Raw genomic sequence first — 144,179 nt, forward strand, 5'->3', positions numbered from 1 at the left:
GTGCATCTCGGAGCTCATCTGCCCCCTTCACGACACCAGATCTCTTAGATCCTCTGGCCAACTGTTGCTCGCTGTCCCTGAGGGGTATAAGGGTGACCGTGCATTTACTGTAGCTGCCCCAAAACTTTGGAACAGCTTAGCTTTTGGAATTAAGTGTTCCCCTTCCCTAGACACTTTTAAGGCCAAACTAAAGACTCACTTGTTCGCTCGGGCCTTTGACTGTCGTTAAACCCAGTGTTCTACTATTATTTGTTTTTTATTTGTTCTTGTTTCTTGTTTGATGTTACCCTGTTGTGTTGTTTTCATTTATTCTTGATATCTTATTGTACAGCACTCTGGTCAACTGTGGTTGTTTTTAAATGTGCTTTATAAATAAATTTGATTTGATTTGATACTTTGTCCTTACAGAGAGTTCATCATTCTTACAATTTATAGCACACTAAATCAGAATAACAGATTAAGAAATAAGATTTCCCCCACAAATCCTCCCTTTTGTCATTTTGACAACTTAACATTCAAATTAACTATTTTAAGCTAACAGAGCAAAGAGCAAAACTTCAGCAATGTAAATTCACAGAGATTTCTTACATCATGTCATTAGCTCTACTTCATCGGAGCTAATACTATCCTGGTGGCTCATATGAGAACAAAAACATGTCAGTAAGCTTTAAAGACTATCCTCAGTTTCGTCATCACTATCAAGGCTTCCCGGATATGGTGGAATCCAGTCTGGAAGATGGAACAAATCAGGTTGATCTGGACATTGTACAGCTACCAGCATTGTTGTGGCTTTCTTAACACAAACTTTGACAATAGTTGAAATTAGAACGATTACAATCACAATGAAAATTATACCTCCTAGTATCCATACTAGGCCTTTAATGAGAAAAGATCCCCAGAACCCAGTCACTGCCTGCAATCCCCCAAAGGGGTTCCAGTGGTGGTCTTCATGTAGTTCCTTGATACCCTGTTCAGTGTCTGTTATTAATCGTGAACTGAGGAAGAAGCATCCTTGATGAACATGCAGCATTCTGATGCAAGGACTTTACAGACTCCGCCTTGCGAGGCCAGAATCAGATCCAGAGCCATCCTTTTTTTAAGCACCATATCTCTAATGTCATTTAGTTCTCCCTGCATGACGGAGATAGCTATCGAGGTTTTATTCATGTGCCTACCAAGAACAGTCGAGAGTACAGCTATTTCCTCTTGACTTCTGTACACACCATATGCTGGTACTAGAACACTCAGGATTTTGTGTGCGTTTGTGACATACATGGTATGGAGCAAGCTCCTTGGGGTCAATTTGCCTAATCAAAGGGACAAGATAAGCCAAATAACATCTACCAGTAATAGGTTTTCTATGAGTTGTGCCTATTATCGGAACGCAAATGTAAGCGAGATTCCCGCAAACTAAATAGGCTTGTACTGGTAACGCTAAATTTCTAGTTACACTGGAAAGGTGAACTATAATGTTGGCGCAGCTACTCGTACCTAAGAAATATCTGTCTATTGCATTAAATTGGAGACAGCGATTAACATTAGTTAATGGGTGTACAGGAATTGGAGGTCTTGGTTTAGTACAATCTCTATCTCTCGGTCTAGCTGGAATTAAATATGGTAATGTATCCATTTGACGTCTGTCCTGATTTCACCCCTGCACACAGTTCAACTCCGTCCACTGTCTAGACGCAGGGCTGTCAGTTTGTTTAAGACCAGTCATTTGAGTTCAGTGCTATTTACTTGTACAGTTCATTCAAACATACTTTGATGGCACAAAACTATTTTCAGTTAAATGCTAGTAAGACTGAAGTGGTTTTATTTGGTCCCTCCGACTCCAGTGGGGGTATAGCTAATCTCTTAGGGCCCCTGGCCCCTTACCTTCATTCTCATGCCAGAAATCTCGGGTGTTATTTTTGATTCGGCTCTAAAATTTGATAAACAAATTAGTTCCGTTGTCAAAGGTTGTTATTTCCACCTACGAAACATTGCCAAATTGAAACCACTTCTCTCATTCGACACAACAGCTCTGATTTCCTCCTGTCTGGACTACTGCAATGCCCTTTATTTGAGTGTTAGCCAGTCATCCCTGTCTCGCTTGCAACTAGTGCAGAATGCTGCTGCTCAGCTAATAACTGGCACAAGGTAGAGAGACAGCATCACACCTATACTGGCCTCCCTGCATTGGTGTGCACAATGTCCCAAACCTACAAGCTCCCATGGAGTCAGTTATGCTACTCCTGCGCCAGACCGAACACCATTTAGCCAAAAAACCAGAGTGTCCACTGCCCAGCACCCCAGAGTCTCCGCTGCCCAGCGCTACAGAGTCACCTGGTCCCAAGCAGTCAGCTGTCCTTGCCAACATCCAGCCTCTTGGCCACCCTTCTCAGTGGCTTTGCCGAAGCCTCAGCTCTCAAGGTCTTTGTCCAGAACATCTCTGTCGACCTCCAGAGCAGCCCCACCTGTGTCAGCAACCTCTGGAGTGGTTCTGCCCATCTGTCTTGCCTTCTGGTTGTCCTCTGGGGCAACTCCATTCATCTGCCCTGTCTCTTCCAGTCATGATTTCCAGCCCCCGGGCCGTCCGCCTGAGGGTCCTTACTCAGCCCCTGTTCTGTCCTTGGGCTGTCTGCCTGAGTCCTCATGCCCTGCTAAATACAGTTTTGATAGCATCCTCAACTCAAACCACTTGGATATGTGTCATTAGACCTGGCTGATCCTGACCTGGCTTATCCTTACAATGTGACCCCAAATCTGCTCCTCATGGTGGCTGAATGCCTTCCTTCCCCAGGCAATGTATGATGACTCAGATCACATTTCATCATAGACCACTTACCCAGCCTTCAAATCTGCCAGACAGGCAAAGGGCCACAGAACCAGAACCCACTTAGTCTGGTGATGATGGTTAATTTGTTAATTATCAAATATGTTACTGTATTTGAGGGGCGGCTGTAGAAAATCCTCCTTCCTGCCCAGTCCTAGGTGGGCAAGACTTAGCCTCAACCTAACAGGCCACAACTGAACTGGCTCAGGCCTTGCTCAGTCTCTCCCTTTGTCTGCTGCAGCATGCTGATCTGACCGTGGTATTAGCTGTCTTCTCCAGTTGACTATGCACAATATGCATTATTTGAGTAAGTTGAAGACATTTGTTGTAGTTATTGCTGTTTCTTTGCCTAATGACCAAATGAGTGTTTTGAGTTAAGATTTAAAGTATTAGAGTACCTTTTGTGTTCTGATTATTGCTTTGATTAAGACTTACTAGAGTACCTTTGTTTGCTGGTAATTGTTTTCATCTGCCTTTTAGCCTTTAAATCAACTATGACAGTCAACTATTTGTTCAGACTTGAACATGTACAAAAGTTTATGTTTTGAGTAAAGATTGAGAAAAAGAAGCAAAATCCAACTACTACTGCTTGTTTACGTGATGTTCAGAGTCAGAGGAAGCTTCCAGAAGCTAACCAATCAGAACACAGTGGGCCCATTGGGAGGGAACAGGAGATAAAACAGCCTTAGTTTTTAACTGTAAATCATGCAAAGATATTCCAGTAGAGCCCCAGAATATAAATATAGAGCTGGAAATGTGCAGAGTATGACATCTTTAAACACTTGGAACTTATTTTTCTTTTACTGAAGATAAAAATCTTCATCTTGCTGCGACTGACCGTTACAGACCTCCACTCCACCAGGATGCCAAAAAATAAAGAACAAAAAGAGCAACACAGCTGCCTGTCTAGAGTGCAACATCACATGTTATGTGCATCCCTGTGTTTCCTTTTATTCTAATAATGCAATAAATGTTTACAACAAGAAATAAATGTAATAATTTAAAAAGCACAACATTGTGAGTTTGGACGAAGGAGACAAAACCAATACTTAAAAGATTATAAATACATCTCAGGAGGAAAGAGGTGATGAAAAGCCTCTTTCAGTCTTGTCACATCCACTTGAGTATGTTTAATGAAAACACACATTATGTTTTGCATCTTTTTTGGAAATTTGAAGATCAAATCAATATTGTGCTAAAAGTGCTTAAAACCCACTTCCACAAAGCGAGATAACATCCATCACAATTACTGACCTCTGCTGCTTGTCTAGAGTTCAATCACTGTGTTTACTTTCATTCTCTATTACAATAACTTAATAAATGAGTCTTTTGAGCACTTTTTCGGTTCCATAATTTGTCTCCTTCTAAGAATTCCCCCCAAAATATCTAAATTTAGAAACTTCACTTTCACATCCGTGTCTTCTTCTTCTTTATTCATGTGATAAGTTTCTTAGTCAAGGCTGTAGTTAATCTCAATGGTTAAGTTTGATATAAGAAATCAAGCAACATGACCTTTAAGGAGACGATGATCAACAAAATATCGCGTCATGAATTAAACGTTAATTCAGAAAACAGCAAAAACACACACACACACTTTGTGGTTTGGGATAAAAATATATTAATAGCTTGACAATACACTTTTTGCATATATATCAGTTGCGAGGACAGAGGTATTTGCATTCAGAGGAGATTATTAAGGCTAGAATATAACATATGTGTGTATATACATGTTACTGTGTGTGTAACATGTTCTCATGCAGTAGCAGGAAGATGAAGACAAGCAGTGATGCTTCACAGGTTTCCAGGTGTCATATTGGCGATGACTAGAAAGCAGAAAGAAGACAAATCACAAACTGCTTGTGTGTTTTTTGTTGTGTGAGAGGTTTTTTTTTTAATGTGTGTTGCGTCACTATGAGTAACTTACCTTCCTTCACCCATTCAGCTTCAGGATCAGCACAGACCTTTCCATAACTATTGCGGAGACTGAAAAAAGAAAAACAAAACAGAAAGATGACAGTGATTCTATGGTGTGTGTGTGTGTGTGTATGTGTGTGTGGCAGAGACTGTTTAAACTTACATTATAGCCTCCACACACGCCCCTTTGGCAGTCTGTTTTTCGTACTCATCCCCAATTATATCGCTGCTGATATTAACTGAGGTGTGATGAATGCAACAAGGAGTGTAGATTTTTTTGGCGTGACGACGCCCTGAGAGAGAGAGAGAGAGAGAGAGAGAGAGAGAGAGAGAGAGAGAGACAGCTGTTGAGTGTTGGACAGAGCAACCTATTTTAATTTGCAGGTGGCACACTGCTTACATGTCTTTAAAGAGAGCATCTTTACATATGAGCGATCTAAAAATAGAAACTGTAAACGTTAAAGGACGGGTTCACAATTTTTCAAGTTAAAACAATAATCAGGTTCCAACATGAAAACAGGTTTTGCTGAAATTATTCCTCCTGTTCATACTGATCATCAAAAGATTCCCTCAAAATGATCTTATAGATGTAAGTGATGAAGGACAAAATCAACAGTTTCATTTTGAGCAAATTTGTATTTAAAAGGTTGTCTGAAGATAATATGAGGCTTCAGCAGTCTGAGTTAGTCAAATAAAGTAGATATCTTCCACAGTTACAGTCTTTTTTAGTAAAAAGAATCTCTCTTTGTGTCTCAGTGAACAGCTGCAGTGGAAAGATCGTAACAAAAAGAATGAATTTGTCACTAAAAAGAAGAAATTTAAAAGATATTGACTTGATTTAACTAATTTGGACAGCTGACAACCTCATGTTAGCTTCAGAAAAACAGAAGGAGGACCCATCATTTACATTGTAAGTGCATTATGAAGGGATCTTCTGATGGTCAGTATGAACAGGAGGAATGATTACAGCAAGAAACACATGTGTCAAGTCTGTATTTTAAGACAGACTTAAACTTGTGAACGCATCCTTTGAAGCAGGTGACAAATTAATTGTGAGAAGGACACATAAATCAATAATAATAATAATAATCAGTCATTCATAATTTAAAGATAGAAGATTAGGGATATACGGATATTGAATTATTAAGTGGCAATTTTAATCATTGTTTCATTTCTTTATTGTAGCTTTTTGAAAAAAAAAATCAAATTAGTTATATTATAACTTAAAACTGAAAAGGTGAATAATTATTCCACTTTTATACTCTAAACTCTACAAATTAGATGCATTTTCTTGCAAAATAATAAATAGATGCAGGTTTTTACTTTACTTCCAGAAGTATAGTCTGAGTTTTTATTCTTTTTTTCTTATTGGTTTACTTAACAGAATATACAAATACCATAATATTAATGTTAATAGAAAAATTGACAAAATATTATCTACAGCATGTTTCACACTTGTTATGCTAATAGCAAATTTTTACTGTATATCCAAAAAGTTGAGGGCGACTGAACTTATTATAAAACAAGTCCAGTTGCTCTTGACTTTTTGAATCTACACTCACTGGTAACTTCATTAGATACACCTGTGCATCTAATACAATCCAATACAATAACTCTGCCATGAATTCTACATTTAGTAATACAGTGAAAACAGCTTATAGTGATCACTTCTGTCCGGGTTAAATTGATCACTATAAGTGGGTGATTATTATAACCAATTTCTTGATTTCTCATGAAGATTACCATCTAATTGACATCTTTATACATGAATATAAAGTAATGAAACGGGCAGCTTCGCTATTTACTGAATTTTATTGACTGTTTCAAGATACAGAACAGCTGTTTCAAACGCTTGTTGTTTCACTGCTGCATCTGGTTGGCTCGTTTTTGGCAGTTTGTCATAAACTTCAAGGAGACTACGCTTTTCACTGGGAGAAAATGACTTTTTCCTTTTCTTTTTCCTGTCATGATTTCAATGTGCAACACCAGCGTCAGGTCACCAGCTGGAAGTGAACAGTTGTGTGTTGTGCGTTTAGGCTGTGAAGGTGGAGGCCGCAGGGGCGCTGCAGCGTTAAAGTTGAACCAGAATCAACTTTTGGAGAAATGCAACCTGCAATGCTGTACAACCCTGCTATGAGGGAAGACAAAAACATTATGAGGAAGAGGGGAGGACATTTCTCTTTGTTTGATAACGTTAAAAGTAAAGTTAGGCTTTGCTGACGGCTTCCCGACTCATTTTAAAAAAGGCGAGAGAGAGAGAGAGAGAGAGAGAGAGAGAGAGAGAAGCGGTGGTTGAGCAAGCTAGAAAGTGGATGAGGAGAGCGAGCAGTGGAAGCAAGAAAGCTGGTGAATGAGAAGAAGAAAACGATATTTTCTTATAATTTGTTTCACGGTGGTTACAAATAAACACCCACACCTCCACACCTCCACACAACCCTGCGGAGCTGTTGCAACGCCTGATAATGGTGCCACAGCCGCATAATACACATTATAGGTGTACTATGAGAGTAAAGTAAAAAGAAAACAGAATGACCGTTGTTTAATTTTTTTCTTCTCCATATGTTTTTATGTATGAAAAGACCCAAAATGAACACTATAAGCGGACTGTTGAATACTATAAGCGAATTATTTAAACAGCATTTGTATAGGACTGATTCTGTCCTGAGCTTTTTGATCCATATAAGTGGTTGATCACTGTAACTGTGATCACTATACTAAACTTCCACCGCAGCTCAGCTGGTTTTTAGTTACTACTGATATCAGTAACTGACAGATGTTACTTCATCATAAGCTCAGATAACATGGAACGACATGTAAGTGTATATCATTGCTTCACATTGCATTGCATTGTATTCTGTTAAGATACAGAAGAGAAGATATGTTGCAGATTATATTTAAGGACCAGTGGAGATACTGATGCTTGTTGCATTGAACCTTTGTCCACACATTTTACTGCCTAGTTCATAATACATGTGCTCGATTGGAAGAGCAAACAGAACTGAAGTGAAATATGAAATACTTTTGCCTTCACCTGGTTAATACTGAGAATATTTGTTTTATGACCAGATTGTTGTGAGAATGTGTTTCAGGCTGGTTTCTCTGAGCTGCAGGTTTAGTGTTTTTCATACTTTTCACCCTCCAACTGGTGATGTATCAGTTTTTGGGTCATGGAACAGATCTATGTTTTGGGACTTTAAGCCCACGTAGCTCTGTAGTGTTTTTTGTTTGTACTTGGCCTGCTGGTATTTAAGGCTTTCTTGAGCCTGCTTGTGTTTTTGGTTGTCTGTTTGCACTGTTTCCCTCCTGTCTTCCTGTGCTATTCCCCAGCCTGTTTTAGTTCAGTCTTGTTGGATCCTTTGTAGCTCAGTTTTGTTCTGTCCTGTTAAGTTTTGCTTTGCCTGCATTTCTGAGACTTAATAAAGATAATTCTTCAGTTCCTGTGCCTGATGTCTCCTGCATTTGGGCCCATCTGCTCTGCTACTATGAAATCCTCTACTAAAAGTAAACTTTATAAATGTAGAGAAACAAGAGTCAGTCACTTTTCAAATCAATTTAATATGATTTGTTTCTGGCTTCAGGTTTATTTCTCCCAAAAAAGAACAACTCTGCTTGAAACATCTTGATATTTCAGTAAAAGCAATAAGTAGTAAATCATCAGAAATTGTTCTGGGCTGCTGTTTTTATTCCAGATCATCTTCATCCAGGACTTCAAATCTGCGTTTGACACCTCAATCTTCCCTGTGGTGCAGAGAGGCAGAAAGAAAGGTTAAAACACTTATTTTAACACTTTAATGTCCTAAAATTAAAAGCATGATAAAAACAAAACCTGGATTTTTTTCACCTATTTTCACTTTTATTTGAATACAAATATAAATAATTTTGCTACAAATATAAATACTGGGCTCTCTGCACATCACTATTAAGAATACAATTCAACATGTAATTTTCAATAATGAATGGATAATGAATGAATATTTACTTGGCTTTAAATTGAAGAATTGAGGGAATTTTCTGTTTTCCCTAAATTCAGTACCAAATTATATTATTCTTTCCAGGATGCTTGTATGGAAGTAATTAGGACCATGAAATAGTGTGAACCAATCCTTGGCTGGAAAAGTTCAGTTAATACAGTATTTTGTTTTTACGGTTCCATAGCCTTCAAATAATTTCAGAGAACTTTGCAGCTTGGCAGTAATCAGGGAAAATAGAGACTGTTTAACTGGAACACTTCTAATTAATTAATTCCATTTTTTTAGCCAGCAAAACCTAAAGTATTTTAATAAGTGTACAACAGGTCAGTTGATCATGCAAAAATGTGAAATTTGTCAACATGGTAAAAATGAAATTCATCACATCCTGCAAGGTTTGAAACTATTCTGATTCTCCAGACCTTCTAACTATAGCACACTATGTACTCGTAATATATCACATTTGTTAACCCAGCAGATTTTAACAGCTAATTCTCACCTCATTTATTTCCTGTTTGAGCCACGGGGTATTTGGGTCAAGACAAATAGTTCTACCACTGTAGGTCTCAATCCTAGAAACAGGAAACAGAGAAATGAAACAATTAGACATTTTTATTATTACCTGAATGTTGGCTGATGCTTCTATCCACAACACCTCATTAAACATTAGTCCCACTGTGTTTTTTTTAATTAAATATTGACTTGTAAAGAGCCCAGTATTCCTCTGTTGTTGTTACAGCAGTGTCTTAAGTGTCGAATATCAGACAAACACTTATCATTTGACAGATTCCTTTATGCAACCAAACCTGAATGAAGCTGAAGCATCTTGTAATACAGTATATTTAACCCTGAAACAGCTATGATTTCATGTCACTAAGTGGTGTTCTGGTATCATGAAGTTCTTCTCGACTAGTTTTCCAGCAGATTACAGTAATGACATCAGAGAGAGATGAATACAGATTCACTCAGGTTTAGTATGTTTAAAGACATGTTCAAAAAAACATGCTGTACGTACAGGAAGGCATGGTGTCGGCAAACAGGTCGTGGATGCTGTTCATAACACGCCTTGATTGGCCCAATAGAAGTCTTCCTTGGTTTACTGGTGGCTATACAGCATTCATGTACCAGAAGAAGAGCTGTGCCAGACCATCACACACAGAGAGAGAGTTACTGTGAATCAGTTTTTTACTCATCAATACAACAAGCATGACACACTGTTACACACTGGGAGGTACCCAGACAACGTGATCGGTCCAAGATTCAACACTAATACTTCTTTATTCATATAGACATCAGGCTGTGATTCATTTCTAAAGGGGTTAAAAACTTAGAAACGTAGGTCTTTCCCAGTTTGTAGTTTTTATTAAGCAAGACTCTACATCTGCAAGGGGCTGCATAAAGGGCCAGTATAAGATCAATAAGAAGCTTTTAGCTGTAAATCATACAAAGATATTCCAGTAGAGTCCAAGAATATAAATATAGACCTTTAAATTGTCACTGTTGTTGACTTTTTGTAATCAAATTATTTTACTATATTTATTGTTTCCTCTGTTGGTTTTTACTGTCAATCAATCTAACTTTATTTGTATAGCACCTTTCATACAGGTCAGTGCGATTCAAAGTGTTTCACAGATCTTACATTGTAAACAAATGTAAACAGTGGAACAAGCACTATGCAACTATGTTTGAAAATGTGCTAAATAGATGAATACATAAATAAACAATAGTAATAATAATAATTATTTTTACAAACTATACACTAAATGCTATTGTGTGCAGCAGTCTATAGGTTGGAGGAAAACCTTTCATGTACAGTACTGCATTACTGTGCACTGTTCTATAAAAACACGAGATATTTCTCCTTATATTTGTTGCATTAAGCACAAAGTCATAATGACATTGCAGAACAATAGTCTGTTGACTAGTATAACTTCATTACTCTGTACTTAAAGCCGGTGACAAATTAATTGTGAGAAGGACGCATAAATCAATTACTAATTCATAGTTTTAAAGATAGAAGATTAGAGATGAAGGGATATTGAATTATTAAGTGGCAATTTTAACAATTGTTTCTTTATCGTAGCTTTTTGAAAAAAAATCAAATTAGTTGTATTAGAACTTAAAACTGAAAAGGTGAATAATTATTCCACTTTTATACTCTAAACTCTACAAATTAGACGCATTTTCTTGCAAAATAATAAATAGAAGCAGGTTTTTTACTTTACTTTCAGAAGTATAGTCTGATTTTTTTATTCTTTTTTTCTTATTGGTTTACTTAACAGAATATACAAATGGATAATATTAATGTTAATAGAAAAATTGACAAAATATCATCTACAGCATGTTTTAAACTTGTTATGCTGATAGCAAATTTTTACTGTATATCCAAAAAGTCAAAGGTGATTGAACTTGTTTTAGATTCTTGAAAATATCTTCAAGAATTTAAAAGTCCAGTTGCTCTTGAGTTTTTGAATCTACACCAGTGGAGGCTGGTCCATAGAGGCAGAGGAGGTTCATCCTCCATTTTTTGAGAGGCAAAAGGGAGATCAAAATATAAAAAAGAATATTTGGTTGAAATCAACCATTACAAATCTCAGTATTATTTATAAAGTATTTTTTCTCTGTTCTTTGGAAAAAATCTATTACTGAAATTCTCTTTAAAATGTTTCAACAGTGACACCTGCAGGGCAGGAGGAGAAAGGGCAGTGTGTGAAGTGGAGGGGGGGCAATTGGTGGAGGTGGAGTGGGGGACAGAGGAGGACGGGTGCCTGCTGTCCTTCGCAGGGCGGGATCTCTTACATTGGACTTAATGTATTTCATTTTTTTTCCATGCTAATCTGTGATTGGCCATGACACGTAAAATGACGGTCCAAGGGAGGACTTCCTCTCTAACCAATCAACAACCAGAATGCAATATTGACATCGAGTTGGTCCAATGATAGTTTCCAGAATTCATCTTCAATTCTCTCCACTGTAAGGCAGAGTAGCAGCAGTAGATAGCTCTTTGCATTAGCCAGTGCAACAGCTGGCTTGTTGTAGCAGCCTGAAGGCCTCTTTATACATCCATGGAAGGACTATTAAGGACTGTTGTTAAGCTAACGGGAGAAATTATCTGGACTGTGTAGCGCAGCAGCAGCAGGACGCTGCCGGGGAGGCTGGAGAGAGAAGGAACTGGAGAAACAACCAGGGGAGTTAACTTGTTTGTCATTGTTGCTAATGATATCAGACTGGTTAAGCAGCAGTCATAAAGTTCTGTTAACTAACAAACAAGATGACCAACAGTCACAAATAGACGTTATTACATGAATACTTCATCTCCATGATAGAAAGAAGAAGACGTCAGATAACGTGCATCAGATACAGCTTCTCTCTCTCTGTCTCTTTGGTCGCTAATTTCATCTCTCATGGTTCAATGTCTCTCTCTGTGGCCGTTGTGTGAATTTATCTCTTAACAAGAATGCAGCAGAGATCAAATAATGTGTTGTGGGTCATGTTGGTTTGCTTGTTGAGGTTACAGTGAGCTGTCTCATTCATTTGTTTTTAATTGAGTAGTTGGTCAGTCACCCGTTGATGTTGTGTGATTAGTGTGTGGGAGGTCTGGCTGCTTGCTTCTGACAGTTTCTTTAGTTTGTTTTAAGCTGAGCTGTATATTGAGTAATAAGCTTAAAGTAACTAGAATAACAAGTGTTAACTAGTGGTGTAACGGATTGTAGTTGATCCGTGATCTGTACGGATCGCCCCCCCCACGGCTCGGCAGGCATATGAACTGCAGATTAATTGCAAAATTTAATGTCTCATTTAAGATAAAGTAAACAAACTACTGTAAGTACAAGTCATGGACAGACAGCATGTCGCTAACAGGGATTTTGAAGAGCAATGATCAAACCAGCGTCTAACGGTTCCGAAGTGACATTTGAGTTATGTTTACCTGCTGTTTAATGTGCTGCAGCTGAGCAGCTAATTAACATCTAGCTGCAAACTGACGTTAGCGGTGAATGTCTGTTATCCTCAAGTTTTCATGATGAAGACAGAGGCTGTTTCATTGACCGTTTAAAAGAGGAAGGTTTCATGCCTCATATTGCATAACTGAGCATTGAATATTTTATATATTTTATTTTATTTTATTTAAACATTGGACATCTTAACATTTTGTTTTCATTTAAGACCATGGGCAAAAGTTCCTTGCTGTTTCTGGCTGTAAGTGTGTTGCAGATAAATAGAAAACAAAGTTTTATTTGTCTCCCCCCTTTTTTCCCGCTGATCCTAATAATGATCTGATCCATGACTCAAATCCGTGATATGATCCGAACCGTGAGTTTTGTGTTCGTGTTAACACTCCTAGTGTTAACATGTCAGCTTTGTAGACTATATTTTGTATATCGTACATATAGATAAGAGTGTGTAAGTCATTATAAGCTTTGTGCTACTTTATATATTTCTGTATACTAAGAAAATATATAGGAAACGTGTAAATCATGTGATATGTTGTCTGTTTTTGATGGGAACATAAATTTGTTGTCACAATAGAACAATACTATAAATTTGAATTTCACTTTGTTGGTAAAATGACACATTTGATCCACGCCATGGCTAAAATGATCTCTTCTTTGTTTAGAGTCAATATGTATATGCTAAATGTCTTTAAAGAAGCAGCCTTTTCACCACTCAAGCCAATTGTTTTATTGGCATATAAAATTGCCCCCCACCCCTCTGATTTCATCAGGTAGGACAATGATATAGTTTGATGTGGTTTGTTGTAAGATTCCATGTTGGTTTTCCTCCTGTCCTCCCCAATTTTTTGAGTCACCAGCCGCCACTGATCTACACTCACTGGTAACTTCATTAGATACACATGTGCAACTAATACAATCCAATACAATCCAACATCTCTGCCATGAATTCTACATTTAGTAATTCAGTGAAAACCGCTTAAAGTGATCACTTCTGTCCGGGTCAAATTGATCACTACAAGCCATTTCTATTTCTTAATTTCTCATGACGATGACCATTTAATTGGCATCTGTATATTTATTACATGAATATAAAGTAATGAAACGGGCAGCTTCGCTATTTACTGAATTTTATTGACTGTTTCAAAAGCAGTGGAAGAAAGAAAGCTGGTGAATGAGAGGAAGAAAATGTTAATAATGCAGCAGCCGCTAAATACACATCATAGGTATATTATGGGAGTAAGGTAAAAAGAAAATAGAAATACCGTAGTTCAATTTTATTTTCCCCATATGTTATTATGTATGAAGAGACCCAAAATGAACACTGTAAGCGGACTATTGATTACTGTAATCAAATTATTTAAACAGCATTTGTATAGGGCTGATTCTGTCCTGAGCTTTTTGATCCATATAAGCGGTTGATCACTGTAACCTTGATCACTATATGCGGTTTCCACTGTATTTTTCCCTCCTCGTGTATGTTAACAGAGTAGACAAAACATTAGGAGTAGCATTTAATATAATGCACTCCAGTACACCACCACAACCCACTATGACCTCAATAATAAACATAAAGTAGAATTATCACCTGTCTGACAATGTCAACAAAAACTGAAAATGTATAAGCTTCATAAATGTAGAATTTATGGCAGAACTGTTGTATTAGATTTCATTAGATTGCACAATTGTTCCTAATAAAGTGGCCGGTGGGTGAACGATGACCTGGATGACTGAGAATCTAATCTAAAGCTAGTAGTGAATTGTTGTGAACAAGCTTTAAACAAACACCAATTGTTGAGCCTAATTAGCAACATATCTTAAGCTGAATTCTTGTAGACTTTGAGGCTGAGACAGGAAATACTAAATCTTTTCTAAAATGTGGAGTTGAACAGCTTTTTGTAACTATTGAATGATTTTTGTAGCTTTTATATGCTTGTCAATAAGTAGACAAGGTCTGATGTTTGATCATTACAAACAAGTTTACAATAAATAGATGGTAAATGCTCCTTAAACATTAGTGATATATTAGAAAAATAAACCTTTATTGTGCTCTGATTAACATTATTGGTTATCAGTTTCAGTTACAACACACAGATAAAGGTTTATCGATTCAGCCCACATTGCTGCATCTCTATTTATTAGAAATAAACATACACACATACTCTTTAAAGTCTAATTAACTTGTTGTGCCCAGTTATCACATACAGTGTCTTTACAGGCTCACATCCTGAACTAGCCCGAGTTCTCTGACAAGACAAGGCCTAAAACCTTAAAACATAAGACAATAAGAGAAAGCTCAACAGAGGCAGCTGAAGTGTTATGATGTTAAGTACTTACGGTTGGTGAGGGCGCACAGACACACTAAGAGCAGGAAGAGAGTGATGGTTAGGATCCTCATGGTAGCTGATCGATTGACTGCACAAACTGACAGATGATATTTATTGGTAACAGCAGAATGATCATCTTCGGGTGAGTTTGGTTGCTTTTAAACTCCAACCCTCTGAGAACAGTACTGATGACGTACTTTCTTACGTGTTATTTTTGTATGCGTAAATACTCTGAGTGTGTGTGTTTGTTTGTGTGTGAGGGGTCATGATGCTATCAGACCTCCGTCCCTCGTCAGAGAATCTTTATAGCTCTCTTTGCCACTTCAAACCACCAACATGTCAGCAACATCTTTTTGAGAAACAACCTGATACACTTCTAAAGAAGACACACACAAAACCACACAGAGGCTGCGATTATTACAGTAATTAAAGCTTCAAGTATATATTTGGTGGCAAGTTTGTGTCATGACTCCTCTAAAATGAACTCAGGTTGACAGTGGCTCACATTCTTTAGTATTGTGACATAATCAACTGATAAACACCTTAAACTGCTCAAAATGACCTTGGATAGTCTTGAGAGGCAAAACACTTTATTTTAGTCCTTATTGGACCAAAGATAAGAACTAAATGTTGCTTTAATGCTCCTCAATCTGCACTTACATGAATGATTTTTCTGATTATTTTAATGTATAATTAAGCAACCGATCGCCTAAACTTGCAAAGTACTGGAAAACTGAGCCATGAAATGAAGAAGAAACTGGATTGCAAGAGCCAATAAAATCTTCTGATTTTAATTGAGTAAAATATACTGTAGGTGCATTTACAGCCCGTCTTAATTTGGTCTTTTATTTCCCCTCTAACATCATATTTAGTGCATCTAAGAATTTTTTGACAGGTTATCATTTCAGATAACTTTCTCACACACTTTAATGGAAACTAATTCAATGACATGAATGTGATAGTGTTGACACATATGCACACTCAGACCACCACTTGTCATTTCGTTTCACTTTATAATTAGCATCAAACATAAAAGTTTTCAGCAAAGACGATACGTCCTTTTCGAAACATTGCCCAGGTTACTACAATAAAGTATGTTTCTTTTGATGGTTGTCTGCACCACCATTGTATGTGTTGAGGCAAAAAAAACTTTGCTCCGTGGTGAGGAACAAGAAATTACAGGCTGATTAACAACACTGAGCTTGCTCTCAGATTTAAGGAATTTATTACAGAGTATCAAGTCAAATTAAAATGAACAACCAACAGCAATCAGCAAACAGAGACAAAGTCTCGTTATTCGGCCGAACACAGGTCAAACTGAACACAGGTCAACCGAAATGACTGTCCTTCAATGCAAACCGATCCATGCAGATGGTAATGTATCCATTTGACGTCTGTCCTGATTTCACCCCTGCACACAGTTCAACTCCGTCCACTGTCTAGACGCAGGGCTGTCAGTTTGTTTAAGATCAGTCATTTGAGTTCAGTGCTATTTACTTGTACAGTTCATTCAAACATACTTTGATGGCACAAAACTATCTTCAGTTAAATGCTAGTAAGACTGAAGTGGTTTTATTTGGTCCCTCCGACTCCAGTGGGGGTATAGCTAATCTCTTAGGGCCCCTGGCCCCTTACCTTCATTCTCATGCCAGCAATCTCGGTGTTATTTTTGATTCGGCTCTAAAATTAATTCTGGTGTCAGCTATGCGACACCTCTCCCTCGTATCCACAATGTCCCAAAACTACAGTGTCTTCTTCTTCTTTATTCATGTCATATCTTTCTTAGTCAAGGCTGTAGTTAATCTCAATGGTTAAGTTTGATATAAGAAATCAAGCAACATGACCTTTAAGGAGACGATGATCAACAAAATATCACGTCATGAATTAAACGTTAATTCAGAAAACAGCAAAAACACACACACACACACACTTTGTGGTTTGGGATAAAAATATATTAATAGCTTGACAATACACTTTTTGCATATATATCAGTTGCGAGGACAGAGGTATTTGCATTCAGAGGAGATTATTAAGGCTAGAATATAACATATGTGTGTATATACATGTTACTGTATGTGTAACATGTTCTCATGCAGTAGCAGGAAGATGAAGACAAGCGTTGATGCTTCACAGGTTTCCAGATGTCATATTAGCGATGACTAGAAAGCAGAAAGAAGACAAATCACAAACTGCTTGTGTGTTTTTTTGTAGTGTGAGAGGTTTTTTTTTTAATGTATGTTGCGTCACTATGAGTAACTTACCTGTCTTCACCCATTCAGCTTCGGGATCAGCACAGACATCTCCATTATTACTGCGGAAACTGAAAAAAGAAAAACAAAACAGGAAGATGACGGTGATTCTATGGTGTGTGTGTGTGTGTGTGTATGTGTGTGTGTGTGTGTGTGTGGCTGCAGAGACTGTTTAAACTTACACTACAGCCTCCATGCATTCTCCTTTGGCAGTCGATTTTTCGTATCCATAAACAATTATGTCGCTGCTGATATCAGCTGAGGTGAGATGAATGCAGCATGGAGTGTAGATTTTGGAAGGATGCTTCTCAGAGAGAGAGACAGCTGTTGAGTGTTGGACAGAGCAACTTATTTTAATTTGCAGGTGGCACACTGCTTACACTTCTTTAAAGAGAGCATCTCTACATTAGAGCGATCAAAAAATAGAAACTGTAAACGTTAAAGGACGGGCTCACAATTTTTCAAGTCTTTCTTAAAACAATGATCAGGTGCCCACATGAAAACAGGTTTTGCTGAATTTATTCCTCCTGTTCATACTGACCATCGAAAGATTCCCTCAAAATGAGCTTAAAGATGTAAGTGACAATTATGTAAGTGTAAAATACCTGAATCTTTTCTAAACAGTGGAGTTGAACAGCTTTTGGTATCTATTGAATGATTTTTGTAGCTTTTATATGCTTGTCAATAAGTAGACAAGGTCTGGTGTTTGATTATTACAAACAAGTTTACAATAAATAGATGGTAAAAGCTCCTTAAACATTAGTGATATATTAGGAAAATAAACCTGTCAACATACAAATAGCCTTTATTGTGCTCTGATTAACATTATTGGTTATCAGTATCAGCTACAACACACAGATAATTGTTTGTTATCATTTTCAGTTCACTAACTCCACATTGCTGCATCTCTATTTATTAGAAATGAACATACACACATACTCTTTAAAGTCTAATTAACTTGTACTGCCCAGTTATCACATACAGTGTCTTTACAGGCTCACATCCTGAACTAGCCTGAGTTCTCTGACAAGACAAGGCCTAAAACCTTAAAACATAAGAAAATGCGAGAAAGCTCAACAGAGGCAGTTGAAGTGTTATGATGTTTAGTACTTACGGCTCGGTGTGGTGAGGGCGCCAGATGTCAAATTGGCGATGACTAGAAAGCAGAAAGAAGACAAATCACAAACTGCTTGTGTGTGTTTTTGTTGTGTGAGAGGTTTTTTTTTTAATGTGTGTTGTGTCTGTCAGTATGAGTAACTTACGTGTCTTCACCCATTCAGCTTCGGGATCAGCACAGTACTCTCCATTATTACTTTTGAGACTGAAAAAAGAAAAACAAAACAGGAAGATGACAGTGATTCTTTTGTGTGTGTGTGTGTGTGTGTGTGTGTGTGTGTGTGTGTGTGTGTGTGTGTGTGTGTGGCTGCAGAGACTGTTTAAACCTACACTACAGCCTCCATGCATTCTCCTTTGGCAGTCGATTTTTCGTATCCATAAACAATTATGTCGCTGCTGATATCAGCTGAGGTGAGATGAATGCAGCATGGAGTGTAGATTTTGGAGGGATGCTTCTCTGAGAGAGAGAGAAAGAGAGAGAGAGAGACAGCTGTTGAGTGTTGGACAGAGCAACTTATTTTAATTTGCAGGTGGCACACTGCTTACACTTCTTTAAAGAGAGCGTCTTTACATATGAGCGATCTAAAAATAGAAACTGTAAACGTTAAAGGACGGGTTCACAATTTTTCAAGTCTTTCTTAAAACAATAATCAGGTTCCAACATGAAAACAGGTTTTGCTGAAATTATTCCTCCTGTTCATACTGATCATTGAGATTTTCCCCCCAAATGATCTTAAAGATGTAAGTGATGGGGGACAAAATCCACAGTCCTTGTTTTGAGCAAAAATGTATTTAAAAAGGTAATCTGAAGATAATATGAGGATTTAGCAGTCCGAATTAGTCAAATAAAGTAGATATCTTCTACAGTTACAGTCTTTTTTAGTAAAAAGAATCTCTCTTTGTGTCTCAGTGAACAGCTGCAGTGGAAAGATCGTAACAAAAAGAATGAATTTGGCACTAAAAAGAAGAAATTTAGAAGATATTGACTTGATTTAACTAATTCATACAGCTGACAGCCTCATGTTAGCTTCAGAAAAACAGAAGGAGGACTGTGGATTTTGTCCCCCAGCAAGAAAAACATGTGTCAAGTCTGTGTTTTAAGACAGACAAAAAAACTGAAAAGGTGCATAATTAACACTTATACTCTAAACTCTACAAATTAGAAGCATTTTCTTGCAAAGTAATAAATAGATGCAGGTTTTTACTTTACTTACAGAAGTATAGTCTGAGTTTTTATTCTTATTGGTTTACTTAACAGAATATGCAAATTGGTAATATTAATGTTAAAAAAAAAAGACAAAATATTATCTACAGCATGTTTTACACTTTTTATGTAAGTAGCAAATTTTTACTGTATATCCAAAAAGTTGAGGGCGACTGAACTTAATATAAAACAAGTCCAGTTGCCGTTGACTTTTTGAATCTACACTCACTGGTAACTTCATTAGATGCACAGGTGTATCTATCCAATACATCAGCTCTGCCATGAATTCTACATTTAGTAATACAGTGAAAAATTTTCTATTTTTTAATTTCTCATGAAAATGACCATTTAATTGGCATCTGTATATTTATTACATGAATATAAAGTAATGAAACGGGCAGCTTCGCTATTTACTGAATGTTATTGACTGTTTCAAAAGCAGTGGAAGAAAGAAAGCTGGTGAATGAGAGGAAGAAAATGTTAATAATGCAGCAGCTGCTAAATACACATCATAGGTATATTATGGGAGTAACGTAAAAAGAAAATAGAATTACTGTACTTTAATTTTACTTTCTCCATATGTTTTTATGTATGAAGAGACCCAAAATGAACACTGTAAGCCGACTATTGATTACTGTAATCAAATTATTTAAACAGCATTTGTATAGGACTGATTCTGTCCTGAGCTTTTTGATCCATATAAGCGGTTGATCACTGTAACCATGATCACTATATGCGGTTTCCACTGTATTTTTCCCTCCTCATGTATGTTAACAGAGTAGACAAAACATTAGGAGTAGCATTCAATATAATGCACTCCAGTGCACCACCACAACCCACTACGACCTCAATAGTAAACATAAAGTAGAATTATCACCTGTTTGACAATGTCAACAAAAACTGAAAATGTAAAAGCTTCATAAATGTAGAATTTATGGCAGAACTGTTGTATTAGATTTCATTAGATTGCACAATTGTTCCTAATAAAGTGGCCGGTTGGTGAACGATGACCTGGATGACTGAGAATCTAATCTAAAGCTAATAGTGAATTGTTATGAACAAGCTGAACACAAACACTACTTGTTGAGCCTAATTAGCGACATATCTTAAATAAGTTGAATTCTTGTAGACTTTGAGGCTGAGACAGGAAATAAAATACCTGAATCTTTTCTAAACAGTGGAGTTGAACAGCTTTTTGTAACTATTGAATGATTTTTGTAGCTTATATATGCTTGTCAATAAGTAGACAAGGTCTGATGTTTGATTATTACAAACAAGTTTACAATTAATAGATGGTAAATGCTCCTTAAACATTAGTGATATATTAGAAAAATAAACCTGTCAACATAACAATAGCCTTTATTGTGCTCTGAACATTATTGGTTATCAGTATAGCTCAACAGAGGCAGTTGAAGCGTTATGTTTAGTACTTACGGCTGGATGTGGTGAGGGCGCACAGACACACTGGGAGCAGGAGGAGAGTGATGGTTAGGATCCTCATGGTAGCTGATCGATTGACTGCACAAACTGACAGATGATATTGGTAACAGCAGAATGATCGTCTTCAGGTGGGTTTGGTTGCTTTTAAACTCCAACCCTGTGAGGGTAGTACTGATGACGTTCTCTCTTACGTGTTATTTTTGTACATGTAAATACTGTGTGTGTGTGTGTGCGTGCATGCGAGGGGTCGTGATACTATCACACCTCCGCCCCTTGTCAGAGAATCTTTATAGCCCTCTCTATCACTTCAAACCACTAACAGGTCAGCAACATCTTTCTGAGAAACAACCTAACACATTTCTAAACAACACATGAACACATACAAAAACCACACAGAGGCTGCGATAACAGTAATTAAAGCTGCACGTGTACAGTGGTGTGAAAAAGTGTTTGCCCCCTTCCTGATTTCTTTTGCATGTTTGTCACACCTAAATGTTTCAGATCAAACAAATTTAAATTTAAAAAACAAACAAAATGCAGTTTTTAAAATGAAGGTTTTTATTATTAAGGGAAAACAAAATCCAAACCTACATGACCCTGTGTAAAAAAGTGATTGCCCCCTAAACCTAATAACTGGTTGGGCCTCTCTTAGCAGCAACAACAACTGCAATCAAGCGTTTGTGATAACTTGCAATGAGTCTTTTACAGCGCTGTGGAGGAATTTTGGCCCACTCATCTTTGCAGAATTGTTGTAATTCAGCCACATTGGAGGGTTTGAGCATGAACTGCCTTTTTTTAAAAAAAAGGTCATGCCACAGCATCTCAATAGGATTCAGGTCAGGACTTTGACTAGGCCACTCCAAAGTCTTCATTTTGTTTTTTTTCAGCCATTCAGAGGTGGACTTGTTGGTGTGTTTTGCATCATTGTCCTGCTGCAGAACCCAAGTTTGCGTCAGCTTGAGGTCACGAACAGATGGAAAGACATTCTCCTTCAGGATTTTTTTGTAGACAGCAGAATTCATGGTTCTATTTATCACAGCAAGTCTTCCAGGTCCTGAAGCAGCAAAACAGCCCCAGACCATCATACTACCACCACCATATTTTACTGTTGGTATGAGGTTCTTTTTCCTGAAATGCGGTGTTACTTTTACGCCAGATGTAATGGGACACACACCTTCCAAAAAGTTCAACTTTTGTCTCGTCAGTCCACAGAGTATTTTCCCAAAAGTCTTGGGGATCATCAAGATGTTTTCTGGCAAAAATGAGACGAGCCTTAATGTTCTTTTTGCTCAGCAGTGGTTTTCGTCTTGGAACGCTGCCATGCAGGCCATTTTTGCCCAGTCTCTTTCTTATGGTGGAGTCATGAACACTGAGCTCAACTGAGGCAAGTGAGGCCTGCAGTTCTTTGGATGTTGTTGTGGGGTCTTTTGTGACCTCTTGGATGAGTCGTCGCCGTGCTCTTGGGGTAATTTTGCCGGCCACTCCTAGGAAGGTTCACCACTGTTCCATGTTGTGAGAGCCATTTGTGGATAATGGCTCTCACTGTGGTTCACTGGAGTCCCAAAGCTTTAGAAATGGCTTTATAACCTTTTCCAGACTGATAGATCTCAAATACTTTCTTTCTCATTTGTTCCTGAATGTCTAGCATTTGAGGATCTTTTGGTCTACTTCACTTTGTCAGGCAGGTCCTATTTAAGTGATTTCTTGGTTGAGAACAGGTGTGGCAGTGTGACAAACATGCAAAAAAAATAAATCAGGATGGGGGCAAACACTTTTTCACACCACTGTATATGGTGGCAGGTTTGTGTCATGATGTCAACTCGGGTTGACAATAACTCACATTCTTTAGTGTTGTGACATAATCAACTGATAAACACCTTAAAATGCACAAGATGACCTTGGATAGTCTTCAGAGGCAAAACACTTTAATTTGGTCCTTATTGGACCAAAGATAAGAACTAAATTGTTATGGCTGAGGTTGTTTTTTGGACCCAAAAGCAGACACGGAAAACAGCCGGATTGGTGAGAAAAGATGGTTTAATGAGCAACCTATGGTTATGGAGGGTAGAAGGGAGGGGGAGGGGGGCTGACGCTGGCAAGGGGCAGGCAGGCTGGAGAGGGGTTGTGTGGCAGAGAGAGGCAGGTGGCTGGGTGCGCTTGGCGTGGTGTGGCTGGAGAATGGGCTTGCAGCTGAAGAACAACAGATGACCAGGTGGATGGGTTGACACTGGAGACCTGGGCACAGGAGAAGTCATTTTAGTGGAAGCACAGAAAATAGAGCACATGAAAACAACTCTAGTATTGATAATACCGAGTGGCCAAAAGAATAGGTACCACTGAGGTGACTGAACAACCTGGTGATGAATGGAAGGAGAGCTGGAGTATTTGAGCTGTGGCTTGAAGAGCTGATTGTAGACAGGAGTGGAATTGAACCCAGGTGCCAGGTCACACACACACACACACACACACACACACACACACACACAGGTGCCATTTACAATTACAGCCCATCTGAATTTGGTCTTTAATTTCCCCTCTAACATTATATTTAGTGCATGCATTTAAGAATTTTTTGGCAGGTTATCATGTCAGATAAGTTTCTCACACACTAACTAATTCAGTGACATGAATGTGATAGTGTTGACACACACACACACTCAGACGACCACTTGTCATTTCGTTTCACTTTATAATTAGCATCAAACATAAACGTTTTCAGCAAAGACAATCCTTCCTTTTCGAAACATTGCCCTACATTACCACAATAAAGTATATTTCTTTTGATGGTTGTCTGCACCACCATTGTATGAAGACGGCAGAAGAAGTTTCTGTTTGTCACATCGCAAACGTTTCTGTAGCATCTCAATGACTAGATATGAAACAGGGTAAGAGGGAAGATATGTTCTGCTTGGTTGTGCATTGATGAACTTTGTTGAACTTGAAACTGGCATAGGCAGTAACTGGTGGTGCACTCATTTATGAAGTAAAATTTGAAATTTGGTCGAGTAATACAGCCTGACACTACAGCTGCTACCAGACTGACCAAACCTCTGCACATTATTGCTGTTACATAGGCTCCCTGCCAAAGCATGGTCTGGAGTCTACCCTCCAGGCGCCCCTAGCACCTCCTCCACTACTCCAGCTGGCCCCTCCTCAGGTGCCCCCAGCACCTTCTGCACTCCAGGTGCCCTCAGTGCCACCTTCACTCCAGGTGCCACCAGCAACTCCCCCCAGGCAAGTGCTTCCTCTCCTCAAGGTGCCCCCAGCACCTCCTCCACTACAAGTGCCCCAAATGTCTCCTCTCCTCCAGGCACCTCCAGCAAGTGCCTTCTCCACTCCAGGTGCCCCCAGCACCTCCTGCCCAGCAAGTACCTCCAACAAATCTTCTACTCCAGGCACTCCAGTGGCCCCCTGTGCCGCCTCCACTCCTGGTGCCCCCAGTGCCTCCTCTACCCCTGGCACCCCCAGCCCCCCCTCACCAAGGGCCACCTCTACTCCAGGCACCCCTAGTGCCTCCTCCAATCCAGGCAGCCCCAGCACCTCCTCCCCAACAAGTGCTTCCAGTATCTCAGGTACCAATAAGACTTTTCCCCCTCAGGTGCCTCCTGCTCCTCCAGGCTGGCCAGCCCCTGTTATGCAGCCCCAGTATCCTTATGACCTTAACCAAGCTCATCATTATTACATTAATTTCCTTCCCCCATTATGGCCCCCAGCTCCAGTACATAATCAACAACTGTATGCAGCCCCCCCACCTGGGTACAGGTCACGTGTTGAGGGACCCACTTTCCCTAGTTTGTAAAATGAAGAGCCCCATGAATATACAATGCTTAAGATGACCCTTACAAACCTCCTGCCTAAGTATCATATCCTGTTAGACCACCTAAAGCTACCCTCTGCACCATGTATTGCATTGGCCTATGCTCATGATCCACAGCCTTATACTAAGTCCTTAGCTGCTCTAGACCAACAGTATGGGCAGCCCCACCATTTAGCATTGAAAGACATAACCACTATAATAGACCTCTCAAAGGTTCAACCTGGTGATTCTAAAGCTTTTCAAAACTTTGCAGTTAGAGTCCAATCCCTAGTAGGAATGCTGCAGGCTATGGGGCAGAGTGAGGGAGCAGCTGAGCTTGCCTGTTCCCCTCGTGTGCAACATCTCCTTAGTAAGCTGCCGGCTGATTCAGTAGCTAACTTCATACATTATACCCGTTCAGCCAGTAACCCACTACACATTGGTGGATTTTGCTACATGGCACCAGGGTGAAGCAGAGTGTCAGTCTGTGGCTGCTCAAGTCAGACATCTGACCCCTGAAACCTCCATACAAACCAGGAGGTCAGCACTGAGGCCTGCCCCCATACTGCACAGTACCAACACCAACCCCCCCTCCTCCATCCCCTTCAGGACAACTAGGGACTAAACTCAGAGCATGCCAATACTACAATTCACCTGACCATTCAATAATCAAATGCAAAGAGCTGAAGGATCTGAGGACGGAGAATGTAATAGGCTGGATTAAGCGGGAAAAGAGATGTTGGAGGTGTGCAGGACCACATATGGTTATGAACTGCAATCTGGAAAAGCTGTGTCACCTTTGCAAGAGGAAACACCTTGGAATTCTCCACCATGTGAACCAAAGAGAGACAGACTCCGAGGTTCTGTATCTGAATCCTAAGTCCAGCTCTTCCAACGTCCTTCTAAAGGTGGTCAAGGTGACCCTATGGAATAGACACCACACTTTGGATACCTATGCCATTTTGGATGATGGCTCTCAGCGTACAATGCTCCTGCCAGCAGTTTGTGAACAGCTAGGACTTGAAGGGTCCATGGAACGTCTCGTAGTGCACACTCCCTAAATCCACAAAAAACATGCATTCACCTCTGGAAAGCTATCACTTGTAGACCAGAGTTATCCGGTGGATAAGCTCCAAAAATGCTATTGCCACCTCAAGGGCTTTCTCCTTCATTCATCAAGGTGCAGCCTCTTCTTTTGATAGGATCCGATAACTCTCACCTTATAACTCAGAGAAAGAGAGTCTGCTTTGGTCCACCAGGGGCATCAGCGGCCCACAACACCCAGCTAGGTTGGACACTTCAAGGGCCAACCTTTCTCCAAGAGTGTCCAAATGCCAGCCAAGCTCTCTTCACCTCAACTGGCACCTCCTATACCGAACTCAGTTATCATGTGAAAAAGTTATGGCAGATAGATATTCTCCCCTTTAAATCTGAGAAACTAATCACAAGACCCAGACAGGACAAGGCGGCCATGAAAGCGCTGGAAGCCAAAACCGTCAGAGTAAAAATGGTTGGGACCAAACACTATGCGACACCTCTCCCTCGTATCCACAATGTCCCAAACCTACAAGCTCCCATGGAGTCAGTTATACTCCTCCTGCGCCAGACCGAACACCATCTAGTCAAAGTCTCTGCTGAACAGCACCCCAGAGTCTCTGCTGCCCAGTGCCACAGAGTCACCTGGTCCCAAGCAGTCAGCTGTCCTTACCGACATCCAGCCTCTTGGCCACCCTTCTCAGTGGACAATTATTCGTCTCATCAAAACCTACAAATCATGCACTGACACCCCGGACCTAAATACAACAGGAAGTCCACAAATAGCCATTCAAAATAAGGCTTTGCCCCAATTTTGGCCCCCGAACAAATGCTATCTCCTCTGAGGACGTTAATGGTATCGGCTTCAAACTTTAATAGGTGACTTATGACACTGTGCTGAAAAAAAGGTGTTAAAAACTTTGTGATAACTCAAATGGTTTGGATTTTATAAGCCCTCAAAGTTGCAGTGCCACATCACACCTTACAATATAAAACAATGGGGAGGCAATCTATGAGCATGAACTTTGTGTCAAACAGAGGCTTCTGACGTCTAAACTTTAAATCTGACCACTTTCAAACCTGTATCAATGGATTCGCAACAAAATTTCCTACAAAAACATGATTTTTAATGTAAGATTTGGCCAAAGTCATGGGATTTATGAAGATATTTCATGAAAAGTATACTCTAAAATTTTCCTCTCCAACTGCTCCTGGTGATGTCACTCCCTCAGTGCTGTGAAACATTCCACAATACACACTCATTATAAAATCACAGGAGGAGCAAGAAAAGACTTTAAAACTCACACTCTAATATCTCAAAAACAGTAAAAGAGATAGAAGAATAGATAGAAAAATCGTGTCAATTTAAGATTTATAGGTCAAAGTCTTGTGACTCATTTAAAGTTCAAATGAAGTCTGTATCTAAAACTATGTGGAAGCAGTAAATGTTCAAAAAGGTGTGGGTTCGCTCACACTCTCCATTCAAATATATATTGATATATTTTTCTGTGTCCAGCTGCAGTTACTTATTGTCTCTACACACCTGACAGTACACACATTTCAATCAAACTTTGACCAGATCATGTGGGTTAAAAGTCTTTACTTTTCTAAAAATAGACCTGATGAAAATTAGGAAATTAATTTGTTTTACGCACAAACTCATCAAGAGTTTTCAATTTACTAATTGAAATTCAAGTGAAAGGGCCCAAAACTTGCATGATTTTGATGACACAGATGTGAGCAAGACAGACATGTCTCACCCTGCAGAAAATTCTCATCCTGTCAATCAAACTTTCAAAATAAAAGCACGCCACACTTGTGTGACCAACGCTACTTGCAGCTTTAATTAACACTGAAGCCTTTGATCTCAGGTTGTTGACTCCACACCAAGGTGCTTGGTTTAGTGCTCATCAGGTCAAAGGTCACACTGTTCTCCAGCTGATATGATAAGTCAGATTTATTCTGTGTTTATTTATGATTTCAATTTAATCTACCTATGTGTGCTCATTGTGTATTTGCACAATTAAAAACTAGTGCAAATACAAAGTTTTAGAGGGGACATAATATGCTTTTTGTGAATTTGTTATTTATATACTTTAATAATGTTGAATGTTTAACATGATCAAAAATCCAAAACTTGAGGTGAACTTATGTAAAAAATGCTGCCTTCTAGTCAAAAGTCAGGGCTTCAACCTGATCTGAACACTGTTTGCAAACTTGCCTTTACTTCCTCCTCATGTTGACATCAGATTGTTTTCACATGCCCACAAACAGCCGTCCGTTCTGTAGTCTTTGTTGCTAATGCTGTTCCATGCATTGTCCACATTGTCCACTTGATTATTTCAGACTTGCACAGACTCTTTATATTTTGAGTAAAGATTGAGAAAAAGAAGCAAAATCCAATTACTACTGTTTGTTTACGTGGTGTCCAGGGTCAGAGGAAGCTTCCAGAAGCTAACCAATCAGAACACAGTGGGCTCATTGGGAGGGAACAGGAGATAAAACGGCCTTAGTTTTTAACTGTAAATCATGCAAAGATATTCCAGTAGAGCCCCAAAATATAAATATAGAGCTGGAAATGTGCAGAGTATGACATCTTTAAACACTTGGAACTTATTTTTCTTTTACTGAAGATAAAAATCTTCATCATCTTGCTGCGACTCACTGTTACAGAGCTCCACTCCACCAGGATGCCAAAAAATAAAGAACAAAAAGAGCAACACAGCTGCCTGTCTAGAGTGCAACAACACATGTTGTGTGCATCCCTGTGTTTCCTTTTATTCTAATAATGCAATAAATGTTTACAACAAGAAATAAATGTAATAATTTAAAAAGCACAACATTGTGAGTTTGGACGAAGGAGACAAAACCAATACTTAAAAGATTATAAATACATCTCAGGAGGAAAGAGGTGATGAAAAGCCTCTTTCAGTCTTGTTACATCCACTTGAGTATGTTTAATGAAAACACACATTATGTTTTGCATCTTTTTTGGAAATTTAAAGGAGATCAAATCAATATTGTGCTAAAAGTGCTTAAAACCCACTTCCACAAAGCGAGATAACATCCATCACAATTACTGACCTCTGCTGCTTGTCTAAAGTTCAATCACTGTGTTTACTTTCATTCTCTATTACAATAACTTAATAAATGAGCCTTTTGAGCACTTTTTCGGTTCCATAATTTGTCTCCTTCTAAGAATTCCCCCCAAAATATCTAAATTTAGAAATTTCACTTTCACATCCGTGTCTTCTTCTTCTTTATTCATGTCATATCTTTCTTAGTCAAGGCTGTAGTTAATCTCAATGGTTTGATAGAGATTGATTGATATAAGAAATCAAGCAACATGACCTTTAAGGAGACGATGATCAACAAAATATCACGTCATGAATTAAACGTTAATTCAGAAAACAGCAAAAACACACACACACACTTTGTGGTTTGGGATAAAAATATATTAATAGCTTGACAATATACTTTTTGCATATATATCAGTTGCGAGGACAGAGGTATTTGCATTCAGAGGAGATTATTAAGGCTAGAATATAACATGTGTGTATATACATGTTACTGTGTGTGTAACATGTTCTCATGCAGTAGCAGGAAGATGAAGACAAGCGGTGATGCTTCACTGGTTTCCAGATGTCATACCGGCGATGACTAGAAAGCAGAAAGAAGACAAATCACAAACTGCTTGTGTGTTTTTTTGTTGTGTGAGAGTTTTTTTTTAATGTGTGTTGTGTCACTATGAGTAACTTACGTGTCTTCACCCATTCAGCTTTGGGATTAGCACAGACCTTTCTATTACTAGTGCGGAGACTGAAAAAAGAAAAACAAAACAGGAAGATGACAGTGATTCTATGGTGTGTGTGTGTGTGTGTGTGTGTGTGGCAGAGACTGTTTAAACTTACATTATAGCCTCCACACATAATCCTTCGGCAGTCTGTTTTTCGTAACTGTCCCCAATTATGTCGCTGCTGATATTAGCTGAGGTGACACGAGTGCAACATGGAGCGTAGAGTTTGGCGGCATGACGCCCTGTGAGAGAAATAGAGAGAGAGAGAGAGAGAGAGAGACAGCTGTTGAGTGTTGGACAGAGAAACTTATTTTAATTTGCAGGTGGCACACTGCTTACATGTCTTTAAAGAGAGCATCTTCACATTAGAGTGATCTAAAATAGAAACTGTAAACATTAAAGGACGGGTTCACAATTTTTCAAGTCTTTCCTAAAACAATGATCAGGTGCCCACATGAAAACAGGTTTTGCTGAAATTATTCCTCCTGTTCATATTGGCCATTGAGAGATTCCCTCCAAATGACCTTAAAGGTGTAAGTGATGGGGGACAATATCCACAGGCTTCAGCAGTCTGAGTTAGTCAAATAAAGTGGATATCCCCTACAGTTACAGTCTTTTTTAGTAAAATAAAATCCCTCTTTGTGTCTCAGTGAACAGCTGCAGTGGAAAGATCATAACAAAAAGAACAAATTTATCATTTCACTAGCAAGGACCACACTATCAACAACATGCATTTGGATGATTTATTAAGGAAAACAACTTCCGGTTGTGGAATGCATTGTGGGGAAGCTTATGGGGAATCCGCCACAGTACCCGGGCAACAGCGGACCCCCTCAGGACCTTATGAAGGAGAAGAAGAATCATGAAGAAACAGGAAGAGAGAAATAGGGCGGGGGGGGAGGGGCACAGAATACGAGAGCGGAAGAAGAGGAGAAGGTTAGGTGGTATTTATAGGAATGCTGGAAGTGGCGTAGTAGAGGTGTGGTCCTGCTCCTGAAACTGTGCTGAATAGCTTCAATAAAGATTTAAAAGATATTGACATGATTTAACTAATTTGGACAGCTGACAACGTCATGTTAGCTTCAAGAAAACAGAAGGAGGACCCAGCATTTACATTGTAAATGCATTATGAAGGGATCTTCTGATGGTCAGTATGAACAGGAGGAATGATTACAGCAAGAAAAACATGTGTCAAGTCTGTATTTGTCTGTATTAAGTCTGACAGACTTAAAAACTTGTGAATGCATCCTTTAAAGCAGGTGACAAATTAATTGTGAGAAGGACACATAAATCAATTAGTAATTCATAATTTAAAGATAGAAGATTAGTGATATACGGATATTGAATTATTTAGTGGCAATTGTAATGATTGATTTCTTAAATTAGTTATATTAGAACTTAAAACTGAAAAGGTGAATAATTATTCCACTTTTATACTCTAAACTCTACAAATTAGAAGCATTTTCTTGCAAAATAATAAATAGATGCAGGTTTTTACTTTACTTCCAGAAGTATAGTCTGAGTTTTTATTCTTTTTTTCTTATTGGTTTACTTAACAGAATATACAAATGGATAATATTAATGTTAATAGAAAAAAATGAGAAAATATTATCCACAGCATGTTTTATACTTGTTATGCTAATAGCAAATTTTATTATATATCCAAAAAGTCAAAGGCGACTGAACTTGTTTTAGATTCTTGAAAATATCTTCAAGAATTTAAAACAAGTCCAGTTGCTCTTGACTTTTTGAATCTAAACTCACTGATAGCTTAGAAACACCTATGCATCTAATGCAATCCAATACAACAACTCTGCCATAAGTTAGTAATATTTTCCCTCCTCATGTATGTTAACAGAGTGGACAAAATATTAGGAACACCATTTAATATAATGCACTCCAGTGCACCACTACAACCCACTACGACCTCAATAGTAAACATAAAGTAGAATTATCACCTTTCTGACAATGTCAACAAAAACTGAAAATGTAAAAGCTCCTTAAACATTAGTGATATATTAGAAAAATAAACCTGTCAACATACAAATAGCCTTTATTGTGCTCTGATTAACATTATTGGTTATCGATATCAGCTACAACACACAGATAATTGTTTGTTATCATTTTCAGTTCACTAACTCCACATTGCTGCATCTCTAATTATTAGAAATGAACATACACACATACTCATTAAAGTCTAATTAACTTGTACTGTCCAGTTATCACATACAGTGTCTTTACAGACTCACATCCTGAACTAGCCCGAGTTCTCTGACAAGACAAGGCCTAAAACCTTAAAACATAAGAAAATGAGAGAAAGCTCAACAGAGGCAGTTGAAGTGTTATGATGTTTAGTACTTACGGCTGGATGTGGCGAGGGTGCACAGACACACTGAGAGCAGGAGGAGAGTGATGGTTAGGATCCTCATGGTAGCTGATCGATTGACTGCACAAACTGACAGATGATATTTATTGGTAACAGCAGAATGATCATCTTCAGGTGGGTTTGGTTGCTTTTAAACTCCAAACCTCGGAGGGCAGTACTGATGACGTACTTTCTTACGTGTTATTTTTGTACATGTAAATACTGTGTGTGTGTTTGTGTGTGTGTGTGTGTGTGTGTGTGTGTGTGTGTTTGTTTGTGTGTGATGGGTCATGATGCTATCACACCTCCTCCCCTCATCAGAGAATCTTTATAGCCCTCTTTGCCACTTCAAACCACTAACATGTCAGCAACATCTTTCTGAGAAACAACCTGACACACTTCTAAAGAAGCACACACACAAAACCACACAGAGGCTGCGATTATAACAGTAATTAAAGCTTCAAGTATATATATGGTAGCAAGTTTGTGTCATGATTCCTCTCAAATCAACTTGGGTTGACAGTGACTCACATTCTTTAGTATTGTGACATAATCAACTGATAAACACCTTAAAATGCACAAAATTACCTTGGATAGTCTTGAGAGGCAAAACGCTTTAATTTTATCCTTATTGGACCAAAGATAAGAACTAAATATTGCTTAAATGCTCCTCAATCTGCTCTTACATGACTTATTTTCTGATTATTTTAATGTTTAACTGAGCAGTCTTTTATTTCCCCTCTAACATTTTATTTAGCGCATGCATTTAAGAATTTTTTGACAGGTTATCATGTCAGTTAAGTTTCTCTCACACACTTTGAAGGGAACTAATTCAGTGACATGAATGTGACAGTGTTGACATTGGCTTGTCATTTCGTTTCTCTTTCTAATTAGTGTCACACATAAAGTTTTCAGCTAAGACGCTGCTTCCTTTTCGAAACATTGCCCATGTTATTGCAATCAATGTATGTAACAGCCACAATGTGCAGAGGTTTGGTCAGTCTGGTAGCAGCTGTAGCGTCAGGCTGTATTACTTGACCAAATCTCCAATTTTACTTCACAAACGAGTGCACCACCAGTTACTTCCTATGCAAGTTTCAAGTTCAACAAAGTTCATCAATGCACAAAAAAGCAGAACATATCTCCCCTCTTTCCCCGTTTCATATCTAGTCATTGAGATGCTACAGAAACGTTTGAGATGTGACAAACAGAAACTTCTGCTGACATCTTTATGTAATGCAGACAGCCACCAACAAGACATACTTTATTGCTAGATGTTGAAACCTTTTACAGACTGGGCCATGACTGAATACTGCAGAGAAAACAACAACTACTAAACTACTACTACAACTAATAAAATTGTTTATTTTAAACCAAAACACATATATATTTTGCTAAAAGCTTTATTAGAAACTGACAGAAGATAACAGGACATGAGTGAACACGCAGTTCAGTGTCTGTCACATTAAATCTTATTAGTGAGGCAAAATCTGAAAAACTGGTTAGACGTGGGAGAGAAAAGGAATAAGTAAGATAAGAAATAAACCTCTTGAGACACTTTCACCCAAATGAACAAAAAAAAAAAAGACTGAGACCAAAGAAAACTTGCAACATCAGCTATGACATCACTTCCTGTCTGGCCTCTGTTCCACCAGCATCTGCAACTCAATGCAATCTCTCATTCAGCATCTCTTTCATCTGCCTTTATTAAAAAAAAATGAAGTATGTTCCAAGATTTTACTTCTCACATTCTCAGACCGCTCCGCTCTACTACAGCAGCTGATATCAGAAACTGAAACTTTCTCAATTTTGAGAAAATGAAACAATGTTTACTTTGTGATCACAGATAAAACAACTCCCACGAGAAAACTACAACTGCATTTACATCATCGTAACTTGGTTTCTTCCATATCCATACATCTCCCCAATGCTTTCTACTAAAGTCTTTTTTCAACTTTGTAGTTGTAATCTGTGCTGCGTAGAGACGAGAGATGCTGTTACTGTAGTACAGATACGTCTGAACTACACGTCAAAGGGATTTTGAATGAGTTTTTCTTACTTCTGGAACAGAACCTGGAAGTTCTGGTGTCACTGGCTCTCTATGGCCTTGAGTTTACTGTGATGGATTTTCTAGCTCTCTGGAAATTGTTTTTCAGACTGAGAATACTAAGAAAGACTGACAGCTTCCTCAGACTAAGGAAAATAATCTCTATCAACATCAGCAAGTTGAACGGAAAGAAGAGGCAGACCCTGAGTGACTGACACAAACCTCTAACCCACTTATATCATCCTTGTAGACTGCAATGACAGTAAAGGCTGTACCAGACTAGCGGTTAAGCTACTGCCGAGCACTCCTTACAATGAAAAGAGGCAGGGACTTGCTGCTCTCTTGTTTGTACGTTGACTTACTATGCAGAAAGAGAAAAAGAAAATGCTTTGGTTGTGACTCATTAGGCTTATGTCAGCATTTATTAGACAGAAACTGTCAAACACCCTTCGGAGAACACCAACTCATATACAGAGTACAATTGTAGGACGGTGCTGGTGAATGACGAAGTGGTTTGATGTTGTAATGATGAGGCTTGGAGGCAAACAAGCAAACAGAGAACATTCTTAGTCATCTAGACATCCAAAAATTAGAAATTTGTAGTAAGCTGGATTTTCTGGTCTTGAAAAACAACCACAGTAAAAATGTTTTTTTGGTAACTTGCAGCACGTGGGTTGACATGTGAAACTTCTTTTTACTGTACTGGAGTTACAACCTGCTTTACATTGAACTTTTCAGCTGTAATTAACTTAGATGTCTTTTGGTTCTTGACATCAGATAATTAGTGTTTGCTAGTCATCAAAGAGGCCTTCTCAGTTCTACTGGCTGGTGGGAAGTCCCCACACCATGTCCACACTACTGTGTACAAATTTAAAAATATCATTTGTTTGTCACACTAAACCACACTGAAGTTTTCAGAATGTTCCTAATAACTGGTGCCTCACTGAAATTAGGCAACTTCCTTATCTAACCACTTAATGCAAAAGTATATCTGTTCAGACTGACGACATTTGAAGGCAGGCGGAAAAACTTACTGTCATAAAGAGAGAGGTGAGACGCAATCAGTTGCATTAATGTACGTAACGGTGCACGCTTTTGGACAGTTTCTTCTCAAATGTGTTGTTGCACTTGGTTGAACCGGAAAAATGTCAGAGGTAGTTGTGTGAAGAATAAAAAATAACACAGACGCAACCTCCTCAACTCTGACGTTGAACATGTGTGGTGTGAGGGGATTTCAGAGTCTGCTCAACAATCTGAGAAGAGCTTCATTTGAAGCTTCTATCACCTGCATTTAAATCATAATTTCACTGTATACTGAAGCAGGTGTTTGACATGATAATAATAATAATAATAATACTAACTTTACTTATGTAAACATTGTTTACAAAGTGCCTGACATTGTCTGCACATTTATAAACAAAACACACAACAAAAGCAAATATAATTAAAGCTGCGAGCAGCGTTGGTCGGGACCTCGCACTCTGGCCCGACGGGATCAGATCATTTAGCTTTTTAAAAATGAGGGATATTTCTCATAAGTGTGGTGTGCTTTTATTTTGAAAGTGTGATTGAAATGTGTACTGTCAGGTGTGTAGAGACAATAAGTAACTGCAGCTGGACACAGAAAAATACTCATATATTTGAATGAAGAGTGTGAGCGAACCCACACCTTTTTGAACATTTACTGCTTCCACATAGTTTTAGATACAAACTTCATTTGAACTTTAACTGAGTCACAAGACTTTGACCTAAAAATCTTGAATTGACATGTTTTTTCTATCTTTTACTGTTTTTGAGATATTAGAGTGTGAGTTTTAAAGTCTTTTCTTGCTCCTCCTGTGATTTTATAATGAGTGTGTATTGTGGAATGTTTCACAGCACTGAGGGAGTGACATCACCAGGAGCAGTTGGAGAGGAGGATTTTAGTACGCTTTTTGTGAAATATCCTCATAAATCCCATGACTTTGGCCAAATCTAACATTAAAAATCATATTTTAGCAGGAAATTTCGTTGCGATTCCATTGATACAGGTTTCAAAGTGGTCAGACTTATAGTTTAGATGACAGAAGCCTCTGTTTGACACAAAGTCCATGCCCATAGATTGCCTCCCCATTGGTTCACATTGTAAGGGTGATGTGGCACTGCAACTTTGAGGGCTTATAAAATTCAAACCGTTCGAGTTATTACAAAGTTTTAAATAACTTTTTTTCAGCACAGCTTTAAGTCATGTATTAAAGTTTGAAGCCGATACCATTAACACCCTCAGAGGAGATAGCGTTTGTTCGGGGTCCCAAATCGGAGCAAAGTCTTACTTTGAAAGTCTGATTGTGGACTTCCTGTTGGATTTAGGTCAGGGGTGTCAGTGTACGATTTGTAGGTCTTGATGAGATGAATAATTGAGTTTTGGTTCGATCTCTCTACGACATTCCTACGGGCCATGGCAGCCATTTTAGTTACATAGGTGGTGCTAGAGAGCACATTTTGGCACTCTAGGGGTTAATTTTATCAAATTTTTACCCAGACCTGATGTGTGTGCCAAATTTGGTGAGTTTTTGAGCATGTTTAGGGGGTCAAATTTAGGGTTTAAGTGGCGTAATAATAATGAAAGAAAGAAACAAACAAACACATGAAAAACAATACTGTTTTACAGTAGTCCTCTGCCTTTTGGGCTCGGTCCCTAACAATCGATGCAACAGGAATAACATAAAGGAAAAGAAAAGGAGATCAATAGGGGATTAAAACCATGAGTGCTGAGGCTCGCAGATCTTCTTGCAGGCTGACCGAGGAGGCCTCCAAAAGCAGAAAAACACATCAATGTCAGTTTTGATTGTGGCATTTATTGTACTGAAACATAAAATAAATTCTCACAGAGAATTAAAGATGGCAAATGTTGGCATTTGTACCAAACCACGCCTGTGTGAACATCGGTATTTCCACATACTTCAGTGGTGGAAAACTGCTGCTTAGTTTGGACGGAAGACCAGAATGGAAAATGAATGACAAGATAGTGTGATGATAACGTGAAAACAAAAGATAGCATCTTTCCTGTGTCTTGACATATTTAGTGGTTTAATGTTCCAACCGCTAACCACAGCTGCCACAGGAGATGTTTCATATTTGATACACAGACAGATAAACTCTGTAGCTCTTATACTCCTACGGGTTCTTATTGTTTTAGACGATTTGCAGACAGAAATGAAATAATATGCAGATAAACACCAGATGTAAGCTCATAGAATGAACACTTTATTTCTGACCAAAGTTTTCATGGTTGGACAAGTTCTCATACATTTTCAAATAAATAAATAGCTGCAAGCATTTTCTCATGATAATTTAAATAATTAAAATGTTGTGTAATAATAACAAAAACATTACACAGAGAGAATTGATGACACAACATCATAAAGTTGTACACAGTAACTTGTAAACATTGATAAATACATTTGGTAATAAATACATGAATACTTCTAACGGCACTGGTCTATTAAATTAAACTAATAAATAATTCTACTCAAAAGGCATTGAAAGAAACTGAATATTGATAGTTTAGCATATTTCTATTCTTCAAGTGCTATTTCAAACAATGTTGAGGCCATAATCGTATTTGACAAAATTTGGTCATTGTTTTCATCAGCAGGCTTCTGTGATGTGGAGGAGGAGGATGAGGAGGATTAAAGAGAAGAGGAGGATGAAGGAGGGGAGGCGGTGGATGTGATGATGGAGAGCAGGGAGACGGGAGACGTAGAGATCACAGATGCAGCAGTGGCTTCAGCTTTTGCTTTCCTGTGAGAAAGATTCAAATAAAAAGGTTATTTTAAGAGAGTGAACAAACCAAAGAGTTTTGGTGTTGCAGGACTGAATGAATGAATGTAGAAATGACAGAGTGAGCGTGTGAGTGAATGAATAATGATATGAAACTCACTCAAATGCTATGATCTTGCGGCGAACCCAGGGAGCGTTCAGCTGACTGCAGAACAGACCCTTCTCTGTCTGAAAGCTGCAGGAAGGATAAACGAATGCAACATTAGTACTTTTCAAACTATATGAGTATTAGACTTTGTGTGATATTAATAAGATTGTATAATTAGCTTCTTTTGAAATCATTCAAGAAGACATGTCAGTTTATGGCAAATGTATAATAATAAAATTGTAAAGTAAAGTTATTAAAGGGCTTTCTTTGTCTTTAGGAATCACTTTCCAGATTTATAATTCAGTTTTAGAGATTATAAATGATGAACTAAGCTTTTCTTACTTACATGATAGCTGTGACACATGGAGGGTTAGGTCTCTGGACCAAATATCCTAAAATCGGTTCGGTAATCTCTCGACTGGTGACTGACTTGCAGCAGGATGCAAACTTCTGAGCTGGAGACAGAAGGAAACAGGGAAGAGTTAAATACAGTAATGGTCATTTTAAATGGTTTATCTATAAGATGTCTTAAGTTTAAACTTACGAGCTGACTCAGAAACAGCCAGATTCATCAGCACGATGGCGACCAGCGCACTCTTCAGCAGGTTTCCACAGTTCACCATTTTCAAATAGGATGATTATCAAGAGCTTAAATTGATAAATATTGAATAGAGTGATCTCTGTTTGTCTTTCTTCTCCTTCCTCTTCAGAGAGTTTGGTGAACTGACAAACGTTCAGAGACATCGGATACTTATGGCCTGAAAAAGCAGAAGTGGACCCTTCCTGTTAGTCATCGTTCTGCTTTTTTTTTTCTTCTTTGTTCCATCCTCTCTCTTTATGTGAATAAACAGGGGGTTTTCATGAAGTGACCAAGAACTTACCAACAGGAAATACTTTCATCATGGGAAAAAATGAAGTCACGGATTTTCTTGATTAGATGATTCCAGGGGCGTCAGGAAACCCTTACAGGCCGAAGGTCACACTTATGTCACAATTTCTTTTTTTTCAGTGGATTCATCAAAGTGTTAACAAAGAAAAGAAGTTAAGAATCAATCAGTAAAATGACCCTTATTTAGTGTAAATCTATATTGTCTACCGACAATGGCTGCGTTTTTTATTTCTCAATAAAAATGAATAATAAACAAATTATCTCATTTTTTCCATGGTGACACTATTTTCTATTTTAAGGAAGTCACTTTTGTGGAATTTAAGTCATAATGAATTTAGCAATCATACTGGGCAGGACATGCTGTAAGGTGGAGTGATACTGCACTTCAGCCCAGTGACACACAGACATCCCACCAACATGTAATATACTGCAGGCGCCACATATGAAATGATTCACCACTTCATCAGCAGTAAATTATAGAGCGGTTGTACTCAAATACAAATCTTACAGGAACAAAAACTCCACAACTCTGTATATGAACAGCATTTATACCATTATTAATGGTAACCCTTGTGTAACCAAGTCTTTAAACTTGAGCATGAAAAGGTGCGATGGCCATGTGGAGACACTGGTGTCTGGTGTATTCTTCACTGCATTGACTGTTGCAAATGATTTTACAATTATTCTGCTGGAGACTTCAGATCCCAGTTTCAAATGGTTTGTGGTTCTTTGTGTTTTTGGATAGTTTTGTTGAAAACAGGCATGTTTGTGTCCCCACTCTTCATTATGGCCACTGTTTCATTGCCAGTCAAGCACAATGGTCTCGTACTTCCCTCAGGCAAAATGAACGACTATTTCTCAGTCCAGTCATCCTTAAATATATGTTTTTCACTGTCAACCTTTCTTTTTTTTTGTATCTGCTATTTTCAAATGAGACACTTTACTTTATCAGCCGGAGCGCCTACATCCAATAACAATCCCACTAACTGTGGCGACCATCATGGATAGTGGCGACTAGTGGGTGGCTGATGATGATAAGTGAGGTTACATGATAGCAATGTGTCATTCAGAGGTGGCCCTGTGTCAGGTTGTGGTTAAATTTTGTTCCCAGTCTAGATAAATTTGTTGTCTGGATTCAATTAAATTGGATCCACACTGAGAATATTTCCACCATTCAGTCATGATATCCAAATTATGTGTAAGGAGAAAAAAAATATGTATAAAAAATGAAAGACAGAAAGTGAGGAGTCGTACAATTTAAAAGCAATGGTCACTAAGAACTAACTGCCATCATGCACTGACTTGAATAGTTTCTTATTTATTTATTTATTTAATCAACAACTGACTGTAACACATTATAGTTTTCTGATACTGTATTAGAGTCTAAATCAGTATCAGACTCATAACTAGAAGAGTCAGAAACAGAATGAAATCTGAATGAAGATCAGTCAGAATAGGTGTATAAATCAAAGTTATCATTAAAATGAAAGTCAAAAACAGAAACAGAAGTAGTTTTATCAATGAGTATGTTTGCATGTGAGTCATCTCAATGGTTTGCTTCTGTTTGTCACATTAAACATAAAACAACTGGAAAAGAGTTATAAAACAGAGGTTTCTTATCTTCTTTTAAAAGAAAAAAATATGGAATATAATTCTTTAAGAGGCAGTATAATAAAAAGGTGAGATACACAAATCTAATAAATAATTAATTAAGTTTCCTTAATGTGTGTTAACATATATATATATATAATGCTAGGTGAATAAATCAGGCAGCGGAAACCCGATGATGCAGAGGAGGAGGAGGAACCGTCATGGAGGGACAAGGCCCTACATGGCATGTACCACTGACAGATAACCAAAGTGGCTGATATCAAGAAATCCTACCAGTGGCTGGAAAAGGCTGGACTGAAGGACAGCACAGAAGCACTAAACATGGCAGCACATGAACAGGCACTCAGTACAAGATCAATAGAGGCGGGGATCTACCACACCAGACAGGACCCCAGGTTCAGGCTGTGCAAAGATGCTCTTGAGACAGTTCAGCATATAATAGCAGGGTGTAAGATGCAGGCAGGAACAGTGTACATGGAACGCTATAACCAAGTGGCTGGCATAGTGTACAGGAACATCTGCACTGAGTATGGGCTGGAGGTCCCAAGGTCACAATGGAAGACACCTCCTAAGGTGATTGAGAATGACCAAGCCAAGATCCTGTGGGACTTCCAGATCCAGACTGACAAACTGGTGATGGCTAACCAACCGGACATCGTGTTGATCGACAAACAACTGAAGAAGGTAGTGGTGATAGACGTAGCAATCCCAAGCGACAGCAACATCAGGAAGAAGGAACACGAGAAGATCGAAAAATACCAAGAGCTGAAAGAGGAGCTAGAAAAGATGTGGGGAGTAAAGGCAACAGTGGTGCCAGTGGTAATGGGAGCACTGGGGGCTGTGACCCACAAACTGGGAGAGTGGCTCCAGCAGATTCTGGGTACAACATCTGAGGTCCAGATCTGTCCAGAGGAGCGCAGTACTAGGAACAGCTAAGATACTGCGCCGAACCCTCAAACTCCCAGACCTCTGGTAGAGGACCTGAGCTTGATCAAGCAGAGAAACTGAAACAGCAAACATCGAAGTGTTCTGCACTCTGAAGGTCTGATTCTTAGTCTTTAACCCCAACAGATCAACCTACAATATGAAAAAGTAGTCTAATTGGTTCACTAGTTTCTAAACAAGGAACTACACTTTACCCGTGTTAGTTCAGGTCACTGTCAGCACATTCTGGTTTGAATGTCTGATTATGTCAATAGAATCTACGCATTCACATATCTGTGTTGTCTAGGAAGGCCCCCTCCGACCTTGGTAACCATGGCAATGCTGATTTACCCTTTATCAGAGAGGCCTCTGCTTCCCCCAAACATCATAGAGGGTTACTTCGAGTCTCAAGGAGAGGAGAGAATGTCTCCTTCTACTTAAGAATTACAGTGTGACTTCAAGGCCCATGATTGACCCAATGTAACCCAATTTATAACCCCTAAAGATGGAAAATTCCATAACGAGCCTGTCAGAGGTAAAAACACACTTTTTGTGGACGTACTTTGATGGGTGGAATTGCCCCAAAGGTTGAGATTGCAGCCCGTTTCGTGGCTGCCGGCTGAAGTCACTTACACCCCAAATGATGGAAAAATATGGTCCAGATGGAAAAATACCAGAATTACCCTTTAATACGTCCACTGTCTATTGGAGTGTTTCTGTGTGTTTGTGTTTTGTTCAACTTCTGACTGAACTCACATCTTGACAGAAACTCCAGTTCCTCTTCCTCTTGTCTCTCTACATTCAAGAACTAGATTCATAAAGTTCCAGGATATGCATGAATGTTTCGCTCATGTTGAAACATTTTCAATTTGCATTCTGTCTGAACACACAGTTATAGTCAAGACACTGGATATAAGCTCATAGAATGAACACTTTATTTCTGACCAATGTTTTCATGATTGCACATGTTCTCATACATTTTCAAATGAATAAATAACTCAAAGCATTTTCTTAGGATAATTTCAATAATTCAAATGTTGTGAGAGACACAACATCATAAAGTTGTATGCAGTAACTTGTAAACATTGCTTAATACATTTGGTAATAAATACATGAATACTTCTAACAGCACTGGTCTATTAAATTAAACTAATAAATAATTCCACTCAAAATTGAAGGAAACTAAATATTGAACATAGAGTGATATATTAGTGACATATTTATGTTCTTCAAGTGCTATTTCAAACAACGTTTATATCAATGTTGAGGCCATAATCATTAACCTTTTTGACAAAATGTGGTTGTTGTTTTCATTGGCTGGAGGTGGAGAAGAAGGCGGTCAACTCATCGTCCCCTCACTGAAAAGGTCTCATCAGCAGGCTTCTGGGATGTGGAGGAGGAGGTGGAGGATAAAGGAGAAGAGGAGGATGAAGGAGGGGAGGCCGTGGATGTGATGATGGAGAGCAGGGAGACGGGAGACGTAGAGACCACAGACGCAGCAGTGGCTTCAGCTTTTGCTTTTCTGTGAGAAAGATTAAAACAAAAAGGTTATTTTAAGAGTTTTGGTGTTGCAGGACTGAATGAATGAATGTAGAAATGACAGAGTGAGCGTGTGAGTGAATGAATAATGATATGAAACTCACTTAAATGCCATGATCTTGCGGCGAACCCAGGGAGCGTTCACCTGACTGCAGAACAGACCCTTCTCTGTCTGAAAGCTGCAGGAAGGATAAACAAATGCAACATTAGTACTTTTCAAACTATTTTCTCTTCAAATACATGCTGGCTTGACTTTGTGTGATATTAATAAGTTTGTATAATTAGCTTCTTTTGAAATCAGTCAAGAAGACATGTCAGTTTATGGCAAATGTATAATAATAAAGTTGAAAAGTAAAGTTATTAAGGAGCTTTTTTTGTCTTCAGGAATCACTTTCCAGACTTATAATTCAGTTTTAGAGATTATAAACAATGAACTTACATGACAGCTGGGACACATGGAGGGTTAGGTTTCTGGACCATGTATCCTGAGATCGGTTCAGTAATCTCTTGACTGGTGACTGACTCGCAGCAGGATGCAAGCTTCTGATCTGGAGACAGAAGGAAACAGGAAAGAGTTAAATACAGTAATGGTTATTTTAAATGGTTTATCTATTAAAATGTCTAAAGTTTAAACTTACGAGTTGACTGAGAAACAGCCAGATTCATCAGCACGATGGCGGCCAGCGCACTCCTCAGCAGATTTCCACAGTTCACCATTTTCAAATAGGATGATTATTAAGAGCTTAAATTGATAAATATTGAATAGAGTGATCTCTGTTCGTCTTTCTTCTCCTTCCTCTCCAGAGAGTTTGGTGAACTGACAAACGTTCAGAGACATCGGATACTTATGGCCTGAAAAAGCAGAAGTAATCCCTTCCTGTTAGTCATCTTTTTTTTTTTTATCCTTTTCTCCCTCCTCTCTCTTCATGAGAAAAAAAGATGCATGGGTATTTCCACGAATTGACTTACAACCTATCAGGAAGCACTTTCATCATCACATTTCATTTGGAAAAAATCAAGTCAGGGTTTCTCTTGTTAAGATGACTCCTGCGGCATCAGGAAACCCTTACAAGCCTAAGGTCACACTCGAGGTCAAGGTCACGATTTCTTGTTGTCTGGATTAAATTAAATTGGATCCACACTGAGAGTATGTCCACCATTCGGTCGTGATAACCAAATTATCTGTAAAGAAAAATAAAGATAAAAGAAAAATATATATGTAAAAAATGAAAGAGAGAAATGAGGAGTCAAATAATCCCAGAATACAGTTTAAGAAGCAGTGAACAAGCAATGGTAACTAAGAACGAACTGCCATCATGCACTGACTTGAATAGTGTCTTATTTATTTATTTATTTAGTCAACAACTGACTGCAACATATTATAGTTTTCTGTAGAGAATTACTTGAATAGTTTTTAAATCCAGTGAGTCAAAAGTCAGAATCAGATACTGTATTAGAGTCTAAATCAATGTCAGACTCATAACTAGAAGAGTCAGAAACAGAATGAAAGTTGAATGACGATCAGTCAGAATTAGCCTTTAAATCAGAGTTATCGTTACAATGAAAGTCAGAAACAGAAGTAGTTTTATCAATGAGTATGTTTGCATGTGAGTCATCTCAATGGTATGCTTCTGTTGGTCACATTAAACATAAACCAACTGGAAAACAATTATAAGACAGAGGTTTCTTATCTTCTTTTAAAAGCACAATTTATGGAATGTAGTTCTTTAAGAGGCAGTATAATAAAAAGGTGAGATACACAAATCTAATAAATAATGAATAAAGTTCCCTTAATGTGCGTTAAGACAGAGATTGAAGTGAATTTTTGCCTGATTCATGCACATTTGACAATTGGGCCGCCCTGAAAACAGCCAAAACACCAACTGACAATAGCTGTAAGCTAGCAGCAACAGACATTATATATATATCACACGGGCCTTTGATGTCTTAATGCTTAAAAAATGTTTATTGAAGCACTTGATCAAGCAAAGAAACTGAAATAGCAAACATCGAAGTGTTCGGCACTCTGAAGGTCTGACTCTTAGTCTTTAACCCCAACAGATCAGCCTACAATATGAAAAAGTAGTCTAATTGGTTCACTAGTTTCTAAACAAGGAACTACACTTTACCCGTGTTAGTTCAGGTCACTGTCAGCACATTCTGGTTTGAATGTCTGATTATGTCAATAGAATCTACGCATTCACCTATCTGTGTTGTCTAGGAAGGCCCCCTCCGACCTTGGTAACCATGGCAATGCTGATTTACCCTTTATCAGAGAGGCCTCTGCTTCCCCCAAACATCATAGAGGGTTACTTCGAGTCTCAAGGAGAGGAGAGAATGTCTCCTTCTACTTAAGAATTACAGTGTGACTTCAAGGCCCATGATTGACCCAATGTAACCCAATTTATAACCCCTAAAGATGGAAAATTCCATAACGAGCCTGTCAGAGGTAAAAACACACTTTTAGTGGACGTACTTTGATGGGCGGAATTGCCCCAAAGGTTGAGATTGCAGCCCGTTTCGTGGCTGCCGGCTGAAGTCACTTACACCCCAAATGATGGAAAAATATGGTCCAGATGGAAAAATACCAGAATTACCCTTTAATACGTCCACTGTCTATTGGAGTGTTTCTGTGTGTTTGTGTTTTGTTCAACTTCTGACTGAACTCACATCTTGACAGAAACTCCAGTTCCTCTTCCTCTTGTCTCTCTACATTCAAGAACTAGATTCATAAAGTTCCAGGATATGCATGAATGTTTCGCTCATGTTGAAACATTTTCAATTTGCATTCTGTCTGAACACACAGTTATAGTCAAGACACTGGATATAAGCTCATAGAATGAACACTTTATTTCTGACCAATGTTTTCATGATTGCACATGTTCTCATACATTTTCAAATGAATAAATAACTCAAAGCATTTTCTCAGGATAATTTCAATAATTCAAATGTTGTGAGAGACACAACATCATAAAGTTGTATGCAGTAACTTGTAAACATTGCTTAATACATTTGGTAATAAATACATGAATACTTCTAACAGCACTGGTCAATTAAATTAAACTAATAAATAATTCCACTCAAAATTGAAGGAAACTAAATATTGAACATAGAGTGATATATTAGTGACATATTTATGTTCTTCAAGTGCTATTTCAAACAACGTTTATATCAATGTTGAGGCCATAATCATTAACCTTTTTGACAAAATGTGGTTGTTGTTTTCATTGGCTGGAGGTGGAGAAGAAGGCGGTCGACTCATCGTCCCCTCACTGAAAAGTCTCATCAGCAGGCTTCTGGGATGTGGAGGAGGAGGTGGAGGATAAAGGAGAAGAGGAGGATGAAGGAGGGGAGGCCGTGGATGTGATGATGGAGAGCAGGGAGACAGGAGACGTAGAGATCACAGACGCAGCAATGGCTTCAGCTTTTGCTTTCCTGTGAGAAAGATTCAAATAAAAAGGTTATTTTAAAAGAGTGAACAAACCAAAGAGTTTTGGTGTTGTAGGACTGAATGAATGAATGTAGAAATGACAGCGTGAGCGTGTGAGTGAATGAATAATGATATGAAACTCACTCAAACGCTATGATCTTGCGGCGAACCCAGGGAGCGGTCAGCTGACTGCAGAACAGACCCGTCTTTGTCTGAAAGCTGCAGGAAGGATAAACGAATGCAACATTAGTACTTTTAAAATGATTCTCTCTTGAAATACATGCTGGCTAGACTTTGTGTGATATTTATAAGTTTGTATAATTAGCTTCTTTTGAAAGTAGTCAAGAAGACATGTCCGTTTATGGCAAATGTATAATAATAAAGTTGAAAAATAAAGTTATTAAGGAGCTTTTTTTTTGTCTTTGGGAATCACTTTCTAGACTCATAATTCAGTTTTAGAGATTATGAACGATGAACTTGAACTTGATTTTTCACATCGCTTTTCTTACTTACATGACAGCTCGGACACATGGAGGGTTAGGTTTCTGGACCAAGTATCCTAAAATCGGTTCAGTAATCGCTCGACTGGTGACTGACGTACAGCAGGATGCAAACTTCTGAGCTGGAGACACAAGGAAACAGGAAAGAGTTAAATACAGTAATGGTTATTTTAAATGGTTTATCTATAAGATGTCTTAAGTTTAAACTTACGAGTTGACTGAGAAACAGCCAGATTAACCAGCACGATGGCGACCAGCGCACTCTTCAGCAGGTTTCCACAGTTCACCATTTTCAAATAGGATGATTATTAAGAGCTTAAATTGATAAATATTGAATAGAGTGATCTCTGTTTGTCTTTCTTCTCCTTCCTCTCCAGAGAGTTTGGTGAACTGACAAACGTTCAGAGACATCGGATACTTATGGCCTGAAAAAGCAGAAGTAGTCCCCTCCTGTCATCTTTTTTTTTTATCCTTTTTTCCCTCCTCTCTCTTCATGTTAAAAAAAGATGCATGGGTATTTCCACAAATTGATTGACAACCTATCAGGAAGCACTTTCATCATCACACTTCATTTGGAAAAAATCAAGTCAGGGTTTCTCTTGTTAAGATGACTCCCGTGGCATCAGGAAACCTTTACAAGCCTAAGGTCACACTCAAGGTCAAGGTCACTATTTCTTGTGGTCTGGATTGAATTGTTGTCTGGATTAAATTAAATTGGATCCACACTGAGAGTATGTCCACCATTCGGTCGTGATAACCAAATTATCCGTAAAGAAAAATAAAGATAAAAGAAAAATATATATGTAAAAAATGAAAGAGAGAAATGAGGAGTCAAATAATCCCAGAATACAGTTTAAGAAGCAGTGAACAAGCAATAGTCACTAAGAACTAACTGCCATCATGCACTGACTTGAATAGTGTCTTATTTATTTATTTATTTAGTCAACAACTGACTGCAACATATTATAGTTTTCTGTATAGAATTACTTGAATAGTTTTTAAATCCAGTGAGTCAAAAGTCAGAATCAGATACTGTATTAGAGTCTAAATCAATGTCAGACTCATAACTAGAAGAGTCAGAAACAGAATGAAAGTTGAATGACGATCAGTCAGAATTAGCCTTTAAATCAGAGTTATCGTTAAAATGAAAGTCAGAAACAGAAGTAGTTTTATCAATGAGTATGTTTGCATGTGAGTCATCTTAATGGTATGCTTCTGTTGGTCACATTAAACATAAACCAACTGGAAAACAATTATAAGACACACTTTTAGTGGACGTACTTTGATGGGCGGAATTGCCCCAAAGGTTTAGATTGCAGCCCGTTTCGTGGCTGCCGGCTGAAGTCACTTACGCCCCAAATGATGGAAAAATATGGTCCAGATGGAAAAATACCAGAATTACCCTTTAATACGTCCACTGCCTATTGGAGTGTTTCTGTGTGTTTGTGTTTTGTTCAACTTCTGACTGAACTCACATCTTGACAGAAACTCCAGTTCCTCTTCCTCTTGTCTCTCTACATTCAAGAACTAGATTCATAAAGTTCCAGGATATGCATGAATGTTTCGCTCATGTTGAAACATTTTCAATTTGCGTTCTGTCTGAACACACAGTTATAGTCAAGACACTGGATATAAGCTCATAGAATGAACACTTTATTTCTGACCAATGTTTTCATGATTGCACATGTTCTCATACATTTTCAAATGAATAAATAACTCAAAGCATTTTCTTAGGATAATTTCAATAATTCAAATGTTGTGAGAGACACAACATCATAAAGTTGTACGCAGTAACTTGTAAACATTGCTTAATACATTTGGTAATAAATACATGAATACTTCTAACAGCACTGGTCAATTAAATTAAACTAATAAATAATTCCACTCAAAATTGAAGGAAACTAAATATTGAACATAGAGTGATATATTAGTGACATATTTATGTTCTTCAAGTGCTATTTCAAACAACGTTTATATCAATGTTGAGGCCATAATCATTAACCTTTTTGACAAAATGTGGTTGTTGTTTTCATTGGCTGGAGGTGGAGAAGAAGGCGGTCGACTCATCGTCCCCTCACTGAAAAGTCTCATCAGCAGGCTTCTGGGATGTGGAGGAGGAGGTGGAGGATAAAGGAGAAGAGGAGGATGAAGGAGGGGAGGCCGTGGATGTGATGATGGAGAGCAGGGAGACAGGAGACGTAGAGATCACAGATGCAGCAATGGCTTCAGCTTTTGCTTTCCTGTGAGAAAGATTCAAATAAAAAGGTTATTTTAAAAGAGTGAACAAACCAAAGAGTTTTGGTGTTGTAGGACTGAATGAATGAATGTAGAAATGACAGCGTGAGCGTGTGAGTGAATGAATAATGATATGAAACTCACTCAAACGCTATGATCTTGCGGCGAACCCAGGGAGCGGTCAGCTGACTGCAGAACAGACCCGTCTTTGTCTGAAAGCTGCAGGAAGGATAAACGAATGCAACATTAGTACTTTTAAAATGATTCTCTCTTGAAATACATGCTGGCTAGACTTTGTGTGATATTTATAAGTTTGTATAATTAGCTTCTTTTGAAAGTAGTCAAGAAGACATGTCCGTTTATGGCAAATGTATAATAATAAAGTTGAAAAATAAAGTTATTAAGGAGCTTTTTTTTTGTCTTTGGGAATCACTTTCTAGACTCATAATTCAGTTTTAGAGATTATGAACGATGAACTTGAACTTGATTTTTCACATCGCTTTTCTTACTTACATGACAGCTGTGACACATGGATGATTACGTTTCTGGACCAAGTATCCTAAAATCGGTTCGGTTATTTCCTGTCTGGTGACTGATGTGCAGCAGGATGCAAACTTCTGAGCTGGAGACAGAAGGAAACAGGAAAGAGTTAAATACAGTAATGGTCATTTTAAATAGTTTATCTATAAGATGTCTTAAGTTTAAACTTACGAGCTGACTCAGAAACAGCCAGATTCATCAGCACGATGGCGACCAGCACACTCTTCAGCAGGTTTCCACAGTTCACCATTTTCAAATAGGATGATTATTAAGAGCTTAAATTGATAAATATTGAATAGAGTGATCTCTGTTCGTCTTTCTTCTCCTTCCTCTCCAGAGAGTTTGGTGAACTGACAAACGTTCAGAGACATCGGATACTTATGGCCTGAAAAAGCAGAAGTGGTCCCCCCCTGTCATCTTTTTTTTTTAAATCCTTTTTTCCCCCGTCTCTCTTTATGTGAAAAAAAAGATGCATGGGTATTTCCACTAATTGACTGACAACCTATCAGAAAGCACTTTCATCATCACACTTCATTTGGAAAAAATCACGTCAGAGTTTCTCTTGTTAAGATGATTCTGAGGGGATCAGGAAACCCTTACAAGTCTAAGGTCACACTCAAGGTCAAGGTCACGATTTCTTGTGGTCTGGATTAAATTGTTTTCTGGAATAAATTTAATTGATTGAGAGTATGTCCACCATTTGGTCGTGATAACCAAATTATCTGTAAAGAAAAATAAAGAAAAAAGAAAAACATATATATAAAGAATGAAAGAGAGAAAGTGAGGTGTCAAATTATCTCAAAACTACCATCATGCATTGACCTTCACCTCGCCTCATTCATGCCCATGTGACCGTTATAACCGCCCTGAACAGCCAAAACACCAACTGAGCATGGCTGTAAACTAGAAGCAACAGACGCACCATAATGCTGCTACAGACAGCTACTTCTTGTGTTTACTTTCATTGTCTGACACTTATAATAACAGTCTGTCACCCTGTCAGTGGTAAAAACAAGCACTTTTAATGGACGTACTTTGATAGGATGCAATTGCCCCAAACGTTTACATTGCAGCCCATTTCGTGGCTGCCGGCTGAAGCGTTCTCACTCAAAATTTTTTGTCCCCATTAGTCAGTTAGACCCCAAAATGATGGAAAAATAGGGTCCAGGTTGAAAAATACCAGAATTACCCTTTAATACATCCCTGGTCTATTGGAGTGTTTCTGAGTGTTTGTGTTTAGTTCAACTTCTGACTGAGCTCAGAACTCTCCAGTTCATTTCCCTAAAGTCTCTCTTCCTTTTCCTCTTGTCTCTCTACATTCATGCAGTAGATTCATAAAGCTCCAGGATATGCATGGATTTTTCCCTCATGTTGAGACATTTTCAGTTTGCGTTCTGTCAGAACACACAGTTATAGTCTAGTCAACACTCACTCAAATTCTTATAAATTTATACCACAGACCAAGTATGTGGATGCCCTCTGACCTGCGCCGACACACCTGCACCCATTGTTATTTATTTATTTATTTATTTAATTTAAGCCTGCATAAGGCCTTACGTCATGCGCCATGGTGTCAACTCATCAGGATACATGCATTGATGCACATCGATTCTTCAAAACAGCAGCAATGTTATTACACTCAGTCCCTGGATCACTAAATTCTGGTTACTGTACCATGACGGCATCTTTTGACTATGATTTTTCAACGTGTGTGTGTGATGCACTGAAGTGGAAAACAACAAGCAGAACTGTTGTGTTCCCTGATGTTCTTTGACTGGAAACAAGACCTCCTATGACAGCCATAATTTCTTCTTATAAATATATACTACAAACTAAGTATGTAGATGCAGTAACAGACCATAGATGATTGTTAAATCTTAATATTGTGAACATGGTTTTCTGATAGATACTCTAAGACTCATTGATAGGATAAAACTGAACAGCTCTAGAGAATACTGGAATCAGAGGAGTATAAATAGGTGTAAATACAGTATGAAACTGTACAGCCAGAAGATAGTTTGCAGTAAGGGGAGGCAGTGAATTTAACAGTGGATTTTGCTGGTTTATATTGGTTGTGATGTTAGTGTGAAGTAAGTAGAGAGAATCAGCACAGGAAAAATACACATTTTGGACAGCTGTGAGGCTATAAAGCAGTAAATGGCAAACACCAAGACTTCTCTAAACAAAATCAGCACCCACATTTCAGTGAAACTTGTGTGCATCTAAGACTGTGACATTGAGTAAAGACTGGTGGGGGACTAAGCAAGAAAATTCTCACTCATCAAACTCATTCAACCAAAATGAAAAGATTATAGAGAAGAGACAGGAAATGACTAGAAAGTGAATCAGAGTGAAAAGCAGAACCTTCCACACCGAGCAGACTTTCAGTTTACTGGGTTCTCGTAAGATCTAAATGTAAAAGTAAAAGCATCTTTGAGAAAACAAAACCAGCTTGAAGCCATGCTGCTGTTTCAATTTTAATGCAGGTTGTTTGGACCAAGCGGCTGCCTGACAGACCAATATCCTTAATGCTGCTTGCATCTTACTGTATTTGGTAAAATTAGAAGATTAACTATATAATTAGTATAAGCAGTCATTATGGCTCCAAAACCGTCTTGATCACCCTGCTGACTATGCATTTTTTGATGATTTATTTCTGTCAGTCATGGATTAGTTCATAGCCAGATGTCGCCTCTTCTTCACAGGGTATTCAAAGTAAGCAGTCATCATTTCTGTAAAGGGTGTTAAGACTATGTGTGACTTTGATGACAGATTTTTCTGAGAAGTCAGTGAAGTAGGAGGTGTTGCACATACTGAGGCTGATAACACTTTGGTGAACTAATGTCAACACAAGCTTGCAGATATTATGTTGCCATGAAAAATATGTAAAAAAATCTTGTGGAAGCAGCTATTAAAATTAAGAGTAACAGATATAAAGAAATAATTGATTGTGTGTGCAGTTGGGAGGAGAAAGAGAGGCCAGGGAAAACTGAAGCATAGTGTTAATGTAGGCAGAGTACTGAAGTCATGCTTGTATTGGCTAACTGGTATCAGTTGCTTCCACTTGCATCCATTTGTATTCATGCAGGTGTACAGCTCATGCCAACTCCGTTTGTTGAAGCAGATTTAACCTACATTTGATATTCATGTATGTTTATTAGGGGGATTTGCTCTCTCAGCAAAAGGTTCAGTGCTGCTCAGATTCTTTGACAGTTCCCATAAAAAGCAGAGTCTTTTCTGCCAAATCTAACTGTGTAACCATTTGCTTTAAATGGCAATTTCCTTGAAGTAACTATCAAAGCAAATTGACTATACTAAATCACTAATGTCACTGATTGAATCAGTAACTTTTAGCAGTTCCCCTCTGTGGTGACTGAGTGTTGACAGGCTGTTACCTCCTCGTTAAAGCATGTTAAAGGAACACAATGTGGCTGGAGATTGAGAAGTCAATCTGTACTCCAATGACCTTATCATATGCTCCATTCACTGAGAATAAAACCCTAGAAGAGACCTTCAGTAGATCAAAAGGTCAAAAACTACCCTTAGCATGGAGAGAGCTGCAGTGCACATTTGGTCTCCTTAGTATACAAATACATTATTCAGCAAAGCACAAATAGTTTTGTTTTTTTTGTTTTTTTTACAAATATTTGTATCATACAAATAGGTCAGTTACATCGCTATCTCAATCTCTCTCCTCTGCTCCGCTGTTACGTTTGTCAGCAGGTCTCAATGAGGGGAGTCACATCCACCTGCTACATGACGCACATTTCCTAATTTGGACATCACTCCCAGAGTTGGGGGTGTTCCCCAGAGATAAAGCTGAGCTACTGACACACACAAAGTGCTCCCAAGGGACTCTCCATAACCTGTTGTTCCCCTTCTCCTTTCCACAAAGTTAGGTTGTAAAAAATAAGCATTAATTGAAAAGTGCAAAGCAAGAATTGCCTTTGAAGTTCACAGTACACGGTGTGCTGTCTCTGTGTTATGGGTGTATAAATAGGTAGAGGTCTGTCTGCGTATTTGCAATGCGGTTGGTTTTAGCTCAGCCTTCGTCAGGTAGTTTATTCATGAACATTATGCTTTTAATTTTCTAAAATTAAAAGCATAATAAAAACAAAAAACAGGTTTTTTAAGCCTCGTTCCACTTTTATTTGAATACAGATACAAATACAAATAATTTTGCTGCATTAACAAATACAGATACAAATACAAATACTGGGCCCTCTGCACATCCCTACTCCTCAGTGATGTATTGGTTTTGTCAAGTTTTGCTCATCTAAAAAGTTTTATACAAAAGATGGAGACACCTAAATCTTAGTTTTGTCCACCAGCCCATTGAGGATCAGGAATTCAAAAAAAATTAACAGTTAACTAATGAATTTAACCTGCAAAGATCAGATTTTTTTTAGATATCTTCAGATAAGAAGGTTTTTGCTCGAACATCCAAACTGGAATTGCCTCAAGAAATCTGATTCCCCTGTTGAACAATACTTGATAAAGACTCAAGACTTCATATTAAACAAAATATAGATAGAAGCACAGAGTCCGCCTTCTTTATCAGTATGTTCAGTTTCTTAGAGTCGCTGGTTCTGATGCTGCTGCCCCAACAAATGTCTGCAAAGAAAATTACACTTGTCACAGCAGACTGGTAGAAGATCTGCAACATCTTGCTGCACACATTGAAGGACGATGTTGCATAGCTTCTACTTGTCTGTTGTGGCAAGTGCAATTTTCTTTGCAGCCATCTGTTGGGGAAGAGGGTAGCTTGAATTAGAAAATAGTGAGGCAGTCTGGGAAAATATCACTTCAGAAACTCATGAAGTCACTAATGCAAACTTATGGAAAGAGTTCCAGTGGAAAAATATTAACAGAGTCTTTAGAGCCCCTCACATCCTTTCCAAAATAGACCCCAGTCAAACAAGTGCATGTTGGAGGAAATGTAATGAGGAGTCTGCAAACCATACACATAAATTTTGGAAGTGCCCTCTCTTGGATAACTTTTGGAGGGAGATATTTGATTTACCTGATAAAATATTTGGTTTTCAACTACCCAGGGACCCATTGCTGGTCATCCCTGGGGCAATCCCAGAAGCAGTGATGAGCAGGAAAAATATGTACTTACTACATATATAGGAGAGCAATAACACTGAGTTGGCTCAAAAAGACCCTCCAGCCTGTGATAAATGGCAGTCAGTAGTTGAAGGAATTTACACAATGGAAAACTTTCATGCTGAGAATGCAAAATGCACAATTCACAGACCGATTGTCACCTTGGCTAGACGTGATGACGTGGTGTGTATGTTACTTATTTTTTGTTTCGTTGTTCCTATTTTCTGGGTAACTAGCGGTTTTATAAACGCACTCTTTCTGGATGATACTGTCACATAGATAGAAGTGATGAGGTGGTGAGGGGGCGGAGGACAGTGGAGGAGGGTAGAGATGTGTCTATGAAGGGGCGTTTGTTGGAACATGTGTGTGGGTGGAAGAAGAGGTGATGGCGGTATGAAAACTGGTCGGTCGAGAGAATGAATGACGAAGGAGTTCAGTATAAACAGTGGGTAGGGTTGGGGAAGTGACGTAAAATTGGGAGGAGAGGGTAAGTAAAGGAGATTTATACAGATTACAAGTTTTGGATTTCTATTTAGTTGAATTTAAAAGAAAAAATGTCGTAATAACTGGATAATTAACTTTGCCCGATAAACATAAAGTTGAAAAAAAGCATATTAAAGGACAATGAAAGCTACAGAAACTCATCTGATAACAGTCATTAACAGGCTGCTGAGCTATTAAATTTGTGTGCTTGTAAAGACTCGTTTTGTCCTGAACTGAACGTGACAGTTTGGATTCAACAGACTGAACGTACAACTGAACTGAACACAGTCAGAATCATGCATGTGAATGTATCAAGCATGATGCATTTACTGTTGTTTGTATGTACTGAAGTGCATTTCAGCGGTAATGTGACTGCTTAACTTAGCAAAAAAGCCAACGGACAACAGAGTTGTGACTATGAATGTTTGAACTGAATGAAGTGATTTGAATCAGCAAAGATTTGTGATTTCCATCTCTACCTCTGACCATAAACGGTATATAAAGATGGACGTAGCAAGGTGTGACGTCACCTGTTGCTTTGCATTGGAGCCAGTTTGAAGCCAAGAGATGCAGCTTATGATCAGTACCATCTTTTACATTTAGAGCCAGGACCTTCCAAATAAGGAGTGCAGGGTGTTGAGCTGGGAAGAGCAGCAGGTGAGCCAACTGTCAATCATGATTGTCAATCAACGCCCACATGGCAGACATCAAAGCAACTATAAGTCTTCAAATCTTATTAACGGAGAAATAATTTCCCAAATGACCGCCAGCACACTTATTAGAGGGCCAGAATATAGAGTTTGAGACCATAATGCCTTGTTAACCTCTTATCAGGCACCCTCATTTTTGTGAAAAAGCCTGAAAATAATGTATCCAAAATAAAAAGGTTACTGTTGTTCAAATCTTTTGATTACAATCATAACCCTGGTCTCATTTGAAAGGTAACTTTCCAAACGTGTACCAAATTTGTGCCAAATAGCACAACTAATATTATGGGTCTCACAGGTCCCTTGGGTGGGACAATATCATTTAACAGGTTAAAATAAATGATTGACTTCGTATTTCTAGAGAGAAGCTAACACTTTTTGAATGGGAGTCAGTTGGAACTAGGGATCTTTTGGAGCCAGTATCTAGCAGATTCAATCTGCCGTCCAGCCAGTGCGGTCTGATGAACCGCACTGGGTTGCACCAGCTATATGAGCCATTTGGCATCATAGCACATTGCAGTAAGCTGGATCGATACCGAAATATCATATCAATAAATGAAGTATCTACTGGTTTACTGTGTTGTAAAATGGCAGCAATTGATGAAAAAATTATGCTGTGTGGCAGAAAAACTGCTGTTTTACCATCAGTGATTTCTGTGACATGTTATGATTTACACCTACTCTACAGGCATGTGTAAATATTTAGCTGTTACTTAGAGTTATGTTGTAACTTATCTCCGTGGTGCAACCGCTTTGTGATCTGTGCAGCTTTTTTGTAATTTACCACTGGCTCTAATGTCTCTGGCATGGCTCTTTCTACATGCATGCTTATATATTTAGATGATGCCATTCTGATTTTAAAAAAGCAAATGATCACACCTTAACCCAGGAGTACCCAAGATGTGATAATCATGTCATCACAACAGCATTGTGGTATACACTAAACATACGGCTTCAGGTGAGAGGCTGTCGGACAAACCTAGCAAACCCAAAAGTGTAGTGAGGTTGAACATTTGGTGGTAACACTTATTTGTGAGATCTTCCTTCCTACATTCAGAGGAAAGTAACTGGCCATGCATTTGGTTTTTAAGACCTTTCAACAGTTGCCATCACCACGACAACCATGACACATTCCCCTGAAAATCACCAGAAACGCCTTTTTCGGTTAAACAAGTGACTGTGTTAACTGGCAACTTTCAGTTGAATGCGTCGTGGTTGCATGCAGTGACGGCAGCTGGTTCCTGAAAGCCTTATTTCATTTTAATCAATCAATCAGTGTGTTTGTCTGTCAAGTTAAACTGTGCTCAGCAAGAAGCCTTCACCCTGTAACGTTTCTTATAATGTGGGGAACAGTTGGCAGTGCAGCTACAGTCTAACTTGTGATTTTATTGTGTTATCTTCAGTTGGAAAGTGGCCTGTATTCAACCAGTTAACCTGCTTTGTCATTGTGCACTAAAAGTAGAATTTGTGGCTAAATAGTGTGTAAACTGTGTGGTCACACAGCCAGGATTCACTGGGTTTGACCAGCCTAATGTCTGTTTAACTTGTGACACCATCAGTGTGGATACTGCAATGAGATTCAACTTTAAAAAGATTAAAAATAAAAATAAAATAAGTAACAGTTAGCTGTTACTTAGGGTTATGTTGTAACTTATCTCCGTGGTGCAACCGCTTTGTGATCTGTGCAGCTTTTTTGTAATTTACCACTGGCTCTAATGTCTCTGCAGCATTTTGATATCTTGACAACACCATAACACATATTCACTGTAAACAGCTTTATACTTAATGGTGGTGGGATGATGCGTTTGGGGGAGAAGGGTTTGGGGGTGTTATGCTGCCCCTTATTTGTTTGGATCAGATGGCCAATTCTCACACATTGAACCTTTAAGGACTTCTGGATTAGCTTCAACCGAATGGTAGTTGCTGCTTGTCTCTGACTGAACTAAAAACTGAAGTAAAACCAGGAAGGAGACATGTAAATGAGGCCTAGATGTGGTTTGAGGCCAATGTAAAAAAATGTGACCTGCAGCATGGAAGTTTAACCTTCCTGTTGTTCTCGAGTCAATTTTGATCCGGGAGGACAACAGGTGTCATTATGTGCTGTCATCAAAAAAATCGAAATGGTTTTAAAACAGCATCCTGACTAAACTTTTACATATACCAGTCTGCCATAATTCATCAAGATATTTTCCTCTGATCTCAACTGTAGTTAAAATAATTCATAATTTTCTTAATCAGGATACTGTTTTGGCCCAAATTGACCCAAGGACAATAGGGGGGGTTAACTCAGAAAGTATAAAGGTTATGGTACTTAACCTCTGAAAGTTGATGCACTTTAAAGGCTATGGTCAGTTGTCATTTTCCCACCATGTTTGCACAGCAGATTGAGAAAGTGATGAGCCCAGACAAGTGACTTGAGATTGAATTCCCCCGGTGGCTATCACTTAGATTGGTGTTGATGGTTAGAAGATTAAAATAAACCAAACTTCCTTCCTTCCTTCTTCTTTTAGCCACTTCTCATTCTCGATTGCAACACATAGGATGTTTTTCACCGGCGTAACATGCAGAATGTACAGTTTCTTATTTTCTGAGAGTTTCCCTCTAAAAAAAAAAACTAAAAAAAACTTTGCCTAAGTTAAATGTAGCCAGAGTTTCATTTCTCAATCGAATGTCTAAAACAATTTTATCTCAAAAATCTTAGTATGGTGTAAGCAAAGAGCTGATAACAGAGGAGGAGTTGCATTTTTCAAATAGCGTCCTTTTAAGTAATGTGTGCTTATGTCAATATTAGGTGTGACTGTGGTTATTTAACCTTATCTTGCATTCAGTTCATGACATACAGTATTTGACATGAGCAGCATGGAAGGAATGTGGAAAAAGTCACAGTTAGTCATACAATATATAGGGTGTGTATGGGCTGAAATCAGCGAAGGAGCATATTTACTGATATCAGTGTCTTGTTTGTATGACCCACAGTCATTTTTTTTATCATCTTTGATATCCATATTTCACAGTAATGTATTAACTAACACAATTAACACCTGCTTTTTCTCCGAGATGCCATTTTGTGAGTGAAACATGAGTTTGGAAAGAAACACTGATCAACTTTACAGTCTAGACATGTGAGATAAACAGTCTGAAAGTTGTTTATTCTGCTGTTTTTAAAGACTTATAGCCCTTCTTTCCTCTTTTCAACAGCTTGCATTCGTAAAACACTTCCCCATCTCTCCTTCAATCGGTGTTGAGTGTACGTCTGTGGCTTGTCTGGCAACGGTTGCAACTTGCACAGACTGATTGCAGAAATAATTTTAAACATAAACATGGTTCATTTCACATTTACAGTTCACAGTTGCATGCAACATAATCAACGAAGTCATTTTCAAATGCATCTCCATGTTTTTGCATACTGGAGGTTCACTGTTTGTAATCAGTGTGAGCACTGCATCAGTATTTGTATATAATATTAATATACAAATGTATTAGTATTTGTATTAGTGTAAGATTGTTTATTGATCTCATTAGTTTGCATGGCTTAAAGAGGAACTATGTACTCTAAATCCACACAAAGGCGTTATTTCCTTTCCTGTCACATCTGCTCACACTTTTAGCATCTCTGCAAGCTTGTGGTTTACCACGAGTGCAGAGGAGATGCAAGAAGGCCGTCTGTGTGATCTATATGAAAGGTTTTGACATGCTGGGGAATGTTACAGTGCTATTTCTACATGCATGGTTATATGTTTAGATGATGCCATTCTAATTTTAAAAAAGCAAATGATCACACCTTAACCCAGGGGTATCCAAGATGTGATAATCATGTCATCACAACAGCATTGTGGTATAGACTAAACACACGGCTTCAGGTGAGAGGCTGTTGGACAAACCTAGCAAACCCAAAAGTGTAGTGAGGTTGAACATTTGGTGGTAACACTTATTTGTGAGATCTTCCTTCCTAACTTCAGAGGAAAGTAACTGGCCATGCATTTGGTTTTTAAGACCTTTCAACAGTTGCCATCACCACGACAACCATGACACATTCCCCTGAAAATCACCAGAAACGCCTTTTTCGGTTAAACAAGTGACTGTGTTAACTGGCAACTTTCAGTTGAATGCGTCGTGGTTGCTCGCAGTGACGGCAGCTGGTTCCTGAAAGTCTTATTTCATTTTAATCAATCAATCAGTGTGTTTGTCTGTCAAGTTAAACTGAGCTCAGCAAGAAGCCTTCACCCTGTAACGTTTCTTATAATGTGGGGAACAGTTGGCAGTGCAGCTATAGTCTAACTTGTGATTTTATTGTGTTATCTTCAGTTGGAAAGTGGCCTGTATTCAACCAGTTAACCTGCTTTGTCATTGTGCACTAAAAGTAGAGTTTGTGGCTAAATAGTGTGTAAACTGTGTGGTCACACAGCCAGGATTCACTGGGTTTGACCAGCCTAATGTCTGTTTAACTTGTGACACCATCAGTGTGGATACTGCAATGAGATTCAACTTTAAAAAGATTAAAAATAAAAATAAAATAAGTGAGGAAATGTGAATGCTTCTTGTTGGCGAAACCATTTAATTTAATGTATTATAAAAAGGACTAGACGAATATATACTGTATTGAACATATGATAATTTAAGACTTGTAGGAGGATGCCTACATGTTTGGTGCATGTTTTCAACAGTTGCCGTCACCACGACAACCATGATACATTCCACAACCACAAATGGTTTCATTTTTAAAGTAAGATGACACATGAGTCACATCTTTTTGAGAGCTCTGATTAAACAAATGCATAAGAAATATATAAATAGACAAGCAGAATGATAGATGTAGGTAGGTTTTAGATGGGTAGGCTTTGCAGAACATGTTGTTTTACAGTGGAAAATTTGTGACTTCATGATTTCCACATGCCAGGAAAGACAATATTTCCTTTAAACCCATCAATTACTTCCTGCATTTCCTCTGAAATCTGCCTCAAATTGTGCAAAGACCCAGAAAAGAAGAAGTAATTCTGCAAAATAAGACAGAGTTTGTGGATTCACTGTGAAAGGAGGAGGATGACTAGGTCATGTGCCACAATAATCATACCTCCGTTTCATGGGGGTTAATGCAGATATCAGCATTCAGTATGTTACTAATAAGTTTCAGTACTTTATTATTCACCAGGGCAGATGAGATGCAGTGTCATGCTCATCACACTTCTGTCTGACAGGATGTTGTGAAATGATTGTCTGTTTTCTGCTAACACGCTAGCCAATGACTTTAACCACCAGTTGTTTAGAAATAATATCTGCAGCAAGTGAAACAAACAAATTATGTTTTATAGAGACATGATCCATAATAATCATGTCTCTATAAAGTTGTGTACACATTTGTTTTTACAGTAAAGTGAAGGACAAGATACTGGTTGCACAATACAGAGATAACATAAAAAATAGTTTGTCAAAACAATCCCAATTCAAATTCCACTTGGTAGATTTTTCTGGAGGTTTGAACCGTAATCAAATGGTCTTCATCAGTTGAAGGAGTTTGCTCAGTTGTCATGGAAATAGATCTGTTGACAGTCTAAAGCGGCAGCAATCATGACAGCTGCTGATTACTCATGTGACATCTGAGTAGTCTTCAACTACTCATCACGACCTTTTCATAAATAAATTCAAAATTCAGGAAAAAAGCTAGGATGTGGATCTGCTGTGAATATTTTGTCACTACATTTTGTAAGGTCAATGATTAATTACTGTGCTTAACTTTTAGATGAAATGAGACCTCTGTTATATATTAATGCAAATTAACACTACGGATTTGTACAGGAACATAGAGAATTTATTCCCTAACCACACTACATATGAGTGTATGTGTTAATTAATCAATCTCTAAAAACTTTTCTCATATTAGAGTTCTCAAGATACACAGTAGGAATCAGTGCTACAGGAAAAATTTCCTCAATTGGTCCTCTTTTTCTCCTTTTTTGGACCTGAATTCTTTGCTTTAAGCTCACTAAACTCTTCACAGAATCTTTCTTCTACAAAAACACTTTTCTCAGAATTGCAACCAGACAAAATCTTTGCTCCCCGTCGGCTCTTTCATTTCGAGGAACTGAAATTCTCACAATTTATGATGTTAACATCTTCCAAACATGTACTTTTATATGTAAGATACACTTCAAGGAGGGAAATATTCATGATCATTTCAGGTCTCACTTTGAAACCAACTCTCAGACAATCATCTAACCTTCATCTGAAAACCAGAGGTCAATTTTCCATCAGATACAAGGGTCCAAATTTATGGAACTACTATTCTCATTGGGTTAAAATTTATTCATCCTCAAAGTGTTTTAGAGCAGATTTATAAAAAAAAAAGATTTTAATTTTGGTTTAATAATCCCATTTGAGAGAGGCCTCCACACTGAACAGTTTTAAAAGCACGTTAAGAACCTTACTTCTCACAACAGTCTACGGCGAAATTCTTAGTGTGTGTGTGTGTGTGTGTGTGTGTGGTGTGTGTGTGGTCTGTCATAGGCTACTTTCGGGGACAAAAACCAGTTAAGGGGGGACGGCTTGTCCAATTGGGGACAAAATTTTTGGGTCAGTGGTTAAGGTTAGGGTTAGGTTTAGGTTTAGGCAAGCAATGGTTATGGTTAGGGTTAGGGTAAGTTTCCAGGAAATGAATGTAAGTCTATGTAATGTCCCCAAAAGTGACCAATGACAACATGTGTGTGTGTGTGTGTGTATTTTGTATATTTTGATATTTTTATATTCTGCACTGACTCTTTCTGCACCTGTACTTGTTTTATTGTGTTAAGATGTGCTATATAAATAAAGTTGACTTTGCTTTGCTTGGTTTGTTATTTGTTTAGTTTTTCATGTACATATGTAGGTATATTATGTAGGTAAAGGTATTCAATAAGCCTACTAGTTTTTTCCCCTCTCCCTGCACATTGATTATGTTGTTGTTGCTGTTTGTGTATTTGTTTGACTTTAACCTGTACAAATAAATAAACTCAAACTAAATCAACAAATCATTGCAAGCTCATAAATAACATGACTGGTGAGAGATGTGAAGTTCACACCTGCTGCTGTCCTCTCTTTCTCACTGTCATGAAACGAAAACACGTGACCCATGATAACATTTCAACCACAACGACAACTTCTCAGTAGTTTTGCTGTTGCTGTGAACAACTTCAGAGAATCCGAGAAAGAAACAGACTCTTCTGTCTTGTGACATTCATAGTTTGGATTGCGTGACAAGCAGTCTAAGATATTCGATGTTTTCCATTCACTTTCACTTTGATTCTGCTTTTTCTCATTTAGGTTTATATTCAATTGGACATTTTTCATAATTAAACCAACACAATTTGATTTTGCATTAAGTTTATTAGCATTTTTGACATAACCCTAACCCTAACCCTAATCCACATAATTCACAGATGTAGGGGGCAGCTGTGGCTCAGGAGGTAGAGCGGGTCGTCCACCAATCAGAGGGTCTGTAGTTCGATCCCCGACTCCTCCCGTCTGCTTGCCAAAGTGACCTTGGGCAAAACATCGAACCCCAAATTGCTCCTGATGGTTGTGGCAGCATCCTGCGTGATAGCTTGCTGTCATCATTGTGTGTGAATGTGTGTGTAAACGGTTGAGTGAGCAGCAGAAACACTGTAAAACACTTTGGATAAAAGCGCTATGTATATATATATATATATATATATATATATATATATATATATATATATATATATATATATGCAGCCAATTATCTATTTACTATTTAATGCAAATGTGCATATTTAGTTAATTTTGTACTGTCAACACTTAAGTTCTGTTATCTTTAAATGGTACAAATATAATTTTCATCTTTTGAGTTATGTTGCTGGTGCAGGTGACGTCTGGGACCTTGTACCACGAAGCAAGATTAGTTTAACTTGGGTTTAATACATCTTCTTATTCTATTGTAGTTATATGATTGTATTGTTTACATTTCACCTAATGGAATACCACTTTTTGCTGTCGCTATGACCAAATTTTCCCACAGGCACAGTATCTACTGTTTCATATTAAGTACTTTGTTTATGGTTCTGATGATGTCGCCTGTAATTACCAACCTTCCCTCTTTTCCATCAGAGTTGACAGCTTCATGATACTGGTTATCCAGGATGGCCAATGTTCAGTGCAGCAGGCAACCCCAAGACAGCCAGACTAAGTTGAACTTGCTTTGTGTTACAGGCCCCTGGCTGCCAATCTGTAAAATACTGACGGATGCATTAAGCACTGTTAAATATAGTACACCTGGACCCTGGACTGTACCAACCTCCTGCCACAGCACAGTATTATTTTAGTCTTCTCATCTGATACATTATGCTATTAAAACTGGAGGCACTGTAACCTGAAGTGAGTGAACATAATTACTGTTGAGTGAAAACCATGTATCTCCACATATGTTAAAGTTTATGTTCAGATTGTGTTGTGTATATTTCTGGGCTTTATTGTATCTTCTCTCAGCTGAATCTTTTTTTTTTTTTTTACAACATAAGCACTGCTGAACACTACTGTGTAGTAGTTCTGTGTATTTTATGTGTGGACTATGTCTTGAATTGCTTTTGTCTTCTTGGTGTGTATGTTTCTTTCTTTTTTTGTGCACACACTGCAAACGCCACACGTGCACTCGCCCACTTGTCAAGAATATGGTGAAAGATGACTCATCTGATCACTTTTATCCACATCTCTGTAGACCACTGAACTCTCAAATGTACATTCATCTTTGAAATAAGGGGTTTATTCACCGCAACCTTACTATAATATCCCTCTTTATGTAATTGTCAACAGACTGTTCTTGCTGACAGTCTGATCACGTCATGCATTGACATTTTCAGTCACCCGAGGAAGAGTTGCTCTTTTCTTTTCTTTTCTTTTCTCTTCTTTTTTGTTTTTCAATTAAAATTAAAATAATGATGTAAACATTATGATTCCTTCTAATATCACAAATCATATCACAACTACAATATCAGTCAAAATAATCACAATTAGATATTTTCTCAGAATCTTTCAGCCATAATTAGAATTAAAGAGGGAAATCAAAATGACTAGTGAAAAGATTATATTTAATATAAATCAGTCAGTTTAATTTAATTTAATTTGGATTGAATTGTCTGTAACTGCAGTAGCTTTATATAACTTTTGACCTCTTTTACATTGTTTTAAGATGTAAATATAAAGATGCTGGTCTTTGTCATTTTGTGCTGCTTGTTCATCATTACTATTCAATTAATTAATTTGTAACTTGTTAGTGCGAGATGTGTTGACTGTGAAGTTGTAAACTTCAACAACTAGAGAAAAGGTCACACAGACTCATTTTTCGACACATACAGTGAGAGTGATGAATGATTGATGGTGTGATCTGTTATGCAGTTTGAGGAGATTTTCATTCATTAATAGGTTACTTTGAAAAGTTTGATCTCCATTAAGTGCTGACTCTGCTTTTTACTTCAGACGGATTTATTTAAAATGTATTTATTCATTTCTTTTTCAAAAAAGAGCAGTGAGTACTGTGATTAGGAATGTTTCATAGACCACACAAATTTCACCCTGTACTTTTCCAAATTAAAAGCATGGTCCAAGCAAAAACAGGTGACCGATTTAGAGTTGATGTTTTGATTTTAAAGCAGAAATTCTTCACAGTTTAACTCTTAAGCTGACTGAAGGAAACCTGAAGCAGTTTCTCTTTTGCCTGAAATATTTCTGTTTCCTTTTGGTGTGGGTCTGTGATTGATGTGTGTGAGTGTCTCCCCCTGCAGGTCAGAATGAAGACCTGTTCATATTTGTTGGTGGTGGTGTGGTGGAAAAAAAATCAGTAAAAACAATTATTAAACATGCATTAATGCACAACTGACATGTGGAAGAGGGTAAAAACAATAGCCTGTGACATACTTGATACAGTTTTAACTGAAAAATACCCAAAATATCTAAGACAAACCATTAAAATACTAATTTGTGAGGAGCGTTTTGTATTGTTGATATATATATTTTGCCAATTTTCATGCTAAAATGTTGAAATATTTCATGTTTTCCTCAGACTTTTTGTTCTCTTCATGCAGGAAAAGCCTCTGAATGGATGTTTGGATCATCAGCAACACTGAAACTGTCCACTGAAACCAGTCTGATGAGAGTCTTTGAAGGTTCGCTGCACACAAACACCATGTACAGCACATACTTCACCTGTGTGTGGAGTCGATGTTCACTACAGGTCAGTGTTTATCAAAACTTTGTCGCCAGCAAGTGGAGAAAAGAAGTCCTGCAGCCACCAAGTTTAAATGAAAAAAGTTTTGAGGAAATGTTAAAGGCCCTGCACACCCACACAAGTGTTTCCAGTATTACATGACATTACATTGTTTGTTTGTTGTATGTTGTTTGTTGTATCATTGCTGTGTTATATATCATTGTGTCTCGTACCTTTTCCATTTGTTTTGTTGTTTGGGACCCCCTTAAAAACAAGATGATACATCTCAAGGGGTTTATCCTGATATATAATAAATTCAATCATAACTCAATCAGTCTCATCGATGGATCAATCCACATATCCAAGAATTTACTGCATCAGCTAAAACTACATACAGTGCAACAAAAATACATATGCAGTTACACAAAACACAAACAAGAAATAGAAAATACAAATTGTAATGGTCACTCTTCAGAAACTGCTTCAGATTGGAGTCAAAATAATCCCAGTTATGATCCAGTTTGAGTTCTGTGTGTTACACAAAACAGATTAAGTCTGAAAACTCCCCACATAAGTCTGGGAGATATCTCAAACTAATTTGAATTTTTGTTTTTGCATGATATGTAAAATGTCTAAATCAGATAAATTGAGATATTAAATTATGCACACAAAGTTTATTTTTAAGTCATAAAGTAAGGTAGATGATAGCTGCTACATTAGCCTTTTGAGTCACGACTTAATTAGTCACAATACTTAAACACCTGCAGCAGTTTACGGATCTGTCATGACTCCAGGTGACAGACTCCAGCTGTCTCTGACTATTTCATAATGAGTTTTGTGTTTTTTAGGCATAATGATGACAGTCTTGCAGGTGGTGCAGGTCTTTTATTATTCTTGCTTGATGTTTCAGGTCTGCATTTTGCAGGGAAATGAAAAGCGTGAATCGACACCAAGCTTGAAAAAAACTTGATATTTGATTTTTTTTGTCCGTATCGGCCAGTCCTATATCCACAGCTGCACCCTGAGTTACTGATCTAGAAATGCTGACAGGTTTTCTCAGGTCTCTGAGCAGCAGCAGCTTCGGTTTTGACATTTATAGATCAGTTCACAATTGGAAAATTTAATAAAGTTGTCAAAATGAATATATATTTTATTTCTTAAGCACATGGCAGTGGTGCTGATCTTACTGGCTTCCTATGAAAGCATTTATTGTAGCTTGAGACCATGAACTTGTACAATAACTTTAATGTGAGAAATCTATGAATGCATAAAATGGTGAGAAGTTATTGATGAGATTAAAGATTTACATGTTTTTTTAAATGGGAAACTAAAATACATATTTTTGGCAGGAAGCAAATTTGGTCCATATGAGATGAAAAATTGTTTATGTTTTCAGAATTGTATATAAAACCTCATAAAATGTTCCACACTGAGAAAGATGAGCTCATTAGATGCAAATAAAACATTTTGTAAAAAAAAAAAAGAGTAGAAAATCGAGATATTTTCTACAAAGCTACAACCTGACCAGTTAAAAATAAAATAAAACAAGCTGAATACAAGCCAAATTAAAGTTCACTCTGTCTTTGCTAAGGCTTCCAGTGAAATGCAGATTATAAACAACACATTCATGCTCATGAACGTTAATGTGAAGCAATCACCTTTTTGGATATCATGGTTTGAGTCTCTTCCTCTTTGCTGTTGCTTCATTTGTCCTTCATTTGTCCTTCATCTGTCCTGTCACCATGACGATGTGTTTCTTTGGCTTCTCTAAACAGGTGTCAACATGCCGATGGCTTTTTATCTTCATCAACGTGTCTTAGTGTTTCGGCATAAAAAGGAACATATCATGCTGTAGCAATAACGGTTAATCAGATAGGAAATAATCAGTTTAGACTGGCAGTTTGGAGACACACCTGGTTTTTAGTTCATGTTGATATCAGTAACTGACAGATGTTACTTCATCATAAGCTCAGATAAAGTGGAACGACATGTAAATGTATATCATTGCTTCACATTGCATTGCATTGTATTCTGTTAAGATACAGAAGAGAAGATATGTTGCAGATTATATTTAAGGACCAGTGGAGATACTGATGCTTGTTGCATTGAACCTTTGTCCAGACATTTTACTGCCTAGTTCATAATACATGTGCTCAATTGGAAGAGCAAACAGAACTGAAGTGAAATATGAAATATGTTTGTCTTCACCTGGTTAATACTGAGAATATTTGTTTTATGACCAGATTGTTGTGAGAATATGTTTCAGGCTGGTTTCTCTGAGCTGCAGGTTTAGTGTTTTTCATACTTTTCACCCTCCAACTGGTGAAGTATCAGTTTTTGGGTCATGGAACAGATCTATGTTTTGGGACTTTAAGCCCATGTAGCTCTGTAGTGTTTTTTGTTTGTATTTGGCCTGCTGGTATTTAAGGCTTTCTTGAGCCTGCTTGTGTTTTTGGTTGTCTGTTTGCACTGTTTCCCTCCTGTCTTCCTGTGCTCTTCCCCAGCCTGCTTTTCCCTCACACCTGTCCTGCATTCAGCCTCGTAGGCCCTGCCCTTTTCCCAGTGTTTTCTCCAGCCTATCAGCTTCTTTCCTGTTCTCCTGTTTCATCTCCTCATTCCCCTCACTTGAGTTTCTCAGCCCATCTCCCCACCTGCACCTCATCTCCTCGTTAGTTCATTTAGTATTTCAGCCTTGTGTTTTAGTTCAGTCTTGTTGGATCCTTTGTAGCTCAGTTTTGTTCTGTCCTGTTCAGTTATGCTTTGCCTGCATTTCTGAGACTTAACAAAGATAATTCTTCAGTTCCTGTGCCTGATGTCTCCTGTATTTGGGTCCATCTGCTCTGCTACTATGAACTCCTGTACTAAAAGTGAACTTTATAAATGTAGAAAAACAACAATCAGTCACTTTTCAAATCAATTTAATATGATTTATTTCTGGCTTCAGGTTTATTTCTCCCAAAAAAGAACAACTCTGCTTGAAACATCTTGATATTTCAGTAAAAGCAATAAGTAGTAAATCATCAGAAATTGTTCTGGGCTGCTGTTTTTATTCCAGATCATCTTCATCCACCACTTCAAATCTGCGTTTGCCTGAGATCACTGGAGGACACTTCAATTTTCCCTGTGGTGCAGAGAGGCAGAAAGGTTAAAACACTTATTTTAACACTTTAATGTCCTAAAATTAAAAGCATGATAAAAACAAAAAATTGATTTTTTCACCTATTTTCACTTTTATTTCAATACAAATATAAATAATTTTGCTATAAATATAAATACTGGGCTCTCTGCACATCACTAGTAAGAATACAATTCAACATGTAATTTTCAATAATAAATGGGTAATGAATGAATATTTACTTGGCTTTAAATTGAAGAATTGAGGGAATTTTCTGTTTTTCCCTAAATTCAGTACCAAATTATATTATTCTTTCCAGTATACTTGCAAGGAAGTAATTAGGACCATGAAATAGTGTGAACCAATCCTTGGCTGGAAAAGTTCAGTTAATACAGTATTTTGTTTTTATGGTTCCATAGCCTTCAAATAATTTCAGAGAAATTTGCAGCTTGGCAGTAATCATAGGGGAAATATAGACTGTTTAACTGGAACACTTCTAATTAATTAATTCCAATTTTTTAGCCAGCAAAACCTAAAGTATTTTAGTAAACCCACAACAGGTCAGTTGATCATGCAAAAATGTGAAATTTGTCAACATGGTAAAAATCTAATTCATCATATCCTGCAAGGTTTGAAACTATTCTGATTCTCCAGACCTTCTAACTATAGCACACTATGTACTCGTAATATATCACATTTGTTAACCCAGCAGATTTTAACAACCAATTGTCACCTCATTTATTTCCTTTTTGAGCCACGGGAGATTTGGTTTGAGACACTTCTCCTCATCGCTGTCGGTTATAATCCTAGAAACAGGAAACAGAGAAATGAAACAATTATACATTTTTATTATTACCTGAATGTTGGCTGATGTTTCTATCCACAACACCTTATTAAACATTAGTCCCACGGTGTTTTTTTAATTAAATATTGACTTGAAGAGAGCCCAGTATTCCTCTGTTGTTGTTACAGCAGTGTCTTAAGTGTCGAATATCAGACAAACATTTATCATTTGACAGATTCCTTTATGCAACCAAACCTGAGTGAAGCTCAAGTATCCTGTAATACAGTATATTTAACCCTGAAACAGCTATGCCTTCATGTCACTAAGTGGTGTTCTGGTATCATGAAGTTCTTCTCGACTAGTTTTCCAGCAGATTACAGTAATGACATCAGAGAGAGATGAATACAGATTTATTCAGGTTTAGTATGTTTAAAGACATGTTCAAAAAAACATGCTGTACTTACAGGAAGGCATGGTGCCGGCAACCAGATCGTGGATGCTGTTCAACACATGCCTTGATTTGCCAATCCTTCTTCAGAGCATAGGCCTTCTCGCAGCAGGAAATGGGAGGACGTGCCAGACCTTCACACAGAGAGAGTCACTGTGAATTAATTTTTTACTCATCAATACAACAAGCATGACACTGTTACACACTGGGAGGGACCCAGACAACATGATCCGTCCAAGATTCAACATTAATTCTTCTTTATTCATATAGACATCAGACTGTGATTCATTTCTAAAGGGGTTAAAAACTTAGAAACGTAGGTCTTTCCCAGTTTGTAGTTTTTATTGAAGCAAGACTCTACAGCTGCAAGGGGTTGCATAAAGGGCCAGTATAAGATCAATAAGGAGCTTTTAGCTGTAAGTCATACAAAGATATTCCAGTAGAGTCCAATAATTTAAATATAGACCTTTAAATTGTAACTACTGTTTTTTTTCATCTTGTTGTGGTCTATGCCCCTCATTGTTTTAGAGTTGACTTCTTGTAATCTAATTATTTTAGTATTTTTACTGTTTCCTCTGTTGGTTTTTACTTTTAATCAATTTATTTGTATAACACCTTTCATACAGGTCAGTGCGATTCAAAGTGTTTCACAGATCTCACATTGTAAACAAATGTAGACAGTAGAACAAGCACTATGCAACTATGTTTGAAAATGTGCTAAATAGATGAATACATAAATAAACAATAGTAATAATAATCATTATTATTGTTATATTTACTAATTGTACCCTTAATGCTATTGTGTGCAGCAATCTATAGGTTGGAGAAAAACCTTTCATGTATGGTACTACATTACTGTGCAATTTATTACTGCTCTATAAAAACATGAGATATTGTACCTTATATTTGTTGCATTAAGCACAAAGTCATAATGACATTACAGATCAATAGTCTGTTGACTAGTATAACTTCATTACTCTGTATGTAAAACAATGCAAAAAGTGTAGATGAAGAGCTGTACCTCCTGATGCACAGAACAGCATCACGATAGCCAGGGTGAGCAGACAAATGCAGAGAGTCTTCCTCATCTTCAAACGCTTGTTGACACTGGATCTTTGCTGTAAACACCTCCTGTGTTCAGTTACTAACAACTCGCTAAAGTCCAATGATGAGTGAACCAGAGAGGTGTGATCTTATATTCTGCAGATTCACAAAAAAAGAGGAACAGTTCTTGTCGAGGGAAACGAACAGACTCACAAACGCCCTGGAGTTCGTTGGTCATGTCCATATATGTTCAGGTTTGTTGTGCATCCTCTTAAGTGGTGATGCTGCAGCTTTTACATTCACACTTTACTGATGCCCACATCCAGACTGACCTGCACTGAGTTCTCCAGCAGAGTACTACAATTCAACACCATCATATTCACAAGCCAACTCCCCAACAAGTTGAAGTTATTCAAACATTTCTTGGAGGCAGAGCTGCTCAAACCAGATCCTGGATTTCAGACATAAATGTTTTTTTATATTCACTTATTAAAGAGAGTTTCTTCTTTGCAATTTCAAATTTGTGTGTTAGCTAACTGTCGCTTTGAAAAATGAAATGTTGAAATGTCTCTGCTCAACACAGTTACACAATCTTTCCAAATATTGCAATGTCCTCAGAAAGATCAGATGTGATATGAAAGTGTTTTATAAATAATGGACAAATGTATTATTCCAAAAAAATCAATATGGCAGGAACATTTTGTCATTAGCAGAAAAGGGATGTAAAATAGAAAAAAAACAAAGATAAGGTGGAACTGACTACCAGTCTAGTGATTAAAGGATGGGTTCACAATTTTTCAAGTCTGGCTTAAAACAACAGTCAGGAGCCCAAATGAACAGTGAAACATGTTCTTCTTGTTGTAATAATTCCTCCTGTTCAAACTGACCATTAGAAGATCCCTTCATAATGCACTTACAATGTAAGTGATGTGGGACAAGATCCACAGTCCTCCTGCACAAAAAGTGTGCAAAATTTCTGTGCAAAGCAAGTAGATATCTGTCAATGTTACAGTCCTTTTAGTGCCAAAGTCCCTCCAGACATTTTACTGCCTGGTTCATAATACATGTGCTCGATTGGAAGAGCAAACAGTACTGAAGTGTCATCTGAAATATGTTTGTCATCACCTGGTTAATACTGGGAATATTTGTTTTTTATGACCAGATTGTTTTGAGAATGTTTTTCAGGCTGGTTTCTCTGAGCTGCAGGTTTAGTGTTTTTCATGCTATTCACACTCCAAGTGGTGATGTATCAGTTTCTGGGTCATGGAACAGGGGTCCGTTTCACAAAGCAGGTTCAACAAACTCTGAGTCTAATCCTGAACTCTGAGTTGATCTACTCTGAGATAGGAAACTCTGAGTTTCCGGTTCCAGAACAGCTAATTTGAGTCAGTTTAATCAACTCAGAGTAGTTTCACCTGGAGTTAAGCACATGCACCACAACTATAAAAAGCCAGCATCAGTGGAACCCTGATTCGATGAGTCACCATGGCAACGGGGAAAAGGAAGGCTGCATTTTTCAACCCACTAGAATTAGAAATCTTAATGCGCTCATACGGCGAGTTTGAACACATTTTCAAAAAGAAGTGCAATACCGCTGCAGCTGCAAAAGAGAGGGAGACAGCGTGGGAGAACATTGCTGCTCGGGTCAATGCGTAAGTTTAAATGTAGTCCTTTGCAATCACAATAATATTACAGGGGAAAACTGCTTGAATGGTAGCCTATTCATTTATTTCATTTAGGTGCAATCCCGTGGGGGAGAAGCGCACTTGGCAGCAGTTTAGGATGAAATATAAAAACATTGTTCAAACAGGTAAGACCTTGGCATAACTTCATGGGGGTACCTCATTTTGATCATGTTTTACATTGTAAAGTAAATATTAAGTAGCTGTTGCTGTGACTGTGCTGTTGTGTTAAATAATTAATCCTATTTAAACTAACACAGACTTCTACTTAGCCAACAGATAGAAGGCAGATGCCCGTAAAACGGGTGGTGGCCCAGCACCGCCACCTCTAACGGAGGCAGAGGAGCTGGCCCTAAGCCAGAATTTAGGAAGGCCAGTGGCTGAGGGAATCCCTGAGCTCATCCTCTGAGCCCACCCCCCAAGACACAAGTGCCTTTATAAAATGTAAAGTGTGGTGCAGACTGGAGCATTTACAATAAAGTTATAGCAACTTCCTCTGTCATGGCGAAACATCAAATCTCAACGGAGTGAGGATGACAATTTTCTGCAGGGTGAGACATGTCTGTCTTGCTCACACCTGTGGCATCAAAATTATGCAAGTTTTGGGCCCATTCACTTGAATTTCAATTAGTAAATTGAAAACTCTTGATGAGTTTGTGTGTAAAACAAATTACTTTCCTAATTTTCATCAAGTCTATTTTTAGAAAAGGAAAGAATTTTAACCCACATAACCTGGTCAAAGTTTGACTGAAATGTGTACTGTCAGGTGTGTAGAGACAATAAGTAACTGCAGCTGGACACAGAAAAATACTCATATATTTGAATGGAGAGTGTGAGCGAACCACTAGGTGTTTGGGCCCTAATAAGGGAAAAACTGCAGTACAGAGCTACAACTTTTAGTTTTGATGTACTTTATCACTAAACTGTCACTCTCACTCCATTTTTTCCCTTCCCCTCATAGGTCATCCCCACTATTGAATTATACATATAAGACCTATAATTATTGTAAAATAAATGATAATAACACCAAACTTCATACAAAGTTTGTATAATGTACTCTATGTATATAGGCCTTTCTGCTGTATCCTACAAAAATGAACTGCATTCAACCCCCACACCAGTGGCGGCTGGTGACTCAAATAATTGGGGAGGACAGGAGGAAAACCAACGTGGAATCTTACAACATACCGCATCAAACTATATCATTGTCCCCCGTCTGATGACATCAGAGGGGTGGGGGGCAATTTTATATGCCAATAAAACAATTTGCTTTTAAAAACAAAAAACCCCTGAGTGGTGTAAAGGCTGCGTCTTTAAAGACATTTAGCATATACATATTGTTTCTAAACAAAGAAGAGCTCATTTTAGCCATGCAAGGGAGATCAAAATATTAAAAAAGAATATTTGGTTGAAATAAACCATTACCAAATCTCAGTATTATTTACAACATAATTTTTCTCTCTTCTTTGGAGAAGACACGTAAAATGATGCTCCAAGGTAGGACGGCCTCCCTAACCAATCAACAATCAGAATGCAATATTGACATCGAGTTGGTCCAATGATAGTTTCCAGAATTCATCTTCAATTCTCTCCACTGTGAGGCAGAGTAGCAGCAGTATATAGCTCCTTGCAATAGCCAATGCAACAGCTGGCTTGTTGTAGCAGCCTGAGGGACTCTTATACATCCATGGAAGGACTGTTAAGGATTGTTGTTAAGCTAATGGGAGAAATTATCTGGACTGGGCAGCACAGCAGCAGCAGGACACCGCCAGGGAGCGGCTGGAGAGAGAAACAACCGGAGAAACAACCAGGAGAGTTAGCTTGTTTGTCATTGTTGCTAATGATATCAGACTGGTTAAGCAGCAGCCATAAAGTTCTGTTAACTAACAAACAAGATGACCAACAGCCACAAATGGATGTTATGACATGAATACTTCATCTCCATGATAGAAAGAAGAAGACATCAGATAACGTGCGTCAGATACAGCTTCTCTCTCTCTCTGTCTTTTTGGTCTCTAATTTCATCTCGGATGGTTAAATGTCTCTCTGTGTGGCTGTTGTGTGAATTTATCTCCTTAACAAGAGTGCAGCAGAGATATATATGATGTGCTGTGGGTAGTTTGCTTGTTGAAGTTACAGTGAGCTGTCTGGACTCACTCATTCATGTGGAATTGATCCCGTTTTTAATTGAGTGGTTGTTCAGTCACCTGTTGATGTTGTATGATTAGTGTGCAGGAGGTCTGGCTGCTTGCTTCTGACAGTTTCTTTAGTTCACTTTCAAGCTGAGCCATATATTAAGTAATAAGCTTAAAGTAATGTTGAAGAAAATCACTCAAGTCCTTGTTCAAAGTTTGCTGTGGTGGAAGTGGTTTAATAGCATTCCGGGAATGCGGTGAGCTTACTGACACAGAGCTGGTCTGATACAGTAGACTGACCTAGAGCAGAAGAAATTATTTTATACCGTAAGGATCAAAGCAGTGATCAACAAATGGTGAACAGAAGATAGGAAGGGAGGGCATTTGCATATAATATCAAGGCAAATCAAGGGGCAAATACAGGAGGGGTCAAATCAGCAGGGGTCAGGAGGTAGGAGGGACACAACTGGCATATGTTTGATCAAAGGGTTGTCTCAGACGTCACTTGATCATCAAGTCTCCAAACCAAATGTGTATTCTTCTTCAATTATCAAGTCTGCTCCCAAATGTGTATTCTTCTTCAATCCACGCTTTTTTTATGTAGCCATAGTCTACTCAGTCGAAATCTATTTCAATTTTAAACAAAAAATCTGAATTTTCCACCTCCATTGGTAGAATAGGTTGAGTTGCAGTGGTGTACATGATTTTAGTGGTTGTTTGATAAATGAGTTAAGACAGGTGATCAAAAGGCTAATAACAGTCTAGATTCCAAATCCAAGCAAGACAAATTCAAAGATTACATAAATTAATGCTCCTAATTTTTCTTTAAACCAATCAAACAGACCAGTGGTGACAGGGTTATGCAACGATTTGGCAATATTATTCAAGTGGTTAGTTATCTCTTGTATGGTGGCATTGTGGTCACGTATGAAAGTATAACATTCAGCTCCAATTAGTGCACAGGTTCTTCCTTGAGAAGCCAGTAAATAATCCAATGCAGCATGATTTTGTAAAGTCATCATTCTAACAGCAGTCATTTCTTGTGAGAGCATGGACATGCCTTTTGCGGTAGTGTTTGCAAGGTCTTTAACCAAATGAGAAAGGTCTCTTACTTGATCCAAAGCCGCCATGACTCCGTAACTTGGAATGAGAGCACTGAAAAATCTTGTCCATGGTGTTTGTGTGTGTGTGCACAAGTCTCTTTTCACATTGCGTGCTTCAGGTGGCACAGTAAAGACTCTCATGGCTTGTATCACATGATCCAGACCGCATCTTCCAGACCATCCGGTAAAAATTCATAAGCTTTCATGCCACAAATCCAGTATACACCCTTTGGTAGTGGTATAGAACAATGACCGATCATTTTAGCAAGGTGATTATAATCATCAATGTGGTCTGATGATGGCTGTTGTTTTAGAGGCACATTCCTTTTTGACTTATCAGTGAGTTCTTCTGTTGAAGTGTAAATTGTGTCACATTTGGATGTTCCTAAGTGAATAGTTCCTTTACCTTCACCACACCATTTTAATGTCTTTGGAACCATTGTGAGGGTTAGAGGGTTCAGGAGTCTTGCAGGAATAATTGTTGATTTGAGGTGGGTTGGGACAAGCACAGTGTTCATAGGTTGAGTTAAAGTGTATTATGTGGCAGGTGTCACAGGAAGTAATGTGCAAGGCCATCAATGGATGTCCGTCTGAAAAACAAAGCTACAACTGACCAGTTAAAAATAAAATAAAACAAGCTGAATACAAGCCAAATTAAAGTTCTCTCTGTCTTTGCTAAGGCTTCCAGTGAAATGCAGATTATAAACAACATGTTCATGCTCATGAACGTTAATGTGAAGCAACCACCTTTTTGAATATCACCGTTTGGGTTTAGCCAAAACACTTTCCTGTTGCTTCATTTGTCCTTCATCTGTCCTGTCACCATGACAATGTGTTTCTTTGGCTTCTCTAAACAGGCATCAACATGCCAATGGCTTTTTATCTTCATCAATGTGCCTCAGTGTTTCAGCATAAAAAGGAACATATCATGCTGTAGCAATAATGGTTAATCAGATATGAAATATTCAGTTTAGACTGGCAGTTTGGAGACACACCTGGTTTTTAGTTACTACTGATATCAGTAACTGACAGATGTTATTTCATCAGAAGCTCAGATAACATGGAATAACATGTAAGTGTATATCATTGCTTCACATTGCATTGCATTGTATTCTGTTAAGATACAGAAGAGAAGATATGTTGCAGATTATATTTAAGGACCACTGGAGATACTGATGCTTGTTGCATTGAACCTTTGTCCAGGCATTTTACTGCCTAGTTCATAATACATGTGCTCGATTGGAAGAGCAAACAGAACTGAAGTGAAATATGAAATACTTTTGTCTTCACCTGGTTAATAATGAGAATATTTGTTTTATGACCAGATTGTTGTGAGAATGTGTTTTCAGGCTGGTTTCTCTGAGCTGCAGGTTTAGTGTTTTTCATACTTTTCACCCTCCAACTGGTGACGTATCAGTTTTTGGGTCATGGAACAGATCTATGTTTTGGGACTTTAAGCCCATGTAGCTCTGTAGTGTTTTTTGTTTGTATTTGGCCTGCTGGTATTTAAGGCTTTCTTGAGCCTGCTTGTGTTTTTGGTTGTCTGTTTGCACTGTTTCCCTCCTGTCTTCCTGTGCTCTTCCCCAGCCTGCTTTTCCCTCACACTTGTCCTGCATTCAGCCTCGTAGGCCCTGCCCTTTTCCCAGTGTTTTCCCCAACCTATCAGCTTCTTTCCTGTTCTCCTGTTTCATCTCCTCATTCCCCTCACTTGAGTTTCTCAGCCCATCTCCCCACCTGCACCTCATCTCCTCGTTAGTTCATTTAGTATTTCAGTCTTGTGTTTTAGTTCAGTCTTGTTGGATCCTTTGTAGCTCAGTTTTGTTCTGTCCTGTTCAGTTATGCTTTGCCTGCATTTCTGAGACTTAACAAAGATAATTCTTCAGTTCCTGTGCCTGATGTCTCCTGCATTTGGGTCCATCTGCTCTGCTACTATGAACTCCTGTACTAAAAGTGAACTTTATACATGTAGAAAAACAACAGTCAGTCACTTTTCAAATCAATTTAATATGATTTATTTCTGGCTTCAGGTTTATTTCTCCCAAAAAAGAACAACTCTGCTTGAAACATCTTGATATTTCAGTAAAAGCAATAAGTAGTAAATCATCAGAAATCGTTCTGGGCTGCTGTTTTTATTCCAGATCATCTTCATCCACCACTTCAAATCTGCGTTTGCCTGAGATCACTGGAGGACACTTCAATTTTCCCTGTGGTGCAGAGAGGCAGAAAAAAAGGTTAAAACACTTAAACACAACATGTAATTTTCAACAATAAATGGATAATGAATGAATATTTACTTGGGTTTAAATTAAAGAATTGACGGAATTTTCTGTTTTTCCCTGAATTCAGTACCAAATTATATTATTCTTTCCAGGATACTTGCAAGGAAGTAATTAGGACCATGAAATAGTGTGAACCAATCCTTGGCTGGAAAAGTTCAGTTAATACAGTATTTTGTTTTTACGGTTAAAATAATTTCAGAGAACTTTGCAGTTTGGCAGTAATCATAGGGAAAATAGAGACTGTTTAACTGGAACCCTTCTAATTAATTAATTCCATTTTTTTAGCCAGCAAAACCTAAAGTATTTTAGTAAGTGCAAAAATGTGATCATGCAAAAATGTGAAATTTGTCAACATGGTAAAAATGAAATTCATCACATCCTGCAAGGTTGGAAACCATTTTGATTTTCCAGACCTTCTAACTATAGCACACTATGTACTCGTAATATATCACATTTGTTAACCCAGCAGATTTTAACAGCTAATTCTCACCTCATTTATTTCCTTTTTGAGCCACGGGAGATTTGGGTTGAGACACTTCAAACAGTTGTCGGTTATAATCCTAGAAACAGGAAACAGAGAAATGAAACAATTAGACATTTTTATTATTACCTAAATGTTGGCTGATGCTTCTATCCACAACACCTTATTAAACATTAGTCCCACTGTGTTTTTTTTATTAAATATTGACTTGTAAAGAGCCCAGTATTCCTCTGTTGTTCTTACAGCAGTGTCTTAAGTGTCAAATATCAGACAAACATTTATCATTTGACAGATTCCTTTATGCAACCAAACCTGAATGAAGCTGAAGCATCTTGTAATACAGTATATTTAACCCTGAAACAGCTATGATTTCATGTCACTGAGTGGTGTTCTGGTATCATGAAGTTCTTCTCGACCAGTTTTCCAGCAGATTACAGTAATGACATTAGGAAGAGATGAATACAGATTCACTCAGGTTTAGTATGTTTAAAGACATGTTCAAAAAAACATGCTACACTTACAGGAAGGCATGGTGCTGGCAACCAGATCGTGGTTTCTGTTCATAACACGCCTTGATTGGCCCAATAGAAGTCTTCCTTGGAGCACAGGCTGTCGTGCAGCAGGAAAATATCATGGGAGAACGTGCCAGACCTTCACACAAACAGAGAGAGTCACTGTGAATTAATTTTTTACTCATCAATACAACAAACATGACACACTGTTACACACTGGGAGGTACCCAGATAATATGATCCGTCCAAGATTCAACATTAATTCTTCTTTATTCATATAGACATCAGACTGTGATTCATTTCTAAAGGGGTTAAAAACTTAGAAACGTAGGTCTTTCCCAGTTTGTAGTTTTTATTGAAGCAAGACTCTACAGCTGCAAGAGGTTGAATAAAGGGCCAGTATAAGATCAATATAGAGTTTTTAGCTGTAAATCATACAAAGATATTCCAGTAGAATCCAAGAATATAAATATAGACCTTTAAATTGTAACTACTGTTTTTTTTTATCTTGTTGTGGTCTGTGCTCCTCGTTGTTTTAGAGTTGACTTCTTGTAATCTAATTATTTTAGTATTTTTACTGTGTCTTCTGTTGGTTTTTACTTTTAATCTATTTATTTGTATAATACCTTTCATGCAGGTCAGTGCGATTCAAAGTGTTTCACAGATCTCACATTGTAAACAAATGTAGACAGTAGAACAAGCACTATGCAACTATGTTTGAAAATGTGCTAAATAGATGAATACATAAATAAACAATAGTAATAATAATTATTATTTTTACAAACTATACACTAAATGCTATTGTCTGAAGCAGTCCATAGGTCAGAGGAAAACCTTTCATGTACGGTACTACATTACTGTACAAATTATTATTGTTTTGTAAAAACATGAGATATTGTACCTTATATTTGTTACATGAAGCACAAAATCATAATGACATTACAGATCAATAGTCTGTTGACTAGTATAACTTCATTACTCTGTATGTAAAACAATGTAAAAAGTGTAGATGAAGAGCTGTACCTCCTGATGCACAGAACAGCATCACGATAGCCAGGGTGAGCAGACAAATGCAGAGAGTCTTCCTCATCTTCAAACGCTTGTTGACACTGGATCTTTGCTGTAAACGCCTCCTTTGTTCAGTTGCTAACAACTCACTAAAGTCTAATGATGAGTGAACCAGAGAGATATGATCTTATATTCTGCAGATTCACAAAAAAAGAGGAACAGTTCTTGTCGAGGGAAACGGACAGACTCACAAACGCCCTGGAGTTCGTTGGTCATGTCCATATATGTTCAGGTTTGTTGTACATCCTCTTAAGTGGTGATGCTGCAGCTTTTACATTCACACTTTACTGATGCCCACATCCAGACTGACCTGCACTGAGTTCTCCAGCAGAGTACTACAATTCAACACCATCATATTCACAAGCCAACTCCCCAACAAGTTTATGTTATTCAAACATTTCTTGGAGGCAGAGCTGCTCAAACCAGATCCTGGATTTCAGACATAAATGTTTTTTTATATTCACTTATTAAAGAGAGTTTCTTCTTTGCAATTTCAAATTTGTGTGTTAGCTAACTGTCGCTTTGAAAAATGAAATGTTGAAATGTCTCTGCTCAACACAGTTACACAATCTTTCCAAATATTGCAATGTCCTCAGAAAGATCAGATGTGATATTAAAGTGTTTTTATGAATAATGGACAAATGTATTATTCCAAAAAAATCAATATGGCAGGAACATTTTGTCATTAGCAGAAAAGGGATGTAAAATAGAAAAAAAGATAAGGTGGAACTGACTACCAGTCTAGTGATTAAAGGACGGGTTCGCAATTTTCCAAGACAACAGTCAGGAGCCCAAATGAACAGTGAAACATGTTCTTCTTGCTGTAATCATTCCTCCTGTTCATACTGACCATTAGAAGATCCCTTCATAACGCACTCACAATGTAAGTGATGTGGGACAAAATCCACAGTCCTCCTGTCCAAAAAGTGTGCAAAAGATTTGTGCAAATCAAGTAGATATCTGTCAATGTTACAGTACTTTTAATGCCAAAGTCCCTCTTTTGGTTACTAAACTTCCACTGCAGCTCAGCTGGTTTTTAGTTACTACTTATATCAATAACTGACAGATGTTATTTCATCATAAGCTCAGATAAAGTGGAACGACATGTAAATGTATATAATTGTTTCACATTGCATTGCATTGTATTCTGTTAAGATACAGAAGAGAAGATATGTTGCAGATTATATTTAAGGACCAGTGGAGATACTGATGCTTGTTGCATTGAACCTTTGTCCAGACATTTTACTGCCTAGTTCATAATACATGTGCTCGATTGGAAGAGCAAACAGAACTGAAGTGAAATATGAAATACTTTTGTCTTCACCTGGTTAATACTGAGAATATTTGTTTTATGACCAGATTGTTGTGAGAATATGTTTCAGGCTGGTTTCTCTGAGCTGCAGGTTTAGTGTTTTTCATACTTTTCACCCTCCAACTGGTGAAGTATCAGTTTTTGGGTCATGGAACAGATCTATGTTTTGGGATTTTAAGCCCACGTAGATCTGTAGTGTTTTTTGTTTGTATTTGGCCTGCTGGTATTTAAGGCTTTCTTGAGCCTGCTTGTGTTTTTGGTTGTCTGTTTGCACTGTTTCCCTCCTGTCTTCCTGTGCTCTTCCCCAGCCTGTTTTCCCCTCACACCTGTCCTGCTTAATAAAGAAACTTAATAAAGATAATTCTTCAGTTCCTGTGCCTGATGTCTCCTGCATTTGGGTCCATCTGCTCTGCTACTATGAACTCCTGTACTAAAAGTCAACTTTATAAATGTAGAAGAACAACAGTCACTTTTCAAATTAATTTAATATGATTTATTTCTGGCTTCAGGTTTATTTCTCCCAAAAAAGAACAACTCTGCTTGAAACATCTTGATATTTCAGTAAAAGCAATAAGTAGTAAATCATCAGAAATTGTTCTGGGCTGCTGTTTTTATTCCAGATCATCTTCATCCAGGACTTCAAATCTGCCTTTGGCTGAGATCACTGGAGGACACTTAAATTTTCCCTGTGGTGCAGAGAGGCAGAAAAAAAGGTTAAAACGCTTAACACTTATTTTAACACTTTAATGTCCTAAAATTAAAAGCATGATAAAAACAAAAACTGGATTTTTTCACCTATTTTCACTTTTATTTCAATACAAATATAAATAATTTGCTACAAATATAAATACTGGGCTCTCTGCACATCCCTAGTGAGAATACAATTCAACATGTAATTTTCAATAATAAATGGATAATGAATGAATATTTACTTGGCTTTAAATTGAAGAATTGAGGGAATTTTCTGTCTTTCCCTAAATTCAGTACCAAATTATATTATTCTTTCCAGGATGCTTGTATGGAAGTAATTAGGACCATGAAATAGTGTGAACCAATCCTTGGCTGGAAAAGTTCAGTTAATACAGTATTTTGTTTTTATGGTTCCATAGCCTTCAAATAATTTCAGAGAACTTTACAGCTTGGCAGTAATCATAGGGAAAATGGAGACTGTTTAACCGGAACACTTCTAATTAATTAATTCCAATTTTTTAGCCAGCAAAACCTAAAGTATTTTAGTAAGTGCACAACAGGTCAGTTGATCATGCAAAAAGGTGAAATTTGTCAACATGGTAAAAATCAAATTCATCATATCCTGCAAGTTTTGAAACTATTTTGATTCTCCAGACCTTCTAACTATAGCACACTATGAACTCATAATATATCACATTTGTTAACCCAGCAGATTTTAACAACTAATTCTCACCTCATTTATTTCCTTTTTGAGCCACGGGAGATCTGGTTTGAGACACTTCTCCTCATCGCTGTCGGTTATAATCCTAGAAACAGGAAACGGAGAAATGAAACAATTAGACATTTTTATTATTACCTGAATGTTGGCTGATGCTTCTATCCACAACACCTTATTAAACATTAGTCCCACTGTGTTTTTTTTATTAAATATTGACTTGAAGAGAGCCCAGTATTCCTCTGTTGTTGTTACAGCAGTGTCTTAAGTGTCGAATATCAGACAAACATTTATCATTTGACAGATTCCTTTATGCAACCAAACCTGAATGAAGCTCATGTATCCTGTAATAAAATATATTTAACCCTGAAACAATTATGACTTCAGGTCACTGAGTGGTGTTCTGGTATCATGAAGTTCTTCTTGACTGGTTTTCCAGCAGATTACAGTAATGACATTAGAAAGAGATGAATACAGATTCACTCAGGTTTAGTATGTTTAAAGACATGTTCAAAAAAACATGCTACACTTACATGAAGGCATGGTGCCGGCAATGAAGTCGTGGTTGCTGTTCATAACACGCCTTGATTTGCCAATCCTTCTTCAGAGCATAGGCCTTCTCGCAGCAGGAAAGTGCCACGTGATGATCTGCCAGACCTTCACACAGAGAGAGTCACTGTGAATTAATATTTACTCATCAATACAACAAGCATGACACACTGTTACACACTGGGAGGTACCCAGATAATATGATCGGTCCAAGATTCACCACTAATACTTCTTTATTCATATAGACATCAGGCTGTGATTCATTTCTAAAGGGGTTAAAAACTTAGAAACGTAGGTCTTTCCCAGTTTGTAGTTTTTATTGAAGCAAGACTCTACAGCTGCAAGAGGTTGCATAAAGGGCCAGTATAAGATCAATATAGAGTTTTTAGCTGTAAATCATACAAAGATATTCCAGTAGAGTCAAAGAATATAAATATAGACCTTTAAATTGTAACTACTGTTTTTTTTATCTTGTTGTGGTCTGTGCTCCTCATTGTTTTAGAGTTGACTTCTTGTAATCTAATTATTTTAGTATTTTTACTGTATCTTCTGTTTGTTTTTACTTTTAATCTATTTATTTGTATAATACCTTTCATACAGGTCAGTGCGATTCAAAGTGTTTCACAGATCTCACATTGTAAACAAATGTAGACAGTAGAACAAGCACTATGCAACTATGTTTGAAAATGTGCTAAATAGATGAATACATAAATAAACAATAGTAATAATAATTATTATTTTTACAAACTATACACTAAATGCTATTGTGTGCAGCAGTCTATAGGTCAGAGGAAAACCTTTCATGTACGGTACTACATTATTGTACAAATTATTATTGTTTTGTAAAAACATGAGATATTGTGCCTTACATTTGTTACATGAAGCACAAAATCATAATGACATTACAGATCAATAGTCTGTTGACTAGTATAACTTCATTACTCTGTATGTAAAACAATGCAAAAAGTGTAGATGAAGAGCTGTACCTCCTGATGCACAGAACAGCATCACGATAGCCAGGGTGAGCAGACAAATGCAGAGAGTCTTCCTCATCTTCAAACGCTTGTTGACACTGGATCTTTGCTGTAAACACCTCCTGTGTTCAGTTACTAACAACTCACTAAAGTCTAATGATGAGTGAACCAGAGAGGTGTGATCTTATATTCTGCAGATTCACAAAAAAGAGGAACAGTTCTTGTCGAGGGAAACGGACAGACTCACAAACGCCCTGGAGTTCGTTGGTTATGTCCATATATGTTCAGGTTTGTTGTACATCCTCTTAAGTGGTGATAATGCAGCTTTTACATTCACACTTTACTGATGCCCACATCCAGACTGACCTGCACTGAGTTCTCCAGCAGAGTACTACAATTCAACACCATCATATTCACAAGCCAACTCCCCAACAAGTTTATGTTATTCAAACATTTCTTGGAGGCAGAGCTGCTCAAACCAGATCCTGGATTTCAGACATAAGTGTTTTTTATATTCACTTATTAATGAGAGTTTGTCCTTTGCAATTTCAAATTTGTGTGTTAGCTAACTGGCGCTTTGAAAAATGAAATGTTGAAATGTCTCTGCTCAACACAGTTACACAATCTTTCCAAATATTGCAATGTCCTCAGAAAGATCAGATGTGATATGAAAGTGTTTTTATAAATAATGGACAAATGTATTATTCCAAAAAAATCAATATGGCAGGAACATTTTGTCATTAGCAGAAAAGGGATGTAAAATAGAAAAAAAGATAAGGAGGAACTGACTACCAGTCTAGTGATTAAAGGACGGGTTCGCAATTTTTCAAAACAACAGTCAGGAGCCCAAATGAACAGTGAAACATGTTCTTCTTGCTGTAATCATTCTTCCTGTTCATACTGACCATTAGAAGATCCCTTCATAAAGCACTCACAATGTAAGTGATGTGGGACAAAATCCACAGTCCTCCTGTCCAAAAAGTGTGCAAAAGTTTTGTGCAAATCAAGTAGATATCTGTCAATGTTACAGTCCTTTTAGTGCCAAAGTCCCTCTTTTGGTTACTAAACTTCCACTGCAGCTCAGCTGGTTTTTAGTTACTACTGATATCAATAACTGACAGATGTTATTTCATCATAAGCTCAGATAAAGTGGAACGACATGTAAGTGTATATCATTGCTTCACATTGCATTGCATTGTATTCTGTTAAGATACAGATGAGAAGATATGTTGCAGATTATATTTAAGGACCAGTGGAGATACTGATGCTTGTTGCATTGAACCTTTGTCCAGACATTTTACTGCCTAGTTCATAATACATGTGCTCGATTGGAAGAGCAAACAGAACTGAAGTGAAATATGAAATACTTTTGTCTTCACCTGGTTAATACTGAGAATATTTGTTTTATGACCAGATTGTTGTGAGAATGTGTTTCAGGCTGGTTTCTCTGAGCTGCAGGTTTAGTGTTTTTCATACTTTTCACCCTCCAACTGGTGATGTATCAGTTTTTGGGTCATGGACAGATCTATGTTTTGGGACTTTAAGCCCACGTAGCTCTGTAGTGTTTTTTGTTTGTATTTGGCCTGCTGGTATTTAAGGCTTTCTTGAGCCTGCTTGTGTTTTTGGTTGTCTGTTTGCACTGTTTCCCTCCTGTCTTCCTGTGCTCTTCCCCAGCCTGCTTTTCCCTCACACCTGTCCTGCATTCAGCCTCGTAGGCCCTGCCCTTTTCCCAGTGTTTTCTCCAGCCTATCAGCTTCTTTCCTGTTCTCCTGTTTCATCTCCTCATTCCCCTCACTTGAGTTTCTCAGCCCATCTCCCCACCTGCACCTCATCTCCTCGTTAGTTCATTTAGTATTTCAGTCTTGTGTTTTAGTTCAGTCTTGTTGGATCCTTTGTAGCCCAGTTTTGTTCTGTCCTGTTCAGTTATGCTTTGCCTGCATTTCTGAGACTTAATAAAGATAATTCTTCAGTTCCTGTGCCTGATGTCTCCTGCATTTGGGTCCATCTGCTCTGCTACTATGAACTCCTGTACTAAAAGTGAACTTTATAAATGTAGAAAAACAACAGTCAGTCACTTTTCAAATCAATTTAATATGATTTCTTTCTGGCTTCAGGTTTATTTCTCCCAAAAAAGAACAACTCTGCTTGAAACATCTTGATATTTCAGTAAAAGCAATAAGTAGTAAATCATCAGAAATTGTTCTGGGCTGCTGTTTTTATTCCAGATCATCTTCATCCAGGACTTCAAATCTGCCTTTGATCGAATATTCTGGCCCACACTCCAATTTTCCCTGTGGTGCAGAGAAGCAGAAGGGAAGGTCAAAACAGACAGAGCAGATGTCCATTAAATTCATTATATCTTAGTGACATTTTTTTTATCGATGAGTTGTACTGCTTGACTATTTTTTATGTACTTTTAAATTACTTTTGCTTTATTTGGATACATTGTAAAACCAGTAATTCCTCAAACGTCACAGCATTAACAGTGACACGACTGCTTGCTGATGAACGCACTGAACTGCATTTCAACGGTGAGGTGATCACTTAGCTTACAAGAATCGTAATGAACTACGAATCTTTGAACTGAACTGAATGAAGCAATTTTAAGTGAGCAAAATGATTTATAGTTTCCACCACTAGAGCAGCAACAAGGATATGATCCCTCACCAGCCTCCCACCCACCAACATGGGGTATATATGTATGTATATATATATATATATATATATATATATATATGTCTCCAAAAGAGCCACTTTCTTACAACAAATGAGTAGTAAGCTTACCTTTAATTTAATAATGATTAGGTTACAACTAGGGATGTGCAGAGAGCCCAGTATTTGTATCTGTATTTGTTGAGGCAGCAAAATTATTTGTATTTGAATAAAAGTGGAAAGAGGCTTAAAAATCCTGTTTTTGTTTTTATTACGCTTTTAATTTTAGAAATTTAAAGTGTTACAATAAGTGTTCATAAATAAACTACCTTATGAAGGAGGTCCCCACACAGGGTCTTGAACTGGAGTCTCCCAGATCATAGACGACTACGCTGACTACTGAGCTAAAAGTTTACTCATCGCCTCATTGCAGAGAGACCTCTAACTAACAAATATTTTTTTAAATGTTTGTATGAAACAAATATTCCTAAAAAAAAAAAAACAACAAAAAAAAACATTATTTGTGCTTTGCCAAATAATGTATTTGTATTCAGGCACACCCCTAGTTACAACATTACTTATATTAGATGCTCTACTCTCTGAGTGTAATATATCTCCTTTTATGGGCCCATAGTTTCTGAATAATTTAATGATAACAATAGTAATAATAATGATAATAATAATATTAACAACAACAACAACAATAATATTTATAATAATAATAATAATCTATCACAGGGAACATAGAGACTGTGTTAAATTGGTACACTTCAGATTAATTGATTCCAATCAATTGCTAGTATAACCAAGAGAGAATCTTTTAGTCAAGTGAACATGCAAAAATGTGAAATTTGTCAACATGGTAAAAACTGAAATTCATCATGTATGGAGGACAAAGTTCTCAATATTTACTGAAATTTAACCAATTTTTCTGTCAAGGTAATTTATACTTTCCCTAAATTTGGTACTAAATTACAGCACGTTATTCTTTCCAAGATACTTGTGTGGAAATAATTAGGAAATCACAGGCTCGTAAAATAACGTGTTACTTTTTTCTCTTTATGTGAACCAAACCTCAACTGGAAAAGTATTACAGTATTTTGTTGTGTTCTCAGATATAGTTCACTAAAATCTACACTTACTAATTACAAGCAAAACAGTAGTTTAAGCAGTTAAGAAAAGTCAACGTCATCCTGCAAGGTTTGAAACGATTCTGATTCTCCAGACCTTCTATCTATAGCACACTATGGACTCGTAATATATCACATTTGTTAACTCAGCAGATTTTAACAGCTAATTCTCACCTCATTTATTTCCTTTCTGAGCCACGGGAGATTTGGTTTGAGACACTTCAAACCGTTGTCGGTTATAATCCTAGAAACAGGAAACGGAGAAATGAAACAATTAGACATTTTTATTATTACCTGAATGTTGGCTGATGCTTCTATCCACAACACCTCATTAAACATTAGTCCCACTGTGTTTTTTTTTATTGAATATTGACTTGAAGAGAGCCCAGTATTCCTCTGTTGTTGTTACAGCAGTGTCTTAAGTGTCGAATATCAGACAAACATTTATCATTTGACAGATTCCTTTATGCAACCAAACCTGAATGAAGCTCAAGTATCCTGTAATAAAATATATTTAACCCTGAAACAATTATGACTTCAGGTCACTGAGTGGTGTTCTGGTATCATGAAGTTCTTCTTGACTGGTTTTCCAGCAGATTACAGTAATGACATCAGAGAGAGATGAATACAGATTCACTCAGGTTCAGTATGTTTAAAGACATGTTCAAAAAAACATGCTACACTTACAAGAAGGCATGCGGACACCCCTTTCGTGGTTGCTGTTCATAACACGCCTTGATTTCCCAATCCCTCTTCAGAGCATAGGCCTTCTCGCAGCAGGAAAGTGCCATGGGAGAACGTGCCAGACCTTCACACAAACAGAGAGAGTCACTGTGAATTAATTTTTTACTCATCAATACAACAAGCATGACACACTGTTACACACTAGGAGGTACCCAGATAATATGATCGGTCCAAGATTCACCACTAATACTTCTTTATTCATATAGACATCAGGCTGTGATTCATTTCTAAAGGGGTTAAAAACTTAGAAACGTAGGTCTTTCCCAGTTTGTAGTTTATATTGAAGCAAGACTTTACAGCTTCAAGAGGTTGCATAAAGGGCCAGTATAAGATCAATAAGGAGCTTTTAGCTGTAAATCATACAAAGATATTCCAGTAGAGTCAAAGAATATAAATATAGACCTTTTAAATTGTAACTACTGTTTTTTTTATCTTGTTGTGGTCTGTGCTCCTCATTGTTTTAGAGTTGACTTCTTGTAATTTAATTGTTTTTGTATTTTTACTGTGTCTTCTGTTGGTTTTTACTTTTAATCAATTTATTTGTATAGCACCTTTCATACAGGTCAGTGTGATTCAAAGTGTTTCACAGATCTCACATTGTAAACAAATGTAGACAGTAGAACAAGCACTATGCAACTATGTTTGAAAATGTGCTAAATAGATGAATACATAAATAAACAATAGTAATAATAATTATTATTTTTACAAACTATACACTAAATGCTATTGTGTGCAGCAGTCTATAGGTCAGAGGAAAACCTTTCATGTACGGTACTACATTACTGTACAAATTATTATTGTTTTGTAAAAACATGAGATATTGTGCCTTACATTTGTTACATGAAGCACAAAATCATAATGACATTACAGATCAATAGTCTGTTGACTAGTATAACTTCATTACTCTGTATGTAAAACAATGCAAAAAGTGTAGATGAAGAGCTGTACCTCCTGATGCACAGAACAGCATCACGATAGCCAGGGTGAGCAGACAAATGCAGAGAGTCTTCCTCATCTTCAAACGCTTGTTGACACTGGATCTTTGCTGTAAACACCTCCTGTGTTCAGTTACTAACAACTCGCTAAAGTCTAATGATGAGTGAACCAGAGAGGTGTGATCTTATATTCTGCAGATTCACAAAAAAAGAGGAACAGTTCTTGTCGAGGGAAACGAACAGACTCACAAACGCCCTGGAGTTCGTTGGTTATGTCCATATATGTTCAGGTTTGTTGTACATCCTCTTAAGTGGTGATGCTGCAGCTTTTACATTCACACTTTACTGATGCCCACATCCAGACTGACCTGCACTGAGTTCTCCAGCAGAGTACTACAATTCAACACCATCATATTCACAAGCCAACTCCCCAACAAGTTTATGTTATTCAAACATTTCTTGGAGGCAGAGCTGCTCAAACCAGATCCTGGATTTCAGACATAAATGTTTTTTTATATTCACTTATTAAAGAGAGTTTCTTCTTTGCAATTTCAAATTTGTGTGTTAGCTAACTGTCGCTTTGAAAAATGAAATGTTGAAATGTCTCTGCTCAACACAGTTACACAATCTTTCCAAATATTGCAATGTCCTCAGAAAGATCAGATGTGATATTAAAGTGTTTTTATGAATAATGGACAAATGTATTATTCCAAAAAAATCAATATGGCAGGAACATTTTGTCATTAGCAGAAAAGGGATGTAAAATAGAAAAAAAGATAAGGTGGAACTGACTACCAGTCTAGTGATTAAAGGACGGGTTCGCAATTTTCCAAGACAATAGTCAGGAGCCCAAATGAACAGTGAAACATGTTCTCCTTGCTGTAATCATTCCTCCTGTTCATACTGACCATTAGAAGTTCCCTTCATAAAGCACGCACAATGTAAATCCACAGTCCTCCTGTGCAAAAAGTGTGCAAAAGTTTTGTGCATATCAAGTAGATATCTGTCAATGTTACAGTCCTTTTAGTGCCAAAGTCCCTCTTTTGGTTACTAAACTTCCACTGCAGCTCAGCTGGTTTTTAGTTACTACTGATATCAATAACTGACAGATGTTATTTCATCATAAGCTCAGATAAAGTGGAACGACATGTAAATGTATATCATTGCTTCATATTGCATTGCATTGTATTCTGTTAAGATACAGATGAGAAGATATGTTGCAGATTATATTTAAGGACCAGTGGAGATACTGATGCTTGTTGCATTGAACCTTTGTCCAGACATTTTACTGCCTAGTTCATAATACATGTGCTCGATTGGAAGAGCAAACAGAACTGAAGTGAAATATGAAATACTTTTTTTCTTCACCTGGTTAATACTGAGAATATTTGTTTTATGACCAGATTGTTGTGAGAATGTGTTTCAGGCTGGTTTCTCTGACCTGCAGGTTTAGTGTTTTTCATACTTTTCACCCTCCAACTGGTGAAGTATCAGTTTTTGGGTCATGGAACAGATCTATGTTTTGGGACTTTAAGCCCACGTAGCTCTGTAGTGTTTTTTGTTTGTATTTGGCTGCTGGTATTTAAGGCTTTCTTGAGCCTGCTTGTGTTTTTGGTTGTCTGTTTGCACTGTTTCCCTCCTGTCTTCCTGTGCTCTTCCCCAGCCTGCTTTTCCCCTCACACCTGTCCTGCATTCAGCCTCGTAGGCCCTGCCCTTTTCCCAGTGTTTTCTCCAGCCTATCAGCTTCTTTCCTGTTCTCCTGTTTCATCTCCTCATTCCCCTCACTTGAGTTTCTCAGCCCATCTCCCCACCTGCACCTCATCTCCTCGTTAGTTCATTTAGTATTTCAGTCTTGTGTTTTAGTTCAGTCTTGTTGGATCCTTTGTAGCTCAGTTTTGTTCTGTCCTGTTCAGTTATGCTTTGCCTGCATTTCTGAGACTTAATAAAGATAATTCTTCAGTTCCTGTGCCTGATGTCTCTTGTATTTGGGTCCATCTGCTCTGCTACTATGAACTCCTGTACTAAAAGTGAACTTTATAAATGTAGAAAAACAACAGTCAGTCACTTTTCAAATCAATTTAATATGATTTCTTTCTGGCTTCAGGTTTATTTCTCCCAAAAAAGAACAACTCTGCTTGAAACATCTTGATATTTCAGTAAAAGCAATAAGTAGTAAATCATCAGAAATTGTTCTGGGTTGCTGTTTTTATTCCAGATCATCTTCATCCAGGACTTCAAATCTGCCATTGGTCGAAAATTCTGGCCTACACTTCAATTTTCCCTGTGGTGCAGAGAAGCAGAAGGAAAGGTCAAAACAGACAGAGCAGATGTCCATTAAATTCATTATATCTTAGTGACATTTTTTTTATCGATGAGTTGTACTGCTTGACTATTTTTTATGTACTTTTAAATTACTTTTGCTTTATTTGGATACATTGTAAAACCAGTAATTCCTCAAACGTCACAGCATTAACAGTGACACGACTGCTTGCTGATGAACGCACTGAACTGCATTTCAACAGTGAGGTGATCACTTAGCTTACAAGAATCGTAATGAACTACGAATCTTTGAACTGAACTGAATGAAGCAATTTTAAGTGAGCAAAATGATTTATAGTTTCCACCACTAGAGCAGCAACAAGGATATGATCCCTCACCAGCTTCCCACCCACCAACATGGGGTATATATGTATGTATATATATATATATATATATATATATATATATATATATATATATATATATATATATATATATATATATATATATATATATATATGTCTCCAAAAGAGCCACTTTCTTACAACAAATGAGTAGTAAGCTTACCTTTAATTTAATAATGATTAGGTTACAACTAGGGATGTGCAGAGGGCCCAGTATTTGTATTTGTATCTGTATTTGTTGAGGCAGCAAAATTATTTGTATTTGAATAAAAGTGGAAAGAGGCTTAAAAATCCTGTTTTTGTTTTTATTACGCTTTTAATTTTAGAAATGTAAAGTGTTACAATAAGTGTTCATAAATAAACTACCTTATGAAGGAGGTCCCCACACAGGGTCTTGAACTGGAGTCTCCCAGATCATAGACGACTACGCTGACTACTGAGCTAAAAGTTTACTCATCGCCTCATTGCAGAGAGACCTCTAACTAACAAATATTTTTTTAAATGTTTGTATGAAAAAAATATTCGTAAAAAAAAAAAAAAACATTATTTGTGCTTTGCCAAATAATGTATTTGTATTCAGGCACACCCCTAGTTACAACATTACTTATATTAGATGCTCTACTCTCTGAGTGTAATATATCTCCTTTTATGGGCCCATAGTTTCTGAATAATTTAATGATAACAATAGTAATAATAATGATAATAATAATATTAACAACAACAACAACAATAATATTTATAATAATAATAATAATCTATCACAGGGAACATAGAGACTGTGTTAAATTGGTACACTTCAGATTAATTGATTCCAATCAATTGCTAGTATAACCAAGAGAGAATCTTTTAGTCAAGTGAACATGCAAAAATGTGAAATTTGTCAACATGGTAAAAACTGAAATTCATCATGTATGGAGGACAAAGTTCTCAATATTTACTGAAATTTAACTTTTCTGTCAAGGTAATTTATACTTTCCCTAAATTTGGTACTAAATTACAGCACGTTATTCTTTCCAAGATACTTGTGTGGAAATAATTAGGAAATCACAGGCTCGTAAAATAACGTGTTACTTTTTTCTCTTTATGTGAACCAAACCTCAACTGGAAAAGTATTACAGTATTTTGTTGTGTTCTCAGATATAGTTCACTAAAATCTACACTTACTAGTTACAAGCAAAACAGTAGTTTAAGCAGTTAAGAAAAGTCAACGTCATCCTGCAAGGTTTGAAACGATTCTGATTCTCCAGACCTTCTATCTATAGCACACTATGGACTCGTAATATATCACGTTTGTTAACCCAGCAGATTTTAACAGCTAATTCTCACCTCATTTATTTCCTGTTTGAGCCACGGGAGATTTGGGTTGAGACAAATAGTTCTGTGGGTCTTAATCCTAGAAACAGGAAACAGAGAAATGAAACAATTAGACATTTTTATTATTACCTGAATGTTGGCTGATGTTTCTATCCACAACACCTCATTAAACATTAGTCCCACTGTGTTTTTTTTTTATTAAATATTGACTTGAAGAGAGCCCAGTATTCCTCTGTTGTTGTTACAGCAGTGTCTTAAGTGTCGAATATCAGACAAACATTTATCATTTGACAGATTCCTTTATGCAACCAAACCTGAATGAAGCTCAAGTATCCTGTAATACAGTATATTTAACCCTGAAACAACTATGATTTCATGTCACTGAGTGGTGTTCTGGTATCATGAAGTTCTTCTCAATTAGTTTTCCAGCAGATTACAGTAATGACATCAGAGAGAGATGAATACAGATTTATTCAGGTTTAGTATGTTTAAAGACATGTTCAAAAAAACATGCTGTACTTACTGAAAGGCATGGTGCTGGCAATTAGGTCGTGGTTTCTGTTCAACACACTCCTTGATTGGTCCAATAGAAGTCTTCCTTGGTTTACTGGTGGCTGTACAGCAGTTAAATGCAACCTGAAAACCTGCCAGACCATCACACACAGAGAGAGAGACAGAGAGAGAGAGAGAGTCACTGTGAATTAATTTTTTACTCATCAATACAACAAGCATGACACACTGTTACACACTGGGACGTACCAAGACAATATGATCAGTCCAAGATTCACCATTAATACTTCTTTATTCATATGGACATCAGGCTTTGATTCATTTCTAAAAGGGTTAAAAACTTAGAAACATAGATCTTTATCAGTTTGTAGTTTTTAGAGAATAAACAGAAGCATCTCCCAAACAGAGGATGTTTTGAAGTTGCATTTTGTTTAGACCAGACTCTATAATTTAACCACTCTGACCTCATCAGCTATGAGACTCCCTGCCTGCGTTTCTTCTGCTGGCCAACTCTGTAAGGTCTTTTAAATCGCTTCTTAAAACTCACTTTTATTTGATGGACATTTCTTAAAGTTTTTGTGATTTTCTGTTTTTTTTTACACTGTTATAATGTCGGATGTGTATGTTAAGCATGGTCAAAGTTCCAAAACTTGAGGTGAACTTATGTAAAAATGCACCCTGCAAGTCAAAAACCAGGGCTTCAACCTTATCTTAACACTTCATTTGCAAGGTTACCTCTACTTCCTCCTCATGATTGTTCATACATGTCAAAATGTTCACACATGCCCATGATTGTCTGTTCAGTAGCCTGTTGCTAAGGTTGTTAATTGCTAAGTCAATTTGCATATTTTGGATCAGATTCAGTTCATTGTGTATTACCGTGTATTACCATATTCATCCTCTTCATCGATGACGCGGTTGTTTCTGTCATTTACTGTTACATTCACATTTTGTTGATGCCCACATCCAAATTGAACCATGATTCTTATCATCATAACAAATAACCTGGAGCTTGTTCTTCCCCTTCTCTCTCTAAATGAAGAGGATGTAAAGAGGAAGAGGATGCTAAAGTCTAATGATGAGTGAACCAGAGAGGTGTGATCTTATATACTGCAGCTTCACTCTAAGGTGCCACCACATTATGGTAAAAGGCTCTCTAAGGTGCCCACACAGTATTATAATGTGCCCTCTAAGGTACTCCCACAGTATTATAAAATACCCTCTAAGATGCCCACATAAAGGAGAAAACATACCAAAGTTCTGTAATAATTGTCTAGTTATGGGTAAATCAGGATGAAATGCCCTGTAAAGGGCCTCTATATGTGAAAATCTCGAATGAGGTGCCCTCATGGTGCCCTTTCAGGGAAAGAAAAAGTGATGGTGCCCTGTAAAGAACCTCTAAAAATGACAAAACATGATGTGCTCTTTAAATGAAGTGGATGTAATGCAGTGTCCTATCATGCTGTTGTAATGGGATGAGCTGGATGTTCTATATGGATGCCCTTCTGATAAACAAAAAAAATTAATAAAATTAATAAAATAATTTAGAGTTCCCCTAAGTCTAACATACTGAAGTGAAGAATTGGGTGCCGTTTATATGAAAAAAAGGTGCCTTATAGGGTGCACTATACAGGAGAAAAACATTGTGAAGTGGTCAAGTCAGGACAAGACAAAAGTATGTATAACCCTCTCAAAATCATTAAATGACAAGAAGGACTTGACCTTAGATAATTGCCTCAGCTGGATTTGACCACTGGGTTTATCTGTTTGTCCAATTTACAATCACTGTCCATTACCGCACCCAGATTTTTTTACAGTGGGCTTTACATATGGTTCCAGGGAACACAGGTCCATCTGACAAGTGATAAACAAGTTATTTTCTGGCTTAGGTTCAATTTCTACTCCCATTGCCGGTTTGAAGAGGAAAACAGGTTGGGGAACAAAAACAAAAACAGTAAAAAATGGGGAGTGGATTTCATTTTTTTAATTCACATGAAAATAGGAAAAACAAAATAATGCATTTTTTTATCCTGTTATCAAACAAGTCGAGTCTCAGCCAGAAGTACATAATTGCTTGCAAACATATTCACCGCAACAACTTTATATGTGTCACTGATGAGTTTTTAGCTTGTTCCACTGCCCCCAATTGGTCAAAACTATCAAGTAATGTAAGTGTAAGTAAGTAATTGTAAATTTTAAGTAATTGTGCTCTAAGATTAATTAGTTCATGTTCTCCACACAATAATTTGTGGTAGTAACTGACAGTAATGACCAGAAACTTGCATAAATCGATATTTTGTCATATGTTTAAAATAAAGCAGAGGTAAACACAACAATAAAAAAAGCTTATAAATGAAAGTGCACCATAATAACCTGCAACTTCACTTCCTCCTGCTACACCAACTTGACATTGACTGTAAGTAATTAACATCAAGGCCAGAGCCATAATCACATTAACGAACAATACTGTTTGTTAGTTTTGTTGAAGAATACTTGACTATTATTATTTTCTTACCCTATATTCAAAGCAATGCAAAAAAACATGAAGAGTCATACCGTGTGATGAATAGAAGGACACCACAACAGCCAGGGTGAGCAGACAAATCCAGAGAGTCTTCTTCATATTCAAATACTGCACGGCACAAAAACTGACTCTGGATCTCAGCTGTAAACGTCTCCTTGATTCAGTTACTAACGGTTCAACTTGCCAAAGTCTTATGATGACTGAACCATTGCGTTTTGATCTTATATACTGCAGCTTCACACTAAAAGAGGAACCACCCTTTTATGCACAATGTTTCTGGGGAGGCTCACATAAACCCTGACGGTTGTCAACTTTGTTAATTGCCATTATTTTGATAACCAATTACTTGTTTTGAGTCATTTTTTAAGAAATAATGCCAAAATTCTCTGATTCCAGCTTCTCAAATGTGAATATTTTCTGGTTTCTTCAATTTTCTATGACAACAAACTGAATATCTTTGGGTTGTGAACTATTGGCCGGGATTAAAGAAGACATTTGAGTCACCTTGGGCTGTGGGGAAACACTAACTAAAGCTGTCAAATGAACATAATAGAGTAGAAGGTACAAAATCTCCATCTGAGATGTAGTGGAGTGGAAGTATAAAGTAGCATAAAATATAAACACTCAAGTAAAGTACAAGTACTTTAAAATTGTACTTAAGTAATTAATTACATTCCACCACTGCCTATAGCCATAGCACATCCCAGTCCACATACTTTTCGTAGTTCTGGTTTGAGGTTGTTTTTAATGGTTTGGGCTCCTTCGTTCCAGTCATCATCTTAATGCTACAGCATACACTGATATGTCAGACAGTAGTCTTCTAACTTTGTAGCAACAGTTTGTGGGAACGCCCTTGTCTTCCTCTTTGCTAGTTTGTATATATTCTTGTTAATATCAAGTTAATATTCTCCCATTGACGCTGCATTGCCAGTCAAACATTGTATGTAAGAAAAACATGATCCAACTCCATTTAATATGATTTACTTTTGGTTCCAGGTTCAACTCCAAAAAAGAACAACTCTGCTATTACTGTTTTAGTTCATTTTACAACATAAGATCATAACAATTGGTTTTAAAGTTGATATAAAATGGCATGCATTTTAAACAGATACTTAAATGAATGAAATGAATAGTAAATCAGGAGTTCAGAGTTGCTCTGTTGCCTTGATGTGTTGGTTATGCTGCAACATCTTCCTCCATGTCTTGAAAGCTGAGCTTTGAAGTCCAGAAAGGTGGACAACCAAATTTTCCCTGCAGTGGAGAGAGGGTGAGGGGGAAGTGATAATAGAAAGAAAGGGGAACAGTTAGACAGAAAAGTGCAGGATATTTACTGCGTACTAGTTGATTTGGTTTATTGTAAGTTGGATAGACTTCAAGTATTAGTATTTTTGGAGGATGTTGTAAAGACAGTGGAGCTGAGAGAGAGAGAGCTGCTGTGGTTGAGCGAGCTAGAGTGCCAGCCTGGGCTGGCTTGTATTAAAGGCTGGAAAAACAAAAAAGTGTACAAATGTTACGTTAATCTGTATTATAAATGCTTACACATGAGTCAGCCAGCATTACGTTACTGGCAAAATGTATTGCTGTTGCAATTCAGTAGTATATGAACATAATTTCTAGGAGACAGGGTTGCAAAGATCCACCAACATAGTAGACTCTTAGTCTTGTTTCATGGCAGATCCTTACTACCTTCATCTGCTGTTTCAGCCACTTGGAGTTTGGATAGATACACATTCATCCCGTCCATGTTTTAACCCTGGAAACAGGAAACAGAGAAATAAAACCATGAGACATTGCCTCAATATTTGGTCATTTGGCTGATGCTCTTTTCCAGAAAACCTTTAATTAAACATTAGCTTAAGAGTTTCTCTCTGTTGTTGTTAACTCATAAGAGTTGGGAATCTTTTATCATTTCAAAAATGCCCCTGTGCAAACACATAGAATCAAATGACACTCAATGATCCAGTTATATCATATATTTGGATCTGTATAGAATTTAACCACAATAAAACAATGATTTTAGTCGCAATAACATTTTTGTCACTTTCAGGATGGAGCCCACAGTGTCAGAAAGAAGAGGAGAAAAACATCACAGTGACCATTTTTCAGTAGATTACAGGAAATGACAATGGAAAGAGAATATTTGTGTGAGCATGTTCAAAGACGTGCTTAAAGGTAGGCGTGTTTCCAACAACCCCGTCTAGGACGCTGTTCATAACACTCTTCAATTAACAGTTCGAATCAATTGGCCATTGTACTTTGTTGCCAGTTGTAGTACAGCACTCTGGCGGTACAAATATACCCGTTGAAAACTGTGCAACAAACCATTACACACATACACAGCCATTATTCAGTAATACCTTTGGTATTTGTTTACTTAGCAAAATAGTAAATACACATTGTTACATACAGAGAGGTACCCAGACAAGTACATAGGTCTTCTTACAGAAGTGTAGGAAATCAGACTTCATCCAGATCTTAAAATTAAATTGTTAAGATGCTTTCCATAGTAACGGAAAAACAAAAAAATGTACTAATGTTACGTTAATCTGTATTATAAATACTCTGAACCTACTGAAAGTCATGTTTAGTTTCATTGACAGAGACCTGAAATGATAAATAAACTTTATTACAAACTTCACTAGAGCAGGGTCCTTTAAGTCCTCATCTTTAATTGGTGTTTACATCCAGCAACTTTTAAGGAGAAAATTAACTGTAAATAGGTACATAGATTCAATTATTCTTTTATGTGAAAAATATACAGAGTAGGCAGCCCCAACAACCACTGTAAATAACATAGGGGAGCTTGTATGTTGCTCTGAGCGCACAGTAACAACTGTAGGTGACTCACATGAGTGTATCAACATTTTTACTCTTTTCTCACATCTAGATTTTGGCAGATGGACCGTCAGAGGAAACTGTTTAGAGAGATAATTTTTTAGGCATTTTGCCCTAGAAAGTGACAATGTAGATACAGAACACAGGATGGAGAGGAAGAGAATAGGATGACATGCACAATCAAAATGGGGATGTTGTGGTTAAATGGTGTTTTAACCACTCAGCTACAAGGACGCCACAACCCTGCTTTTGTTGTTGTAATGCACAGTCTGTCTTGTTTTCTCCTGTTCTGTATTAATAATAATTGATTTAATTGATTAATGTTAATATGAATTAATAATAGACAAAAGCATGCCAAGATATACACAAGAAACCATAATACAATTATCTTAGAAGACACAACAAATAATATATTACTAATGATAAGAGGAAATCTAGGGGATCTTGTCCTATCTCCTACTGTATCTCATATGGGTTTATGCTTAATAATAATAACAACTTTATTTGTATAGCACCTTTCATACAAAAAAGAAATGTAGCTCAAAGTGCTTTGTAGCAAAAGAAATGACATGCACCAAGTGCTTCTCATCAACAAAGACTTAAGCGTCATAAAATGAACATAAAAACATGTAAATGTACATAAGAGGGAAAATAAAACATTTTGATTTAAGATAAAATGAAGTGAAAATGGGACACATAATGAAGTAAAATGATTTTGATAACCGTTTAATTGTTTTGAATCATTTTTTAAGAAATTATGCAAAAATTCTCTGATTCCAGCTTCTCAAATATAAATATTTTCTGGTTTCTTCAATCTTCTATGATAATAAACTGAATATCTTTGGGTTGTGAACTGTTGGCCGGGATTAAAGAAGACATTTGAGTCACCTTGGGCTTTGGGAAACACTAATTAAAGCTGTCAAATAAATGTAATGGAGTAGAAAGTACAATATCTCCATCTGAGATGTAGTGGAGTGGAAGTATAAAGTAGCATAAAATATAAACACTCAAGTAAAGCACAAGTACCTTAAAATTGTACTTTAAGTACTGAGTTGCATTCCACCACTGTCTATAGCCATAGCACATCCCAGTCCACATACTTTTTATACTTCTGGTTTGAAGCTGTTTTTAATGGTTTGGACTCCTTCGATCCAGTCATCATCCTGATGCTACAGCATACACTGATATGTCAGACAGTAGTCTTCTAACTTTGTAGCAACAGTTTGTATTTGCTGTATTTGCTGTTGCAATTCAGTAGTATATGAACATCATTTCTAGGAGACATGGTTGCACAGAGCCACCAGCATGGCTGTAGAGTCTTAGTCTTGTTTCATGGCAGATCCTTACCACCTTCATCTGCTGTTTCAGCCACTTGGAGTCTGGTTTGATACACCACACTCCTTTCCATGTTTTAACCCTGGAAACAAAGATTACTGCCATGATTGAGATCATGCAGTAAGCTCATTTTAAGTTATAAACTGCTTTGGTGAAATTTTATTTTATACAGATTGGACAAATTGCACAGTAATTGTCTTTACAGTGATACTGTACTTGGCTACATCAGAGGGGATGTCCATTGACACAATGATGACTGAGATCTAGACAGCTAAGAATGACCCTGATTGACTGATCACACATTTATTTATAGATCCAGCATTTCCATTTTAACTGCACAGACTCTGAGTTACATATACAACAATGAATCACCACTGCTCTGACTGTATTACAAGGCTCTAATATACTAAAAGCGAACATTACACATGTAGAAAAACAACTGTTTTCAAATCAATTTAATACAATTTATCTTTGGCTTTATTTCTCCAAAAAAAGAACAACTCTGCTTGAAACATCTTGATATTTCAGTAAAAGCAATAAGTAGTAAATCATCAGAAATTGTTCTGGGCTGCTGTTTTTATTCCAGATCATCTTCATCCAGGACTTCAAATCTGCCTTTGATCGAAAATTCTGGCCCACACTCCAATTTTCCCTGTGGTGCAGAGAGGCAGAAGGAAAGGTTAAAACGCACAGAACAGGATTCCATTAAATTCATTATATCTTTGAATTTGTTTTAGCGATCAGTTGTACTGCTTGACTCTTTTATCTCTGTACTTTTCAATTAGCACCTAAAGGACTCTCAGATTGTGAGAAATAAGATTCTCTGCTCTGATGACACCAAGATTGAACTGTTTGGCCCCAATTCTAAACCTCATGTCTGGAGGAAACTAGGCACCGCTCATCACCTGCCCAATACCATATTAACGGTGAAGCATGGTGGTGGCAGCATAATTTTGCGAGGGTATTTTTCAGCAGGAGGAACTGGGGGGACTGGTCAGGTTGAGGGAAAGCAGAGATAGAAGTACAGAGATATCCTGGTCCAGAGCACTTAGGACAGACTAGGCCGAAGGTTCACTTTCCAACAGGATAATGACCATAAGCACACAACCAAGACAACGCAGGAGTGGCTTAGGGACAACTCTGTGAATGTCTTTAAGCAGCTGACTTGAACCCAATCGAACATCTCTGTAGAGACCTGAAAATGGCTGTCCAGTGATAGTCCCCATCCAACCTGACAGAGCTTGATCTGCAGAGAAGACTGGCAAAAAATCCCCAAATCCAGTTGTGCAAAGCTTGTCGCACCATACCCAAGAAGACTCAAGGCTGTAAACACTGCCAAAGGTGCTTCAACTAAGTGCTGAGTGAAGGGTCTGAATACTTACTTTCATATTTCCTTTTTAATTAATTTGCAAAAATTTCTAAAATTTTGTTTTTGCTCTGTCATTATGGGGTATTGAGTGTAGATTGATGAGGTAAAATGAATTTAAATGATTTTAGTATAAGACTGCAACATAACAAAATGTGAAAAAAGTGAAGAGGTCTGAATACTTTCTGAATGCACTTTAGTTCGCTAAAATCTAAACTTCCTAGTTGTAAGCAAAACAGCAGTTAAAGCACCTGCAAGGTTTGAAATGATATTGATTTTCCAGACCTTCTCACAAAAGCACACTATGGGCTCATAAAATATCATGTTTGTAAACCCAGCAGATTTTAATTCTCACCTCATTTATTTCCTCTTTGAGCCACAGGGTATCTGGGTCAAGACAAAAGGATTCTTTTTTGGTCTTAATGCTAGAAACAGGAAACAGAGAAATGAAACAATTAGACTTTTTTACCTGAATGTTGGCTGATGCTTCTATCCACAACACCTCATTAAACATTAGTCCCACTGTGTTTTTTTTTTTATTAAATATTGACTTGAAGAGAGCCCAGTATTCCTCTGTTGTAGTTACAGCAGTGTCTTAAGTGTCGGATATCAGACAAACATTTATCATTTGACAGATTCCTTTATGCAACCAAACCTGAATGAAGCTCAAGTATCCTGTAATACAATCCTGTGAAACAACTATGATTTCATGTCACTGAGTGGTGTTCTGGTATCATGAAGTTCTTCTCAACTAGTTTTCCAGCAGATTACAATAATGACATCAGAGAGAGATGAATACAGATTTATTCAGGTTTAGTATGTTTAAAGACATGTTCAAAAAAACATGCTGTACGTACAGGAAGGCATGTGGGCAATTGTCTCGTTTTTTCTGTTCAAAACACTCCTTGATTGGTCCAATAGAAGTCTTCCTTGGTTTACTGGTGGCTGTACAGCAGTCAATTGCAACCGGAGAACCTGCCAGACCATCACACACACAGAGAGAGAGACAGAGAGAGAGAGAGAGAGTTACTGTGAATCTGTTTTTTACTCATCAATACAACAAGCATGACACACTGTTACACACTGGGACGTACCAAGACAATATGATCAGTCCAAGATTCACCATTAATACTTCTTTATTCATATGGACATCAGGCTTTGATTCATTTCTAAAAGGGTTAAAAACTTAGAAACGTAGGTCTTTATCAGTTTGTAGTTTTTAGAGAATAAACAGAATAAGCATCTCCCAAACAGAGGATGTTTTGAAGTTGTATTTTGTTTAGACCAGACTCTATAATTTAACCACTCTGACCTCATCAGCTATGAGACTCCCTGCCTGCGTTTCTTCTGCTGGCCAACTCTGTAAGGTCTTTTAAATCGCTTCTTAAAACTCACTTTTATTTGATGGACATTTTTGTGATTTTCTGTTTTTTTTACACTGGTATAATGTCAGATGTGTATGTTAAGCATGGTCAAAGTTCCAAAACTTGAGGTGAACTTATGTAAAAATGCGCCCTGCAAGTCAAAAACCAGGGCTTCAACCTCATCTTAACACTTCATTTGCAAAGTTACCTCTACTTCCTCCTCATGATTGTTCATACATGTCAAAATGTTCACACATGCCCATGATTGTCTGTTCAGTAGCCTGTTGCTAAGGTTGTTAATTGCTAAGTCAATTTGCATATTTTGGATCAGATTCAGTTCATTGTGTATTACCGTGTATTACCGTATTCATCCTCTTCATCGATGACGCGGTTGTTTCTGTCATTTACTGTTACATTCACATTTTGTTGATGCCCACATCCAAACTGAACCATGATTCTTATCATCATAACAAGTAACCTGGAGCTTGTTCTTCCCCTTCTCTCTCTAAATGAAGAGGATGTAAAGAGGAAGAGGATGCTAAAAGTCTAATGATGAGTGAACCAGAGAGGTGTGATCTTATATACTGCAGCTTCACTCGAAAAGAGGAAGCACTCTTTCATGCACAATGTTTCTGGGGAGGCTCACACAAACCCTGAAGGTTGTCAACTTTGTTGATCATGTCCAGGTTCACCGATGACACTCTTGTGTCTGTCATTTACTGTTGCATTCACATTTTGCTGATGCCCGCATCCAAACTGAACTACGATTCTTATCATCATGACAAGTAACCTGGAGCCTGTTCCTTAAAGCAGCTTTAAATGCCCTCTAAGGTGCCCCCACATAATGATAAAAGGCCCTCTAAGGTGCCCACACAGTATTATAAAGTGCCCTCTAAGATGCCCACATAAAGGAGAAAACATACCAAAGTTCTGTAATAATTGTCTAGTTATGGGTAAATCAGGATGAAATGCCCTGTAAAGGGCCTCTATATGTGAAAATCTCAAATGAGGTGCCCTCATGGTGCCCTTTCAGGGAAAGAAAAAGTGATGGTGCCCTGTAAAGAACCTCTAAAAATGACAAAACATGATGTGCTCTTTAAATGAAGTGGATGTAATGCAGTGTCCTATCATGCTGTTGTAATGGGATGAGCTGGATGTTCTATATGGATGCCCTTCTGATAAACAAAAAAAATTAATAAAATTAATAAAATAATTTAGGGTTCCCCTAAGTCTGACATACTGAAGTGAAGAATTGGGTGCTGTTTATATGAAAAAAAGGTGCCTTATAGGGTGCACTATACAGGAGAAAAACATTGTGAAGTGGTCAAGTCAGGACAAGACAAAAGTATGTATAACCCTCTCAAAATCATTAAATGACAAGAAGGACTTGACCTTAGATAATTGCCTCAGCTGGATTTGACCACTGGGTTTATCTGTTTGTCCAATTTACAATCACTGTCCATTACCACACCCAGATTTTTTTACAGTGGGCTTTACATATGGTTCCAGGGAACACAGGTCCATCTGACAAGTGATAAACAAGTTATTTTCTGGCTTAGGTTCAATTTCTATTCCAATCGCCGGTTTGATGAGGAAAACAGGTTGGGGAACAAAAACAAAAACAGTAAAAAAAATGGGGAGTGGATTTCATTTTTTTAATTCACATGAAAATAGGAAAAACAAAATAATGCATTTCTTTATCCTGTTATCAAACAAGTCGAGTCTCAGCCAGAAGTACATAATTGCTTGCAAACATATTCACCGCAGCAACTTTATATGTGTCACTGATGAGTTTTTAGCTTGTTCCACTGCCCCCAATTGGTCAAAACTATCAAGTAATGTAAGTGTAAGTAAGTAATTGTAAATTTTAAGTAATTGTGCTCTAAGATTAATTAGTTCATGTTCTCCACACAATAATTTGTGGTAGTAACTGACAGTAATGACCAGAAACTTGCATAAACCAATATTTTGTCATATGTTTAAAATAAAGCAGAGGTAAACACAACAATAAAAAAAGCTTATAAAGAAAAGTGCACCATAATAACCTGTAACTTCACTTCCTCCTGCCACACTAACTTGACATTGACTGTAAGTAATTAACATCAAGGCCAGAGCCATAATCACATTAACACCAATACTGTTTGTTAGTTTTGTTGAAGAACACTTGACCATTAGTATTTTCTTACCCTATATTCAAAGCAATGCAAAAAAACATGAAGAGTCATACCGTGTGATGAAAAGAAGGACATCACAACAGCCAGGGTGAGCAGACAAATCCAGAGAGTCTTCTTCATATTCAAATACTGCACGGCACAAAAACTGACTCTGGATCTCAGCTGTAAACGTCTCCTTGATTCAGTTACTAACGGTTCAACTTGCCAAAGTCTTATGATGACTGAACCATAGCGTTTTGATCTTATATACTGCAGCTTCACACTAAAAGAGGAACCACCCTTTTATGCACAATGTTTCTGGGGAGGCTCACATAAACCCTGACGGTTGTCGACTTTGTTGATCATGTCCATATATGTTCATGTTTGTTCTGTATCTCGGACAACGGTTCATCCTCTTCACCGATGACACTGTCCTTTCTGTGGTTTACTGTTGCACTCACATGTTGCTGATGCTCACATCCAAACTGAACCACGATTCTTATCATCATGACAAGTAACCTGCAGCCTGTTCCTTAAAGCAGTTTTAAGCTGACACAGAACTCTTTTTTTCACTGAACCTGCTTTCTGGAACGGACCCTCGTAGCAATAGATTAAAGGGTGACAACTAAAGCTGCAACATTTAGTCAGTTTGTTGAATGGTAGAAAATTAACCATTATTTTGACAACCAATTACTTGTTTTGAGTCATTTTTTAAGAAATAATGCCAAAATTCTCTGATTCCAGCTTCTCAAATGTGAATATTTTCTGGTTTCTTCAGTCTTCTATGATAATGAAGAAGACATTTGAGTCACCTTGGGCTTTGAGAAACACTAACTAAAGCTGTCAAATAAACGTAATGGAGTAGAAGGTACAATATCTCCATCTGAGATGTAGTGGAGTGGAAGTATAAAGTAGCATAAAATATAAACACTCAAGTAAAGTACAAGTACCTTCAAATTGTACTTAAGCAATTAATTGCATTCCACCATTATCTATAGCCATAGCACATCCCAGTCCACATACTTTTTATACTTCTGGTTTGAGGCTGTTTTAAATGGTTTGGGCTCCTTCGTTACAGTCATCATCTTAATGCTACAGCATACACTGATATGTCAGACAGTAGTCTTCTAACTTTGTAGCAACAGTTTGTGGGAACGCCCTTGTCTTCCTCTTTGCTAGTTTGTATATATTCTTGTCAAGTTAATATTCTCCCATTGACGCTGCATTGCCAGTCAAACATTGTATGTGTGAAAAACATGACCCAACTCCATTTAATATGATTTATTTTTGTTTCCAGGTTCAACTCCAAAAAAGAACAACTCTGCTATTACTGTTTTAGTTCATTTTACAACATAAGATCATAACAATTGATTTTAAAGTTGATATAAAATGGCATACATTTTAAAAAGATACTTTAATGAATGAAATGAATAGTAAATCAGGAGTTCAGAGTTGCTCTGTTGCCTTGATGTGTTGGTTATGCTGCAAAATCTTCCTCCATGTCTTGAAAGCTGAGATTTGAAGTCCAGAAAGGTGGACAACCAAATTTTCCCTGCAGTGGAGAGAGGGTGAGGGGGAAAGTGATAATAGAAAGAAAGGGGAACTGTTAGACAGAAAAGTGCAGGATATTTACTGCGTACTAGTTGATTTGGTTTATTGTAAGTTGGATAGACTTCAAGTATTAGTATTTTTGGAGGATGTTGTAAAGACAGTGGAGCTGAGAGAGAGAGCTGCTGTGGTTGAGCGAGCTAGAGTGCCAGCCTGGGCTGGATTGTATTAAAGGCTGGAAAAACAAAAAAGTGTACAAATGTTACGTTAATCTGTATTATAAATGCTTACACATGAGTCAGCCAGCATTACGTTACTGGCAAAATGTATTTGCTGTTGCAATTCAGTAGTATATGAACATAATTTCTAGGAGACAGGGTTGCAAAGATCCACCAACATAGTAGACTCTTAGTCTTGTTTCATGGCAGATCCTTACCACCTCATCTGCTGCCACTTGGAGTTTGGATAGATACATGTCCATCCCTTCCATGTTTTAACCCTGGAAAAAGGAAACAGAGAAATAAAACCATGAGACATTGCCTCAATATTTGGTCATTTGGCTGATGCTCTTTTCCAGAAAACCTTTAATTAAACATTAGCTTAAGAGTTTCTCTCTGTTGTTGTTAACTCATAAGAGTTGGGAATCTTTTATCATTTCAAAAATACCCCTGTGCAAACACATAGAATCAAATGACACTCAATGATCCAGTTATATCATATATTTGGATCTGTATAGAATTTAACCACAATAAAACAATGATTTTAGTTGCAATAACATTTTTGTCACTTTCAGGATGGAGCCCACAGTGTCAGAAAGAAGAGGAGAAAAACATCAGAATGACCATTTTTCAGTAGATTACAGGAAATGACAGGAAAGAGAATATTTGTGTGAGCATGTTCAAAGACGTGCTTAAAGGTAGGCGTGTTTCCAACAACCCCGTCTAGGACGCTGTTCATAACACTCTTCAATTAACAGTTCGAATCAATTGGCCATTGTACCTTGTTGCCAGTTGCAGTGCAGCACTCTGGCGGTACACATATACCCGGTGAAAACTGTGCAACAAACCATTACACACATACACAGACATTATTCAGTAAAACCTTTGGTATTTGTTTACTCAGCAAAATAGTAAGCACACATTGTTACATACAGAGAGGTACCCAGACAAGTACATAGGTCTTCTTATTGAAGTGTAGGAAATCAGACTTCATCCAGATCTTAAAATTAAATTGTTAAGATGCTTTCCATAGTAACTGAAAAACAAAAAAATGTACAAATGTTACGTTAATGTGTATTATAAATGCTCTAAACCTACTGAAAGTCATGTTTAGTTTCATTGACAGAGACCTGAAATGATAAATACACTTTATAACAAACTTCACTAGGGCAGGGTCCTTTAAGTCCTCATCTTTAATTGGTGTTTACATCCAGCATCTTTTAAGGAGAAAATTAACTGTAAATAGGTACATAGATTCAATTATTCTTTATTATTTGAGTAGGCAGCCCCAACAACCACTGTAAATAACATAGGGGAGCTTGTATGTTGCTCTGAGCGCACAGTAACAACTGTAGGCGACTCACATGAGTATATCAACATTTTTACTTTTCTCACATCTAGATTTTGGCAGATGGACCGTCAGAGGAAACTGTTTAGAGAGATAATTTTTAAGGCGTTTTACTTTAGATGGTGACAATATAGATACAGAAGACAGGATGGGAGGGTGAGAATAGGATGACATGCACAATCAAAATGGGGTGTTGTGGTTAAATGGTGTTTTAACCACTCGGCTACGAGGACGCCACAACCCTGCTTTTGTTGTTGTAATGCACAGTCTGTCTTGTTTTCTCCTGTTCTGTATTAATAATAATTCATTTAATTAATTAATGTTAATATGAATTAATAATAGACAAAAGCATGCCAAGATATACACAAGAAACCATAATAAAATTATCTTAGAAGACACTTTTATACAATCCAGCCTAGGCTGCTGAGGGAAAAATTGCAGGTTATGCAGGTGGACGTCCCCATGATCTCATGGATCAAGGACTACCTAACGGGCAGACCACAGACTGTGAGGCTACAGGGCTGTGTGTCTGCACTCCTGGTGTGCAATATCAGGTTCTCCCCAGTGGACTGTTCACCCTCTACACATCAGATCTCAGGTACATCTCTGAATCATGTCATCTGCAGCAATTCTTGGATGACACTGCCACTGTGGGATGTGTGAGGGATGGACAAGAGGGGGAGTATAGACACCTGATGGACCACTTTGTGAAGTGGTGCACGGAAAACCTCCTGCATATGAACGTGGCCAAGACCAAGGAGATTGTGGTGGACTTTAGAAGGAAGAAGGCCCCACCTGCTCCAGTATGCATCAGTGGGAGTAATGTGGAGACGGTTAACACTTATTAATACCTGGCGTTCATCTGAATATCTGATGTTTCCTTTACTGGCAAAATGTATTTGCTGTTGCAATTCAGTAGTATATGAACATAATTTCTAGGAGACAGTGTTGCAAAGATACACCAACATAGTAGACTCTTAGTCTTGTTTCATGGCAGATCCTTACCACCTTCATCTGCTGTTTCAGCCACTTGGAGTTTGGATAGATACACGTCCATCCCTTCCATGTTTTAACCCTGGAAACAGGAAACGGAGAAATAAAACCATGAGACATTGCCTTAATATTTGGTCATTTGGCTGATGCTCTTTTCCAGAAAACCTTTAATTAAACATTAGCTTAAGAGTTTCTCTCTGTTGTTGTTAACTCATAAGAGTTGGGAATCTTTTATCATTTCAAAAATGCCCCTGTGCAAACACATAGAATCAAATGACACTCAATGATCCAGTTATATCATATATTTGGATCTGTATAGAATTTAACCACAATAAAACAATGATTTTAGTCGCAATAACATTTTTGTCACTTTCAGGATGGAGCCCACAGTGTCAGAAAGAAGAGAAGAAAAACGTCAGAGTGACCATTTTTCAGTAGATTACAGGAAATGACAATGGAAAGAGAATATTTGTGTGAGCATGTTCAAAGACGTGCTTAAAGGTAGGCATGTTTCCAACAACCCCATCTTGGATGTTGTTCATAACACTCTTCAATTGGCCATTGTACTTTGTTGCCAGTTGCAGTGCAGCACTCTGGCGGTACACATATACCCGATGAAAACTCTGCAACAAACCATTACACACATACACAGCCATTATTCAGTAATACCTTTGGTATTTGTTTACTTAGCAAAATAGTAAGCACACATTGTTACATACAGAGAGGTACCCAGACAAGTACATAGGTCTTCTTACAGAAGTGTAGGAAATCAGATTTCATCCAGATCTTAAAATGAAATTGTTAAGATGCTTTCCATAGTAACGGAAAAACAAAAAAATGTACAAATGTTACGTTAATGTGTATTATAAATGCTTACACATGAGTCAGCCAGCATTACGTTACTGGCAAAATGTATTTGCTGTTGCAATTCAGTAGTATATGAACATAATTTCTAGGAGACAGGGTTGCAAAGATCCACCAACATAGTAGACTCTTAGTCTTGTTTCATGGCAGATCCTTACCACCTCATCTGCTGCCACTTGGAGTTTGGATAGATACATGTCCATCCCTTCCATGTTTTAACCCTGGAAAAAGGAAACAGAGAAATAAAACCATGAGACATTGCCTCAATATTTGGTCATTTGGCTGATGCTCTTTTCCAGAAAACCTTTAATTAAACATTAGCTTAAGAGTTTCTCTCTGTTGTTGTTAACTCATAAGAGTTGGGAATCTTTTATCATTTCAAAAATGCCCCTGTGCAAACACATAGAATCAAATGACACTCAATGATCCAGTTATATCATATATTTGGATCTGTATAGAATTTAACCACAATAAAACAATGATTTTAGTCGCAATAACATTTTTGTCACTTTCAGGATGGAGCCCACAGTGTCAGAAAGAAGAGGAGAAAAACATCAGAATGACCATTTTTCAGTAGATTACAGGAAATGACAGGAAAGAGAATATTTGTGTGAGCATGTTCAAAGACGTGCTTAAAGGTAGGCATGTTTCCAACAACCCCATCTTGGATGTTGTTCATAACACTCTTCAATTGGCCATTGTACTTTGTTGCCAGTTGCAGTGCAGCACTCTGGCGGTACACATATACCCGATGAAAACTCTGCAACAAACCATTACACACATACACAGCCATTATTCAGTAATACCTTTGGTATTTGTTTACTTAGCAAAATAGTAAGCACACATTGTTACATACAGAGAGGTACCCAGACAAGTACATAGGTCTTCTTACAGAAGTGTAGGAAATCAGATTTCATCCAGATCTTAAAATGAAATTGTTAAGATGCTTTCCATAGTAACGGAAAAACAAAAAAATGTACAAATGTTACGTTAATGTGTATTATAAATGCTCTAAACCTACTGAAAGTCATGTTTAGTTTCATTGACAAAGACATGTGTCACACCCTGCCTGGTCTTTTTGTGTTTTTATGTTCATTGGGGTTTCCTGGTTTGCACTTCTGTTTAGTCCTTCTGGTCATGTGGGTTTTCTTGTTGTATTTGGGTGATGGGTTTGGACTTTGTTGTTTGGCCTGACGTGTTGTGTACTTGGGTTTGGGTTCATGGTGGTTCTTGGACAGGTTGGTGTGGGTTGTATTTGGAGTTTTGTGTTTTTTGGGTTTTGGTTTTGTTGCTGTGTTTCCCTTGTGTGTTCATGTGCTCCTCCTCACCTGCCCTGCATCACCCTCGTTAGCCCTGCTCTGCTCTGTCTTCCCCACACCTGCCCTGTATCAGTCTCGTCAGCCCTGCCCTGCCTCCTGTGTTTCCCTCAGCCAATCACTCCCAGCCTGCTCTTGTGTCTCATCACCTGTTCCCCATTCCCTGATTAGTTTAGTCTGTATTTAAGGTCTGGTTTTGAATTGAGTCTTTGTTGGATCATTTGTTCTGTGCAGCTTGTCCTGTCCTGTCCTGTCCTGTCCTGTCCTGTCCTGTCCTGTCCTGTCCTGTCCTGTCCTGTCCTGTCCTGTCCTGTCCTGTCCTGTCCTGTCCTCAAGATTAAAGGTTTTCGTCTGCCCTGCAATCTCTCTGCATGCTGGTCTCTGCAATTGCGTCCATTCCTGCTACTCAACGTGACAACCTGCAATGATAAATAATCTTTACTACAAACTTCACTAGAGCAGGGTCCTTTAAGTCCTCATCTTTAATTGGTGTTTACATCCAGCATCTTTTAAGGAGAAAATTAACTGTAAATAGGTACGTAGATTCAATTATTCTTTTATGTGGAAAACATACAGAGTAGGCAGCCCCAACAACCACTGTAAATAACATAGGGGAGCTTGTATGTTGCCCTGAGCGCACAGTAACAACTGTAGGTGACTCACATGAGTGTATCAACATTTTTACTCTTTTCTCACATCTAAATTTTGGCAGATGGACCGTTAGAGGAAACTGTTTAGAGAGATAATTTTTAAGGCGTTTTACTTTAGATGGTGACAATATAGATACAGAAGACAAGATGGGAGGAAGAGAATAGGATGACATGCACAATCAAAATGGGGTGTTGTGGTTAAATGGTGTTTTAACCACTCGGCCACGAGGACGCCACAACCCTGCTTTTGTTGTTGTAATGCACAGTCTGTCTTGTTTTCTCCTGTTCTGTATTAATAATAATTCATTTAATTGATTAATGTTAATATGAATTAATAATAGACAAAAGCATGCCAAGATATACACAAGAAACCATAATAAAATGATCTTAGAAGACACAACAAATAATATATTACTAATGATAAGAGGAAATCTAGGGGATCTTGTCCTATCTCCTACTGTATCTTCATATGGGTTTAAGCTTAATAACAATAACAACTTTATTTGTATAGCACCTTTCATACAAAAAAGAAATGCAGCTCAAAGTGCTTTGTAGCAAAAGAAATGCCATGCACCAAGTGCTTCTCATCAACAAAGACTTAAGCATCATAAAATGAACATAAAAACATGTAAATTTACATAAGAGGGAAAATAAAACATTTTGATTTAAGATAAAATAAAGTGAAAATGGGACACATAATAAAGTAAAATGATTTTGATAACCAATTAATTGTTTTGAGTCATTTTTTAAGAAATAATGCCAAAATTCTCTGCTTCCAGCTTCTCAAATATAAATATTTTCTGGTTTCTTCAATCTTCTATGATAATAAACTGAATATCTTTGGGTTGTGAACTGTTGGTCGGGATTAAAGAAGACATTTGAGTCACCTTGGGCTTTGGGAAACACTAATTAAAGCTGTCAAATAAATGTAATGGAGTAGAAAGTACAATATCTCCATCGAAGATGTAGTGGAGTGGAAGTATAAAGTAGCATAAAATATAAACACTCAAGTAAAGTACAAGTACCTTCAAATTGTACTTAAGTACTTAATTGCATTCCACCACTGTCTATAGCCATAGCACATCCCAGTCCACATACTTTTTATACTTCTGGTTTGAGGCTGTTTTTAATGGTTTGGACTCCTTCGATCCAGTCATCATCCTAATGCTACAGCATACACTGATATGTCAGACAGTAGTCTTCTAACTTTGTAGCAACAGTTTGAGGGAACGCCCTTATCTTCCTCTTTGCTAGTTTGTATATATTCTTGTTAATATCAAGTTAATATTCTCCCATTGACACTGCATTGCCAGTCAAACATTGTATGTGTGAAAAACATGACCCAACTCCATTTAATATGATTTATTTTTGGTTCCAGGTTCAACTCCAAAAAAGAACAACTCTGCTATTACTGTTTTAGTTCATTTTACAACATAAGATCATAACGATTGGTTTTAAAGTATATATAAAATGGCATACATTTTAAACAGATACTTTAATGAATGAAATGAATAGTAAATCAGGAGTTCAGAGTTGCTCTGTTGCCTTGATGTGTTGGTTATGCTGCAACATCTTCCTCCATGTCTTGAAAGCTGAGCTTTGAAGTCCAGAAAGGTGGACAACCAAATTTTCCCTGCAGTGGAGAGAGGGTGAGGGGGAAAGTGATAATAGAAAGAAAGGGGAACTGTTAGACAGAAAAGTGCAGGATATTTACTGCGTACTAGTTGATTTGGTTTAAGTTGGATAGACTTCAAGTATTAGTATTTTTGGAGGATGTTGTAAAGACAGTGGAGCTGAGAGAGAGAGCTGCTGTGGTTGAGCGAGCTAGAGTGCCAGCCTGGGCTGGATTGTATTAAAGGCTGGAAAAACAAAAAAGTGTACAAATGTTACGTTAATCTGTATTATAAATGCTTACACATGAGTCAGCCAGCATTACGTTACTGGCAAAATGTATTTGCTGTTGCAATTCAGTAGTATATGAACATAATTTCTAGGAGACAGGGTTGCAAAGATCCACCAACATAGTAGACTCTTAGTCTTGTTTCATGGCAGATCCTTACCACCTCATCTGCTGCCACTTGGAGTTTGGATAGATACATGTCCATCCCTTCCATGTTTTAACCCTGGAAAAAGGAAACAGAGAAATAAAACCATGAGACATTGCCTCAATATTTGGTCATTTGGCTGATGCTCTTTTCCAGAAAACCTTTAATTAAACATTAGCTTAAGAGTTTCTCTCTGTTGTTGTTAACTCATAAGAGTTGGGAATCTTTTATCATTTCAAAAATGCCCCTGTGCAAACACATAGAATCAAATGACACTCAATGATCCAGTTATATCATATATTTGGATCTGTATAGAATTTAACCACAATAAAACAATGATTTTAGTCGCAATAACATTTTTGTCACTTTCAGGATGGAGCCCACAGTGTCAGAAAGAAGAGGAGAAAAACATCAGAATGACCATTTTTCAGTAGATTACAGGAAATGACAGGAAAGAGAATATTTGTGTGAGCATGTTCAAAGACGTGCTTAAAGGTAGGCATGTTTCCAACAACCCCATCTTGGATGTTGTTCATAACACTCTTCAATTGGCCATTGTACTTTGTTGCCAGTTGCAGTGCAGCACTCTGGCGGTACACATATACCCGATGAAAACTCTGCAACAAACCATTACACACATACACAGCCATTATTCAGTAATACCTTTGGTATTTGTTTACTTAGCAAAATAGTAAGCACACATTGTTACATACAGAGAGGTACCCAGACAAGTACATAGGTCTTCTTACAGAAGTGTAGGAAATCAGATTTCATCCAGATCTTAAAATGAAATTGTTAAGATGCTTTCCATAGTAACGGAAAAACAAAAAAATGTACAAATGTTACGTTAATGTGTATTATAAATGCTCTAAACCTACTGAAAGTCATGTTTAGTTTCATTGACAAAGACATGTGTCACACCCTGCCTGGTCTTTTTGTGTTTTTATGTTTATTGGGGTTTCCTGGTTTGCACTTCTGTTTAGTCCTTCTGGTCATGTGGGTTTTCTTGTTGTATTTGGGTGATGGGTTTGGACTTTGTTGTTTGGCCTGACGTGTTGTGTACTTGGGTTTGGGTTCATGGTGGTTCTTGGACAGGTTGGTGTGGGTTGTATTTGGAGTTTTGTGTTTTTTGGGTTTTGGTTTTGTTGCTGTGTTTCCCTTGTGTGTTCATGTGCTCCTTCTCACCTGCCCTGCATCACCCTCGTTAGCCCTGCTCTGCTCTGTCTTCCCCACACCTGCCCTGTATCAGTCTCGTCAGCCCTGCCCTGCCTCCTGTGTTTCCCTCAGCCAATCACTCCCAGCCTGCTCTTGTGTCTCGTCACCTGTTCCCCATTCCCTGATTAGTTTAGTCTGTATTTAAGGTCTGGTTTTGAATTGAGTCTTTGTTGGATCATTTGTCCTGTCCTGTCCTGTCCTGTCCTGTCCTGTCCTGTCCTGTCCTGTCCTGTCCTGTCCTGTCCTGTCCTGTCCTGTCCTGTCCTGTCCTGTCCACCTCAAGATTAAAGGTTTTCGTCTGCCCTGCAATCTCTCTGCATGCTGGTCTCTACAATTGCGTCCATTCCTGCTACTCAACCTGACAACCTGCAATGATAAATAATCTTTACTACAAACTTCACTAGAGCAGGGTCCTTTAAGTCCTAATCTTTAATTGGTGTTTACATCCAGCATCTTTTAAGGAGAAAATTAACTGTAAATAGGTACATAAATTCAATTATTCTTTTATGTGGAAAACATACAGAGTAGGCAGCCCCAACAACCACTGTAAATAACATAGGGGAGCTTGTATGTTGCTCTGAGCACACAGTAACAACTGTGGGCGACTCACATGAGTGTATCAACATTTTTACTCTTTTCTCACATCTAGATTTTGGCAGATGGACCGTTAGAGGAAACTGTTTAGAGAGATAATTTTTAAGGCGTTTTGCTCTAGATGGTGACAATATAGATACAGAAGACAGGATGGGAGGGCGAGAATAGGATGACATGCACAATCAAAATGGGGTGTTGTGGTTAAATGGTGTTTTAACCACTCGGCTACGAGGACACCACAACCCTGCTTTTGTTGTTGTAATGCACAGTCTGTCTTGTTTTCTCCTGTTCTGTATTAATAATAATTCATTTAATTAATTAATGTTAATATGAATTAATAATAAACAAAAGCATGCCAAGATATACACAAGAAACGATAATAAAATGATCTTAGAAGACACTTTAATACAATCCAGCCTAGGCTGCTGAGGGAAAAATTGCAGGTTATGCAGGTAGACGTCCCCATGATCTCATGGATCAAGGACTACCTAACGGGCAGACCACAGACTGTGAGGCTACAGGGCAGTATGTATCAGTGGGAGTAATGTGGAGACGGTTAACACTTAAATACCTGGGCGTTCATCTGAATATCTGATGTTTCCCTAACCTTAACCAAGTGCTGCCAGTGCCTAAACATAAGCATGAAAAGTTTACCGATGCTGTAGTTTCTACTAGTAGATATTATACTGCAAGAGCAGATATTTTGGTGGAAAAAAATAAATATGTTGTCTCTGAAAATTTCACTCATACGTTCACTATCAACATTTTTGCAACTTGCCAAATACGTTAATTAACAACATTGACAAGCTGTCAAATAAACGTAATGGAGTAGAAAGTGCAATATCTCCATCTGAGATGTAGTGGAGTGGAAGTATAAAGTAGCATAAAATATAAACACTCAAGTAAAGTACAAGTACCTTAAAATTGTACTTGAGTACTTAATTGCATTCCACCACTGCCTCGATCCAGTCATCATCCTAATAATACAGCAAACACTGATATGTCAGGCAGTAGTCTTCTAACTTTGTAGCAACAGTTTGTGGGAACGCCCTTGTCTTCCTCTTTGCTAGTTTGTATATATTCTTGTTAATATCAAGTTAATATTCTCCCATTGACACTGCATTGCCAGTCAAACATTGTATGTGTGAAAAACATGATCCAACTCCATTTAATATGATTTATTTTTGGTTCCAGGTTCAACTCCAAAAAAGAACAACTCTGCTATTACTGTTTTAGTTCATTTTACAACATAAGATCATAATGATTGATTTTAAAGTTGATATAAAATGGCATACATTTTAAACAGATACTTTAATGAATGGAATGAATAGTAAATCAGAAGAAAATGTTCAGAGTAGCTCTGTTGCCTTGATGTGTTGGTTATGCTGCAACATCTTCCTCCATGTCTTGAAATCTCAGCTTTCAAATCTCGAGGACTGGAGGACAACTGATCTTCCGCTGCAGTGGAGAGAGGGTGAGGGGGAAAGTGATAATAGAAAGAAAGGGGAACAGTTAGACAAAAAAGTGCGGGATATTTACTGCATATATGCTCATTTGCTTAATTGTTAGTTGGATAGACTTTTCAAGTATTTGTATTTTTGGAGTACGTTGTAAAGACAGTGGAGCTGAGAGAGAGACTCGCTGTGGTTGAATGAGCTAGAGCGTAAATGAAGAGATGGAGCCATATTCAGACCAATACAGTCTAAATACTGCCTTGTGTACATGGTTTAAAGTCGGAGGGAGGACGTCAGGTTGGATGAAGGAAATAGAGACGCAGGACTCTGACACCAGTGACCTGGCTTTGCGTCCTGAATCCCACCTTGTTAGTTTTATGGAACAAAGGCAGTTTGGTTAAGGTTGGGTTAATAATCATGTGCTTCAAGTCATTGCAGAGTTTTTTCTGTATTAAACCAAGACTATGATGTTTCCCTAACCTTAACCAGGTGCTGCCAGTGCCTAAACATAAGCATGAAAAGTTTAATGATGCTGTAGTTTCTACTAGCAGATATTATACTGCAAGATCAGATATTTTGGTGGAAAAAAAGAACTACATTGTCTCTGAAAATTTCACTCGTACGCTCACTATCAACATTTTTGCAACTCGCCAAATACGTTAATTAACAATTAATTAACAATTCTTTCCTTTTTCTCTTTATGTTGACAGAAAACATAAGTCAGCCAGCATTACGTTAGTGGCAAAACGTATTTGCTCTTGCAATTCAGTAGTATATGAACATAATTTCTAGGAGACAGGGCTGCAAAGATCCACCAACACAGTAGACTCTTAGTCTTGTTTCATGGCAGATCCTTACCTTCCACAGCCGCTGTTTCAGCCAATTGGAGACTGGTGTGATACACACCCATCTCTTCCGTGTTTTAATCCTGGAAACAGGAAACAGAGAAATAAAACCATGAGACATTGCCTTAATATTAGATCATTTGGCTGATGCTCTTTTCCAGAAAACCTCTAATTAAACATTCGCTTAGGAGTTTCTCTCTGTTGAATCTTTTATCATTTCAAAAATGCCCCTGTGCAAACACATAGAAGCAAGTGACGCTCAATGATCCAGTTATATCATATATTTGGATCTGTATAGAGTTTAACCACAATAAAACAATGATTTTAGTCGCAATAACATTTTTGTTCAGGGTGGAGCCCACGGTGTCGGAAAGAAGAGGAGAAAAACATCAGAATGACTGTTTTTCAGTAGATTACAGGAAATGACAATGGAAAAAGAATATTTGTGTGAGCACTTTTAAAGATGTACTTACACGTAGGCATGTTTCTTACAACCCCGTCTAGGAAGCTGTTCATAACACTCTTTAATTGGCCTCGGTGATATGTCACTAACTTCAGTACAGCAGGGTACCGCTACAAATGCACTCACTGAAAACAGACCATCACACACATACATTACTCATTTTACTGAGTAATGACTATATTGTCATTACTCAGTAAAACCTTTGGTAGTTGTTAATTTATCAAGATAGTAAGCACACATTTTTACACACTGAGAGGTACCCAGACAAGTGCATAAGTCTTCTTACAGAAGTGGTACACTATGAAGTCAGAGGTTCCTCAACCAAAAATTAAAATGAAATTGTTAATACGCTTTCCATGTAATGGTATAACAAAAGAAATTGCTCAAATGTTACGTTGATCTGTATTATAAAAAAACAAAACAAACAAAAACAAAAACAGTAAAAAATGGGAAGTGGATTTCATTTTTTTAATTCACATGAAAATAGGAAAAGCAAAATAATGCATTTCTTTATCCTGTTATCAAACAAGTCTGCAAAAAGGAAATTAAATATTCGGTTCAGCAGGTGGACAAAAACATGTGGAAGTACATAATTGCTTGCAAACATATTCACCGCAGCAACTTTATATGTGTCACTGATAAGTTTTTAGCTTGTTCCACTGCCCCCAGTTGGCCAAAACTCATCAAGTAATGCAGGTCTTAAGTAGTTGCACAAATTATTCATTTGTGCTCTACGATTAATTAGTTCATGTTCTCCACACAATAATTTGTGGTAGTAACTGACAGTAATTAACAGAAACTTGCATAAACCGATATTTTGTCATATGTTTAAAATAAAGCAGAGGTAAACACAACAATAAAAAAAGCTTATAAAGGAAAATGCACCATAATAACCTGTAACTTCACTTCCTCCTGCTACACTAACTTGACATTGACTGTAAGTAATTAACATCAAGGCCAGAGCCATAATCACATTAACAAACAATCCTGTTTGTTAGTTTTGTTGAAGAATATTTGACTATTATTATTTTCTTACCCTATATTCAAAGCAATGCAAAAAAAACATGAAGAGTCATACCTTGTGATGCAAAGGACATCACAACAGCCAGGGTGAGCAGACAAACCCAGACAGTCTTCTTCATATTCAAATACTGCACGGCACAAAAACTGACTCTGGATCTCAGCTGTAAACGTCTCCTTGATTCAGTTACTAACGGTTCAACTTGCCAAAGTCTTATGATGACTGAACCATAGCGTTTTGATCTTATATGCTGCAGCTTCACTCTAAAAGAGGAACCACCCTTTTATGCACAATGTTTCTGGGGAGGCTCACACAAACCCTGAAGGTTGTTGACTTTGTTGATTATGTTCATATATGTTCAGGTTTGTTCTGTATCTCAGACTGAGGTTCATCCTCTTCACCGATGACACTGTCCTTTCTGTGGTTTACTGTTACATTCACATGTTGCTGATGCTCACATCCAAAATGAACTACAATTCTTATCATCATGACAAGTTTTCACTGAACCCGCTTTCTGGAACGGACCCTCATAGTAATAGATTAAAGGGTGACAACTAAAGCTGCAGCATTTAGTTGATTAGTTGAATGACAGAAAGTTAATTGCCATTATTTTGATAACCAATTCATTGTTTTGAGTCATTTTTTAAGAAATAATGCCAAAATTCTCTGATTCCAGCTTCTCAAATGTGAATATTTTCTGGTTTCTTCAGTCTTCTATGATAATAAACTGAATATATTTGGGTTGTGAACTGTTGGCCAGGATTAAAGAAGACATTTGAGTCACCTTGGGCTTTGGGAAATACAGTTCGACAGAAAAGTGCAGGATATTTCCTGCATACTAGTTGATTTGGTTCATTGTAAGTTGGATAGACTTCAAGTATTTGTATTTTTGGAGGACGTTGTAAAGACAGTGGAGCTGAGAGAGAGAGCTGCTGCGGTTGAGCGAGCTAGATTGCCTTTAATACAATCCAGCCCAGGCTGCTGAGGGAAAAACTGGAGGTTATGCAGGTGGATGTCCCCATGATCTCATGGATCAAAGACTACCTAACGGGCAGACCACAGACTGTGAGGCTACAGGGCTGTGTGTCTGCACTGCTGGTGTGCAATATCAGGCCTCCCCAGGGGACTGTTCACCCTCTACACATCAGATCTCAGGTACATCTCTGAATCATGTCATCTGCAGCAATTCTCAGATGACACTGCCACTGTGGGATGTGTGGAGGATGGACAAGAGGGGGAGTATAGACACCTGATGGACCACTTTGTGAAGTGGTGCACGGAAAACCTCCTGCATATGAACGTGGCCAAGACCAAGGAGATTGTGGTGGACTTTAGAAGGAAGAAGGCCCCACCTGCTCCAGTATGCATCAGTGGGAGTAATGTGGAGATGGTTAACACTTACAAATACCTGGTGTTCATCTGAATATCTGATGTTTCCCTAACCTTAACCAGGTGCTGCCAGTGCCTAAACATAAGCATGAAAAGTTTACTGATGCTGTAGTTTCTACTAGTGGATATTGTACTGCAAGAGTAGATATTTTGGTGGAAAAAGAGAACTACGTTGTCTCTGAAAATTTCACTCATACGTTCACTATCAACATTTTTGCAACTTGCCAAATACGTTAATTAACAATTAATTAACAATTCTTCAATTTTTCTCTTTATGTCGACAGAAAACGTAAGTCGGCCAGCATTAGTTACTGGCAAAATGTATTGCTGTTGCAATTCAATAGTATATGAACATAATTTCTAGGATACACCAACATAGTAGACTCTTAGTCTTGTTTCATGGCAGATCCTTACCACCTTCATCTGCTGTTTCAGCCACTTGGAGTTTGGATAGATACACGTCCATCCCTTCCATGTTTTAACCCTGGAAACAGGAAACGGAGAAATAAAACCATGAGACATTACCTTAATATTTGGTCATTTGGCTGATGCTCTTTTCCAGAAAACCTCTAATTAAACATTAGCTTAAGAGTTTCTCTCTGTTGTTGTTAACTCATAAGAGTTGGGAATCTTTTATCATTTCAAAAATGCCCCTGTGCAAACACATAGAAGCAAATGACACTCAATGATCCAGTTATATCATATATTTGGATCTGTATAGAATTTAACCACAATAAAACAATGATTTTAGTAGCAATAACATTTTTGTCACTTTCAGGATGGAGCCCACAGTGTCAGAAAGAAGAGAAGAAAAACGTCAGAGTGACCATTTTTCAGTAGATTACAGGAAATGACAATGGAAAGAGAATATTTGTGTGAGCATGTTCAAAGACATGCTTACTGGTAGGCATGTTTCCAACAACCCCGTCTAGGACACTGTTCATAACACTCTTCAATTAACAGTTCGAATCAATTGGCCATTGTATTTTGTTGCCAGTTGCAGTGCAGCACTCTGGCGGTACAAATATACCCGTTGAAAACTGTGCAACAAACCATTACACACATACACAGACATTATTCAGTAATACCTTTAGTATTTGTTTACTTAGCAAAATAGTAAATACACATTGTTACATACAGAGAGGTACCCAGACAAGTACATAGGTCTTCTTATTGAAGTGTAGGAAATCAGACTTCATCCAGATCTTAAAATTAAATTGTTAAGATGCTTTCCATAGTAACTGAAAAACAAAAAAATGTACAAATGTTACGTTAATGTGCATTATAAATGCTAATAATAATTGATTTAATTAATTAATGTTAATATGAATTAATAATAGACAAAAGCATGCCAAGATATACACAAGAAACCATAATAAAATGATCTTAGAAGACACAACAAATAATATATTACTAATGATAAGAAGAAATCTAGGGGATCTTGTCCTATCTCCTACTGTATCTTCATATGGGTTTAAGCTTAATAACAATAACAACTTTATTTGTTTAGCACCTTTCATACAAAAAAGAAATGCAGCTCAAAGTGCTTTGTAGCAAAAGAAATGCCATGCACCAAGTGCTTCTCATCAACAAAGACTTAAACATCATAAAATGAACATAAAAACATGTAAATTTACATAAGAGGGAAAATAAAACATTTTGATTTAAGATAAAATAAAGTGAAAATGGGACACATAATAAAGTAAAATGATTTTGATAACCAATTAATTGTTATGAGTCATTTTTTAAGAAATAATGCCAAAATTCTCTGATTCCAGCTTCTCAAATATAAATATTTTCTGGTTTCTTCAATCTTCTATGATAATAAACTGAATATCTTTGGGTTGTGAACTGTTGGTCGGGATTAAAGAAGACATTTGAGTCACCTTGGGCTTTGGGAAACACTAACTAAAGCTGTCAAATAAATGTAATGGAGTAGAAAGTACAATATCTCCATCTGAGATGTAGTGGAGTGGAAGTATAAAGTAGCATAAAATATAAACACTTAAGTAAAGTACAAGTACCTTAAAATTGTACTTAAGTACTTAATTGCATTCCACCACTGTCTATAGCCATAGCACATCCCAGTCCACATACTTTTTATACTTCTGGTTTGAGGTTGTTTTTAATGGTTTGGACTCCTTCGATCCAGTCATCATCTTAATGCTACAGCATACACTGATATGTCAGACAGTAGTCTTCTAACTTTGTAGCAACAGTTTGTGGGAACGCCCTTGTCTTCCTCTTTGCTAGTTTGTATATATTCTTGTTAATATCAAGTTAATATTCTCCCATTGACGCTGCATTGCCAGTTAAACATTGTATGTGTGAAAAACATGACTCAACTCCATTTAATATGATTTATTTTTGGTTCCAGGTTCAACTCCAAAAAAGAACAACTCTGCTATTACTGTTTTAGTTCATTTTACAACATAAGATTATAACGATTGGTTTTAAAGTTGATATAAAATGGCATACATTTTAAACAGATACTTTAATGAATGAAATGAATAGTAAATCAGGAGTTCAGAGTTGCTCTGTTGCCTTGATGTGTTGGTTATGCTGCAACGTCTTCCTCTACATTTCGAAATCTGACCTTTTAAGTCCAGTAAGGTGGACAACTGAATTTTCCCTGCAGTGGAGAGAGGGTGAGGGGGGAAGTGATAATAGAAAGACAGGGGAACAGTTAGATGGTTGATATGGTTTATTGTTAGTTGGATAGACTTTTCAAGTATTTGAATTTTTGGAGGATGTTCTTAAGACTGTGGAGCTGAGAGAGAGAGCTGCTGTGGTTGAGCGAGCTAAAGAGTGAATGAAGAGAGGGAGTGATATTCAGACCAATGCAATCTGAATACGGCCTTGTGTACATGGTTTAAAGTCGGAGGGAGGATGTCAGGTTGGATGGAGGATGTAGAGACGCAGGACTCTGACACCAGACACCCGGCTTTGCATCCTGAGTCCTGCTTGTTGTTAGTTTCATGAAACAAATGCAGTTTGGCTAAGGTTGGGTTAATAAACAAGTTGTGCTTCAAGTCATTTCGAGTTTTTTTCTGTATTAAACTAAGACTATGATGTTTCCCTAACCTTAACCAAGTGCTGCCAGTGCCTAAACATAAGCATAAAAAGTTCAATGATGCTGTAGTTTCCACTAGCAGATATTATACTGCAAGAGCAGATATTTTGGTGGAAAAAAAGAATTATGTTGTCTTTGAAAATTTCACTTGTATGTTCACTATCAACATTTTTGCAACTTGCCAAATACATTAATTAACATTTTCTCTTTATGTTGACAGAAATCATAAGTCAGCCAGCATTACGTTTCCGGCAAAACGTATTTGCTGTTGAAATTCAGTAGTATATGAACATCATTTCTAGGAGACATGGTTGCACAGAGCCACCAGCATGGCTGTAGAGTCTTAGTCTTGTTTCATGGCAGATCCTTACCACCTTCGTCTGCTGTTTCAGCCACTTGGAGTCTGGTTTGATACACCACACTCCTTTCCATGTTTTAACCCTGGAAACAAAGATTACTGCCATGATTGAGATCATGCAGTAAGTAAGATATAAACTGCTTTGGTGAAATTTTATTTTATACAGATTGGACAAATTGCACAGTAATTGTCTTTACAGTGATACTGTACTTGGCTACATCAGAGGGGATGTCCATTGACACAATGATGACTGAGATCTAGACAGCTAAGAATGACCCTGATTGACTGATCACACATTTATTTATAGATCCAGCATTTCCATTTTAACTGCACAGACTCTGAGTTACATATACAGCAATGAATCACCACTGCTCTGACTGTATTACAAGCCTCTAATATACTAAAAGCGAACATTATACATGTAGAAAAACAACAGTTTTCAAATCAATTTAATACAATTTATCTTTGGCTTTATTTCTCCCAAAAAAGAACAACTCTGCTTGAAACATCTTGATATTTCAGTAAAAGCAATAAGTAGTAAATCATCAGAAATTGTTCTAGACTGCTGTTTTTATTCCAAATCATCTTCATCCAGGACTTCAAATCTGAGTTTGTGTGAGAATTCTGAAGGACACTTCAATTTTCCCTGTGGTGCAGAGAGGCAGAAGGAAAGGTTAAAACGCACAGAACAGGATTCCATTAAATTCATTATATCTTTGTGAATTTGTTTTAGCGATCAGTTGTACTGCTTGACTCTTTTATCTCTGTACTTTTCAATTAGCACCTGAAGGACTCTAAGACTGTGAGAAATAAGATTCTCTGCTCTGATGACACCAAGATTGAACTGTTTGGCCCCAATTCTAAACCTCATGTCTGGAGGAAACTAGGCACCGCTCATCACCTGCCCAATACCATATTAACGGTGAAGCATGGTGGTGGCAGCATAATTTTGCGAGGGTATTTTTCAGCAAGAGGACATCCCAATCGAACATCTCTGGAGACAGAGCTTGATCTGCAGAGAAGACTGGCAAAAAATCCCCAAATCCAGTTGTGCAAAGCTTGTCGCACCATACCCAAGAAGACTCAAGGCTGTAAACACTGCCAAAGGTGCTTCAACTAAGTGCTGAGTGAAGGGTCTGAATACTTACTTTCATATTTCCTTTTTAATTAATTTGCAAAAATTTCTAAAATTTTGTTTTTGCTCTGTCATTATGGGTATTGAGTGTAGATTGATGAGGTAAAATGAATTTAAATGATTTTAGTATAAGACTGCAACATAACAAAATGTGAAAAAAGTGAAGAGGTCTGAATACTTTCTGAATGCACTTTAGTTCGCTAAAATCTAAACTTCCTAGTTGTAAGCAAAACAGCAGTTAAAGCACCTGCAAGGTTTGAAATGATATTGATATGATATATTAAGCACAGTATGGGCTCATAAAATATCATGTTTGTAAACCCAGCAGATTTTAACAGCTAATTCTCACCTCATTTATTTCCTTTTTGAGCCATGGGGTATCTGGTTTGAGACACTTCAAACCATTGTTGGTCTCAATCCTAGAAACAGGAAACAGAGAAATGAAACAATTAGACATTTTTACCTGAATGTTGGCTGATGCTTCTATCCAGAACACCTAATTAAACATTAACCCTGAAACAGCTATGATTTCATGTCACTGAGTGGTGTTCTGGTATCATGAAGTTCTTCTCGACTGGTTTTCCAGCAGATTACAGTAATGACATCAGAGAGAGATGAATACAGATTTATTCAGGTTTAGTATGTTTAAAGACATGTTCAAAAGAACATGCTGTACTTACTGGAAGGCATGGTGCTTGCAACCCTCTCGTGGTTTCTGTTCAACACATCTCTTGATTTGCCCAATAGAATTCTTCCTTGGAGCACTGGCTCTGATGCAGCATAGAGGACTTATGCGAAAACCTGCCAGACAAACACACACACACAGAGAGAGAGAGAGAGAGAGAGAGAGAGAGAGAGAGAGAGAGAGAGAGAGAGAGAGAGAGAGTCTTAACACTTCATTTGCAAGGTCTACTTCCTCCTCATGATTGTTCATACATGTCAAAATGTTCACACATGCCCATGATTGGCAACTTGTTCAGTTGCCTGTTGCTAAGGTTGTTTGCATTGTCAATTTGCATATTTTGGTTCAGATTCAGTTCGTTGTGTGAACCTGCAGAGGTTCATCCTCTTCATCGATGATGCGGTTGTTTCTGTCGTTTACTGTTACATTCACATTTTGCTGATGCCCGCATCCAAACTGAACTACGATTCTTATCATCATGACAAGTAACCTGGAGCCTGTTCCTTAAAGCAGCTTTAAATGCCCTCTAAGGTGCCACCACATTATGATAAAAGGCCCTCTAAGGTGCCCACACAGTATTATAAAGTGCCCTCTAAGGTACCCCCACAGTATTATAAAATACCCTCTAAGATGCCCACATAAAGGAGAAAACATACCAAAGTTCTGTAATAATTGTCTAGTTATGGGTAAATCAGGATGAAATGCCCTGTAAAGGGCCTCTACATGTGAAAATCTCGAATGAGGTGCCCTCATGGTGCCCTTTCAGGGAAAGAAAAAGTGATGGTGCCCTGTAATGAAGCCCTAAAAATGACAAAACATGATCTTTAAATGAAGTGGATGTAATGCAGTGTCCTATCATGCTGTTGTAATGGGATGAGCTGGATGTTCTATATGGATGCCCTTCTGATAAACAAAAAAATTTAATAAAATTAATAAAATAATTTAGGGTTCCCCTAAGTCTAACATACTGAAGTGAAGAACTGGGTGCCATTTATATGAAAAAAGGTACCCTGTCAGGTGCACTATACAGGAGAAAAACATTGTGAAGTGGGGGCCCATGAATGTGTCAGGTGCCCTTTTACTGATGTTCACCTCCAAATTGAACTGCAATGAGTTCATCTGAAGAATATACACTCTATAGTCAGTGGTGAAGGAAGTACTCAGAGCCTTTGCTTAAGTAAAAGTATCAATAGCACAATGTAAAAATACTTCATTACAAGTAAAAGTCCTGCATTTAAAATTCTATTTCAGTAAAGGTACAGAAGTATTACCAACTAATTTTACTCAAAGTACTAAAGCTAGAGTACTCGTTTTGCAGAAAATTAGGCTGTGACTAATAAATTAAATAAATTTAACTGAATAAATTATCACTACTGATGAGTCAATACATAAGCAGCATGTTATAGTTGTATCGACTCAAGGTGGAGCTCGTTTGAAGTACTTTGTGAGGGTCATGAGATAAATCTGAGGGGTCTTGAAATGAGAGACTGGGTAGGAAAGGAAACATGAATCAATCTAATTTTTCTAAACTTTTCTTGAATATTTACATGTTTGTGAAATATTGGAGACTTTTATCTCTTTGGGCCTCAAACTGTTATTTATTTGAAACCATGTGAGGCAAAATTTATAGTTGCTTTGGTGGAACTGCAAACAACTCATAGACATCTGAAATATGACAAAGAGACACAAATACATTTTTGTAAGAGGCCACAAGTCAAAAAGTTTGGGAACCATCGGTTTAATCTTTAATAATGCAGTAATAAAGATAATAAGTAAGTAATAAAGATAGTGAGATATTAATGATAAATATTATATTTTATAAATAAAATATAAATGATTAAAGCTGTCAAATAAATGTAGTGGAGTAGAAAGTATAAAGTTGCATAAAATGAAAATACTCAAGTAAAGTAAAAGTAACTTAAAATTGTACTTAAGCACAGTACTTGAGTGAATGTACTTAGTTACTTTCCACCACTGTCTATAGCCACAGCACATCCCGAGCCACACCTCTGGTTTGAGGCTGTTTTTAATGGTTTGGTCTGCTTCATTCTAATGAAGGGAAATCTTAATGCTACAGAATAAAGTGATACGTTAGACAGTAGTCTTCTAACTTTGTGGCAGCAGTTTGGGGAACATCCTTGTCTTCATCTTTGCCAGTCTGTACATATTCATGTTACTCTCAAGTTAATATTTCCCCATTGACACTGCATTACCAGTCAAAGTCAGACATTGCATGTGTGAAAAACATGATTCAACTCCATTTAAATCCATTTTATTTTTGGTTGCAGGTTCAACTCCAAAAACTCAGCTATTACTGTTTTAGTTTATTTTACAACATAAGATCATGAAGATTGGTTTTTAAAGTTGATATAAAATGACATACATTTTAAACATAACACCAATGTAAAGGCCATCAAGGTAGTCAAGTCAGGACAAGACAAAAGTATGTATAACCCTCTCAAAATCATTAAATGACAAGAAGGACTTGACCTTAGATAATTGCCTCAGCTGGATTTGACCACTGGGTTTATCTGTTTGTCCAATTTACAATCACTGTCCATTACCACACCCAGATTTTTTTACAGTGGGCTTTACATATGGTTCCAGGGAACACAGGTCCATCTCACAAGTGATAAACAAGTTATTTTCTGGCTTAGGTTCGATTTCTATTCCAATTGCCGGTTTGAAGAGGAAAACAGGTTGGGAAACAAAAACAGTAAAAAAAATGGGGAGTGGATTTCATTTTTTTAATTCACATGAAAATAGGAAAAACAAAATAATGCATTTCTTTATCCTGTTATCAAACAAGTCGAGTCTCAGCCAGAAGTACATAATTGCTTGCAAACATATTCACCGCAGCAACTTTATATGTGTCACTGATGAGTTTTTAGCTTGTTCCACTGCCCCCAATTGGTCAAAACTATCAAGTAATGTAAGTGTAAGTAAGTAATTATAAATTGTAAGTAATTGTGCTCTAAGATTAATTAGTTCATGTTCTCCACACAATAATTTGTGGTAGTAACTGACAGTAATGACCAGAAACTTGCATAAATCGATATTTTGTCATATGTTTAAAATAAAGCAGAGGTAAACACAACAATAAAAAAAGCTTATAAAGAAAAGTGCACCATAATAACCTGTAACTTCACTTCCTCCTGCTACACTAACTTGACATTGACTGTAAGTAATTAACATCAAGGCCAGAGCCATAATCACATTAACACCAATACTGTTTGTTAGTTTTGTTGAAGAATACTTGACTATTAGTATTTTCTTACCCTATATTCAAAGCAATGCAAAAAAACATGAAGAGTCATACCGTGTGATGAAAAGAAGGACAACACAACAGCCAGGGTGAGCAGACAAATCCAGAGAGTCTTCTTCATATTCAAATACTGCACAAAAACTACGGCACAAAAACTGACTCTGGATCTCAGCTGTAAACGTCTCCTTGATTCAGTTACTAACGGTTCAACTTGCCAAAGTCTTATGATGACTGAACCATAGCGTTTTGATCTTATATACTGCAGCTTCACACTAAAAGAGGAACCACCCTTTTATGCACAATGTTTCTGGGGAGGCTCACATAAACCCTGACGGTTGTCGACTTTGTTGATCATGTCCATATATGTTCAGGTTTGTTCTGTATCTCGGACAACGGTTCATCCTCTTCACCGATGACACTGTCCTTTCTGTGGTTTACTGTTGCATTCACATGTTGCTGATGCTCACATCCAAACTGAACCACGATTTTTATCATCATGACAAGTAACCTGCAGCCTGTTCCTTAAAGCAGTTTTAAGCTGACACAGAACTCTGAGTTTTCACTGAACCCGCTTTCTGGAACGGACCCTCGTAGTAATAGATTAAAGGGTGACAACTAAAGCTGCAACATTTAGTCAGTTTGTTGAATGGTAGAAAATTAACCATTATTTTGACAACCAATTACTTGTTTTGAGTCATTTTTTAAGAAACAATGCCAAAATTCTCTGATTCCAGCTTCTCAAATGTGAATATTTTCTGGTTTCTTCAGTCTTCTATGATAATGAAGAAGACATTTGAGTCACCTTGGGCTTTTAGAAACACTAACTAAAGCTGTCAAATAAACGTAATGGAGTAGAAGGTACAATATCTCCATCTGAGATGTAGTGGAGTGGAAGTATAAAGTAGCATAAAATATAAACACTTAAGTAAAGTACAAGTACCTTAAAATTGTACTTAAGCAATTAATTACATTCCACCACTGTCTATAGCCATAGCACATCCCAGTCCACATACTTTTTATACTTCTGGTTTGAGGCTGTTTTTAATGGTTTGGACTCCTTCGATCCAGTCATCATCTTAATGCTACAGCATACACTGATATGTCAGACAGTAGTCTTCTAACTTTGTAGCAACAGTTTGTGGGAACGCCCTTGTCTTCCTCTTTGCTAGTTTGTATATATTCTTGTTAATATCAAGTTAATATTCTCCCATTGACGCTGCATTGCCAGTCAAACATTGTATGTGTGAAAAACATGACCCAACTCCATTTAATATGATTTATTTTTGTTTCCAGGTTCAACTCCAAAAAAGAACAACTCTGCTATTACTGTTTTAGTTCATTTTACAACATAAGATCATAACGATTGGTTTTAAAGTAGATATAAAATGGCATACATTTTAAACAGATACTTTAATGAATGAAATGAATAGTAAATCAGGAGTTCAGAGTTGCTCTGTTGCCTTGATGTGTTGGTTATGCTGCAAAATCTTCCTCCATGTCTTGAAAGCTGAGCTTTGAAGTCCAGAAAGGTGGACAACCAAATTTTCCCTGCAGTGGAGAGAGGGTGAGGGGGAAAGTGATAATAGAAAGAAAGGGGAACAGTTAGACAGAAAAGTGCAGGATATTTACTGCGTACTAGTTGATTTGGTTTATTTTAAGTTGGATAGACTTCAAGTATTAGTATTTTTGGAGGATGTTGTAAAGACAGTGGAGCTGAGAGAGAGAGCTGCTTTGGTTGAGCGAGCTAGAGTGCCAGCCTGGGCTGGATTGTATGAAAGGCTGGAAAAACAAAAAAATGTACAAATGTTACGTTAATCTGTATTATAAATGCTTACACATGAGTCATCCAGCATTACGTTACTGGCAAAATGTATTTGCTGTTGCAATTCAGTAGTATATGAACATAATTTCGAGGAGACAAGGCTACAAAGATCCACCAACATAGTAGACTCTTAGTCTTGTTTCATGGCAGATCCTTACCACCTTCATCTGCTGTTTCAGCTACTTGGAGTTTGGATAGATACATGTCCATCCCGTCCATGTTTTAACCCTGGAAACAGGAAATGGAGAAATAAAACCATGAGACATTGCCTTAATATTAGATCATTTGGCTGATGCTCTTTTCCAGAAAACCTCTAATTAAACATTAGCTTAAGAGTTTCTCTCTGTTGTTGTTAACTCATAAGAGTTGGGAATCTTTTATCATTTCAAAAATGCCCCTGTGCAAACACATAGAATCAAATAACACTCAATGATCCAGTTATATCATATATTTGGATCTGTATAGAATTCATTATTTTGATAACCAATTACTTGTTTTGAGTCATTTTTTAAGAAATAATGCCAAAATTCTCTGATTCCAGCTTCTCAAATATAAATATTTTCTGCTTTCTTCAATCTTCTATGATAACAAACTGAATATCTTTGGGTTGTGAACTGTTGGCCGGGATTAAAGAAGACATTTGAGTCACCTTGGGCTTTGGGAAACACTAACTAAAGCTGTCAAATAAACGTAATGGAGTAGAAAGTACAATATCTCCATCTGAGATGTAGTGGAGTTGAAGTATAAAGTAGCATAAAATATAAACACTCAAGTAAAGTACAAGTACCTTAAAATTGTACTTAAGCAATTAATTGCATTCCACCACTGCCTATGGCCGTAGCACATCCCAGTCCACATACTTTTTGTACTTCTGGTTTGTGGCTGTTTTAAATGGTTTGGGCTCCTTCGTTCCAGTCATCATCTTAATGCTACAGCATACACTGATATGTCAGATAGTAGTCTTCTAACTTTGTAGCAACAGTTTGTGGGAACGCCCTTGTCTTCCTCTTTGCTAGTTTGTATATATTCTTGTTAATATCAAGTTAATATTCTCCCATTGACGCTGCATTGCCAGTCAAACATTGTATGTGTGAAAAACATGACCCAACTCCATTTAATATGATTTATTTTTGGTTCCAGGTTCAAATCCAAAAAAGAACAACTCTGCTATTACTGTTTTAGTTCATTTTACAACATAAGATCATAACGATTGGTTTTAAAGTAGATATAAAATGGCATACATTTTAAACAGATACTTTAATGAATGGAATGAATAGTAAATCAGAAGAAAATGTTCAGAGTAGCTCTGTTGCCTTGATGTGTTGGTTATGCTGCAACATCTTCCTCCACGTCTTGAAATCTGAGCTTTCAAATCTCGAGGACTGGACGACAACTGATCTTCCGCTGCAGTGGAGAGAGGGTGAGGGCGAAAGTGATAATAGAAAGAAAGGGGAACAGTTAGACAACAAAGTGCAGGATATTTACTGCATATATGCTCATTTGCTTAATTGTTAGTTGGATAGACTTTTCAAGTATTTGTATTTTTGGATTACGTTGTAAAGACAGTGGAGCTGAGAGAGAGACTCGCTGTGGTTGAATGAGCTAGAGCGTAAATGAAGAGATGGAGCCATATTCAGACCAATACAGTCTAAATACTGCCTTGTGGACATGGTTTAAAGTCAGAGGGAGGACGTCAGGTTGGATGAAGGAAATAGAGATGCAGGACTCTGACACCAGTGACCTGGCTTTGTGCCCTGAATCACACCTTGTTAGTTTTATGGAACAAAGGCAGTTTGGTTAAGGTTGGGTTAATAATCATGTGCTTCAAGTCATTGCAGAGTTTTTTCTGTATTAAACCAAGACTATGATATTTCCCTAACCTTAGCCAAGTGCTGCCAGTGCCTAAACATAAGCATGAAAAGTTTAATGATGCTGTAGTTTCTACTAGCAGATATTATACTGCAAGAGCAGATATTTTGGTGGAAAAAAAGAATTATGTTGTCTCTGAAAATTTTACTCGTACGTTCACTATCAACATTTTTGCAACTTGCCAAATCCGTTAATTAACAATTAATTAACAATTCTTTAATTTTTCTCTTTATGTCGACAGAAAACATAAGTCAGCCAGCATTACGTTACTGGCAAAACGTATTTGCTCTTGTAATTCAGTAGTATATGAACATAATTTCTAGGAGACAGGACTGCAAAGATCCACCAACATAGTAGACTCTTAGTCTTGTTTCATGGCAGATCCGTACCTTCCACAGCTGCTTTTTCAGCCACTTGGAAACTGGTTTGATACACGCCCATCTCTCCCGTGTTTTAATCCTGGAAACAGGAAACAGAGAAATAAAACCATGAGACATTGCTTTAATATTAGATCATTTGACTGATGCTCTTTTCCAGAAAACCTCTAATTAAACATTAGCTTAAGAGTTTCTCTCTGTTGTTATTAACTCATAAGAGTTGGGAATCTTTTATCATTTCAAAAATGCCCCTGTGCAAACACATAGAAGCAAGTGACGCTCAATGATCCAGTTATATCATATATTTGGATCTGTATAGAATTTAACCACAATAAAACAATGATTTTATTAGCAATAACATTTTTGTTCAGGGTGGAGCCCACAGTGTCAGAAAGAAGAGGAGAAAAATATCAGAATGACTGTTTTTCAGTAGATTACAGGAAATGACAATGGAAAGAGAATATTTGTGTGAGCACTTTTAAAGATGTACTTACAGGTAGGCATGTTTCTTACAACCCCGTCTAGGAAGCTGTTCATAACACTCTTTAATTGGCCTCGGTGATATGTCACTAACTTCAGTACAGCAGGGTACCGCTACAAATGCACTCACTGAAAACAGACCATCACACACATACATTACTCATTTTACTGAGTAATGACTATATTGTCATTACTCAGTAAAACCTTTGGTAGTTGTTAATTTATCAAGATAGTAAGCACACATTTTAACACACTGAGAGGTACCCAGACAAGTGCATAAGTCTTCTTACAGAAGTGGTAAACTATGAAGTCAGAGGTTCCTCAACCAAAAATTAAAATGAAATTGTTAATACGCTTTCCATGTAATGGTATAACAAAAGAAATTGCTCAAATGTTACGTTGATCTGTATTATAAAAAACAAAACAAACAAAAACAAAAACAGTAAAAAATGGGAAGTGGATTTCATTTTTTTAATTCACATGAAAATAGGAAAAGCAAAATAATGCATTTCTTTATCCTGTTATCAAACAAGTCGAGTCTGCAAAAAGGAAATTAAATATTCGGTTCAGCAGGTGGACAAAAACATGTGGAAGTACATAATTGCTTGCAAACATATTCACCGCAGCAACTTTATATGTGTCACTGATAAGTTTTTAGCTTGTTCCACTGCCCCCAGTTGGCCAAAACTCATCAAGTAATGCAGGTCTTAAGTAGTTGCACAAATTATTCATTTGTGCTCTACGATTAATTAGTTCATGTTCTCCACACAATAATTTGTGGTAGTAACTGACAGTAATTAACAGAAACTTGTATAAACCGATATTTTGTCATATGTTTAAAATAAAGCAGAGGTAAACACAACAATAAAAAAAGCTTATAAAGGAAAATGCACCATAATAACCTGTAACTTCACTTCCTCCTGCTACACTAACTTGACATTGACTGTAAGTAATTAACATCAAGGCCAGAGCCATAATCACATTAACAAACAATCCTGTTTGTTAGTTTTGTTGAAGAATATTTGACTACTATTATTTTCTTACCCTATATTCAAAGCAATGCAAAAAAAACATGAAGAGTCATACCTTGTGATGCAAAGGACATCACAACAGCCAGGGTGAGCAGACAAACCCAGACAGTCTTCTTCATATTTAAATACTGCACGGCACAAAAACTGACTCTGGATCTCAGCTGTAAACGTCTCCTTGATTCAGTTACTAACAGTTCAACTTGCCAAAGTCTTATGATGACTGAACCATAGCGTTTTGATCTTATATGCTGCAGCTTCACTCTAAAAGAGGAACCACCCTTTTATGCACAATGTTTCTGGGGAGGCTCACACAAACCCTGAAGGTTGTTGACTTTGTTGATTATGTTCATATATGTTCAGGTTTGTTCTGTATCTCGGACAACGGTTCATCCTCTTCACCGATGACACTGTCCTTTCTGTGGTTTACTGTTACATTCACATGTTGCTGATGCTCACATCCAAAATGAACTACAATTCTTATCATCATGACAAGTTTTCACTGAACCCGCTTTCTGGAACGGACCCTCATAGTAATAGATTAAAGGGTGACAACTAAAGCTGCAGCATTTAGTCAGTTTGTTGAATGGTAGAAAATTAACCATTATTTTGACAACCAATTACTTGTTTTGAGTCATTTTTTAAGAAATAATGCCAAAATTCTCTGATTCCAGCTTCTCAAATGTGAATATTTTCTGGTTTCTTCAGTCTTCTATGATAATAAACTGAATATATTTGGGTTGTGAACTGTTGGCCAGGATTAAAGAAGACATTTGAGTCACCTTGGGCTTTGGGAAATACAGTTCGACAGAAAAGTGCAGGATATTTCCTGCATACTAGTTGATTTGGTTCATTGTAAGTTGGATAGACTTCAAGTATTTGTATTTTTGGAGGACGTTGTAAAGACAGTGGAGCTGAGAGAGAGAGCTGCTGCGGTTGAGCGAGCTAGATTGCCTTTAATACAATCCAGCCCAGGCTGCTGAGGGAAAAACTGGAGGTTATGCAGGTGGATGTCCCCATGATCTCATGGATCAAAGACTACCTAACGGGCAGACCACAGACTGTGAGGCTACAGGGCTGTGTGTCTGCACTGCTGGTGTGCAATATCAGGCCTCCCCAGGGGACTGTTCACCCTCTACACATCAGATCTCAGGTACATCTCTGAATCATGTCATCTGCAGCAATTCTCAGATGACACTGCCACTGTGGGATGTGTGGAGGATGGACAAGAGGGGGAGTATAGACACCTGATGGACCACTTTGTGAAGTGGTGCACGGAAAACCTCCTGCATATGAACGTGGCCAAGACCAAGGAGATTGTGGTGGACTTTAGAAGGAAGAAGGCCCCACCTGCTCCAGTATGCATCAGTGGGAGTAATGTGGAGATGGTTAACACTTACAAATACCTGGTGTTCATCTGAATATCTGATGTTTCCCTAACCTTAACCAAGTGCTGCCAGTGCCTAAACATAAGCATGAAAAGTTTACTGATGCTGTAGTTTCTACTAGTGGATATTGTACTGCAAGAGTAGATATTTTGGTGGAAAAAGAGAACTACGTTGTCTCTGAAAATTTCACTCATACGTTCACTATCAACATTTGTGCAACTTGCCAAATACGTTAATTAACAATTAATTAACAATTCTTCAATTTTTCTCTTTATGTCGACAGAAAACTTAAGTCGGCCAGCATTAGTTACTGGCAAAATGTATTGCTGTTGCAATTCAATAGTATATGAACATAATTTCTAGGAGACAGGGTTGCAAAGATCCACCAACATAGTAGACTCTTAGTCTTGTTTCATGGCAGATCCTTACCACCTTCATCTGCTGTTTCAGCCACTTGGAGTTTGGATAGATACACGTCCATCCCATCCGTGTTTTAACCCTGCAAACACATAGAATCAAATGACACTCAATGATTTAGTTATATCATATATTTGGATCTGTATAGTATTTAACCACAATATAACAATGATTTTAGTAGCAATAACATTTTTGTCACTTTCAGGATGGAGCCCACAGTGTCAGAAAGAAGAGGAGAAAAACATCACAGTGACCATTTTTCAGTAGATTACAGGAAATGACAATGGAAAGAGAATATTTGTGTGAGCATGTTCAAAGACATGCTTACAGGTAGGCATGTTTCCAACAACCCCGTCTAGGACGCTGTTCATAACACTCTTCAATTGGCCATTGTACCTTGTTGCCAGTTGCAGTGCAGCACTCTGGCGGTACAAATATACCCAGTGAAAACTGTGCAACAAACCATTACACACATACACAGACATTATTCAGTAATACCTTTGGTATTTGTTTACTTAGCAAAATAGTAAATACACATTGTTACATACAGAGAGGTACCCAGACAAGTACATAGGTCTTCTTATTGAAATGTAGGAAATCAGACTTCATCCAGATCTTAAAATTAAATTGTTAAGATGCTTTCCATAGTAACGGAAAAACAAAAAAATGTACAAATGTTACATTAATGTGTATTATAAATGCTCTAAACCTACTGAAAGTCATGTTTAGTTTCATTGACAGAGACCTGAAATGATAAATAATCTTTACTACAAACTTCACTAGAGCAGGGTCCTTTAAGTCCTCATCTTTAATTGGTGTTTATATCCAGCATCTTTTAAGGAGAAAATTAACTGTAAATAGGTACATAGATTCAATTATTCTTTTAAGTGGAAAACATACAGAGTAGGCAGCCCCAACATCCACTGTAAATAACATAGCTTGTATGTTGCTCTGAGTGCACAGTAACAACTGTAGGCGACTCACATGAGTGTATCAACATTTTGACTGTTTTCTCACATTTAGATTTTGGCAGCTGGACCGTCAGAGGAAACTGTTTAGAGAGATAATTTTTTTGGCATTTTGCCCTAGAAAGTGACAATGTAGATACAGATGACAAGATGGAGAGGAAGAGAATAGGATGACATGCACAATCAAAATGGGGATGTTGTGGTTAAATGGTGTTTTAACCACTCGGCTACGAGGAGGCCACAACCCTGCTTTTGTTGTTGTAATGCACAGTCTGTCTTGTTTTCTCCTGTTCTGTATTAATAATAATTGATTTAATTAATTAATGTTAATATGAATTAATAATAGACAAAAGCATGCCAAGATATACACAAGAAACCATAATAAAATTATCTTGGAAGACACAACAAATAATATATTACTAATGATAAGAGGAAATCCAGGGGATCTTGTCCTATCTCCTACTGTATCTTCATATGGGTTTATGCTTAATAATAATAACAACTTTATTTGTATAGCACCTTTCATACAAAAAAGAAATGCAGCTCAAAGTGTCAAAAGCTAGTTAAAGGCTAAGGTGAGGAAATAAGTTGTTAGCTTTCTAAAAATATCTAGCGAGCTGGCTTCCCTGATATCTATCGGTAGTGTGTTCCATAGTTTTGGGGTATAATTTACAAAGGCTGCATCAACGATTTACTTTCAGCTGTTGCTGTGAATCTCCAGTAAACCAGCAGCAGATGATCGCAGTGTTAATTAAGGCAGATAGTTAACAAGGAAGTTAGCAATGTTCGGTCTTAGCCCATTAAAGGCTTTGTATTTAAGGAGGAAGTCAATTCTAAATGTTACAGGAAGACAGAGCAGAGCAGCTAAAACTGGATTAATGTGTTCAGTCCAGTGTTAGCCTCTTGGTCCTGGTTAATAGCTGCAGAGTTTTGACTGAGCTGAAGTCTGTCAGTGTTTTCTCAGCATGGATCAGTTTTTCTGCATCTTTTTGATTTATGAAGAGGACTCATATGTTGACTAAATGTGAAAGTCTTTCTCTGTTGTTGTCATGCATTTCTAATTGATCTCTCTTATATGAAAATAAAACAACACCAACCTGGAGGTTTGAAATTAATTCAACAAAGTAAGTTTATTCTGCAATTATACCTGAGGAGGGAAGCATATTTTTCAAAAGTTACAAAATTGGTCTTTTTACAAACTAATTTTTCTCCTTTTCTTTTGCCTTTTACTGTCATTAAATGCATTTTACTGTCATTAAATGCATTTTTACACAGAATGTGTAAAAATGCATTTTGTCCACCATCTTTTAGTTGAGCTAGGAAGACCTTTATCTACATCCAGTACTGAGAGGAGGAATTATGACAAGGAAATTGTAGTAAATGATATACTTCTTGTGAAGGCAAATTTATTGGTGTCATACAGTACTTACGCAATTATTGTAAAGCTGCAACGATTAGTCAGCAGAAAATTAATCACCAACTATTTTGATGATGGTTCTCTAGTCCTCTGTGACAGTCCAGATAGCAACATTGCTGTGATCCAGATCCAGCCCACATACTGCATGGAATGACGGCACTTTAGCGGTCCACTCCTGTTTCTCAGATGTGGGCCACAAGCAAGCCGTATGTCAACCAAGAACAAACCAGGTAAACCAGAACTGGCCCACATCCAGAATACACATACCTGCAAGCACTGCATCTTTACCAAAAAAGGCCCACATTGGATTTGGGATATTTGGGCCATATTCGCTATTTTACATGTGGGCCATTACAGGCTCATTCACCTCCATGTTGTCTGAGCCAGAAGAAGGCCAGCAGTGCCACATTATCGCCTGAAGTGGCCCACTTCCGTATGCTATCTGATAGTAAACTGAATGTCTTTTAATTTTAGGTTGCTTTAGGAAACAGAGATCAACATTTTCCAGAACAACTAACTGATTTATCAAGAAAATAATGAACAGATTAATCAATAATAAAAAATAATTGTTAGTCCCAGCCCTAAATAGTTGTGATTAAATTTAAACCCACAAAACATCTGATATTGTGCTTTATTGCATTAAGGCCTGACAATTCATCACCATCTATTCTATCATGTATGAAAGGTGCCATACAAATACAGTTATTACTATTATTATTATTATTTCCTACCCTTTATTCACAACAGAGCAAACAATAAATGAAAAGCTGTAACTTGAGATGGAGATGAGAGCATCACAGTCGTCAGGGTGAGCAGCCAAATCCAACGGCTGACGGAAAGAGACGTCCACATCTTCAAATGCTGCACAGCACCAAAACTGGCTCTGGATTTCAGCTGAAAAAGAGCTCACCTCGCCAAACTCTGATGATGAGTTCACCGGAGATATTTTTATCTTTCATGCACTGCAGCATCACGCAAAAAGAGGAACCATTATACTGAGCTGATGACTTACAGAAATGGACCACTTGCACAAACACTTGCAGGAGGTAGTTTCTCAATCATGTCCATATATGTTCAGGTTTGTTGGAATATCGCGATATACCTCAATATCTTCTTCTGCAGTAACTTCACCAGCATTATAATATCCACTCAGACTCTTTCCTGTTTTAACATGACTTTGAGCACAAATCCAGCTCCATAAATGGTTTTTCCCATTTGGGTGTGGAAGAACTCGACTGGCCTGCACAGGGTCCTGACCTCAACCCCAGTCCAACACCTTCAGGTCAGGCCTCATGGCTCCCAACATCAGTGTTGGACCTCACTAATACTCTTGTAAGCAAATGGGACTAATTCACTGCAGCCAGCAGGCCAAAATCTGCTGGAAGGCCTGAAACCAGACAAGTGGAGGCAACGCAGAACATTCAATGAAATAAGAAAATTTACTTTGAGAAGTTTAACTCTGTAATTTCAGATTTCAGAGAGATTAATAACATCTTGAAATAAAAGAAAAACCTCCTTAGAGAAGGAAACAGGGCATATCTTGCTGCCCAATATGAATCAACATGCCACAACCTGGAAGACAGTGAATGACCTCCGCACACACACACACACACACACACACACACACACACACACACAAACATGCATAGAATATACTGTATATATTTAACGAATGTTAATGTTGTTTTATTTCATTGATTTTTGATGCTTTGGCACATTGTCGTTGTGACATTCCTGTGGTTTTAGAATGAGAGGTTTAATAATCACATATGGGTGTAATGTGGGGGCATCCACACACTTTTGTCCATTTGTGTACTTAAGTGCTGCAACGATTTGTCAATCATAACAAAATTAGTTGGCAACTACTTTGATAATTGATTAATAGTTGCATTTTTCAAGCAAAAATGCCAATATTTGCTGGTTCCAGTTGATCAGATATGAGGATTTTGCAGCATGTTTATATCATATATGACAGTGAATGAAATATCTTTTGGTTTCGGCCTGTTTGTTCGTCACTTTGGACTCTGGGAAATTGTGATTTTGATGTTTCATAGACTAAATAATTAACTGACAAAATAATCTGAAGATTAATCGATAATGAAAATAATGATTAGTCACAGCCCTGGTGTATTTTATATTAAACAATCAATAGTAACAGCTGTGTTGATAACAGTGAGTTATCTTTTATATGTAAGTTAATATTTCGCCATTTTGTCAATTTAATTGTGTAAAAAAGGTTGTGTTTTTATCTTATTGTGTTGCTTTTGTGTTATTTCTACTGTTTTTGTTTCCTTTTCTGTACTGTAATGTGAATTCTATATCAATTGAAATTAACGCACTTGCTTTTTTACCTGCCTGTTGTTTAGAAATCATTATTGAGGTTAAGAGTCACACCAACTAGCTAAACCAGATCCCAACAATTGTAGTAAATGATATACTTCTTGTGAAGGCAAATTTATTGGTGTCATACAGTACTTACGCAATTATTGTAAAGCTGCAACGATTAGTCAGCAGAAAATTAATCACCAACTATTTTGATGATGGTTCTCTAGTCCTCTGTGACAGTCCAGATAGCAACATTGCTGTGATCCAGATCCAGCCCACATACTGCATGGAATGACGGCACTTTAGCGGTCCACTCCTGTTTCTCAGATGTGGGCCACAAGCAAGCCGTATGTCAACCAAGAACAAACCAGATAAACCAGAACTGGCCCACATTCAGAATACACATACCTGAAAGCACTGCATCTTTACCAAAAAAGGCCCACATTGGATTTGGGATATTTGGGCCATATTTGCTATTTTACATGTGGGCCATTACAGGCTTATTCACCTCCATGTTGTCTGAGCCAGAGGAAGGCCAGCAGTGCCACATCATCGCCTGAAGTGGCCCACTTCCGTATGCTATCTGATAGTAAACTGAATGTCTTTTAATTTTAGGTTGCTTTAGGGAACAGAGATCAACATTTTCCACAATTTCCACAACAACTAACTGATTTATCAAGAAAGTAACGGACAGATTAATCAATAATAAAAAATAATTGTCAGTCCCAGCCCTAAATAGTTGTGATTAAATTTAAATCCACAAAACATCTGATATTGTGCTTTATTGCATTAAGGCCTGACAATTCATCACCATCTATTCTATCATGTATGAAAGGTGCCATACAAATACAGTTATTACTATTATTATTATTATTTCCTACCCTTTATTCACAACAGAGCAAACAATAAATGAAAAGCTGTAACTTGAGATGGAGATGAGAGCATCACAGTCGTCAGGGTGAGCAGACAAATCCAACGGCTGACGGAAAGAGACGTCCACATCTTCAAATGCTGCACAGCACCAAAACTGGCTCTGGATTTCAGCTGAAAAAGAGCTCATCTCGCCAAACTCTGATGATGAGTTCACCGGAGATATTTTTATCTT

General features: G+C 37.5%; 2 protein-coding genes and 2 long non-coding RNA genes across 6 annotated transcripts; 1 reads left to right on the forward strand and 3 right to left on the reverse strand.

Moving 5' to 3' along the window:
• Positions 1–4,372: 4,372 nt before the first annotated feature.
• Positions 4,373–72,157, reverse strand: LOC122972445 (eotaxin-like). Of its 3 annotated transcripts, none has more exons than XM_044339560.1 (4): positions 14,988–15,110; positions 4,896–5,025; positions 4,743–4,801; positions 4,373–4,641 (listed from the first exon to the last, which is right to left on the reverse strand). In XM_044339560.1, exons 1-4 carry the CDS (start codon positions 15,046–15,048, stop codon positions 4,610–4,612), a joined length of 282 nt encoding a protein of 93 aa, XP_044195495.1. In that variant the 5' UTR covers positions 15,049–15,110; the 3' UTR covers positions 4,373–4,609. The 3 variants fall into 3 exon arrangements, with proteins under 3 accessions (XP_044195495.1, XP_044195494.1, XP_044195493.1); XM_044339559.1 differs by lacking the exons at positions 4,373–4,641; positions 4,743–4,801; positions 4,896–5,025 and adding exons at positions 8,306–8,470; positions 9,200–9,272; positions 9,716–9,836 and having other exon boundaries at positions 14,988–15,122; XM_044339558.1 differs by lacking the exons at positions 4,373–4,641; positions 4,743–4,801; positions 4,896–5,025; positions 14,988–15,110 and adding exons at positions 68,993–69,212; positions 69,940–70,012; positions 70,455–70,572; positions 71,460–72,157.
• On the reverse strand, positions 16,184–32,120 carry LOC122972447 (C-C motif chemokine 3-like 1). The gene is made up of 5 exons (XM_044339562.1): positions 31,976–32,120; positions 29,729–29,855; positions 29,578–29,636; positions 29,169–29,477; positions 16,184–16,821 (listed from the first exon to the last, which is right to left on the reverse strand). The coding sequence occupies exons 1-4, from the start codon at positions 32,040–32,042 to the stop codon at positions 29,446–29,448; spliced, it is 285 nt and encodes a 94-aa protein (XP_044195497.1). The 5' UTR covers positions 32,043–32,120; the 3' UTR covers positions 16,184–16,821; positions 29,169–29,445.
• A 20,278-nt stretch (positions 72,158–92,435) lies between the features above and the next one.
• On the forward strand, positions 92,436–102,297 carry LOC122972448. Its single transcript, XR_006399751.1, has 2 exons — positions 92,436–92,499; positions 102,211–102,297. It is a non-coding gene; the product is annotated as an uncharacterized LOC122972448 (long non-coding RNA).
• A 5,727-nt stretch (positions 102,298–108,024) lies between these two features.
• Positions 108,025–111,241, reverse strand: LOC122972449. The gene is made up of 3 exons (XR_006399752.1): positions 111,182–111,241; positions 110,627–110,696; positions 108,025–108,059 (listed from the first exon to the last, which is right to left on the reverse strand). It is a non-coding gene; the product is annotated as an uncharacterized LOC122972449 (long non-coding RNA).
• Between the last annotated feature and the right edge of the window lie 32,938 nt (positions 111,242–144,179).

This window comes from Thunnus albacares, chromosome 21 (genome assembly GCF_914725855.1).
Source record: "Thunnus albacares chromosome 21, fThuAlb1.1, whole genome shotgun sequence".
Lineage (NCBI taxonomy): Eukaryota > Metazoa > Chordata > Actinopteri > Scombriformes > Scombridae > Thunnus > Thunnus albacares.

Coding starts and splice junctions, on each gene's coding strand:
- LOC122972447 (XM_044339562.1), bottom strand. CDS start 32,042: ATGAGGATCCTAACCATCACTCTCCTCCTGCTCTCAGTGTGTCTGTGC. Junction 29,856..31,975: donor CACCCTCGCCACATCCAGCC/GTAAGTACTAAA, acceptor TTTCTCTCACAG/GGCGTCATGCCGCCAAACTC. Junction 29,478..29,577: donor AGCTGAATGGGTGAAGACAC/GTAAGTTACTCA, acceptor TCTGCTTTCTAG/TCATCGCCGGTATGACATCT.
- LOC122972445 (XM_044339558.1), bottom strand. CDS start 71,526: ATGAGGAAGACTCTCTGCATTTGTCTGCTCACCCTGGCTATCGTGATG. Junction 70,013..70,454: donor TGCCGGCACCATGCCTTCCT/GTAAGTACAGCA, acceptor TCCTGTTTCTAG/GATTATAACCGACAGCGATG. Junction 69,213..69,939: donor TCAAAAAGGAAATAAATGAG/GTGACAATTGGT, acceptor TCTGCACCACAG/GGAAAATTGAAGTGTCCTCC.